The sequence below is a fragment of the Podarcis cretensis genome, assembly GCF_951804945.1.
Source record: "Podarcis cretensis genome assembly, chromosome: 9".
NCBI lineage: Eukaryota > Metazoa > Chordata > Lepidosauria > Squamata > Lacertidae > Podarcis > Podarcis cretensis.
In genome coordinates this window covers 49,483,470-49,627,648 of record NC_137178.1, presented here as the reverse complement: position 1 = coordinate 49,627,648, position 144,179 = coordinate 49,483,470, and the positions used below count along the sequence as shown (strand labels likewise).

The following is a 144,179-nucleotide window of genomic DNA, read 5'->3' as shown; positions in this document are numbered from 1 at the left end:
ATGGTGATGCTGTTTATTGGGCCAGATTGGATTACTGCAGTGTGCTATATGTGGGGATGTCCTTGAAGATAACTTGGAAACTTCAATTAGCCCCAAATGCAGCAGCCAGATTACTGGCTGAGATTTCATTTAGATCTCATATAAGCTGTTTTAAAACAGCCACACTGGCTGCCGCCTTTTCTGGGCCCAATTCAAGGTGTTCACGTTAGAATATAAAGTCCTAAATGACTCAGGTCCCAAATACCTAAAAGTCTGTCCCTTCACCACAGAGCTTCTCAGATGCTGAGATCGGCGTAGGGGGGCCTCCTTTGTCCTCAGAAGTTCAGGGAAATGGCAGCCTGGGAGACAAAATTCTCTGCAGTGGCCCCTAAGCTGCAGAACTCGATCCCATGGTGCGTGGCCCCTGGATCATAGTCATGACGCCTTGCACAATCAGGCCTTCACACAGCCCAGTTCACAGCATTGTGGTGAAAGGAAGCAACTTGTCTCAGCCATCCACCAAGCTGTTTTGGTGCAACCTTCAGATGAATGGATGAAGCAGAGATTGCCTTTGTAATCTGATGTGCACAAGGCATTATGCCCTGGCTGTAGGTTATAGCTAAGTGGATAGACAACTGCCAGTCCCAATAACCTTTTCCTGGAATTGGTTTCCTCTATCCCTGCTTTCCTCCTCCCCTTTGCCTATTTAGCCCTTTTTAAGCCTATGCTTCCTCCTCTTCCATTCCTTATTTCTTGCTACCTAGCTTCACTGCCCTTAGCCCTTGTTTCATCTACTCTTTCTTTCCAGCCTCGGCCTACTGCCTCTTTTGCCCCCTTCCTTTGATCCCTCCCTGCCTCCTGCCTCCTGTCCTTTCCTGGGGCATCTTTATCTGCCTTCCTGTGATACCTGAGCAGCCCAAGGAAGAGATGTTGAGTCCCAGACCTTCTGTGACAGATCGGCATACATCAGACTGACTACCAAAGACTTGGTTAATATATGGGCATCCTTATTATTCCCATCTGGCTGAGTTGCCCCAGCCACTCTGGGCGGTTTCCAACACATATAAAAACATAAATAAATTAATAAATAATAGTAAAGGGGGGTACAATTTCAGGAAGCCCTAGCACTCGTGCTTCTCCATCACATTCAGTTTATTGAGGTCACCTGATGGATGCATTCATCCAACAATGAAGATGGTACCCACCCCAATTTGTAGGCAAGCTGTTTCTTTTGTGTTGTGGTCATTCTGTTAGTTGTCATACAAATTCCATGCCCATTATAAAAAAAAGCAATAACTTAACAATGAATGGAGAAGGTCACATTTATCCCTTCACAGCCCTTTTTTTGAAAGGGGAACTACTGTATTGGTTTTGAGCTGCATCTAATCAAGCTGAAACTGAACTAATGGATACATCAGGTGGACTAACACAGTCAGACTTATATATGGATGATGAGTTTGTTTTCTTATATCTTCAAGCTTGTATGGTTTTTGTATGACTGTGGATTCTATAAAGATGACAATGTCCCCCCCCCTCTCTCTCTCACTCACACACACACAGTACTCTCTGGTCTTTGGATTTATGCTTTCATTTCATTTACTAACATTATTTCTTTGGGGGGGGGGGAATCACGAAGATGTCATTTTGGAAGATTGCTTTGTATGCTTGGCACTTTGCCTAAAAAACTGGGCTTAGCCTTTCAAGTGAATAAGATGCAAAACCTTGAGGTGATCCATCGCTCATTGTCAACAATCTGAGTATCCTGAGTTGCAGCCAGAGACAAATAAGAAAGTGGTGAAGTTTTAAAATAATTGGTGTAATATGCTCCCTGTAGTTAATACAACTAAGCAGGTGGGTTGGCTTGTTGTGTATCAGCTGTATCTTCCAAGTAATTTCCAAGCAAAGAGTGGTGATAAATTGAGCTGCAAAGAGATGTCTAGTGAAGTTCCAGGGGGAGCAGTGTTAGTGATGGTCTTATTTAACACCTTCATTAATGATCTAGAAGATGGATTAAGCAGCTCATTCATTAAACTGGCATATGCTTCAGAGAAGTGATAGCCAAGTAAAAGTTCCTAGACAAATTTCAAAGCATGAACATATAACAGTAAGCTAGCAAATTCGTTTTGTGTGTATATCAAGCACGTTTTAGCTATTATCATTAAATATTAAATATTTAATTATCATTAAATATTATCATTTAATATTTCCAGTGCCTTCCCATTTAAAAGTAGGAAATATGTATGTTTGATATCAAAGGGGGGGGGGGACACACCCCTGTATCCCAGTCCAATGTTGCATATGGGTGTCTATACCATGAGATGCATATGCACTTCTGTATGCAAATAGCGTCCTGAGTGTTTGGGTTTCCCCATTCCTCGTAGAAGGAATGGCTTCATATGTGCTCTGAGAACTGCTTCTGTGGTTGATCTGAAGGGGAGAAATTCTCAAGACAGGGAAGATCGATCTAGGCATGCAGAGAAGCAAGTGAGAAGCTCCATACTGCAGTAAGGTAAAGGTAAAGGGACCCCTGACCATTAGGTCCAGTCGTGGCTGACTCTGGGGTTGAGGCGCTCATCTCGCTTTCTTGGCCGAGGGAGCCGGCGTACGGGTCATGTGGCCAGCATGACTAAGCCACTTCTGGCAAACCAGAGCAGCGAACGGAAACGCCGTTTACCTTCCCGCCGGAGCGGTACCTATTTATCTACCTACTTTTGACATGCTTTCGAACTGCTAGGTTGGCAGGAGCAGGGACCGAGCAACGGGAGCTCACCCTGTTGCGGGGATTCGAACCGCCGACCTTCTGAACGGCAAGCCCTAGGCTCTGTAGTTTAACCCACAGTGCCACCCGCATCCCTTACTGCAGTATATGAGACTATATACAGTAAGCTGCTACAACTCTCTCCCTACCCACCCCCAAAATTATTGCACTTGAACCAAGCATGTGTTGCAACAGTTGTATTCCCTCTCTCTCTCTCTCTCTCTCTCTCTCTCTGGTTTGAATTGTCTTGTTCCTTGCAAATCTTTTAAGAGAAAAAACATCAAACAAGATCAGAAGACTTTGCTCCTTTTTATCCCTACAGCCCCATCCTCTGTATGTTTACTTGGAAACAAGTTCAAAGAAGCTCAGACTCACTCCCTGCTAAGTGTGCATAGAGTTACAAGCTTCTTAATATAATTTCACAAAAGCAGGGTGGTTGTTTTGGTTTTTTAAAAAGGTGGTTTTTTGTTTTTGTTTGTTTAATAAGTATAAACTATGTTGTGATTTTTGCATTGGGAATAAGTCCAGCCTGCCCCCTGAAGTGTGTTTTTTCGTTTTTATTTCCTTCACTCCCACCATTCTCATTTGTCTCGACTGGAGTAGTACGTATTTGCCAGCTCTGAAATGCAGACCCATGCAGTCTTCCAGATAGGATGCAAAGCTTCCTGACTGCTTCCTGCTCATGAATATATGGAAGATGCGACTCTCATCATGTACACACTGACTGATAATGTGAGGGGCTTAATACCGAAAAGAACAGGAAGAAGTACATTCTCTGCAGGGGGAGAAAAATGTATCACCTTAGACACAGAGCTCTCTGGTATATTGCAGTTTTAATGTGCAGTGTTTATATTTTTGCTCAGGGTAACAAATGGTCTCTGTGAATAAAAGTACAAAATCCACATCCTCCAGAGTGAGCTAACGTTCGTGTGTGTGTGTGTACAGCAAGCAGTTTTTATGCTGGGCCCTGATGCCTACCGTGGCTTTGGTTATGATCAGAAGCTGAAGACGATGCAGCAGCGCCCTCGAGAGGAGGTTGGCATTATGGCGCAAGCAAAGCTATGGAAAACGGGGGGGGGGGGGGGGAGAATGCAGCCGAGGTTTCCTTGAGTGCATCTGTCAAGAAGGAGGCTAGAAAAAGCAAGAGAGGTGACAGGCTGGGCAGCAAGAGGAATGGCATAATATAAAGTGCGTTAATGATGCCAGCAATTTGAGCAGGTGAGGCGCATGAAGACAAGGTGGCACCTAGTGATTTATAGGAACAGTGGAGGCAAAGCAATCTTTATAATGCGTAGGTTTCAGGCCAGAGGGAGAAGCCCATGCATTAAGGGTTGTTGGTTTTTTTGCCCAGGTGCTGCCCATCATTGTAATATTTCCCAAGATGCTGCAGTGATTTGCTTGGGCCTCTTTAAAAATAATAATAATAATAATGGATGCCATTCACATGTCATAAACTTACTCACACTGTGGCCACATTCACACCCAGTGTTTAAAGCGCTATGATGCCACTTTGAATAGTTATGGCTTCCCCCCTCCAAAGGTTGCTGGGAGCTGTAGTTTGCTAAGGGTGCTGAGCGTTGTCAGGAAACCCCTCTGCTATTCACCCCACAGGGCTACACTTTCCAGATTTCCTTGGGGACTGGTTGTTAAACCATTCTGAGAACAGTAGCTCTGGGAGGGAAATAGCGGGTCTCCAAAGAACTCTCGACACACTTAAGAAACCACAGGTCCCAGAAATTATTTGAGAGAAGCCATGACTAAAGTGGTGCCATAGGGCTTTAAATGCATGCCATGTAAATGTGGCCATATGGAATGTGATAGAATTATCAGTACACTTCAATAAGTGTAACATATCTCATTATCCTGTAATACAGTGTTCTGGCAATACTTCTTTAGCTGTGGCATTTTAAAGTCCAACAAGTCTAGAAAAGGTAAATAACTATTATTATTATTATTATTATTATTATTATTATTATTATTATTATTATATGCAGCTCATCTGACTGAAGCCCTAAGTTCCTGTTGCTTCAGTTACTAACAATTATTATTATTATTATTATTATTATTATTATTATTATATGCAGCCCATCTGACTGAAGCTCTAAGTTCCTGTTGCTTCATAGTTTGTTTCCTAATAATCAGACCAATCAATATGACTACCCCCAGGACTCTCCTACACAGGCACGGCATACCCTCCAACATTTCTCTGATGAAAATAGGGGAGATAATTATGAAGGCAATTTAATCTCATCACCCAGTACCCTATGGGACAGAATAGATAGCTCCGCTCTGGGAAATGGGTTGCTCTGCTCATTTCTGGCCTAACCCTCACAGTCTGAAAATCTCCCCTCTCACTGGAAACACTGCTGGTGTTGGGACTTGGATGGCTCTAGGATCGTCCAGATCCTAGTTCCTTTCCCGCTGTCATGAACTGGCAGGACAACAGGGAGGAGGAAAAGGATCCCAGCGAGGGGGTGTAGCTGGGACTGGGACACACCAGGGCAAGCTGGGGATAGGGAAGGAGTGGTTGGTGTAGGAAGTACTCATGAGGTGACGGAGGATGACAAGGATAAGGAGGTCAGTGCACAGGAACCAGAGCAGCAGGACCCAGAGCCAGAGAGACCCCTGTTTCCACGAACACGGCAGGCTCCGAGGCATAGAGAGAAGCAGGAGGAGCACTCTAGGAGGCTGAGGTAGGCAAAGGCCCACAGCCCAGTTCATTAGCAGGCCAGGTGGGACTCGTTAGCTTTGGGAGGAGTTGTGTGATTCCTCAGCTGGAGTAGGCTCAGAACAGGTGAGGGTCACTTGCCTCATCAAGCCCAGGTGCTGCAATCAGCATGCAGAAGGTGCTGTGTTTACTCAACTGCCCCTGCTGCTAGACCTTGACTTGGATGCTCCTGGACCTCCACAGACTGTGCTTCAGGTTTGACTCAGTGTAGCGAATGCTGGACTTCAGACGTGGCTACTTAGGTTGACCCTGAACCTCTTTTCCTGACCTTCAGACTTGGGATTTTGGACTCTGAACTGTGCTTGTGTGGATTGACCCTCAGACTTTGAACTTTGCTGCAAGGTAGGCCAGGGGTTTGGGACACCAGCATATATTGAGGACACCCTGTTCTGGATAATGTCCATAAGCACTGTTACATTGCTATAGAGATATCTATCTGGCAAGAGAAAAATATCTCATTTTTAAGTATTCAGAAGCAGTAATGAATGGTTTGCGAACCTCTTTTCAGGTAAGAAGTGCAAAAGCCATTTATCATACAGCATAGCAAGTGAGAGTGTGAGAAATGATTTATTGCGGTCACCAGTCACTTCAGCGAAAGTGGTTTTCACAATGACCAAAAAAATGTGGCTTGCATTCAGCAGGCAGTTACAGAGACGCTGGCATCATATTTAATTATAGTTCAGTTGTGTGAACATAAGGATACTGCTTCATCGTAAGGGAGTGTGGGCTCACCTCAACTGTTTGTGAGGAAAAATTCAAAGCTCATATTTTCCAGGAGGATTTTTTTTTTTTAATGAGACTGTTGAAGAATTGTTAAGTGTCAAATCAAATCAAGAATTCTCAAGATCAGTGTAATCAGACGAGGCAAAGTATATATTTGCTCAGAGAAACATCTGTTGAATTTCTCCTGAGTGTCATCAGCAAGATGGCAAGCTTTATTGCTCTAACGGTGTTTTCTTTCCTGATAGGTCTTTGAAAGTATACAGTGTATTACACTGCTTCACTTTGATTCTCATTTTCCAAAAAGTGTAACTGCCTGCTTGTATTATGATAGCACACTCTTAAGTACAATTTATCTATATTCATAAGTGTGTAATCTATCAATCTATAATGGAAAAGGCGTTCTAATAACATGATCAGGTCCTATCAGACTGGGATTAGAATGAACCATTAGGCCTGAGGGCTTTATGCTCAAATGGCACCTCAGATTTCTGCACTTCTTAATTATCTGGTGTTCAGTAAGTTTCACAATATGTTTTTATACACCTTATACCGAAATGTGACACTCTCTCAGCTTAGAACTACAAATTTAAGGAAATAAGAAATGTGATTTGATAACTTACAAATTTTTGTTAAGTCATATGGATTTAGTCATATTAAAGAGCTTAAAATATTAACGACTGTGTATAAGGCCTCACGGCCTTCAAGGTTTCAATGTGCAGGGCTAGGTTAAATGTACCACTTGTGCCAGCCCTTCTCTTAAACTGTGAGGGATAGCCAAATGCAGTTTACAGTTGTACTGAAATGCAACTTGCATATCCATCCCATTTAGCTCTTTGCTGCAAATATTGCTCATTGTGGTCAGCTGTACCCCCTAAAAAGATCATGACATAAGAGCAGGAAAAGCCTTTAATTGAACCTCCTTTACAAATACAGGTAAATAGACAAATCCCACAAGGAACTCTTCAAAGTTCATTGGGCTTGCATGAGGGATCGCTTTGGCCCATGCTTCTGGTGCTCAGCGCCAACCTATGCTTGCTGATTCCTTTATTAAGTTAATTGTTTGGGTCATCAATCTGTGTCAAAGAAGCTTTCGGAGGGCTTGATGAGATTTCAGGCACCAAGCTGGGAGGCATTAAAAAATGATAAATTTACATCCAGGTAAAAACGATGCCCTTCAGCTTCAATAATGAATCACCATTTTGTTTACAAATGAGGATTCCGTTTGAGACGTGGTGAGCAGAGACAGTTTTAAAGGGGAAATGGCACCACCATTGTAAATGATCTTGGAACTCAAGAAAAATGCGGCAAGGAGAGAGTGAGAGAGATTGGGTACAATTATGTTTTTATGCAGGGAATTATGGATGCACATTTGAATTGATACTGCCTGGCCCATATTTAAACACTAATAATGAGGGAACTTGCGCATAAAATGCCTTCAGTGGAAATACTTTATCTGTGCTATTTTCCTTTTATAAGTGTTCATTATTACTTAGGACCTAATGAAAAGAACCTTTACAACCTGTAGTTAAATACTTGTCCTGTTCTTTATGTCCGCCTTCAGTGGCCCAACGGAGATCGTTCTGTCACTGTAATAATGCCTCGGTCCAAGGCAGGATTCCAAAACTAAAAGTTTTCAAACTGAGTAAGCTGTTTTGAACTTTTCCATTGCTGTTATATCATTGCTGGTCAGTGCTATTTTTCGAGAAAAAGAAGTGCCGGAACTCACCACGTTCTCTTACAATGGCAATGGTGCCCATCTGAAAGGTGCTGGAACTGTGTTCCAGTGAGTTCCAGTTGTGGGGGGGGGGACAGTGTTTCTGGTACTAACTCCTGTAAGGGACAACATCTGCAACATCCACCAATAGTGGACCAATAGGGGTGAACTGGTGTGCCAGATATATTCTACTCTGAAGTTGTACATATTTGTAAACCAGTTTTTTTTAAAAAAGACAACTTTATGAAGTCATTTATAACTGCTGTTACCTGCCTTTCTTGCAAGGTCGAACAGGCTGAGAGATGTTCCCTCCTTCAATAATCAATAGCTACCACCAACACTGAATTACTGAAGTCTGGACTTACTGAAGTCTGGACTTGCGGAATACAGAATATTCTTGAAAGGGGGATCGGACCTTATGACACCTTCTTAGGTCAGGGATGGGCTGCCAGTGGCTCACCTGATGTTTCTGGACTACAGTTCCCATCAGCATTGGCTGTACTAACTGGGGCTGATGGAAGTTGGAGTCCAGCAACATTTGGAATGCCACAGGTTCTCCAGTCAGATGCAAGCATAATTCTGTGAGAGGAAAGCGTCTTCCTTTCTTGAGTGGCAACTGCTTCCATTCACAGAATGTAACCTTTGAGCCAAACTGGTTGACACAATACGGGCGGCGGAAGCAGGAATGCAAGAAATTAAATATGCACACATGTTCATGTTTAAAACACTATATATAGTTATTAACGCTACTTTCAAGAAAGAAATCAGTGCTATCAAATCAGAGAGAAAACAGCATAGGTTCTGACATACTCATGGAGTTTGTAATTATTCCTGAACATTTCAAGCATAGCTCATTTCGGAGGAGGTTTATTTTGTGAAGCATGTCCTTCATGTGCAATGTTTATTACTATATTCCATATCCTATAAAGCTATTCACATAAAGAAGATAGTTTTATTCTGATAGTGGGCAAGTGCCCCTTAATCATGGCTGTGACTTTCAAATCAGTTTCATCCAGTGCTATTTTTCTAGAAAAGGAGGTGCTGGAACTCACCACGAATGCCTCCCTCGTTCTCTTATAATGGCAGTGACACCCACCTGAGAGATAGATGCCAGAATTGAGTTCCAGTGAGTTCCAGCTGAAAGAAAACCCTGGTTTCAATTACCACTTGATTAAGGAAATGTAAAACAAAAACCACTAATATGCTAACTGGAGCATTTGGGATTTCATAGCAAATGACTGGATGAATATACCACAAGAGAGTTTTCCAAAATCTATACATTTCCAAAATCATTTTAACAAACCTCAAGTTTTATGGCTGAAGAGATCGCAGGGATTAGGCATACACCCTACAGCGCATGTTATGCCATGTGATCAGGATTTCCAAAGTTAGGCATTTGTGAAAGAGTCAAAAGGTTCATTTGAATTTAGCAAGTATGTGAACTTAGAAATTTTATAGCCTATTACCTACCTCCCCATAATAGAACACAAGGCTTGTTCACTGATATTTTTAATATTGTTGTTGTTGTTGTTGTTTGGTCATTTAGTCGTGTCCGACTCTTCGTGATCCCATGGACCAGAGCACACCAGGCACTCCTGTCTTCCACTGCCTCCCGGAGTTTGGTCAAATTCATGTTAGTAGCTTCGAGAGCACTGTCCAACCATCTCGTCCTCTGTCATCCCCTTCTCCTTGTGCCCTCAATCTTTCCCAACATCAGGGTCTTTTCCAGGGAGTCTTCTCTTCTCATGAGGTGGCCAAAGTATTGGAGCCTCAGCTTCACGATCTGTCCTTCCAGTGAGCACTCAGGGCTGATTTCCTTCAGAATGGATAGGGTCTGATCTTCTTGCAGTCCATGGGACTCTCAAGAGTCTCCTCCAGCACCATAATGCAAAAGCATCAATTATTCGGCCATCAGCCTTCTTTATGGTCCAGCTCTCACTTTCATACATCACTACTGGGAAAACCATAGCTTTAACTATACGGACCTTTAATATAGTACAGAAGGTTAAACTGAAAAGTAGATCCAGCTTAGCAATTTTTGAGATTTGTAATTCTTGCCATTGTTTTTGTATTGTAACTGGACAAAATGCATCCAATGTATGTGTTTCTATGGATATAAATGAGCTTCTCTACAACAGCTGCAGCACCATTTGAAACATGCCATCATTGCTTTATTGTATTTCCTTCAAAATCATTTTTTTTTGTAAAATATTTGCATTACTTGGTGCGATATCAAATAAAATATTTAAATGGGTAATTAAGCAAAAAAAAGGAAATCTCACTGTGAAGAAGCCTTAATCAGTCATTACAAGTCTAGTGGTCCACTGAAGCAATAAATGGTATAATATATAGTGACATTTATTGGATGAGACAAACTGGGTAATGACATTTACTGCTGCGTTGTCAGGAATTCTTTAATTTAGCAAACAACTCTGTTGGCGGAAAATTTCCTGGTAGAGATGTGCATGGGAAGATTCCCCCACCAGCCTCTGCTCATTTTATTAAAAGACCACAAGGCAGGCTTTGATGTACTTTATATAATTCCTACATTATACAGTATATCAAAGAAATTACTCAGACAGGACCGATGCATAAATTAGTTACTCAGTCACAAAAAGCTTTAAAAAACACAAACTTTGCTCATGGTTTGCTACAACTGACCATACTTAGTAAAACATAGTGTTGTCATAATGTCCAACTTTTCTCCTTAGTTTATCAGTTCATAAATACTATGAAAGAATAATCATTGCTTGAGAACATACTGTGAGATAGCCGGTACAAGTAACACCCCTGGATCTCTGCTGGTTTTACTCCTATGACTTCTGCTCATCTTGAAGCAGGGACAGGATGTGGAACTAGAGATTTTCTGGCTTGTGGAGATGCGTTTCTGCTCAGCACTGCCATTTGTAGTGTGGCACAGGGTGTGTTTTTCAGCCAGAACTCACTGGAACCCAGTTACGGCACCTCTCGGGTGCACATGCCACTGCCATTGTAAGAGAACAAGGGAGGCGTTCGTGGTGAGTTCCGGCACCTCTTTTTCTAGAAAAATAACACTGATCTACACTGTACACACACACAAGTTTTACACCCTTTGAGTGTCATAGTTTCCACAAAAGAATACTGGGAACTGTAGTTTGTTAAAAGGGCTGAGAATTGTTACAAAACTTTACAATCCCCAGAGTTCCCTAAGATTAATCAGCTGATTGGTAAACCAGTTTATATTGAGTTCCCTAAGATTGATCAGCTGATTGGTAAACCAGTTTATGTCTGTGGTATGGATGTGTTGTAGTAATAGCAGGTTTGAAGCAACAGAGATATTCAGTCAGCTGTAGGCTCGCTGCCTGGAATGCAGTAAACAGGTGTGGCAGACTCCTTTCTAGAGCCAACCAGTCATTAAGAAAATCCAGGAACCAAAACATTGTTATTTTTATTATTTATTCTTCAGGGGATTTGTTGCCTGCCTTTTAGGGTTTATACCAGTGGTGGGAACCTTTTTAAGACCGAGGGCCACATTTCCATTCAGGCAACCTTCTGGAGGCCACATGGCAGCACTAGTGGGTGAGACCAGAGGCAACAGTCATACCCCCCAACATACTGTGATGAAAAACACATGCCGTCATGTGTGATGACCCAGAACGGAACCCTTGCTCAAACCACAGGATTGCCTGCATTTTAATTTATTGGTTCATTTCATAACAAACTAAGTTGTTGTCTTCAAATGTATTTTGACAAGTTAAAGTTGACTGCTTTAGGGGTTGTTTACTGTGGGAAAGTGGCATATATATATGTTGATAAACCAAACCATCTGGTGTCAGCAGCACATTGCATTAAGGCAACTCTTGGCTCTACCCCCATGAACTCCTCCCAGTGGTGGCAGCACTGGGCTCACCAGGATGGACATGCAGCAGGATGAGGCAGTGGTAAGAGCAGGGGAGTCCGAATGGACACCAGCTCCGCCTGTCCCCATCCCAGGGAACTTGGAACCACCAGGAGGTGCTCTACTCACCTTCACCCACCACTGCTGCTTAGTGAAAGTACTGAGTGCAGAAACCCCCTTTCCTGCTCAGGGCCTATTTAGCATTTCCACAATTCTGAAGAGTGTCAGGAGGCAAAGCTTGCCTTAGTCCAGCCTTTCTCAACCTGTGGGTCCCCAGATGTTGTTGAACTACAACTCCCATCACCCCTAGCTAGGATGATGGGAGTTGTAGTCCAACAACATCTGGGGACCCACAGGTTGAAAACCACTGCCTTAGTCCATCACCAAGAGCTTCTGCTCTTCATTTGTCTCCCAGCTGCTAGACTCTACCATGACTGCTGTGTCTTGGGCCTGCTGCTCATCCCTGGCCAATGCATATGTCTGGACTGCCAAGATCATGTTCCAAGTCCCTAATTAAATCAGCTTGTCACCTAACTATCACTTTTATTATGTGGTCTGCTTCTTTGATTTTGTGTTTTAACAATGATGCAACCACCTCAAGAGGGGATCTGCAGTGCAATTGTATACGGTGGTCTCGGCTTCATGCGTTATCATCACTCCCTGTATTTGCTGCCTGCACAGAACAATCTTAATTCTTCTTGAAACTATGGAAGTGGTTTTATGATCTAGTCCAGGTGTATTAGGATCTCCTGGGAGAACCTCTGGGTGATTTGAAGTCATGATTTCTGACTCACAGGGGTAACAACAAAATGAGTCACCACCTCCACCCCCAAATATACTTCTGATATAAAGTGAGCAGGGTAGTAATAGTATCTGGATTGGATATAGCAAGAAACTGAGCTTTTAGTGTCATCAGCCAAGCCCTGTGGAATACTCTTCCAACAGAGATTCAGCTGGTACCTTTTGTGTCAACGTTTAAATGTCTGCTGAAAACTTTTCTATTCTGCCAGGGCTATGTAGGCAATTAAGACTACATATTTCCCCAGTGGTTAATTGATAAATGTTTTTATTTATGTATTATTGCTATAAACTGCTTTTATATTTTTCTTTTTATGGTATAGTGCTATATAAATATTTTAATTAAGAAATAATTATGTTTCTGTGTGGGAGGACTACAAGCTCAGTTCAGTATTCACAGAACAAATTCCTAGGCTAATAATTCCTTAATTCCAAGTGTATGTGCCCTGTGCTAAGCTCTGGTTGGCAGATCTCAGGGTTCAAGTAAAAATGAAAACAAAAATAGATCTGGGCAGATACTTGATGAGTTATCGTGCAATGGGATTTGCTTTCAGGTAAGTCTTAATATGTCTGCCATGCTAGTCTCATTATGATTCGGTTACATACAGGGCATACAAAATCTAAGTTGAAAGAATACCAGCCTGCAGCTGCAGTTGTCATCATAAAAGAAATAGGGGAGAAATCCAAGTAATACAGTAAAGGCTACACAGAGGGAGCTCCTGCTTCATATTTGAAAATTTGATCTAAAGGAAGTTTCCCAGTAACTGTAAAGCAGCCCCAACTGCATGAAAAAGAACCTAAACGGGGAACAATAGTAATGTGGAAAACTGTATACAAAGCTACTATTGCTGTTGTCTTTCCCATAATTTAAAACCAATATGATTAATTTATATAGGTAGCCTGCAAGTAAGAACAAAAAAAGGTGAGTTTTATTTATTTATGTAATATTGTATTGCATTGAACTTCCTAAAGGACTGGGTAAGTGACATCGCTTCACTTGTGCGCACACAAGTAAGTGTTCACCTAGCCTCACCCTTGGGAATAGAAATTTGGCTTTACCCTCAGTTATCTGGAAAGCATCAGAGGGCACAAGAAGAGAAGGAAGGGCAACAGTTTTCCGACAAAAGTCTACAGCCCTTCTAGGATGATACTCTGAACTTATATGGAATCACAGATTTGGAAGGGGCATAAAGAGTCATTGAGTCTAACTTCCTGATAATGCATCCCTGATAGGTGACCATCCAGCTTCTGCTTTGAAATGTAAGAAAGAAGGTTCCTGCCCGTTTCTTCCACTGTAAAAGTAAGATGTATTATTGTCTATGTGACAGCATTCAAATATTTGAAGATGACTATCATATAGCTTCTGAAGCATCTCTTCTCTAGGTTATTTACCTAGCACCTTCAACCTGTTCTCATAGGTCTTCGGACCTTTCACCATATTGGCCACATTCCCATGTTCCAGTTTGTTAATATCCACCCTGAATAATAGTGCCCACAACTTTAAACAACTCTAGGTGTGTTCTAACAGAACAGTGAAGTATTATTACTATTAATGATCTGAGCACAATACTTCTATTGATGCAACCTAGATTTTCCATAGTCCTTTTGTTGCTGCACCACAATGCTGACATGGTCAACTAGTCTACTAAAACTCCTAGATCATCTTCAGATGTCAAGCCACTTGCCACCCATCCTAAGAACAGAGGAAGAGCCATGCTGGCCTGTCTAGTTGCGTGCTGTTCTCACAGTGGCTAACCAGATACCTATGGGAATCCTGCAAACTGGACCAGAGTGCAACAGTTGGGATTCCTAGCAACTGGTATTCAGAGGCCTACTGTCTCCAACAGTAGAGGTAGAACATAGCTATTGTGGCTAGTAGCTAGCCTGTATTTGATTTCCCCCCCTACTTAAATACAGAACTTTAGGGCTGTTGAAATGAATGTTGGTCCAATTCTCCATCCTATTAACATCGACTTGAATCCTGCTCCTATCTTTAATAAACTAACCCACTTGGTTTTGTTTCAGCTGCAAATTTGACGACCATCCAGGCAGAAACTGGTTGCATTCCACTTGAAACCCCCCAGATTGACGAAGAACCATTGATTTGCACTTTTGGGGTACAGTCCTTCAACCTGTTACAACTCTCACTGAGAGCAAGTAGCTGGTTGTAACACCAGTGATATTCCACTAGCAGGGGTGGTGTGTCCTGTTTCGCTGCTTGAGGTGAAATGGGAAGTGCTGCCCCACTCTGCCCCCACCATGCCACCACATCCCTTACCTAGGTTGTGTGGTGGCAGCACAAAGCGAAGATGGTATTGGCAGGTTCTGGGGAAATCTCACAGGAAATCAGCACCAAACCTGGTGCCGTTTCTCTGCTGGTGGCAAAGACGATGAGTCACCCATGGGTGGCTGCTTCACCCCATCTCATGGGGGTGGGGCAGGCTCGGCCATCAGGGTTCTTTTTTCTGCAAAGCTCTCAGTGATGAGGGATAAAGCTGACATGTTGAGTGAATTTGGTGCGATCTCTGAATTTTTCTCATTTGCAAAATTATATCCCATGCCTGCCTGAAACTGGGTGGGATATTCCTACTGCTGAGTGTAAGAGTTGCCACTGTTGTGTTTGTAGTAGGGCAGGGTATGGTCCCTGATGCAATCCATGTTTGGGAGCAAATTCTCAAAGGCTGTACACAAACGGAAGCCATTTGTTTTCATTTTCACCCTTGGTACATACTTAGTGCAAAATATTCACATGGCCATCCATGTGTCAAATTAGACTTCATTAAGAAACTTGGCAGAGCTGAGCTGAGCAGCTGCTTCTGAGTTTTTAGCTAATTCCACTTCTGTGCACCATCCACACATCACAGGGTATCATTCTGTGCTAACATGAACCTGAGTATAAAAAGTAAAGTGAAAATTAGATCTTAAGGCCACTCCACATAAGGAATGTGCGAATCCGTATTTCTCTGTTCCACATGTAGCCCATTCCTTCCTTCTTTGTCTCATCCCATATGAAAAGTTATGATTTCTCTCTCTCTCCTTCCCTTCCTTCCCAGAAAATTAGACATTGTTTTTGTGCTGTTCGTCAACTTTCATTTATGTGTCTTCATTACCTGTTGGTTACATAAGGAATCATGTTCAGCATCCAATTTCTTTTGGTTTCATAAATAGCCTTTTGTGAAATAGTTGGGAGAATGGGGTTTTGCATAACTAAAGAGCTGGCCAAATATAGGTTATTTGTTGCCATAATAGGTAATGGTCAGAGATTTCATTTGGAAGCAATAATATCAGCATACGGCATGCTAATGAATTAAAAAAAAATCTCCTTTTTTGCAGAGCCAAGAATCTTTCAGAAACATCCACAAATATAAGGGAGCATAGCAGATAAGGGTTTCACTTCAAGGTGCCAGAGCACACCTATTTGTGCATAAATGCAAATTTCAATAGTTTGTCCAACATCCCTACTTCATGAATAATGCTTTAATTACAGCAGTTGGGGGGGGGGGCGCAAGCATTTACACCATTTAATGAAATTGTATGCATCTGTAGTCACATATACACACCATAATAAAATACTACCAATTAAGGCTTTCCAGTGTTTGTAAAATAGATACGTGTGTTTCAGATTATACTAGACAGAACAACTATTCGTCCTATGCTTGAACACCAGGAAGGATTCTCAAGGAAAAGAGGAGGTACTCTTAAAATCTAAATAAGAGACTGGGCTGGCACAGCCATTAGGCAAGGTGAGGCCCCCTTCTCAGGCAGCAGAAGCCTGTGAGGGGGCATCACTGAGGGCTCCCTGGCTGTCCTACTGCCTCCACTGATTTCTGCTGGTATGCCCCATGGAGGACCTTAAGGTCCACAAATGACAACATTTTGGAGGTCGCAGGTCGCAAGATGGTTAGATTGGTCTCAACTATGGCCAGGGCCTTTTCAGTACTGGCCCCGACTTGGTGGAACGCTCTATCACAAGAGACTAAGGCCCTGCAGGACTTGACATCTTTCTGCAGGGCCTGCAAGACAGAGCTGTTCCACCTGGCCTTTGGTTTGGACTCAGTCTGACCCTTATGTTTCCCTCCCCGTGTGGTTTTGATCTATGGGCTACTTTTAAAATGAGGCTGCATTTTAAACTGCATTTTAACCTGTATTTTAAATTGGTGTTTTTTCTCTCTATTACGTTTTTACTGTAATTTTACTGGTGTTAGCTGCCCTGAGGGGAGGGCGGGGTATAAATAAACTTTATTATTATTATTATTATTATTATTATTATTATTATTATTATTATGCTGCTGGCACAGTTTTTCCACCAGTGGTAGAGGTGGCAGAGTGGGTGGTTCAGGTGGCAGCAGCAGGGCAGGGAGGTATTTCCCATTTTGCCTCAAACGAGATATAGCTCCCCTGTAAGAGACACTACTGTTTATTTCAATTTGTTTCTTATGGAAGTTGTTTTTGTTAGCTGTTGAATTCTTTATTACTGCATAGTTTATTGATTAATTTTTAGATGCGTAATACATTTGCATTCAATCATAACTTCAGAAGGCTCGGATCATTCTCACATTGATCTATTGTTGTTCTTGGGGAAGAGAATCCACCATGATCCCAGTGCCACAACACTTAACTTATTCAGAAAAGAACAATGACTGGCACACACCCAAACTCAAACATGTTCCTAGTGGAGGCATGTTGTCAGCATGAAACGTTGCAAGAATACCACATCCCCGAGGGAGTGGTGACCCCACTCTCCCGTAGCACATGGCTGCTTTCTCATGTGAAGAAGGAGAAAGGAATGCTTTAGTAGATTTAGTTACACATCAAAAGTTATACATGATTTTTTAATCCTGTTTCTCAAGTGAGATGCTCATCCATAAATCTTCAAGAGTGCTTGTCTTGTTGTTGAAGCATTTGTCTTCAGCCATTCTGGCAGCTTTTCTTAGTGTACCTCCTTAAAAAAGTTCTCACACACCCCCTTTTTTTCAGTCAATGAGTCTATTAATTATGTTTGTTCTGAACTTGCCATCTGAAGCTGAACAATGAATGAAATAGTTGGAAAGAAATATCTTCTCCCTCACTTTAACCAAACCAGAAAATCTAACATACTGATTATGAAGCAGCCATTTATTTTACAATGTCATCAGCATAGGACCCTCTTCTAATGGATAAAGTTAACATGCTGCATCTAGGCACCTATCATGGAGGGGCCTCCACAACACTTGCAACCCATTAGGTTTAATGTTCAAAGTACAAAGTGATATAATTTACAAATAAAGTATAATTATCAAAGAAAGCCCAGACTACATGGATCCCTAGTGTTAATGAACAGGAGACTTGAACTGATGTAGAACAAGCTATAAGATTAATATGGAAAGCCATTGGCACCAGATCTGAGATGATCCATGTTTTGGGATGGGATTTGGGTGTATTATTCAGATCTTTTCAAGATGATCTCACTGAATACAGTAAGAAGCTCCAACATCTGAGTATGGATGCAGGAGAAATTCAATTGAGTTTGCATTTAAGGGTAAATCAACCTAAACTGCACTTTCTGAAATAATACAGGAACTGGAACATTCTTGGAAATTCACAGGTCTCTTTAGTTTTTCATTGCAGTCTGCCAGCCCTGTAATGTATAATAAATGCATGCACTATGGTAAACTATGCATAAAAATGTATATATTAGTTGAAACAGCACAAAAATATGCATTAAATTAGGGGAAATTGCTTTGCAAAATTGTATACATTGTACAAAATTGTACAAACATGGAAAAATCTGAAGGAGAAAATGTATACAGTCTTGATCCAATGGAACATTTTGGACAGGTTAAGAGAGATTTGCTGATGAATTTTCATGAGGGCTTTTTAAATTTTTTAAGTAAACTGGTGTGAAAATGTGGAGAATTGAATTTAAGACGGGAAAAATGAGAAACCAAAATTGATAGACATGCCCATCCCTACACCTGTGCTACCATCCTGGAGGTTCTTCCACCATATAAAACTAGTAGGAATTGAATTTCCAGGCATTTATGAATATTAACCTTTAAATATAATGTCACAGACTTGCAGAAAATCCAAGTCCTCTGTTAGCTGCCATGTAGCTTGATCCTGTGCAGACTTAGGTGCACCTAAACCTGCTAGAATCTGTGGGATTAAGCATGCCAAAGTCCGCACAGGACTGCAGCCTTAGTCAGCTCTGTGAGAAGTCAGTATCAGACTGTCTTCATCAATATCTCTTATTTATACACTCTTTCTTTACAAAGAAATATCTCTGAATAAACAGTGTGTATCTTAATGGTGATAAACATGCAATGAGGATGAGACAACATAACAAGCTGCTAATTCATTATTTCTGGGACTTGGAGAATCTGAGAGAGAGAATGTTTATCCTACTGCCCATAAGGAACAGTTTGGACATGTCAGTTATATTAGCAGAGTTAATAGGTGGATATGACCCAGGGTCCCTTCAGTTTAATTACACCAGCCTCTGAATTCTGTGAAAAAACAGCATTCGCACAGTACACAGCTGGGAGGAGGAAGGCATTTCACAAGCAGCTGACTTGCCCACTTTAACAGAGGATTAAAAACCTGCTTTTTTTTTTTTTTGAAAAAAACCATGATGAGCAGAACCCCACCCCCCAATGTAAACTATAGGAATGTTCTGCTTACTCTCTCCTCTCTCAAGAGTGTTTAGAGATAATGAAAACATGTAAATCTTAATCTTCAAAAGGAGATGTGAGGGAGGCTCTAGCTCATTACTGGGGATAATGACTTTGAGTCTGAGTCTACTATCAGTTACAGGAGACATTGTCCCTGAGGCTGCTCCTACTTTACTCAAACCATGAAATCGTTGGAATAATTCCTTTAAACTAATGTTTGTATCTCTGGGTTTCCCACTAATTAAGTCAGTTCTGGGAAAGGAAAAATCCATGAGCACATTTTCGTCTAGCATGAGCCATTCATCCGGTGACACTGCTATATAGAAAGACAATCATCAAATGGGGGAATTTATTCCAGCTGTGCCGCACTGCTCCCAACTCCGCCGCCTTTCCTGATTTCTGTATGAAGCTTGTAAATTTCTATTTTCTTGCAAACGGTGACTTGTAAACTGAAGATTAACGTAAAGTCCTGGTGTATCAGGCCATTGGTCCTTCTAGTCCAGTATCCTGTTTTCACAATGGCCAACCAGATGCCCATGAGAAGCATACAGGAAGGGTTTGGGTGAAAATGCACTATCCCTTCCAGTAGTTTCCAACAACTCATCTTCAGACTGCGGAGGCAGGGTAGCTAGTAGCCATTGATAGCCTTATCCTCTGTAAAATTCTCTAATCCCCTCTTAAAGCCATTCCAAGTTTATGACCACCACTGCCTCTGGTGGGAAAGAATTCCATAGTTTAACTGTCCTGTGAGAAAGTGTTTTATATATATATATATTGCTTGTCCTGAATCTTTCAGCAATCATCCTCATGGGATGTCCAAGAGGTGTTGTGTTATGAGAGAGGGAAAAGAACTTTCTCTACTTTCTCCATGCCATGTATAATTCTATAGCCTTCTGTCATGTCGTTGCTTGCTTGCCTTTTCTCTAAACTGAAAAATTTGCATTTAACATAAAACCATAGTTTAGTGTTATGTACACAAGTTTTGGATGCAGGTGGCGCTGTGGGTTAAACCACAGAGCCTAGGACTTGCCGATCAGAAGGTCGGTGGTTCGAATCCCTGCAATGGGGTGAGCTCCCATTGATCGGTCCCTGCTCCTGCCAACCTAGCAGTTCAAAAGCACGAAGTGCAAGTAGATAAATAGGTACCACTCCGGCGGGAAGGTAAACAGTGTTTCCATGTGCTGCTCTGGTTTGCCAGAAGCGGCTTCATCATGCTGGCCACATGACCCGGAAGCTGTACGCCGGCTCCCTCGGCCAATAAAGTGAGATGAGTGCCACAACCCCAGAGTCAGCCACGACTGGACCTAATGGTCAGGGGTCCCTTTACCTTTACACAAGTTTTGGGCTCATGTGCTCCTTCCTCCTCTCTCCCCCTCTGGTGAGGCTAAGAGGAGGAGACCAGAAGTGTTTTCTTCCACTTTCAACTAACCACAATTTGTAATTTCTAAACCAAGAATTGTAACCACTTTATTTATGGTTTATTCAAACAATTCAAGATCATTAATCATGGGAAACTTGTTTGGAGAAACCATAGTTTTTTAAAGCTAATCACCATTTGTCCTGGTTTGGGCATAATGGCAAACTGGGTATAGCTGAAAACAGAAGCAAATGCTATCAATCTCCTATTCATAATCACACCAGACGAGGAGGAAGGTAGGGAAACACAGGAGCCCAAGGCTCTTCCATGTAATGTTAAACTTTAGCATTGCATGTGAACATAGCCAATATTGCCTCAAACAAGAGTCTTAGACCCATTGCTAATTGCACACATGGGAAGTAGAATCTTAAGGTCAAGCTATGATTAGCAGACTAAATTGAAGAGTACTGTACTATTGATACACATTATTAGGGCTAGTTTCCACACGTGTTTTAGATGGGAAGACATCGCCTTGTGGTGACAGCTCCCCACCATTCTGCAGTAATTAAAACTTCTTCTGAATAAACTCCTCCTGGAGGAATAACTGCTAAGCCATGTCTTGGAAAATGTTTGCTATTATTTTTCACAAAAATAGCTTGAAGTTGATTTCATCATGCTGAAATGTGTTCATAAGAAATCCCAACCGCAAAATGACAGAAAGCTTAACTTCACAGCATGGCTTCCCTGCCTAAAATTGTTTGTATAAAATCACCCTTAAATGTTCCTTAAACTTAGCGTACTAATGCTTTTCTCTTTTTCTGGTGCACTCTAAATAACTTTATTTGAACTTACAGACTTTCTCTTCACTGGCAAAACATAAAACTTTGATTCTTATTTTCCATTTTTTAAAAAATGAATACCTTAAATAATGAAACAAATGAAGTAAATTATTATAAGCAAATTACAGTGGTACCTCGGGTTACATACGCTTCAGGTTACATACGCTTCAGGTTACAGACTCTGCTAACCCAGAAATAGTACCTCGGGTTAAGAACTTTGCTTCAGGATCAGAACAGAAATTGTGCTCCAGCGGCGCAGCAGCAGCAGGAGGCCCCATTAGCTAAAGTGGTGCTTCAGGTTAAGAACAGTTTGGGGTTAAGAACGGACCTCCGGAATGAATTAAATACATAACCCGAGGTACCACTGTATTATAATGCTAATAGGTCTTGTCTTCTGTGATTTACACTTGGTCTAAAAGTTATCTGCTTGACCTAATGGGCAACAATAACATTGTTTTTGTGGATACCATCCCCTTGCCATGTCCCTCTGTGTTTTCATGCCTTTGAGCAAAACCCCCACTTCTTATAAAACTGAGCATCTTGCCGTAAGCAAAGTGAAGGGGAAATGCACTGGAAACAATTGCTTAAGGCAGTGTCATATAAACCTGACACACAAACAAAGCAGAATAAATGCTCAATAAACAGCCAATGTTGTTGATGCTCCTGCAAACTTTGTTCAAACAGATCAGGATAAATGTTCAATAAACAGATCAGCTGGAAGTGACCCATGACTCCCAGGTACTGAAGCGTTACTTATTTTGGCAACAATAATGAAATATTAATATGAATGATAGTGCTGTATTGACACAAACTATACTACTTTCTTACACACATTTGAACCAGATCCACATGACACTGACCAGTTCCTTAAATCATAGCAGTACAGAATTCACTATGGTTAACATTACACCATGAGTGACATTTGCCTTGGTATTTTGATGTACTAATAGAAGAAGCTGAAATGAATAATTTTGACAAATATTCAAGCACCCAGAGAGTATTGCTTACCAAAGAAAAATACTAATTACAAAATATCCATCTTTCTCCAGGAGAGACAAATGACTTAAGAAACTTTAGATATTCCTATCAGAAGAAACTTGAGCAACTAGCAGCCACATGTATGTAAGCTTGCTAATGTGGACAAGCAGATAAAATTACATAGTATTATAAGATGGACATCCACAATCTTAACTTGGAGCTCTGTGGGATTCTAAAATGACCCTTTGGGAATTGCTAGGCATACTACAAACCTTGAAACATTATGGCTGCAGGAAAGGTATGAGATAATTGTGGAAAATGAATACAAGGGAAGCAAGGTGACTTGATATTGGTTCATCTGATGGACTGTGATATTTTAGGATAAGGAAGGGAAAAGCTAGGGTGCCAATGGAAGCAAAATTTTAAATGCCGGAAAAACCAATTGACACTTTTGGGTGTAGTAACCCATTGGTGGAGTGCCATCCCCTGAGTTTCATTATGATCTTTTCAGCACCAATATTCTATTTATTTGAAAGCAACGTTGTGATGGTGTACCTGAAAGGTGGGGCATAAATATAATATGATTAATACATAGACCCACTGAGACTATTTGTTTTTTATACTCCTTGCATCAGCTACTTAGGTTTTTCTATTGAAGAAGACAAGGCTTCTCCAAGAATGCAGCTACACAGGGATGAATTAAGACAAAGCCCATTTTACCTTTAATTCTTTCATGCTCTGGAAGAAAGATTTCTATAACCCTATTGAAGAGGGCAGATGTGTTTTGAAGGATTTTAGTCCATGATGTTTGCAATAGATTCCCCTACAATTTGTTATATGTACCTAAATATAATTACCATGAATGTGTAGAAAACCTCAGAATATCTCTTGAAAAACTGTAATGGATCATTTACAGGTGAAGAATTATCCTTACTTAGGTCTTTATTAGGATGAGGGGTTTGCCTAAAAGAGAAACTGGTGTGATACTGTAGTTTTGTTAATAAAATAGTTAAATGCCTTGTTACAGTCACATCTTTTTATTAAACCAATGCAGATGGTGATAATTGACTACATGTGAGTCATCTTGCATTGATGAAATAATGGATTCAACTGAATGGGGGCAGACAGCAGGATACAGTCAGTTGGATTTCTTCATTGGAAAGGTAGGCTGCAATAAGACTTGTTTATTATGCTTGTTGTGGTAAAATGTTTTGATAATTATTTTTGGTTTGGAAGTAGGGCAAGATAAAAGAATATGGAAGCTGCCTTTCTTTATCGGCCCTGAATGTTAAAGGTTGATGTGCAAAAGTGATTGTCTCTGTTTTTAAAGACATCAAAGATGATAGTATTTTTAAAATACTTAGGGGAAAATCTTTCATTTATAACATACAATATAACAATTATGAATAAGATATAAGTTTCAAATTTGTTTGGGGATGTATTGTATATATTTCTAAACGTTATATGATTGTTTTTGAAGTCTGTTTCTATAAAAAGAGTTCTGCAGCCCAGTCACTGAGTTCAATAGGTCTTACTTCCAGTTCCATGTAAGTTAGTGTAGTATTGCAGCCATGGATTCTTGAAGTATTCTTGTACTTGGAATTCTGTGCCTTTCTTTTGGCTATGTATTTTGCTTGGCACAGATCTCCATGCTTGTGATGACATGGTTTGTCAACAATGGCAAACAAATACCGTGGTCCCAAAGGCATCCACACACACGGCCATGTTTTCTTAACTTGCATTGAGTATCCTCTTTCAAACTGATAATGGCTGCATGTTATAATAAAGAAATATGGTAAATGGGACCTGTGGCATCAGACAGGAGTTGCGACTGGGAGGCTGGGCCTTCCACAGAATTGTCACATAACTGAGTAACAAGAGCTTATAGTTAACAGGGTTGGCTAACCTCTTTGGCCAAAGAGCCACATTCATTCTTGACTAAAGTTCCAAGGGCTGCATCACAGAAATAGGCATGGCCATCCTATACACTCTAATGCACACAAGAGACATATAAGCACATAATGTTCTCCCCCTCCACACCCAGCTCCTCTGTGTAGATCAGTTGAGAAAAGAGGATTATCTTCCACACTCATCAAATGCTCAATCTGATGTCTGCGGAGAGGACAATTTGTGCCTCCATCAGAACCCTGTGTTCTGCCTGCCCCAGTATTGGGTCTACTTTAAATTTGTTTTCTTTTTACTGCTGCCACCAAAATCAGTGAGCTCTTGGGAGGCCGGAATCATTTGCTTGTGGAGTCTGAGAGGACACCTGAGCTGGGGATGAACTAAGCACCCTGATATAGGGCTATATTGACCCACCTTTATTTAGTCTTATGGTGCAACCCTATACATGTCTACTTGAGAGTCCTCTTCATTTAAATGGGACTTCCTCCTAAGAAAGGGATTGCAGTCTTAATCAAGAATAAACAAGCATACTATGACCCTGGAAGTTAGGTCTATAATAGGATGCTGCTATATTTTATAGCATTCAGGAGTACTAATATTGTTGAAAAGGCTGAAACACTAGGTAGTATCTCAATGAATATAGAGACATTCTCAGGAATTATTAGCTAAAAGGAAAATCTCTTGGGACTTCAACATGATTAAAACATTCTAAAAGTTCTCTTCTTTGTAATGTACCATAGATAAGTTTGGTTGGTGTGCATTTATAACATTCTGGGGGTATTAAAGCAAATGTTTTAATGGAGGAGTTAATTGGCTTTGAATTGACTAATCTTGTACTGGTGGATTTTCATCTTGCTCCAGAACTGGCAAAAAAGTCAGAATGTGTATAGTTTGCAAAGTGCACAGCATAACACAATTCTTTTCATAATGCCATTTATGTGCACATATTCATTCACAATGGAATTTCTGGCATTTTTGGAGTCTGGTTTAGTAGTTCTTGAATTATGACTTTGTTAATATAACAAAGAGTTGTTAAATATCCGAGCTGCTGATAAGATGCCACAAGCCAAGCCATCGGGAAATGGTATAATAGAGTCTAATACAGGTTGCAAGTGCCTTGACTGCATGTTGAAAGTTAGCCTAGAATCAGCAAAGTAGGCTCCCCCATGCTGTATTCCTTTTGTGGTGTTGGATGAAGGCTTGCATTTTAAAAGATGCTTCTGTGTGGCATGCAGTTTGCAAAAACCTCCAAAATGACCTTTTCTCGTCAAACTTGAACTGAAATAACAGGCAGACGCTGGGGTTCTAGGGGAAATTAGTGGCAAGGGAACGAAGATTATTTTTCTTACAGGAAATGTATTATAGCTTCCACTTTTCCTTCAGACTTTTGAAACTTTGACTTTAGTGGTTAACATTAATCAAGTATGGAAATAGGATCAAATGCTGTAAGTCATAACTTTTATCCAATCTGTGACAGACATGTTATCTTAGCTGGGAGATGCATATTCCTCTGCCACACCAAATAACATTGGAATAGTACATCTCATTCATTCAAATGAAATGTCAATAGCTTTCTGAGGTCAACGTGCTTCAATCTGGTAATTTAAGTGAGTCGTTTTACACCTTGCTTTGGTATTTTTCGTCTTCATTAGGAATGTCCCATGAAATCCAATATGGATTACAGCATCTATCCCATCTTGCAATTCATGGCCTAAAAAGCTACCAGATCTGTCTTTGGAAAGCTCTGCAAGGCAATTGGGGATCTCCCCCCTCCCCATAACAGTCTTTCTTTAATGACAGAGCTTTCCCCAGTGATGATAAGGCTTTTATAAGGAGCTTTCCTCCCCCCCCCCATCCTTTCCTTCAGTTGCCCTACTGTCATTCTTGGATTTCTGACCTTTCCTTAAGAAACTGCCAAAATGTTTCAGCTAGGATCCTGTTACATTGACAGTAGTAAATGGATGAATGTTAACTAAGAGCAAACTGCACAGTAAACTCACATTGCATCTGATTGATTTAAAGGGAGATGTCTTACTTTAACAACAAAAAGCGCAGTCAAGGGATGAGCACTGCTCCCTCTCACCCCAACATCTGACACTCTGCCAGTTGCTTCAGTCACTTCCTCCCAATCAGGGGTGCCAACTTGAATAAAATATTTTTTTTTGGGGGGGGTGTCAGTAAACCTTGCCCTGCATAATTGATCACACAGTGTGGTGCATGCACATCATTTGAATGGCAATGGCCATCAACTTTGGGGGGCGTGGCCTCCTCCAATATTTAATTGAGGGAAACTCAGGCCCTGGGAGTTGGTTCCTATGCCCCACTCCCAGATCACTTCTGGTATCAGAGCCAAGAAAGGTGGGCAGAATTGGGCACAGAAGGTGGAAGCGTTCAACACCCTTCTCTTGTCATCACCCTCTTTTCACGTTAAAAACAAGACTCCCTCATCCCCTGCTTAATATGGGAATGAGGGTACACTTGGATAATGGCACCCCTCCCACATAGTCTGACCCACGTGGGGGGGAGGAGGAGAACCATGTACACCAAGATTTGGTCCTTGGAGGAAAGGAAATACCTGTACTGCATTTTCTAGGATTTTAAACATTAGGAATGCTAATACAAAGTCTCCAAGCTGTACCTCACAGTACCTTTCAATACATTTCTGGCCGCTAAGCCACACCCCCAAATTTATAACAAAATGGTGATAGACATGCCTGATTTCCTCTATGTGGATGATGGTCCCACCTGAAAACATTCCAGTATGTTATTAGAATACTGATGAACAACTTATTTCTTAAGGCAGTGCCTGACTCCAAATCCATATTTCTGCGGCATTAGGAAAATGTCCTCATTTGCTGAAATTAAACAAAGACAGATACTTGTTTAGAATCCCTTGTAAGAGCAGCCAATAAATATATGTCGTCACTATGGTTGCGAAAACAAATACCCGCTATTGGAATGTGGTTAACAAGCATAACAAGCATTAAGTTACATGGAAAGACTTACTGTCTGTATTATCTTAACAACGGGGCCCTTGGATAAAGGGTGGAGTAAGTAGAATGAATTGATTAAAAACAAATTACTGATACAAAGTTGTAACTATTGGCTAAATCGTCAAAGCACTGGAGCCAATAAGTACAACTGGCTTGCTTCAGCCCCACCATATGCCTTAAGGACCAAATTCCCTTCCCCACACAGAGGCCAAGACATAAGCCAAAGTCTGAAGGTCATATTGCATATCTTTGGATCTGAGCCTAAATTCTGGGGTTGTTTGTTTGTTGTTTGGCAGTAAAAGGGCCCTAAATAATCCAGTTGATTGATGGATTTACCCTCCCCTCCCCCGCTGTTAAGTATTCTGTTTGATGTTTTGGTTGCCAAAACCATTTTGAAATACTCTGCTTGTTCTAAAAGAACCACTTTTGTTATATAATATTTTGGATAGCAAAATGTGCAGAGTGTGTATAAAATTATGTGTTGCGAAACGAATGTTAGATCAAAATTTGAAAACCATCATAAATGTTGCATTTTTGACTATCTCTAATTTGCTGAGATAATTTACTAAAATAACCTCTGATGCTCGTATATTATAGCACTAGCAAAGCAATGGGCTAAGCTGTTGGGAGAGTGTGGGATCCTTGCCATGGAACTTCCAGTCTTCCGGTAACATTCTGCCGTAGGAATTAACATAGCCAATTCTGTTACATAGCAACTCTCTGCCCTAATGCTGGAATCACTATTGTCATGCCCTTAGAACTGATTATGCTTCCACCAGTGGCATTCCAGAGATAATGGCTTGCTGCACTCAGGGACATTACTGGGGTCATCTCAAAATTGTATAGCCTAGTTTCCACTGATGTGATGGCATAAGAGATAGAATGCCACTCCACAAAAAGACCACATGTATGCATTATGTTCTACTTACACACATTGACACTCTCACACCAGGGCCTGGTGACTGCAATATATTTGGCCTTTAATGGTGGTAAGTATTTTGTGAGAATCATGTATCATATGACAAATCCCAGCTTCTGCCTATGAAGCACTATGGTATAGAACTACAGGTATTCCAAATGGGGTCATTGAAAATATGTGTGAGAACCTGTCAGGGGTGCCATCTTGCTCTCAGGATTGTGGGTGCCTGCCGCTGTTAGGCGGATGTGTGATGTTGCACATCTGCGTTGCGGTGACCAGCGGTGGCTCCTCTTCTTCCTCCTCCTCTGCAGCCAGCGAGGTGCCCTTTTCTGTGGGGAGGGACTTGGAGGCAGAGACACTCTGCATCCCCATCTGAACCCCACCCCCCTGGAAAAGGGTGCCTCACTGGCTGGCTGGCTGCAGAGGATGGAGCTGAACTGCTTCTCTCTCAGAGGCAGTGCTGCTGCCACCCGCCAGCTTTTCTCATTGACTTTGTGGGTGCCCAGCCCCCACAATTACAGTGGTTAAGAACTTATATCATTCTGGAGGTCCGTTGTTAACCTGAAACTGTTCTTAACCTAAAGCACCACTTTAGCTAATGGGGCCTCCCACTGCCACTGCACCGCCGCTGCACAATTTCTGTTCTCATCCTGAAGCAAAGTTCTTAACCTGAGGTAATATTTCTGGGTTAGCGGAGTCTGTAACCTGAAGCGTATGTAATCTGAAGCGTATGTAACCCGAAGTACCACTGGATATTATTGTAGGTGCCCAAGCATCCATAACCCCCTGGAGTTAGATCCTGGGGAACCTGTATGGTATGTTCAGAGGCTATCTACACATACCAATGGGCACACAAAGAGGAACAAAAAAGGAAGCAGTAAAAGAGGAGTCAGCCACATGCCCAGCTATTTTGAATGCCTAAAGAGGACTTGCGTTGTGAGAGGTTTTGAACATTAAGGTCTTGAAAATTTAAATTTCTACCTACTCTTTCCATTATTTTAATGATTAGCGTTCATAAAACCAAACAGACAAAGGAAACTTATTTCTAAATGTTACTCTGTTGTGCTACTGGACTTGTTTTGTAACTGAGGGCTCAGCCACACTACTTACCTTCTACCCCACACTTTCAAGGCCCAGGTTGGCAATTTCCTGGTCTGTTTCTAAACACTTCCCCTTTGCTCTCCCTAGGAAAACCCACCCTTTAGTGTTGAATTGTTATGTGGATTTTCATTGGGAATCTGGCAGGGCAAAAAACCCAAGTGCTCAGACACAGACAGGAAAAACGCAGACCTGTACCTAGAAAAAGCAAGTCTGGATGAGGCCTGAGTTCTGTATTTTATTTGGCACATTTTAAATCTCATTGCTTAATTTTTGGTTATGGGCTGTGTATATTGCCAACCTAGGACCTTAGGGTGAAGGGCAGGTTAGTAATTAAGCATCAGCCATTGGTAACACACCATTAAAGGAAGGAAATTGCTTAAAAACTGCTCATGGCATGTTAAAATAGTAGGCTCACTACATAATTTTGCTTCACAGTAATATTTATCACAGCTTTTGTTCTGTATGACATTTTCTGCCTTCATAGCCTTGATTGATTTAAACGATCAACCAGCTTGCCAGGGACTCCCCTTTCTCCCCTCCTTCCCCACGGCAATACTGTATTTCTAAAACGTTGTTGCATTTTTTAAAAATTATATATATATATATATATATACACACACACACATACACACACACGTAAGAAACATGAATAAATTTCTCCAACTCTAGCTTTGTAGACATTTGTTTCAGGTGCTGCTTGTACATTTCCTTACACAGTCCTGAAACAGTCTGGCAGTAACCAAGCAACAACTTGTCTTCAACTGGCAAGTCAGTGGTAGGACTGCGGTAATCCAGCACTTCCCAAAGGCATGAGTTGCAAATCTGCAAAGAGCACATTGGCTGCTGGGTCCTGCTTTATTTGTGTATATAATACAATCATACCAAATTGCCAAAAAAATAAATAAAACCGTTCTTAATCTGCTCTTTAGCTACAAAGCTTTTGTGTTAGCTTCTCTTCCAGTGCCAAAATCCAGTCTTTAGTTGTACCATATTCACCATCAGCCCACTTCAGATGTTTCCAAAACCTTGTAAAAGTCTTTCTTGCAATTGTCAACAGAACTCAGACTGATTTCTTACTGTTAAGATCCATATTTTGACCACCCAAAGTGTTTAGCAGCACTGAGGTGTTCTTTTTAAATGGAATTTCACAACTAATATTTCCCTTCCAAGTTCTGAATCGTCATCAACATGATTTTTTCACATCGTATTGTATAATGTAAGTTCTCTTGCTTTCAAAAAGGGCAGAGCTATCCTGTGGAGGTGGCTGGGTGAGAGTCCATGATGGAGGAACCACACTTCCTAAGCCCCACTGGATTTTTGCCAGTCAGAAAATGTGTGGGTTCTTCCTTTACTCCCACCCCCTTTCTCCTCAACATTCCCCTTTCCATTGGTTCCAATGGGAGGTAAAATAACTACATCAGCTTCAGGTTTGCTAGAATACTTTTCCCATTCTAGGTGGGGGTGTCCAGGGAATCTCTGACACACACCTGAAGTGCACTTTCTGACACACTCTGACACACACCTGAAGGGCCGTCTTATCTATAGGCACTAGGGGTGCCGGGCATCCGGGCGCTGGGCTCTCAGGGATGCCAGGCTGAGAGTCCGGCGCCCAAGAGTTGAGTCCGGGGAAGAGCCCGCCCGTCAGTTGGAGCACCGCAGTGGGCTCTTCTGCTGCAGGTGGCCCTGTGCCACAAGTTCGAGGGAGACCGAGCCAGCAAGATGCTGAGGCAGCCAACAGGCTCCACCCTCCTGTGTGCCTGGGACTGGGCAACCTGGGGGGGGGCTGGGCGGATATTTACACCCTGGCGCCACATATGCTTAAGACAGCAATACAACTCCAGTGACTTGAATCTTCTACTTTCAGTTACAACAGGATCTCTAAAGCAGACTTCCCTCTCTATTGGTGGATCTCCATCAATTTATTATTAATTTGTTATTAATTAAATTTCTATACCGTCCTTCAGTCAAAGTTTGTAGAGCAGCTTACAATATAAAAACACAAACATATATAGCATAATAACAAACAATAACAACAACACCCCACCCTAACACAGTTATTTTAATTTTATTTATCCTATAGCTCCAGGAACCATAGGATTACAGCCTTAAAAATGTGGTGGTTAAAATGTTGAGGGCATTTCAAGAATAGCATTTTTTTCTCTGAAAACTGAAATTGTCTTTCATCCAAAACTCTTAATAGAGCATTTGTTCCTATAAGTTCCGGTTGTGTGTACACACACCAATGTGGGAAACAAAACCTAAATAATTTTCAATCATGACTTTGCTTTATAAATCAATACTTACTAATTATATTTAAAATACCATGTAGTTCTAGTTGTTCACATCTGAGAACACTTGCGGAATGTGTGTGGAAGGGGCAAGATGGCTACGAGGAGGCTGCATCTCCTTTGAGCTCTGCAGTTTGTTTGTAGTTATCTTTTAGTCTCTAGTCTTTAGCCAGATAAGTTTTTATAAAGTTAATCTTATTCTAATACTTTTTGGGATGTTTTGAAACCCACAAGGACCACTGATGAAGTCAAACAGCTATGTGTAGTCCTAATAGATAGCTTTTAAATTTTCTGCTTTCTTTAGCCAAAGTCCTTGAAAGCAGCAAACATCTGACCATTGATTACTACATTTCTGGAGACACTTGAGTCATGCTTCCTATCCTTTGTGCCTTATAAGGACAGTTGTTAAATGCTGGCTATGAATATAATCCCCAAGATCTTTATCACAGAAAATTAAATGCAGTCATCTATTTGCATTTTGTTTATGAAGTTTTGTTTAGCAACACACCCACACTTAAAATATTTAGGCTGTTTACTCCAAGATGTTTCCTGAAAGCAGGCTGGCATGAATGCCTTACTTTGTTGAAACAGATCCAGCTGCATAAGAAATTGCATTTATAAAGGAGGGGAGAAAAACAAATGGTGAAATGTGCATGGGTGAGGTTTAGGGAGTGGTTGTTGTGCTTACCATACTTTTGAGGTGGCATAGGAGTGTTTTTGAATGTCCCTTACTTCATTCTGCAAATCATTTCACTCAGTGGTCTGCACTCTGCAGCCTTCCTAGGTGCCCCTACTTCAATTAAATCCCAGGGAAGACCTAATGAGAACTGCTCCCATGAGGCTTTCTCAAATTGGGAAGCATGGACACCTGGGGAGACTACAGCATGCTAGAGAAATGTTTAGTGGAAAGAGAAGCAGAGAAACCTTGCAACACACACACCTTGCAACAACCAGGTAAGCACAAGCTCTCTCTACCACCACCCTTTATAAATTTTAAAGTACTCTGAGAAAGTGACAGAAAAATGGAAGCATCATTTGTAGGGGAAGAAAATTTATGAGAAATTAAAGACAGATTTTGGCACATCACTACCTGGTGCACACCTCTGAGACCCTAGGCACATGATAGCACCTAAAGGCCTCTGCAAAAGCCTAATGATGCCTAAAGGCAACGCAGGACTCTGGCACTGAGCAGAGCAGACTTTTAGTAGGAACCATTAAACATCTGCATCTTCTTTTCACCCATAATGAACAGCATAACATGGCTAGAATTCCACCTGTAGTGAAATTCCCTAGCAATTACAGCATCCAGCATGTTCGGTTACTATAACACTTCCTTTATTTGCAGAGACCCCAGTCATGCATCATTCATGATCATAGGGAGAATTCTAAGCATGCTAAGCCAAATGTGAAAAGACTTCCCCTTCACGCTTTCGGACTTGACAAAAAAGAGTGTGTGTGTGTGTGTGTGTGTGTGTGTAAGTAAATAAGTGCAACTGTAGATTTACCCCTTAAGTTAAAGACTTCCTGTGGTAGCTTGATCTTACAGCACTTACTAGAGCATGAGACCTTCAAGGTCATGGGTTTGAACCCCATATTCGGCAAAAGATTCCTGCATGACAGTGGTTGGACTAGATGGCCCTTGTGGTCCCTTCCAACACTACAATTCTATGATTCTACTCATATTTGATTTCCTTGGTGATAGGGGCATGGACTTAGCCCCCTTCAGTGGTGCCCTCCAAGTATTTTGGACTCCAGTGTCCATGCTGGGTGAAGCTGAGAGGGGATGTAGTCCAAAACCTCTTGAGCACACCATGTTGGGGAAGGCTACACAACCCACCATATATATAGGTTGCCTGACTAATGAAGTTTTATGTCCTTCCTGTCTTTCTGCTATTTGCCAGTTACAAAAGGCTGAGTCTATAAAGGCAAACTGCAGCACCAGTTCCATGTGGCAGAACTCAAAGCATTGGCAAACATTATTTTAGAAAGGGAAAATGTCTTATGGGGTGGTGGCGCTTGAATCATTACCCAGTTAGTCCAAAGGTATTGAGAGAGAGAGCTTGCCCAGCTTTGCCATTTTTTTTGTCTTTTGGGGATGCCATGCTGAAATTTCATTAGCTTGTCATCCTTTATGGCTCAGCTCTCAATCCTAGGTATCTAGAAAGTAAATCTCTGCATAAGGAATGGATGCATTGTCTTTTCTAATGGTACACATCCATGATCATGGTCAGCAAGACAACATGTAATACATAGGAACACAGGAATCAGGTCAGTGGTTCTGCCCATAAGGTGCTGTCCTAATGACTGACAGTGGCTCTCCCGAATTCAGATCTCTAATTTCAGTTTTTCCTAGCCCTACTGGATATACCAGGGATTGAGGCTGAGACTGTCTGCATACAAAGCAGTTGCTCTACCTGTGAACCACAGACCTTCCTGTTGGAGTTTTAAATTTACCAATTTATTAATTTAAAGGTTCAGGTTGTCTGAGTATTATAAAGTTGCTTATAGCAAGGAAGGATTGTAAATGGATTTAGCTGAATAGGGCAGAACTAGGTAACAGGGAATAAGATGACAATGGGAGATTACGTGGATTGTTAAGGGCTGACAGCTATAATATTATTTTGGCATAACAGATGTTCAGTGAGGGACCCTGAGGATACCCCCCAAAAAAGTTATTGATCGAAATTATTTGAATGCCAGAGTCTTGTATCTTAACGTTAAATTGAACATTAGTCATTGCTGCTGGTAGAAACAGGGGTGTCCAGATGCTGAAGGATACAAACATTGTCCATTGTCGAATGAACCTAATTAAATTGAAAAGGAGATCATTAGCAAGAGAACTTGAAAATTATCCCAAAGCTAATATAGGGGCATGAACAGCTGTGGTTATGAGAAAGTTCTAGTACATTTGGGCACACGTGTTAAGCAGAACAGGATGGAAACACAGATGATCGAGTCAGAATGGGGAATTGAAATCACCATGACATGAAGAGGATGAGTCAGGATATTAGTTGATGTGTCAGGCAGCTAGAAAATGAAGAAGAGTCCATTTTGAATGTCTCTTTTAAAAAAAGTGTATTTAACCCTCTGGATATGTGGTGATCTTTGAAAGGTTTCTGACTGATCAGATACTGAAGGTTAGTGTAAACCATGTAGAAGGAGCTGACAAGAATCTTGGGGAATAAGAGTGGGAAGAGTAGAATACATACCTTGTCTTCAGCCCCACAAGATACCTGCTGTGAGGCTGAATTCACATCCCCAGAGGGGTAACGTGTCTTCTGCTTGTGTTTAAGCTCTGGCTGTGTGAGAAGGATGTTTGTCCATTGCAAAAAAAAAGAAAGAAAGATGCCTTTCTCTACATTTGTTTGCCTTCTTATGGTCCAGTTGATGTTTCTACTGTTCCTCCCACACCTACATGTTTGAGGAGTTGCTGGTTTTGCAGCCTATTTGCAGCTCTCAAATAATCAGTAGAACTAACCCTCAACATTCTGTGGCAGTCTGCCATTTTGGTATAATGTGGAGATCGGACTAGCCAGTTTATGGAACTGAAATATGGCAACCTTAGCATTGGTGTATTTTATTGTGCAATCAAGAACCACAGATAATATTTGCTTGTAGTCAACTTTCAGCCCCGTTCTTAACTTGCAGCAGGACAAAGCATCATGGCTCAAATATTTCAATAGTTGTATAAAAGGGCAAGACTAGGTGTAGAACACACAAAATGAGTCCCACCCTCCTTGCTTGGCCCATAACAGACAGTATCAGTTTAATCTCCCCTGCCCTTCAGCATGCTCAGATTTGGTTAATGACTCTTCATTGGTTAATAAATTTCCACAGAGACACAGCCTCCTTCAATATTAAGTTGATATTTGGACTCATTAATAGTATGGGGAGGGGATTAGCACATTTGGATGCTCTATTACCTTGATGTATATGGATTTAATAAACCTGCAGTGACTGCAAATGGAAAAGGGAAACACAGCATTCTGTGAAATGAGTTTCAAATGTGTATTCAATAATGTCAGATTAATTCAAAGCAGGCAGGAGGTGGAGACTGGATAATGCATCTGGCGTGTGTAAAGAGGAATATCCAAACTCTGTAAAAGGTGAAGATCTCAGCTTTCCTGTATGGTTTACATTAAGTAAATGTCTAGCCCCTGTCTAATTTCTTGACACTTATTTAGAAAATAAACAGTGCAATATTCATTCCATGTTCAAGTGAAGCCTGATTGAATTCACCATAGAAGCTGAAGTGTAGGACAAAACCTGTGCAGATAATAGTTTTTGTAGAACAATGGGAGTGAATTTTCTGTTATTGCTGTTGTGACCCTGATCATCCAGCATTCATAACTTGAAAACAGAACAAATATAATGGGCAGGGGAAACACCACAAAAGCAGAATTTCTTTTCTTTATTGCAACTATTTCTTCCTTGAGCTTTGCAGGCCAGTATAGCGGCAAATAGATCAGACTGCAAGCAGCTTGTGGCTTAGTTGATTTAAAGAGCGAGAAGTTCTGTGCATGTGATCATAGGTACGAACAGGTGGAAGTAATGGTAGATCATTTTCTCTGGCCCCATCACCCAATCTTTATGCATTCGTCAAAATACTACAGTGGTACCTTGGGTTAAGAACTTAATTTGTTCTTAACCTGAAACTGTTCTTAACCTGAAGCACCACTTTAGCTAATGGGGCCTCCCATTGCTGCTGCACCACCGGAGCACAATTTCTGTTCTTATCCTGAAGCACTATTTCTGGGTTAGTGGAGTCTGTAACCGGAAGGGTCTGTAACCTGAGGTACCACTGTATATAACCGTAGCATCCAATTCATGTGAATGATAAACGTGTGAAATGACAGAACTATATTAAAGAGAAAGGGGTAAGAAGCAACTTAATTAATGGGTAAAAGGTACAATGTACAACATTTCAGAAAATGTTCCCCAAAATGTGTGAACTGTTGGATACAACAATTTATCCTAGGAACTGCAATGGAAATTGATGGAGTGCTTTGCATTTGTATCCAACACAATGTATTACCCATTAAAATGTTCTCCGCTGTCCTGATTATACTGGAGGTTCAAGCAGAGTGAGGCATTTTGCTGCAACATGGTGGGGAGCTAAAGCTACTTATCGTTCTAAGCGGGAAGTTTTTTTTTGTTTTTTTTAAAAAGGGAATAAAGAATCCACTTGACTGTTTTGAGTTAAAAAAATAATTAACCTCTGGGAATGCTTTTGCTCTTTTGTAATTGTGACTGCTGCTGTGAGACGTTCATTTGGGAAAAGAACGGCCTGGCCGCCAGTTAAGGACAAAGCCCGTGATGGGATGTGAATAACCCATGCAAACATTTATAAAGTGTGTTCACTTGCAGAGCGGCCTTTAGAAAAAATCAGACCCCCTTAGTGTCTAATTAAAACTGCCCATGAAAGCTCCTCTCTTGAAAGTATAAGGAATTTGTGGAAAAACTCCAAACTGGTTATCAAACTGTTCAGCACTTTCAAGACACTTGCCACACATCATTAACAACACCCTTGGATAATGCCCAAGGGTGGGGGGAATCTTTCTCTCACACACACTCTTTGTAATAACCTTACCAACATAAAAATGGGAAAGGGGTTTGGACTCTCTGGTCATGGACTCTAAAACCAGGATGGGGGACAGCTATCAAAAAGAGAGACATATGAGGATTGAGCCAAATGCCTTCTGCATGGACAGCATGCACTCTTACCACTGAGCTATAGACGGTCCTCATGGCTTTTCTTCTACCTGGTGTGCAAATGCTCCATGAGATATGGAATAATGAAGTACTGCATCACATTACACATTATGGCAGGGGTATAGAGTCCTAGAGGAGGCTCCACCTCAATGGCTCAATGGCTGTGGCTGACCATTGGCTGTGTTGGCTGGGGCTGATGGGACTTGAAGTTCAGCAGCATCTAGAGGGCCCCAGAGTTCCCACCTCTGCTCTAAGAGGCCATCACCTTTCACAGGGATGCAGTTCAGGACATGGACACTAAGGAACTGAAAGGAAGCCCAACTGACTCCACTTCAACCCAATCCCTCTCAGTAGCTACCAGCAGCTTTCTGTATTATGTATTTTAGCTACTTCCAAATGAGTCAGCCTTGTCCTAGCAACCCTGACATGAAATGCATTCTTTCATCTTACTAATTTCCTGAACGTGCTCTCTCTCTCAAACCACCACTTCAGTCAGACATGACTAAGCTAAGCCTTCTATTCCTGATGTATAAGCATTGTCTGAGGACATTGAGGAAAACGGGGTGATAGTTCATCATTAGGGCATTGAGTCTGAAGGCTCAGATTTTCAGGGTAGGGTGGTAATAAGCCACATTTCACTGTGTCTGCAAGAATGTTTACTCCCCAGTGGACACCAGCAAATTATCAGCAGAATGTGACAGTACTGTGTTATTGCATAAATTTCATTCCTGGATACACTTTGAAGCCTAGATTTCGCCACGATATGATTGTGACATTCTGTTTCTGCAGAAATATTAAGCAACTGTGAATGTCAGCAACATTAGTGAAGTCTGCAGAAAAATTATCTATAATTTGAAGGAAATGTGTGGGTTTTTTTAATTGTTTAATTTTAAAGCTTATATCCTTCCTTCATCTGAAGACACCAGGGCAAGTTACAGGAACAGATGTATAAAACCGTCAATAATAAAAGATTTAAGAACAGCAGTATAAAGATGAAACCATCTATCATTTTTCCTGCTGTCCAGGCATCACTTTTCATGGAAAAGCCTGATGGTAAGGCAGGCTTTCAGCTGGTGACTAAAATTAAACAGCGATAGCAGCAGCCAAATCTCCAGAGGGAGTTTGGTCTACAATAACATACATGTCGTGCCCCTGCCTGATGATGATTCTTTGAGAACATCTAGGAGAGGATGATCTGGAGCTCTCGTGAGCATGACTCTTTGCAGAAACCTCTACAGGGCTGCAGATGGGCCTAGGTTGGAGTCCAGCAGCTGTGGCTTAAACACCTGAATGTGATGGTGGCAGAACTTCTGGAACAATATCTTGCTATCCATACTGAGTCTTGTACTCAGTCGTGACTGGCTACTTATCTGGGCCCGGAATCTGGAGTGCCCCTTGCCAAAGCCCTTGCTGGAACCGCTGCTTGACTGGAATTGCATAATGGATGTTATTGCTGTTGCCTATGCCCACAATAGATAGCCTTGGTTATCTGGAAGAATTCCCTGCAACCTAGGACCCAGCTAGGACAGGACAATTTCATTGAGATCTTAGATGTTGCATTTAAAACGGAAGATGTATCCCCGTTTTCTACTATTAGATGTAACATATTGTAATGTTCCCCTTAGGACAGTCAAGGAGACACGCTGCCTTTAAAATAATATTGGGCACATTTATGAAAAATATTTTGCTTTTTTTGCTTTTAAACCACATCTCATACATCATTTATGATGCACCTGGGAACAACATAATAATAGGAATTTTATTGCTTAAACTTCTGGGCAGCTTTCAGCAAAATATAAAAAAATTTATAAAATGTCAGACATTAAAAACTTCCCTGAACATGGTTGCCTTCAGATGTTTTCTAAAAGTTGTGCAATTCTTTATCTCCCTGACCTCTGATGGGAGGGCATTCCACAAGGAGGGCACTACTGCCAAGAAGGCCTTCTGCCTGGTTCCCTGAAACTTCTCGCAGTGAGGGAATTGCTAGAAGACCCTTGGAAGTGGACCTCAGTATCCAGGCTGAATGATGGAGGGGGAGATGCTCCTTCAGGCTTCTGCTCACCTGAATTATGTCTATAACAGTTCTTCTAGTTGTGAATAATGTTGCTTGTAGACATAATTACATGTTGATGAACTGTTTTCATGTCCTGCCCATCTCAATTTACTAGGCTTTATTATGAACACTTTCCTATCTTCAAAGCCAAGGAGGCACACACAGAGTTCCTAGGCAAAAATCTGCTTACCTGTAAGAAAATTGCTATATGGCTTTCAGACCATACCCCGAACATCTCTGTTCATTATCATAAAGCATCAGCTCCTACAGTCCCAGCTACTCCTAGCTGTCTTAGAGTCATTATTTCTTTTAACTATATGTCAAGTTTGTACACTCCCTTATTTTGCTGGTTGCAAAAGGTCAATGAAAGAATGAAAGAGCTTAAATTAATAGAGCCATTTCAGCTTTCTACTAAAATCAATGCAAATCTGAATTGAAAACAAATGCCTAGAATATTTCCTATAAATTACTGGATGCACTCTGACAAATTATTGCAATCAGAGAGAGATCATTAAAGGGAGAACATTGCTTCATTTTGTTCAGCCAAATATTTGTGACCTGGAGTGCAACATTTTTGGACACTGGCTGTCTGTAAGTAACCACAACATACTTTGAAAGGCCATCTGAAGTAAACTCTGAAGGAAACTTCTTGTGTTATGTGCTCCCATTTGTTACTTAGAAAACAACAATGTTTCTACAATGAATATTTATGAGACTACAGCATAGGGCAAAATGCTATCTTTACACAAACTTTTCCAGCGTTAAAAAAGGTTCCATCTGTTTGTTTATACTTTGGGAAATCAAGTATAAAAAATATTCTTTTGCCTATTTTTAAATTACTATCTCCAGGGAATTTTTATTTGTGATATATAATAGTTTTCCTACATGCCTTAAGGATTTGAGGCCAGTTTTAATAAAAATCCATTTGCAGATTATACATGTAAAGATAAGAATCATTGCATGGGTGGAGCATGATATGAATGTTGCAGCTGACTTCTATAACCATATTTTAGTGCTTTCAACTTGTTATTCTATACATGTGCTGTTTTACAGCCAGTGCTGATCTGACATATTGCAAGTTGTCTATGAAAGGCAATTTTACATAGTTTGTGCTACCTCTCTCCTTCCATACTCCTCAAGAAAAAAAAATCCAAACCTCCTCATCTCAGTGCAAATATTATATATATATATATATATATATATATATATATATATATATATACTAATCTTACTGAGAAAACCTTCCTTGGCTATTACACTGATAGCAATGTCTAAATCTAAAAAAAAATCCTCAAGGAACTATTGATTCCGTTATGGTGGTCTAGCCTCCAAGATGAAAGGAATAAATGTTGTTCAGTCAATCTGCACTGTAGGAAAGGGCAGCAGCTTTCTCAGAAAATAGAGTTAAAGAGGAACACTTCCACCCATCACCATAATATGAAGGACCATAAACATGGATAGAGATGTGCAGGGGTGTGAAATAGGAGGAGGAATCAGAGATCAAGGCAGGAAACTAATTTAGGTGAGTAGAGTCCTTTCCTGACTCTATCCTGATTTAAGTGGGGAGTCCCTATCTTTTGTTATAACCCCTGTTGTTACACCTTTTGGCATGTCTTGTGCCAGCCCATTCCATACTGAAATTATAGTACTTTCAAATTCAAGCTGAAGAATTAGTAGATTTGGGGGGGGGGGAAATAACATAGAATTTATATTTATGCATTGCTCTTGAAAGCTTCAATAGCAAACAATATGTCATTCCTTATTTCACTAAACCTGATCTTAGCCAAAAGGTCAAGAAGCATTGTGTAAAATATTTTTTTGATATATCAAGCACTGTCAAGCTCCTATAGAGCCTATATTTTGCAAAGGCTTCATTTCACTATCAGAAAGAAGAAAGGGAGCATATGAGATTTGGAAAATCTAATTAACGGCCATCCAGTTGCTAACCTTCCTTTCTTGGGCAAGGTTCTTAAGCAAGTGGTCGCAGAGCAGATCCAGGCACTCTTGAAGGAAACTGATCTTCTAGATGCATTTCAATCAGGGTTTAGGCCAGGTTTCAGCACAGTAACTACTTTGGTCACCCTGAATTATGACCTCTGTTGGGAGAGAGAGACAGGGGAAATGTGTCCCTGATAATTTTCCATGACCTCTCAGTGGATTTCAATACCATTAATCATGGCATCCCTCTCAGGCAGCTGCCCAAGTTAGGGATGGGTGGGAATACTTGGATGAATGTTTCCAGAGGATCCTGCTGGGGGAGTGTTCTTCAGCCCTGTGAAGCCTCCAATATGAGGTTCCTCAGGGTTCAGTTTTATTCCCCTCTGCTGTTTATCATCTGCATAAAACTTTTGAGTGGGGTTATCCAGGGCATTGGAGTACATTGTCAGCAATATGCTGATGACATACAGCACTCCTTCTCCTCCACACCTGCAAGCGTGGCAGTGGATGTGCTGGATCATTATCTTGCTCTCTGGATGAGAGCCAACAAACTGAAGCTCAATCCAGATATGACTGAGGCACTGTTAGTGGGTGGTTCCCTAGACCAGATAGACAGGAGGCTGCCTGCTCTTAAGAGGGTTATACTTCCTCTGAAGGAGCAAGTGTGTAGCTTGTGGGTACTTCTGGATCATCTGATGTTGCTTGACACTCAGGTGGCCTCAGTGGCATGGAGTGCCTTCCACTACCTTTGGCTAGTGACTCAGCTGACCCCTATCTGGACAGGGATAGCCTAACTACTGCTGTCTATGATCTGGTAACCTCTAGGTTAGATTGCTGCAAAGTGTTATACGTGGGGCTGCCTCTGAAGATGGTTTGGAAACTTCAGCTGGTAGAGAATTCAGCAGTCAGGTTGATCACCAGGACAAGATGGTTTGAGCATATTACACCAATCCTGGCCCGACTGCACTGGTGGCCGATTAGTTTCTGGGCTCAATTCAAAGTTCTGGTTTTGACCTATAAAGACTTAAGCAGCTCAGGACTGCAATACCTCAAGGACTGCCTCTCTCCATATGAACCTACTTAGACTCTGCTATCATAACCTAAGGCCCTTATTTGTATGCCTTGTCCACGAGAAGTCTAGAGAGTGGCAACATGAGAATGGGTCTTTTCTGCAGTGGCTCCGTTTGTGGAATGCTCTTTCTAGGGAGGTTTGGTTGCTGCCTTCATTATACACCTTTAGGCACCAGGTGAAAACATTCTTCAACCAGGCCTTTGGCTGATTAACCTCCTATACTATTTTAATTGTGTTTGTGGGAGGGGGTGAGGGAGGAGGGTTTATTGGTTTGGGGGCGGGGTTGCTCTTGTTTTTATTCTGTATTTTGTGTTTCGTTATGTATTTCTATGTTGTGAACCACCCTGAGATTTACAGATGAAGGGCAGCAGCAACAACAACAACGAAAGGTAGCATTAGTTGTTGAAGTACTCTGCTTTGTGCAAACTTCATGGAAGTTTTCTAATGAGGAACAGGTTATGAAGAAGAAAGGACTCTTATAGTAGTAGTTTTGATGGTATCGCTCTAAAGATTTGACAGTAGGAATGTTCTTTGGTTGTACAATCCTTCTATAAATGGAAATATCTATAGTAGTAGAACAGGGTTGCCAAGAATGCTGAGTTATTCTTATTTGCAGCTAATATGATGATAGTTCCCAGCAGTAAAATGGACAGCTTGAAATTTGAGGCTGTAGAACTATTTGATGTTGTAAGCAAGGATCCCAACCCCCCCCCCCCCGAGAAACAAATGCTTTAATAAAGGAAGTATACCACAATACACGGGTGGCGCTGTGGTCTAAACCACTGAGCCTAGGGCTTGCTGCTTGGAATGTCGGCGGTTCGAATCCCAGCGATGGAGTGAGCTCCCATCGCTCGGTCCCAGCTCCTGCCAACCTAGCAGTTCGAAAGCATGTCAAAGTACAAGTAGATAAATACATACCGCTCTGCCAGGAAGGTAAATGGCGTTTCCGTGCTATGCTCTGGTTTCACCAGAAGTGGCTTAGACATGCTGGTCACATGACCCGGAAAAACTGTCTACGGACAAACGTCTGCTCCCTCGGCCAGTAAAGCGAGATGAGTGCCGCAACCCCAGAGTCGTTTGCAACTGGACTTAACTGTCAGGGGTCCTTTACCTTTTTAAATATCACAATACAGTAAAAGTATAGATCCAAATGGTGGAAATGTGGGCATTATTTAAGCCATCTATATTGTCATGGGCCAAGGGATTCTAGGGTATGCATTTCTATGTGAAGCCTCTTCCAGCCATTGGCTCAGCTGCTATGATGTCATGGAGTGCTTGTGGATGTTCTAACTCTTGATGAGTAACAGATCAGCTTCTGTTATGAAAGCGTAGTTTTCCCCTCTCCCACAAATACTTCACAGCAGAAAATAAGGTCTCACTTGCCACACCACTATTATCATAATCACTTTGGATCACTGCTAACACCCTACCCCTACTATCACACACTGTAGAAAGGTCTGCTCCATCCTTCCCCATTAGTATCCTTCAGATATTTTGAACTACAACTTAAGCATCCCTGAGCAGTGACCGTAATAGCTAGCACTACTGGTGATTCTGCGGCATCAGGGTGGGAATGTCTGCTCTATTCTAAATGCTGCATTCATTTACATCGTCCTGCAAATTTAAAAGCGAAGGAGGATGTTGCCTAAAGGGATATTTTAAAAATCACACATGCCCTACAATATGTTTTCAAGGATCCAAAATATATCCCAGCAGCTGCAACGTGTAAAGGGAAACAAACAACATGTAAATGAACCAAAAAAATCCTGTTGAAGGGGAAAACAGAGGAAGAAGGGGTTTTAATTTGGATGGGAAATGACAACCATATAAAATCTTTGCAAGTAAGTATTAAAAGAATAGGCCCAAGACAAGGCTGCTTGGATGGGTGGTCTAGTCAGTTGGATCAGTTCACAGTAATCATCAAGAGTTCACTGAGAGTTATAGCTTCACATGAAGGATTTCAGTACATATGCCAAAGCAGTTGGCAGGGGCACTGATGTCTCCTTAAGACTCAGATTCTTAAAATATGAAATAAAAAAGACTCAATAAATTTGCATATGGTAAAATATAGATGTAAGGATGCACATTCTGGCTGCCTTTCAGAGGGAATTCTGCCATATAAGTAAAACAAATAATATATATATTTTTACAGGGGAGGGAAGGACAGAAGATCTAAGGTCTTGTGCAAAAGGTTTGGTGTTCAGCCCACTTCCTAATAATGCTCCTCCTCTGCCTCCCACCCCCCTCTGTATATAAATTGCAGACTTGCACACATACTACATAAAAATTAATGTACCCAGTAGAGCTTTAAAAGAAATATATATCACCTTTAACATTCAAAATATTAGCAGCTTGACAGATTCATTTACTGAACTGGGTAATTACAAACTTTCTGTGGCAGCTTTATCCTGAGACTCAACATCCATTTTTCAACATAATCAGCTATGTAGGAATATGAAGGGTAAAAGAACAGAGCCTTCTTAAATCAGTGCTCTGTCCTCTGTGATGTGTTGGGTTTTTTTAATCAAAATGCTGAGTCAAAGTAACCAGAAGAGGAAGAGAAGAAGAATGCAAATCAAACCAATTTGCCCAAGTGTGTATATGTGGAATTCTTTCTTCTTCTAGCCATGTGGACTAGACTGCGATCTAAGGCTGTGACTACCGGAATCTTGCTCAGACCACTCACCTAGGCTTCTGAGATTACACCAGACAATACCAACGCTGTTTGAGCACTATCTTTGCATCACTACAAGCTTGAAATTTATTTTCTTAACAAACATGAAAGCTGAGGTTTATTAGGGTGCTAAATCTGCATTTTGTACCAGGTTTTACAGTTTTGCATATAGACCAAATATATGATGTACCTAATTCTGACTTTACAATAGAACTGAAACTTATTCAATCTGATTGGCTTTCACAGCAATCCTGGCTAAGGACTGGCTGTTCAAAGAAGAAATATAATGGGCTGATCTCTTGTTGGCTGTGTGTGTTGAACATTAACTTACACAGTACACCTGTTGCTCATGGTCCCATGGACAGTATTCATACTATGCTACTCCTCCTGAACTTCCAACATTAGATATCAATCCTTCTTGTGCTCCTTCCTTCCCTGAGTTATTTGATTCTTTATCTCTTATTGATATGATGTGGAGTTTTCATAGTTTGTCTGGAAGGATAAGGAAATAGATAAGCAGCTACTTTTCTCCCTCAAATAGATATACTGTGTTGATAAATTAAAATGAACCATGGCATTCAGAGACTCTTCTAATTAAGATGGAAAGAACTACAAGTTTCAGTTTATTATTTTTAAGAAGTCATCACAGTGTGAATACACTATGAGCTCATTTGAGCTTTTAGTCTGTAGATGGGATTTTGTGTGGAAAATATTTTCATTTCTAGTCATAAAGTTAAAAATGGCTCTCTTAATTGAATTCTTTTTTTAGCAAAGAGAGCTTCAAAGTCTGAAGCAAATAAATGTAAAGGTCAATGATTTATGGCACCAGTAGTTCTTTACTTTGGAGTACAGAAGCTTATTCTCACTCTCACTCTCAGTAGATTTTTCTCTCAACAAATTATTCTGCTTTCCAATTAAAAGATGTAAGAAGGGAGGTTACATACAAGGCAAACAAAGATGACAAGACTGGCCACAAGTTTGAAAGATCAAATAGAGCACTCAGATTACAAATGTGTTTGGCCAAGTCAGGTCAAACTGTTGGTGTTTCTGGACTTTCACCTTATATGTCCCAAGTCTGTGTGATGGATTAGGTGCTGATTAGGGTCAATATTACCAAAAGAATGTTTGAAGCCTTGCACAGTTGTCTACCTCTGATCAGTGAAGGATGTGCCAAGATTGTAAGGTGCCATAAATGTTTTGGTTCCAGCAATCCATTGAGAGGGTCACCATGTTTGAATCTTGAGTTTTATGGGCAGGATAGATAGATGATAGACAGATAGATAGACAGATAGACAGATAGACAGATAGACAGATAGATGATAGATAAAATTCAAACTTAGAAATGCAAATAATGAAGTCAATTGTTTTTCTCAAACTGAGCACTGTTCTTTTTCAGTTAACTGAAAAACACAATTCCAGAGAAATGCCTGTACATTCATAAATTCCGTCAGTGATTAAAGCATCAGTGTCAGGTTTGCACAGCAAGTGTACTTCATTAGAGAGCTGCTAGGTTCCTCACAAGGTTCATCATGATAATTAGTCATTGAATTGCTGTTAGGAACATTGGTCCTTTCAGTTCATTGTACGTATTAAATAGTTAGCTGGAGCACCATGCATAGGAATAAGCCCACTTGTGAGTTTGACCAGCTTGGACCACACAGATCCTCTAATCTGATCCAAAGTAAAGTTGGTTTGGACACATTTAATGTAGCACTAGTTTGGGATAGCATTTTATACTTATTTTACTATCAGGTGTGTGTTTTGTTTTTTGCATGATCTAAGTACTCCACACAGATTTGACAAATTGTCTGTTCAGCTCAATTTCTTTTCAGAGATTAACTTTCTCAAGATGCAAATCCTAGAAATTATTGTGCTTTAACTGTATCCAATTTTTATCCCAGGACACATGCTCACAATTTATCTGACATTACTCATAGATTATTTCAATCCAAAATCTATTAAACTTGTTTTCCTCAGAATTAACAAGTTTAAGACTGTAATGGGATTTGGGGAAAATTACATAAGTCTGACTCTTATCAAATATAGCATGCATTTTCTAATCAGTGATTCATATCCTTTTTGCATACCATATGAAGAATTGTTAGAATATGGTTTTATTAACAGGAAAAAAGATCTTAAAGTGAGTTCATAGATGTTTCTTTTAAAGAATGATTTTGAAAAATAAAATGAAAATTTACTAGAAGTAGACAAGAATCTGACAGGCAAAAAACAGTATAAAAAAGTTGGAAAAAGATTTAGTGGAAAGGGATAAATCTGAATCGGCTGTTAAAATGAATTGCATATTTGATGGTACTTCTTTCAAAAGGTTTTTCATAATCACTTCCTAAAGCTGGTAGAAGAAAATGAATGAAAAACCTAGAAACTGTATTAAGTTTAGTCTCTCTGGTTCTGATGGTACATTACGGGAATAATCACTTAATAGGAATGAAGAATGGATTCTGCCTCTACTCTGTGCTTACGAGTACATATACCCACAGTCCGTAAGTGAGGAAGCGAATTCTGGATACACACGTACTTCCACAGTGGGGACATAGGTTTCCGGGTGGGAGTTGATCATAGTGAGGGTTTGCCAAACGTGCCTTCCTCTTAGCATGTTTCTCCCTTTCATCCTGAGTTCAGACGTCTTCAAAGTCCATGACACCTTTGGTAAAGGCGGTTCTCCAATTGAAGAGCTCGCAGGCCAGTGTTTCCCAAATGTCGGTGGTAGTGTGTTGGCTGGGTAGGAGACCTAAGAAGGTGCCACTTGACCAGGAAACCCCTTGATTCTAGAACAGGTCCAATTGATATACATTTAAAAAACAAAAAATGCTAGCAATTCTCTTATGGCATGTTGGTTTGCTCTGGTATACACTTTGAGAATTTTGGGCGGAGGGATCATAAGTCAGTGGCAGAGGACAGTATTTGCATCCAGAAATCCCAGGTTCCATCTCGGGCATCTCCATCTAAAAAAGGACACAATAGCAGGTAATAGGAAAGACCCTTCTTCCTGTGATCCTGCTGGCTAGAGTGGACAACACCACCAAATTGTCTGACCTGGTTAAGATAACTTCCTACTGGCTTAATTCCTGTGTTTAGGGTGGTAACTTGGATCAGCCTACAGTGAAAGATAAGCAAGGCCGTCATATGTGCTTACAGAGGCATATTCACATTTTGGATATATTTGTACGTTCTTGTCATTTTATGACTATGTCCTCTGGCTGGATTAGAAAAACACAGGGAGCACGTTAACTCAGAACCAATACAATAACTGATTCAATCTTTGAAACTATCTCTTCATGATTTTCACTGTGCTCTCTCCTTCATCAGTCCCAACTGCAACCTTCATTGATTTTGGTGGATCCAAGATGAAATCCACCAGGCTTTGTTTTCTTCATAACCAGACAAAGTACTCATAGAAGAAAAGTCATTTTGCTTTCACCTCAATTTTTTTTCTAATTTCATTGCCTTGAATGTGTATGAGTTGGATTCTTTGATTGTTGGGATGTCCCACTGTACTAACCATTCTACATGTTTCAAAGCTAGATAATGGTGGTGGTCAAACAATATATGAGACAAGATAGCCAGGGTCAGATTTTTTAAACAACAACCCCACCACCCGACTCATAGCCACCCAAAAAAGAATGGATCAGGGCTATGGCACTGGAGGAATGGGATCTTCCCTTCCCCAGTAGTGTTTTTCTGATCTAATTAATAGGCATATTTCTGAAACTCCTGTTTGGTCATCTGGAGAAAACAAAAGGGTATATAAATGTTTTTCTGAGTGAGGCAAATAGCAGCTATGGAGACCAGTTTCATTTAGGAAAATGGAACCGGGAAAGGGTAGTATTTTTTTTTAACAAACAAAAAACCCTCTGCCTGCATAATGCCCCCAATCTAATTTGGTTGCCAGCCATGGTTGCTTAAAGCACAACAACAAACATCAGAATGTTGGATCATAAGTCTTCTGTCTCTTATCAGACTTGGTCCTCAGAGTGCATAACTGTTAAAACAGCCTTTATTTGTATTTGCTACTGAATCTCTGAAACTGCACCACCATATAATTACAAATAAAAATACAATATCCCAGCTATAAATAGTACGTTAAGCCTTAACAGTTAAGGTACATGTAAAATAGCACCATAAGGTATGCATTTAATAGTGCACAAGGAAACCAATTGAAGCTGCATCATGTAAGGGAGATCAATACTTTTCTGGATATTTTTTCAGTGTCAGCCTTAATCAGATACGTTCTTTGTGCAAGATCTCAATCACTGAGCTGAGCATATTGAATTGATCAGTGCTCCAGCACACAATGCACATATTTACTTGATTATTTCCAGATGACTGGTTGCCCAGCATTTCCCTGAGACGCTTCAGTGTAGCAATCATTTCCTACATATCCCCTTTTCCTTCCCACTATGCAAGAAAGCAACCCTTCCTCTCAAGTGTCAAATATGCAGTCTAAAGCAAAAAAAGGTTTGTGAAACCTTCATTCTCATCTGTATAGCATCCTTCTGATTCCCTCAAAAACTTCAGGCAGCAGACATATAAGCTGGTCATTGCAATAACTTCTCACTTCCATGCAACGACTGTAAGCAGTCATTTTTTTATTGCAGTTAACATATCTGCATTTTCATTTTAACATATCTGCATTTCCTATGAACATTAGAAGAACCCTGTGAGATCAGAACAAAGGCATATTTAGTGTTGTTTTTAGAGTGGTCAGTTGCCTAAGGGAAGTCTACAAGCAGGACATGAGGACAATTGTATGCTCCCAGGATACAGCCTCAGATACTGCAGGTAGCACACATTAGTCATCATAACTAATGACTGTTGATATTCTTACTTTGCATGAAGTTGTCTAAACCCCCTTTAAAGCCACTCAACTTGGCGGCCACCACCACATCTTGTAGGAACAGATTCCATAGTTTAACTGTGAATAAGTACTTACTTACTATGAATATTCCCCAGGAAGATGGATTGACTGTTAAACCAGTCGGAGAGTTGCAGGCCCAGGTTTCATGCCCCTAAGTCCCCTACCCTCCAGAGAATTAAAGGACAACTGAGACAGGTTTGGATCAAAACAAGCCACAACTTAATTGAATACAGATGAAAGAGGTTTGGCTTCAGCATGGGGCAATCAAATACACATAGGTCAATCTGTGCAGGGATTCCTAAGACATACATCAAATAGGGTGACCCTCCCCAAAGGGACCGCCGTCGGGAGAAGTACCATTGACCCTGGTCCCCCACCTGGGCATGAGGACATGGCAACTTCCCCCGGATCCCTTTAATGGGACACACACACACACCATTTGGAGGGACAGGCAAGACTCCATCCAAGACTACAATTGCCCCAATGCCCAACCCAGTTGTGATTATTGCCATTTTGGTATTCTAATACTACAATGTGGAGAAGGGGACAGAAGGTGATGGCTAGACTATAACCAAGGCAACCATCATATCCTTGATCAGGAGGGAGAGGGCAAATTATAAGTGTATTTTCTGAGGTTGGTGGGGAAAGAGGCCTAAGCTTTGTATGTTGCTGAACAAAGTACACAGCTCCATATCCAAGATGGAGTCTGCTGTTGGGGTGGCACAGTTGGAATATAAAGAGAAGCTGGACTGTAAGGGTCCTGATTTGGGCCGCCTTTGTGAAGATCTCCTGAGAGGAGATCAAGTATCAACAGTACTGCTGAGGTGCCTGTCAGGCAAGACTACTGCCGATTCCCAGTAGTAAGAAATTATCTGAGCTCTCAAAAATTGTGAGTAAAGACATTCAGAGGTGAAAGAGGGAAGACACTGAGGGATAACTTCATCTACACCCACTCAACTACTTCAGTCTGTGAAACTGGTGCCACATAATGCCCGTTTTGTGTTTGTAAGAACTTGGATCTTTTAGTGTGGCAGTACCTACACGTTGGAACTCCCCGTCTATTGATATCACGCAGGCGCCTTCCCTGTACTCTTTTGACACCTGCTTAGAACAGGATTGTTTAGACAAGCCCACCCAGATATGTAGAACATAGATTTGTTTTTAATCTCTTTTTAGTTTATTGCTGATTTTAACTTTTCAGTGTTTTCATTACTGCTACTAATTCTGGATCAGTAATTTTATTGCATTATCTGTTTTGTAAACCAGTTGGAGGGTTTTCATTTTTACAATCAAGAGGTGTATAAATTTTATGAAATAAAATAAATTAATAACATTACAGGGTTTGTTTTTGTTTCAGGTTTGGTGAGCAATGCTGTTCCATTTATTCCTCCTTCCATTTTTCCTATCAGCTTGTGGCCACCCCTTTTGCTTTCTTGTTATCGCAACTGCTTTGAAACATAACTATTCATCAGCTTCCCTCCCCCCTTGATTTGATACCATATTACATGACAACATTCCCTTGCACTCCTCTTCTTGCATGTTTCACCATTGGCATCAGTTTGGTATTTTAGCCCCATGCTTAGGATAACAGAATGGGGCTCTTGAGGCATTAAGAGTAATTCCTTTCCTTGCCACTGACCTGCCTTATGACCTTTGAGAAATCAATCTACCATTTTCTCAGTGCCCCATTTTCATCAGTCATGCTTGTGCAAACTAGAAACCAAGTCCTTTAAAACAGAAATCCCTTACTCTGTTGTCTCTCTGTTTTTCACTTAATAGTTGAATTTGTTTTCCAGGTTTACAAGTCAGTGAACAATATGAAATACACTGAAGGCCACAGCAGGAGATCGATCATCATGGCTTGAAATTCAGAGTGCTGTGGTGAGTACATATTTCATCTAATAATTCCCATCCATCTTAAATTTAACACGTCCCTGAGTGGTGTCACAGAGAATTAGGGAAGCTTAAATCCCCAGGCCGGAAAAAAAGGAAAGAAAAGGAAGTAAGAGTTTAGGGATGTCAGAGGAGGCAGCATACCAGCGTAGCAAGTGAGGAATGGTGCCCAGATTTCTTCAAAGACCTCCAGGGCTATCTCTCTTTCTCTCTCTCTCTCTTTCTTTCTTGATAGACGACCTGCTTCTTGACAGCTAAACTGCCAAGCCAGTCTTCATTATCGGTGGAGGGGGCAAACTGTGCACTACTGATGATGGAATGCTTTGCCACAAAGAATGCTTTCTGTGGCCAAACTGCTTGAGGACAGAGCTAGGCCAATAAGGCCAAGATCGCACCTAGGAATTAACCTAGTATAAAACTGAAATATTTATATTTATATACTTTGACTGATAGGGCGACTTGATAGAACAGCTCTAATACATATGCACCCGATACAATACCGTCCAGTAAGATTTGCAGGATCCAGTGAAGGCTCTTACTGTGTTAGTCTCACAGGATGAGGCTTTCTAGATTTTTCTAGGTCTAGTTCAACTACTCCCCTCAACTAATATTGCAGTCCTAACACCATTTATTTACCTGGAACTAAGCACTCCTGCGTGGGACGCAGGTGGCGCTGTGGGTTAAAGCCTCAGCGCCTAGGGCTTGCCGATCGAAAGGACGGCGGTTCGAATCCCTGCGGCGGGGTGCGCTCCCGCTGCTCGGTCCCAGCGCCTGCCAACCTAGCAGTTCGAAAGCACCTCCGGGTGCAAGTAGATAAATAGGGACCGCTTACCAGCGGGAAGGTAAACGGCGTTTCCGTGTGCGGCTCTGGTTCGCCAGAGCAGCGATGTCACGCTGGCCACGTGACCCGGAAGTGTCTCTGGACAGCGCTGGCCCCTGGCCTTTTAAGTGAGATGGGCGCACAACCCCAGAGTCTGTCAAGACTGGCCCGTACGGGCAGGGGTACCTTTACCTTTACCTTAAGCACTCCTGCCAACCTAGCAGTTCGAAAGCATGTCAAAGTGCAAGTCAATAAAGAGGTTGGCAGGAAGGTAAATGGTGTTTCCGTGCACTGCTCTGGTTTGCCAGAAGCTGCTTAGTCATGCTGGCCACAGGACCCGGAAGCTGTATGCGGACAAACGCTGGCTCCCTCGGCCAGTAAAGCAAGATGAGCGCCACAACCCCAGAGTCGTCTGCGACTGGACTTAACGGTCAGGGGTCCCTTTACCTAAGCACTCTTGAATTCAGTTGGACACACTTCTGAGTAATCATGGATAGGATTGGCTGTAAGGTGCCAACTAGATAAAGCATGAAAGATTGATAAACAGGAACTTGTAAGGTTGTTTCTTTAAAAGTTTAAAAGCAGTCACAGTGTGGAGGCAGGGGTCAAGAATCATATTGATACAGAATTGTGGGGTTGGTCTGGATCCCTTTTAGGCCTGTGATTCTGTATCTGTGAGGTTTAGAATCCAGCAGAAGAACCTGCTGTTCTGGTCAAACCAGTCTCTATGTTAGAAAATGGCCTTAGTTGGCACTTAAATACCATCTTAAACAATAGGGGGTCGGTCCAGCAGTCAAGAAGGCAGTTTCTGCACATGCTATAGAGGAAAGTGAGGGGCAGGTGAGACAGGTGAGGCTCATCAACCTGGGAAAGTAGCCCATCTAGGAGAAGGAAAACTCTGATCCTAAGTCTCCACAGCCTTGCAAGATATCTTTAGGAGAAGAGAAGGAATAAACCCAGAGTGGAGTCCCTAAAACAGTTGGATAGCACCTTGTGTGCCTCCTTCTGGCAACTCCTACAGTCAAGCTGGTGCCAAACGTATTCCTCTGCTTTCCTTTGGACCACATCAGCAAGGCCGAGAGAGGGGTCTTGTCATCTGGTCAGCCCAGGACCTCCATACACACTGCCCAGGCTTGTGCCCCGAGAAGGCCGCTTTGGTACTGCTAACACAGTGGTTTAACTTCATCCTCAGAGGCACACCCCCTTGTCTCCTTAGACAGATGGGTGCCAACAGCAAAATTTTAAACAGTGAGCCATGTTGCCACAGCAACAATTAAATGATGGTGCTTTCCAGAAGGAGGGGATGGGCCTTTTACCCATCTTAGCTGGCTGGATGCCATGTCATCCTAGGAAAGATGACAATAAACCTTGGAGGGGACTGTGTGTGTGAGTTTGGCTGATGCTGGGATACACAGAGACTTGACTTTCTCTGTGGTTTGAATGCCAAAACTATGGCTTGTTAGATAGGCTTCCCTGGAAACCTAATGGGGAAGCAAGATCTGTTGTTGTGTTACTGCTCAGAGTCCTTCCTCCTATGCTCAGGTTGTATATATGTGTAAATGCAACCATATATCCTAAAGCTCAAATGGTCTTCATTTAAGGAAACCCAATCCTGAACTTCTACTGTCTCTCACCACTCAGAAATTGGGGTACACACACCAATATCAGATCAGGGAGGGGAGAGTCAACCCTTTCCCCATACACCATTTCTCCAAAGCTGTTGCTGTATTTTATTAACTATAAGTTCATGTTTAAGAAGTTTTTGCTGAGCATGATCAAGTCCTTGAGAAAAGTGAGTAAACAGAAAAAAATTGGCTGAAAATGTGGCCGGATGTGACAAATAAAGATCTGTTTGGGCATCACTAACGTCTACTAACAAGGATAAGGGAGAGATATCAAAGCTATTTATGTTTTGGAACAATAGTGAAGATGAGGATGTTGATAATGGCTGAACTATACATTTTTACTTCTAACAGTCAAAATATAAAATGCCATTGCATTTTCTTATGCCAGAGTGGTTTCTTAAACACTTGCCTCAGTCGATTGAGAAAGAAAATGGCATTTATCTTTGTAACTTTGCTTAAATGACCCAGAGTTATATGCAATGTTATTCATACTCAGAGTAGATCCATTTAAATAAATGGGCATGACTTACTTAGGTCATTAATTTCAATGAGACTGTTCTAAAGCTTTGTTGGATAGAGTTCCAAGTTTCCAAGGATCTGTGCCTAAGACCCATAGATGTTATCTGTCTGCTCAAAATTATGTCTTAAGGAATGCCACCAAAGCTATGTTTATTGTTGATTTGTGGTCTTTAGGGACTACAGCTGCCAAGTCCTCTCCCACTGCCACCACAATGAACTAGGGAATGTGTCTTCACTATTACAAAAGTCACTCTAACAAAAGTTCACTTAAACGGAGACCAGTTCAGTTGAATTCTCCAAACAACTAGTGCCACATTTACCATTGTTTACTTTCTCTGTGTTTCAGCTGCCTTGTCTCTTAGACTGAAATCCTGTACCAACTTAGGACTTTTGCACACTTACATTTTGCCCTGCACTTTAAAGCTGTGTCCAAGTGATTCCTCCCCTCCTTTTTTCTTTTTGCCCAGACCTTGTCCCGTTAAACCCCACTCTTCAAAGTTGAAGCGCAACAAATGGCAATCCAGGTTTTCCGCAGATTGTTGTTGGCTGCAATTCAGCTTTAAAGAGCAGTTTTCACATGTGAAGGGTGGGATGGGAAGAGGAGTGCTTGACCACAGAACTTTAAAGTACAGACCATGTCTGGAAAGCATGGAGAAAAGGTACCGTAAGTGTGAAAAAGCCCTTAACTGGCAGTGAAGCCACTGAACTTCGTTTGACTTACTACTTAGTACATATGCAGAGATTTGTACTTAGTTCTAGCTTCTGCCAATCACCTCTTGTCAAGGAACTGTCCATTGACATCTTCCCACTATGGAAGATAGAACTAGTATACACAACCAAGGCAAAATGGATCCTTGCCCTTCAGCTGATGTCAAGCCCATTCAGCTGATTGGCAGCTGGTTTTAGTTTCTTTTTAAAAAAATGGCCTTGTGGGCCAGATTTGATCCCATGGTAAGTCAAGATTGGTCTGTGAGCCAGAGATTCCCCACCGCTATAGTAGATGTTGTACATGCATGGCAAGTATGTACAAATGACTTTTCTACCCACATCTCCAAGTGAACCACAGTATTAATCATATCTTCACTTAAGGAAGTTTCTTTGGATCATCATAGTTTAAACTGCACGGAATCCTTAAAATGAAGACATGAGTTCAATATATTACATACTGTATCATTTAAGGAAGATTCCTAGAAGTGAGTTGTTCTACATACTGGGCATGCTATGTTCTCCCACTACTTTATACCTGTTTGGTTTGTGTCCATTTGCAGACTTGCTCGCTCCCCACCCCACCCTATTTTCAATTCCCTAGAGGAAGAGAAAAACATGAACAAGGTTCCCTTATCTCCAGCTGCACAGCCTGTGGTAAGCAGGGGTGGGGGGTGGAGATACATATGCCATGCTGTAATGGATGACTTCATGACCTCAGAGGCTTGCCATGGTCCACCAGGGCCTAGTTCTCACAAGTCTCCTGTAGATCTGTTGTGGTCATGGATCCTGTGAGGCTCTGGCTTCTAAGAAAAGCAGACGCACACAAAATGCTGCAAATCAGTGTGAGAAAGGTCACTTAGTGAGCCTGAAGCAGCCCATCTGTTCTGGCAAAGTGCATGAACTTAGAATAATCAACCCACTTTGCCAGATATTTTTAGAAACACTTGTAGTAAATAATGTGGAGGATTCCATTTAATAGCTCTGACTTTTAATGTCTGTCTTTTTGTGAGGTTACTCCTGTCCTGGTTGACTGTGAGATAAGATGCTGAATGGAGTACAACAACACACAATTCTTAGAAGTGTTAAGCAAAGTTAGAATATTACAGATATTTGCAACATCTGGGTGTAAGACCCATTGTATTTAAAAAGGTGATTGCCACTTGCCCAGTCATATCTAAAAGTTAGAAAGATGCTTCAATTATTACACTAGACAATTGGTTTACAATAGCCCTGTTTGCTGCCATTTCAAGAAAGTCAACACACCTATTGCAGATCTGGAGGAACTTCATTATATATATCATTAGACAGCCATTCAGACAATTAATTTGTGTTTTCATTTGGTGAAACCTATAGGTTTGTTTTTCACCTGATCACTATGGGTCTTTTCTTAATCTCCATCATTCCCTTTTCATGCCCACTCCTGCTTGCTTGCTTGTTTCCCTAACAGATGAGCTATACTGTAATCCCATGGAATTACAGTTTGTGTTGTTTTGTTGTTATTGGACTACATCTGCCATCACCCCTGACCATTGGCCATGCTGACCTGAGCCTGATGGGAGTTAGACAGCAACATAATCTTGAGGGCCTTATTCTAAACTCAATTATTATTTGTTTACACAATCTGCAAGTCGTTGCTTTTATGCTGAGTTTTCTAAAGTAGTGATCACTGCTGCCTTTCTAGAACTATGTACAGCCTGAAACATATTGTGCACTGGCAATAACTCCATTTAGCTGCATACTGCTCTCTGGAAATCTACCTCACTAAGCCAAGATTTGTCTGAGCATGATGTGCAACCTGGCCTGTTGTGTGGGTGCTTTGAATTACTGTGGTTATGAGAAAACTACATGGCATGAACCTGATTGTAGCAGAACCCTGAAACATTTTTATTTTATTTTAAGAAAAGCTGCTTTTGGGGAAATACACTTGTAGTGGAGAAATGTGTGGAGAGCATATTAATGGCACATAACCTTTCCCTTATCCACTGCTTTCCCACTTCAAATCATGCCCTCTGTCACAGCCTACCTTCCCACTCCCCGGGGTTGTCAATAATAATAATAATAATAATAATAATAATAATAATAATAATAGTATTTATATCCCACCCTCCCCAGCCGAAGCCGGGCTCAGGGCGGCTAACAACACTAAAACAGTGCAACATTATAAAAACATTATAAAAATTAATTAAAATCAAAACTGATGGCAACCATAAACTAAAGTTTTGTAAAGATTGCCAAAGGAGGGAGTCAGGCTGCGCCCTGACCAAAGGCCTGGTGGAACAGCTCTGTCTTGCAGGCCCTGCGGAAAGATGTCAAGTCCTGCAGGGTCCTTGTCTCTTGTGACAGAGCGTTCCACCAGGTTGGAGCCGCAGCCAAAAAAGCCCTGGCTCTAGTTGAGGCCAGCCTAACCTCTCTGTGGTCTGTGGACTTTTATTCTCTCACAAGCCCATGTTAGATATCCCTTCTCTCTCATCACATTTACAATCCAATTCTGCTTGTTCAAAAGTAGTTTTTCTTTAAAACAGTGTCCTCAAGCATTTGCAGGCCACTTGCAGTAAGCTTCACAGCTGTAGGTCCTGGTTTGCTGGAAGCTCTAGACAGCTCTTTAAGCAACTGCCCTTCATTTGCAGGGTAAATAAAAATATATTGGTGCATTTACTGTTGATTTGTAAATTGTGTTGAAACGAAACCTCCCTATTAAATCTGTTTCATATGCATTAGCAGAGCAGAACATGAGGGCGATCATCTTGACAACCTGCTTCCATTTATTTTAAAGTGACAGAAAGCATGGGGTAATTTTCTAATGTTTTGTAACGTTTCAGAGATAATTTCCTGCACTAAAATCCAGTCTGCCAGTTCAGAACAAGATTCTTCTTCAAGACATTTAATACATTTAGGCAGTCTCTGAATATTTTCCTTTCCTTCCTCACCCCCCACCCCTTATTTATGCATACTATATTCGTATTTGGTGAAATAAGATACAGTCGTTATCAAGGAGTAACACCCATTGAACACGGAGGAGCTTGCTTCTGAGTAAAAATGCATACAATGTTAGTGTTCCTGACGTGAATTAAGAGAGCAGTCTTGGGCTCTTTCGGGCACACTCACTATTCCATGGGTGATGCAACGACCTTGCACGAGCAAATGACACCCGAGGTGGGCACCAGAGAGGTGCATGGGGGTGAGCGCAGGCACAGGGGGACGGGGCACAGAGGGTGAAGGAGCCTGCTGTGGCACCACCGTCCTCACCAGACCAACCGCACCCTGCACCAGATCTAAGCAAGGGTGCACTGAGCCGCCTGCCCTCCTGGCACCCTCACTGGAGAGAGCCTGGCCAGCTGACACAGCTCCTGGTGGGCACAGAACAGGCACCTCCACGCCCGCTCCCCCAGTGCAGCCTGTCCTGGTGCTCCTCTCTGTGAGCATTGGTAACTCCAAGACTGGGAGAGGAGTGCTAGGTGGTGCCGCACTGGGGGCCCTCTAAAAAATCTATGCCTAGGGCCATGGCCCCTCTGGCAACCCTATGCTACACCCCTAGGGTTATGGATGGCTCCAGGTTTTTTCTTTGATCTTACTGTCCCTCTTCCCTATAAGGTCTATTATCAGTGGAAGGAAAGCTGGTGGGACCTTCAAGTAAATATGGGGTGTGGAGAGGACATGATGACTGCACTGTTGGAGGAAGGGGTGATAGTGCTGTTGAAAGAGAAGGACAGTGGCGGGGATCATCTCTCTCATCAATACATTTGCCCATATGTGCTGCAGTAAGAATAATATTTCATCCAGCTGTGTGGTAAGAACTGAGGGGCCTCTAAACAGTTGAAGGAATGACAATAAAGAAGTGGGTATGTGCTATTCTGAATGCCTTTCCAAAGGTCATTTCCAAGATGAGTCCTGGTTTTCAGCATCTGGAAAAGAAAGGAGGAGGCTGACTGGGTCCAAAATAAAAGTTTTACTAACTGGAGCATATCATCTAGCTATACCTTATTTAGTCCATAAAACCCTGTATGTTTTCATTTTGGTACTGGGGTGTGTGTGTGTGTGTGTGTGTGTGTGTAGGTTTGCGTTTGTATAGGAGTGTATGTAGCGGATCCATAAAGAGTATAGGTTCAGAACATCTATATGGTAAAATGGAATTTGCGAAACTTCTGCTTATGTGTTGATTTATTGTTTGTAACATTGCATACATCCAGCTATCCAGGAAGAGTTGACTGGCTTGTAACCAATAATGATTTGAGCCCTAAATATGTAAAATGCCACCTCTTTCCCTACAGACCCTCTCAGGAGCTAAGGGGCCCCCTTGGTAGTTCCTCTACCGTCAGAGGTCCAGTGGTTTGCGGCCTGGAAGAGGGCCCCTTTGGAGTGGAACTCCATTCCCTCATATATACATCTGGCACCTTCATTATACAGCTTTCAGAGAATGCTGAATATGCACCTGCTTATGCTGGCTGTTGAAACTTGAGGTGTATGTTTTTAGGACCCGCCTTATTTTTACAGTTGTAAGTTGTTTTAAATCATCTTTATATTGTGTTTTAATGCTGTAACCCACCGTGGGACTTTAGAGTGAATGTTGGGGGAATAAATGTCTATTTAACTCTCAAGAGAAGTTCATCAGGCCCTGTGCATGCTTTTGAACAGGATCCTAGACTATTCTAGCAGGCTTGTTGTTGTTTTTTAAGTTGAGTCTTCGGTATGTTTTTAATCTGCTGCTATTGATATGTTTTTTTATGATGCTGTTTTATTGTTTATTGTTTTATTTTTTATTGTTTACTGTTTAGTTTGTTTGTAATATACTTGTGACATATTTTTGTTGTAGGCCACTTTGAGTTTGATTTAAAGTTGGAGTATAAATGTCTAAACGAACAAGCATATAAATTCAAACTAATGTACCTATATTCTTAAGAGGTGTTAGAGGCCATAGTCCTGAGTGGTAGTCAAGGGCCTTCTCCCACTACAACATGGGCAACATCTTTCTTTGTCCAATTTTTAATCTGATTTTCAGTAGACGGTCTGTCAAAGCAGCATCTGCAGGGAACTGGCATGTGATAAGAGATGCCTGGGAAACTAAAATAACCAGGGATATGGACCTCCAAGCTGCTATAAAAAATTGAGGCCATAATGAAATGAATAATTAATGAATACTAAATTAATGAATTAATAACGAATAATAATGAAATCATGAATACCAAATCATTATGAATAATGATTAATGAAATGAAGTTCAAGAAAAGTGCAAAATTCATAAAACATATTTTCTATAGATCTAGAATGTGAGTACTCCTGACATATTGAAGCAATACAACAAATATAATAGAGAAAATACAATAATTTCAGTAAGAGTAAATGGACTGTTTTGTCATCAGTGTCGGTAGGGTGGCCATTTACACATCACTAAAAAAAAGAGGACAAGGTGGAGTCAATAAAATGATGGGTCACCTATTACTTTCAGAGTCCAAAATAATGTTTTTAAGTCACTTGAAATACTCAGTTCTGGAGGTTGAGCTAGGAGAAACAACTGCAGCTGTACGAATCTGTATAGCCAAAAACTGGGAAAAGAACAGTGCCCCATCAATGGTAGAATGGTTTGAGAAAATCTGTAACATTGTAATAAAGCTAAAAGTAGCATACTAAAAAAGACCAACCACAGAATGGTGGTCCCTATTTATTATATTATGGAATTGCTTTGTTTCAAATTCTTGTCAAATATGTATATACAATTGATGTACAAATAAAACATGCATATTTTTAAAAACCAGATGAGGACACAAATTTGCATAAAATTTGATGGTGCTAATAGATAGATAGATAGATAGATAGATAGATAGATAGATAGATGTAGTCGTTTAGTCGTGTCCTACTCTTCGTGACCCAATGGACCAGAGCACACCAGGCACTTCTGTCTTCCACTGCCTCCCGCAGTTTAGTCAAATTCATGTTCGTAGCTTTGAGAACACTGTCCAGCCATCTCGTCCTCTGTCATCCCCTTCTCCTTGTGCCCTCCATCTTTCCCAACATCAAGCTCTTTTCCAGGGAGTCTTCTCTTCTCATGATAGACAGACAGACAGACAGACAGACAGACAGATGCAAAATTAGAAATATTTATTGTAAGTTAAAGAAAAATGCCATACTTTTCACCATAGCAGGGAAGACCAGATGACCTTTTTCTGTGCTCAGTCTGCTGTCCAGGTAGCTAAGTGTTGATGGGAAATTTCAAGGCCACTGCTGTCTCTTCTTAGGATTCCTTATCCATAAAACATACTTGGACCCGACAATCCTTCAGATCTAAGACATCTTCAGATAGAGGGTCATCCTCTGTAAGGTAAGATACATGGCTGCCCTAAATGTCAATCACACTTACAAACTGATCCTATCACATTTACTTAGTTACATTGATTTCAGTAGCACTTACTCTTAACATAAGTGCTTGAAATAACATATCTCAGCGTTGATCAAGGCACCAAACTTGAATTACTGAGGTTTTTATTCCACATATCATGATTACTATCAACTAGCTTACTAGCAGTTCCAGAAATTAGAATAATTGTTTCAAGTAAAAAAAGTGGGCCTCATTTTATGTTGAGAGTGATCATTCCAGCTAGTGGCTATTTTAACTTTCTCTGTCTTCAAGGCATCCATAATTTTAAAAGTTCAGAATAATTTTTAGTTGATAACATCGTGCTACAAAATTTCAAACATTAGGTTAATGCATTTACTGCTGCTGTACTGGAATAGTAGCAGAGATCTGTTCCTACCCTGTTGATTAGATTTAGCTCAGCTTTCAGTATATTACACTAGAAACATTCTGGTAAGAGTAGCTGATTTGGCTATGAAGACGTGTTTGACAGGCAACAAAAACAACGTTAACTTCTCCCAAGATTCCAAGAAATGTAAAATATTTGTATAAATGTTAAAAAGTTTGGCTTCAGCTTTTCCCAAAGGAAGTTTTGTTTGGGAATTGTTAATAAAATAACAAAAACTGGCCAGTGGAACACAGCATGCTTAAGTATTGATGATAGAAATCCTAGGCATTCATTCTCACAGCCAGGTAAGGCCTTATAGAACTGGCTAACACAGGACATTACTGCTGGAGAAAGGAATTGACACTGCAAACGTTTCCAGCATATTATATTGTTCTAGTCTTGTGTAAATATCCCAAATCTAAACCAGAAAGTTTATGTAACAGATGCCAAATCAGTCTCTCTGTACATATTCGGTTCCCAGTGATTTGGAGAATGATATGTTTTTCTGCTTAATGACACCAAAAATTAGTCCAAGGAGAAAAAGCCAAATATGCAACATACTCTTAATGTCTATGGTGTCATTTGTTTATAATTATTTATTTCTGTCATAGGATGTAAACATCCTTTTGAACCGTTATAAGGAAGAAAGACCATTACTCAAGAGAAAAGTGTTAGGGACATTATCTTCAGGGCATGTGAAAAACAATTGACAATAGAAAGAGAACACATTGTGTTGTTAACGATGCTCTCTTTGAAATCCATGTACTCTTGAATAGTTCCTATTGATTTCATTGGAGCCTGCACTGGAAATCTCTGGGTGGATTATATTCCATATCTTTTCATGAAAATATATGTATTGTTTCAAGGCTCACTAATGGTGATATGATTAAACCATGTTTTTTATTGCTATTTGGATTATTATTTTTTGCTGTGTTTCTGGTATAGGTTTTTATTAAGTAGCTGTAGGAATGTACTTTCATAACCTATCCCAAAGAAGATTTTAATAATCTATATCATAGTCCAAAATCATGCAGATTTTCCTTTAAAGTTACTTTTGATGATTGTAATAAAGCCCATGGGAGCATAAAATCATTTGCTAGTGGAAAGAATGCATATCAAAAACTTTATTATGAAAATAAACTTATTTTGAAACTCAGTCTATGCTTTTGCTACATCTGCATCAGTTTCTGAACCTGGAAGCCATGTCACATCTTTCCATATGCCACATTTTTGGAGCCAAGTCACGGCATCATTTTCTCACTGTACAGTGATTTTTTCTTCCTTTTTGGCAGTCCGTTTACAAAGAAGATCCATGTGGATCCCATTCTTTGAATGAAGTCTGTTCACAGGTGGATGCTTCTATTGAGTACTGCATCTTCAAGAGTCAAACCCAGAAAGCCTTACCCACAGGTGGACCAGATGACCATGGGTCAAGTTGTGGTGCTGTGCCACTCACCTGATCTCCATCCAGCTGAGTAGTTGTTGCATATCGAGATGCAGAGGAGGGCTGAGGTTGACACAGGGCAATTGCACCAGCAAGAGACCTGGATTGGCTGCCCCATCATGTTTGCACAGTGCTGTGGGTTAAACCACAGAGCCTAGGACTTGCCGATCAGAAGGTTGGCAGTTCGAATCCCCGCAACGGGGAGAGCTCCCGTTGCTCAGTCCCAGCTCCTGCCAACCTAGCAGTTCGAAAGCACATCAAAAGTGCAAGTAGATAAATAGGTACCGCTCCAGTGGGAAGGTAAATGGTGCTTCTGTGTGCTGCTCTGGTTCGCCAGAAGCGGCTTAGTCATGCTGGCCACATGACCCGGAAACTGTACGCCGGCTCCCTCGGCCAATAAAGTGAGATGAGCACCGCAACCCCAGAGTCGGCCACGACTGGACCTAATGGTCAGGGCTCCCTTTACCTTTACCTTTACCTTAACCTTAGCATCAGCTCCATCCCAATATGCAGCATCTGCTCAGCTTCCATAACTGACTTCCACTACTGATGGTGTCCTATACAGTGGACAATCCTCTATATTTTAAGTTTTCTGTTTGAAGGGCTGTCCAGGCTAAGTCCAGTTTAAGGATAGAGAACCATAAAAGGGGGGGTGAGACATTTGAAGGGATCCATCAACCAATAGCACCTAGATGGCAGACAAGCCACCGTGCAGATCATCTGATCACTGTCCTTCCCATTATGGTGAGATGTATTAAATATCTATTTAAAACTAGCAATTATTGCTAAATTTGCATTTATATATATACATTAGCATATGCCACTTTTATACAAAACGGTGTCCTCTTCTGTCCTCTATTTGGCAATGTGTAAGTGGCCACCTTTATGGGTAAGAGAGCTGGCAAAAACTATTTGACTTTTGCAGTGAAAGCCTATATGAGATGCTGGGTCTTCATCACCTTCTCAGGAGCTTTAACAATCCTGGACAGTGGATCAGTAGCTGAAGACAATTCTCAATTAACATTTGTCTCACCCCCACCTGGAAAATGTGTTTGGCTTCCTTTCCTTTGCACCACATTCCAAATCTTGATCACATCCCACCTGCTATTTAACAAATTCAAAACAAAAATCATATGGGTTGCATCTGACTAAAGTGCAAGCAAATTTACTGAAATGGATGGACTTAAATTAGTCATAATTGAAGTCTATTCTGAGTATGACTTAGGTACCATGGTGTGAAGATATATAAGTTGCAATTAGACACTTCATATATCCTCTCTGTTCAGTTGAGTTTTTGTTTAAATTCTTTGTGTATGGTTGAAAAATACAACAAAACATTTCAAAACTGGGGGAAAACTATTCTAGATAAAATCACAAAAATAAAGTGAAAGTTTTTTAAACCAAAACTATCCTTTCTGTAGCTGTTGCTTAATTCATGACATGCTAAGAATTAAAATATAATACAAAAGCTAATTTTTATTAGCAGTCACTCGGTGCTCATGAAATGTTACTGAAAGCCCCCAGGTCATTGCAAGCATAGCAGAAACTTCTTTATTTTGAGTTTCCTCTGCATATCTTTTGAACTAATGCATCTCATCGTTAATTTGCAATGTACTTTTTTCAAAACTTTGCTATATGAACTTCCAATGAGATTCTTAATATTTATCTGTATCTGCTTTTCGTCTTGGTCAAGCAACTCACCAAGCACCCTGTCACCATTTTGAATTCTCTTTTACTGTTATTCCATCTACATCCTGCAAATCCAAGTGGAATCTACATATAGCTTTGCATCTTTTCCTAAACTACTCCAGGATATATCCCTTCCTGTTTAACTGCATTGTGAAGTTTTGTTGAGGCTGTCAGCATTGTTGTATCAGGCTGATTTTTTGTGTGTGGCTGAAGTTTACAACAGATTTTACAATCATTTTAAAGCTCCTGGCACCTGTGTGCAGTTTTTGAGCAGCAAAGATACAAGTTGGCTCCCTGCTGATCTCACAGGGACTGGTGTATGTGCTTATGCGGTTTCACACGTATATATGCTTCCAGACAACCCCAGGTCAGTTTGCTGTACTGTTTCAGCAGTTGCAATGACCGCTCCCCACTTAAAACGAGGGGCGCCCTTTGCGTGGACGCGTGCAGCCCCTAGATCTGGAGCGGCCCCAACAGCATATTTGCCACCTCCATGATTTCTGGCTGCAACCTCTGTACCAGAAGATGTCCTGGTAATGCTGTCATGGAACTGGGTGGATGGGAGCAGGGTAAGCTAGGAATTATTTCTGTTATGTGTGTGTATAGATGCTAAAAAGGGACTCTAGTCCTTAATGGAAAAGTGGGATGCTATTGCACAGCATTTTGGTGGTTTTTTTTTCTTTGTTATGAGTACATGTGAATATAGGGAAATTTGCACAAGGTTTTGCTTGTGCAACCTCTTTGCCACAATAGGATGCTGCTTCAGTTGCAGTAGCAACAGATTCCTTCCAGTAGCACCTTAAAGACCAACTAAGTTAGTTCTTGGTATGAGCTTTTGTGTGCATGCACACTTCTTCAACACGGCTACCTATCTGTAACAGTAGCAACAGACTCTGTTTATTCCACAACAGCTAACACAAACTTGTAGGAATGGGGTATCAGTAAATAACCCTTTGCATTTTATATTCAGATCCTCAATAATTAAATGCAGTCAGCTATTGCCATTCCTGCTGTCCAGAACCTTTCCCATTGCCAGGAATAGATGTGCTGATAAGATCTTGTTCTCTTGTAATGCAGATCAGCATGGGATCATAGTAAATCTGTATGTTGCATACATGGTTTTCCAGAAGAAACAAGCCAAAAAGTTTTATATGATCAGATGTGCATGAAAGGCCAGAGTGAGAAAATGTCTCTGTTTTAATAATTACACTGTTCTTTAAGTGCTCCGAGTGAAATGAATCTTAACCTCAAATCATTTTTTTCTACACTTGTGAAGAGTTTCTTTTTTATATTGCATGACCTCATCTCAAGTGAGCAATGTTCTGCAGAGCACCACACAGTTGTAAATTATCAATATCTCTGCAATCCTGAACAAAGACTCCAAAATTCTAGTTTTTCTACTGTTGAAAATGAGAGGCTTTTTAGCTGGAAAAATTAGCACCACAATGATTCACATAAAGCTGACGCAATTATCTTCTTAAAAACCAGGCATTTGCTGCTTGGCAAGTTTTCTTCTATGGGCCAGATGATCTTGAGTAAAAGATTAAGTGCAAGCATATGGACATCAACAAACTGATCCATCCTCAAGAAAGAATTCTGAAGGCAATTTTTATAGTGTTGGCCGGCCAGTTTCTATCCTTGAGTTCATTTTAGCTAAGGGATGTGCATTGGGTCTTTGTCAAAGAAGAATTTGAAGTTTAGTCTACTCCATTTCAGACACTTTTCAGACACTTACTCTCAATATATGTATATGGGTAGAAATGTGCATATGGGAATATCTCTATTTCCTTAAGAGCATGCAAACCATGTAAACTAAGTTGATGGTGAGCTTGGGCCAGTGGAGCTCAATAGCATTAGAATGTTTGTCTGAGACTAGGTTGAGAGGACTAGATCTCTGCTCAATGAGGACTTTATTACATGGCCTTCAGCAAACTCATCCCCTTCAGCCTCAGTTCCCCTGTTTAAAAGTGGAATATTAGTGACTGCAGGGATGTTGTGAGAATGAGTGAGGTTACTACTAAGAAGCACACAAACGTGTGTGTGTGTTTCATAGAATCATATAATTTTAGAGTTGGGATGGACCCTGGGGGTCATTTAGTCCCATACAGGGATCAAACTTGCAACCTTGGCATTATCAGTACCATGCTCTAATCAACTGAACTTTCCAGGCTGACACATACACATACACATATATACTCAGGGCAGACCCACACCATACATTTAAAGCACAATCAACATACATTCAAAGCACATGTCTCCCACAAAAGAATCCTGGGAATGCAGGTTGGATTACTGCAGTGCAGCCTATGTGGGACTGCCTTTGAGGATGACCCTTAAACTGCAGCTAGTGCAAAACTCAGCAGCTCAACTGCTTACTGGGGCGCAACATCATCATCAGATTATGCCACTTCTGGGGGGGGGAAACTGCACTGGCTGCCAGTTGGCTATATTCAAGGTGCAGGTAGTAGTAGTGGTGGTGGTAATGATGATGATGATGATAATGATGATGATGATGATGATAGTATTCCACCCAACTGGCTGGGTTGGCCCAGTCACTTTGGGCAGCTTCCAACAAATATAAAAGCACAATAAAACATCAAACATTAAAAACTTCCCTATATAGGTGTCTTCTAAAAGTTCATGTACAAAGCTCTATGTATCTTGGAACAAGGATACCAAAGATCATCTCATCCCCTACATACCCAACCAATTACTACAGATAACATCCTATTAGGTGGTCCATTCTGCATGACATTGGAATCAAATCTTTAGTGTGATGGCACCTTCCCTTTGAAACCACCTTCCATTGCATAGCAGACAGGGACTCTCTCCATTGTCTTTACAGCAACTGTTAAATATGATGTTCTTTCAACAAGCCTTCTAAAATTCTTATCTGAGTTAGGTTCTGCTTTGGAACTGAACTAATTTTATGTATGCGCTGTTATTTTAAATTGACTTTTATATTTACAATTGCTTTTTTAAAAAAATATGATTTCATATGTGCAAACATTTCAAATGTTTATATATGCAACTGCATATGTCTTTATATTGTTAATCACTTTAAAAAATGAAATATTATTAATATCGCATTGGGAGATGAGCAGGTGGATGAACCTCCAGTGTTGTGGATGACATTATTAAAGTTCTGTAATAGTGTCGTCAGAATAGACATTGGGATGGAATTGGCATCTGCGTCTGCCACCAGTAGAGGGGTAGAGCAGTATTGGTACCCTCCCAGCAGCAGTACTGCACTCCCAGGGTGGTAGAATTCTGCACTGGCAGTGGCAATGCTGGTATGCATGTGCCTGTGTGACCAACAACAACCCAAAGTTCCCTCCCAACCTGACTGCTGCCATATCCTACGCTGTCCTAGTAAACCCAGGGCTGCCACCAGGAGGGCAGCCATTCTGCCTGCCTTGTACATTGCTGCTGTCTGCTGCTGGGTCTGTTCCTTGTGTTTTGAATGTTGTGGCCTGTTGTTGCTCATAGGTGGAGAGAAGGCTTCTTGTAAGCAAATAAGGGGCTGCCACCTGCAAGGCAAATGTGATATTGTCCAGGATGAACTGTAGATCACTGATGCTAAGTTTGAGTGGACTTAACTGGGCACTGTAGTGGTCTGTTGTTTGCTCTGCTAGATCTGTCCCGTAATAGGTTGGTACCAATATGGATTTGTTTATCCCCCCCTTGCCCCCCCCCCCGCCTACACACACATTGTTGAGTGGCTACTACAGTCTGAGAAATACCCAAAGTAGATTTTTTAGTTGTGAGTCTCTGGCAAGTCTAAACAGATTAGGTTGTATTGTAGGACTTGGCAGGAGACAATGAAGTTTGTGTTGCGTGCTGGGGTGGAAGTTTGTCATTCCAAACAATGTTTATTAAGGAGTCGCAGGAGGAGTTCTATGGTTAAGGTGTGTCACATTCTTGGTTAAAAAACATGATGATTCTATTCCTTATTTAGTGATATCACTGTTAAATTTGTTGTGGGAAATGCCTTGAGTGAGGAAAGTACACACTTTTCACATTTCAGAAAATCTGAATGAAGGGCAGCTGAGCTGCAGCAGTTTAAAACTGGAGGCGAATAAGACATATTTTAATGCCGCATAAACAGTGGCAGCTGCAATTAGAGAGTAAAACTGTTATTAGGGGGTGCCATTCTATCTGATTCCACCAGGCTTCTCTCAAGTCCTGCAGCCTACCTCCAGTGCTTAATTAACTGTAATTAATAAAGACAACCAGAAGCCACCTGCTGCAAATATTCTGTGGGTGTCTGCACCTCCAGGCTGCACAGATGCAAAAAAACAAGCATTGCTCAGGGATTCCCCCCCCCACCCACCCACACACACACTGCTTTAAGCACATTCCGTGATAAAGCATATGGAAGGCCCTGTGCAGGTAAAAGCACAGGTTCTCACCAGCTGTTGAAATGAGTGTGCAAATATTGGGGACAGAGCCAATCATCACACTTTCAATACCTCCTGCACAGCAGCTATTTTTCACAGATGAAATGTTTACAAAAAGCTAGGTAATAGATGTGGTAGTAGCAATGATTAGAATTTTTTGTACCAATGCAGGGAAGTGAGAACCTTTCATATGCATTACTGATGGTGGCTTAGTTATAGGACTTTAAATCACGGTAGCCAATGTGGTGCTCCCGTCCTGCAATACAGCTTCCATTATTCCTGGCTGTTGGCCATGCTGTCTGGGGACTGGAGGGAGTTGGAGTCCAATAATATATGAGGGAATTAATTTATCACTGGTCTACAGTAAGTCTTTCCCCAACAAAACAATACTAGAATGCCATTGTTTAGCCTGCAACCCTATACCCTCTTAATGGAGTGTAAGCCCCATTGATCTGAGTAGAAAAATATGAGATCACACTGTTAATATTTTGCAATGGGTGTGGAACCTCCAGATGCTATTTGACTCCCTGCTCCCAGCCAGGATAGTCAATGGTTGAAGATGATGGTGAAAGCTGTAGTCCAACAACATCTGGAGGACCACAGGTTCTCCACCCCTGTTTTATAATATATGAATCTCATCTATGAAGCACATGCTGTTCCTCACAAAATCCACAATGCTTGAAATCTCTTTCATCCCAGTGTAGGAGTTTAGAAATAGGGGAGCAAGAAATCTGCATGATAGACAACAAAATAGTGCCCAAACAAGTGGAACAACCATAAACACCCATCCTATTATACCTGAAGCAAAACTGATATGAATTAGTGTTTGAGATTTAAATGCAGTGACAGACCTTACTTTTAGCAGACAATGCCTATCCATTTTGCCGAACCTTTTGCAACCATGACCTAGGATTTACATTGGCAACTTGGAAATAAGCAAATTATTAGTTCCAAGTACTTCAGTGGTTGAAGTAAAATGCTTTGTCCCTTAGCCACAATTGTTTGAAATGAAGTAAGGCAAAGAAAAGATCTTGAACTGATTGTTGAGTTTGAGTTACTTTTACTGTTGTCATCTTGGAGCTCAACATTTCATTGTGCACTATGCAAGTATAATAATTTCTGCTTGTAGATTAAATCAAAGTGACAAAGCAGTCACACTGTCAATTGAAGGGGCAGTGTAGTGTTTCCCTCCCTTTCAGATAGCAATCTGGTATGAATTACCTAGGATACTAAGACATGTTACCATGATCCTTACAATGTTCCTGTATGGTAGTTACTGTTGACAATTCTGTGAAATAATGGAAGAACAGAAACAAGAGGAATAATAGCCACTTTGGCATTCAGGATGAGGCAGGCTGGGAAGTATGAAAGTGAAGGGATGTATCTGGCTACATTTTAAAAAATGGAAGCTCTCCTAGTAAAACGAACAGTAAAGACATTTCTTTACATTCTCTATCACCAAGATTGCCTAAAAGTTACTAACACATTGCCAGGTACATCATGCTGTTTCACTTGAATGCCAACAGCACAGCAATAAAGAAATTCATAACAGCTGCATGGTAATTTTATACCGACTCTTTCGGTACAAGTTTAGGTATGTGCATTTCCTGCCAGGTACCTGGGGAACCTCAGTATTAAAACTCCACTTAACAAGAAACTCTATCTTTATTGTGAAAAGACAATGGGAGCCAAAAGTTTAGGATAGAGCAGTATATGGTGGGGGAGTTAGGAAAGGATAACGCATTGTTGCAAAACCAATGGCTGCGAGGAGCCAACCTCTCTGACACAATGACTTTTGAAGAAGAGTGAAAAGTTCCAAAGTCATGTAAGATGACATATAAAACCCAGTTCCAGCACTGCATCTTTTGGTATGTCAGGGGGATTGAAAAAGTGAAGCTTTTATTCACATACCACAATACTGTACTGCTTTTACTATACAGTGGTATGTCGGATTACATACGCTTTAGGTTACATACGCTTCAGGTTACACATTCCGCTAACCTAGAAATAGTGCTTCAGGTTAAGAACTTTGTTTCAGGATAAGAACAGAAATCGGGCTCCGGCAGCACGGCGGCAGCAGGAGGCCCCATTAGCTGAAGTGGTGCTTCAGGTTAAGAACAGTTTCAGGTTAAGTACGGACCTCCGGAACGAATTAGGTACTTAACCCGAGGTACCACTGTATAGCTTAAGGAACCTGTAATGACCCGCAGATCTGAGAATCTGCCCATCTTCTCTTCCTTAACTGATTTGCCTTTGGCATTGTATCATCCTTCAATGCCCATGACCTTTTGGATCCTGGACAATGTTTTCTGGACTTAATTGTAATAAATAATATAACTTGTAGCATATCGATTTTTTCTTTGCAACAACTGTTCAGAGCTAACTTAGGTTGTGATCACATTGTAGCTTGCTAAAATTCAGGGCACTGTTTAACCATGAACTAGCTATGTTTTTTTTGGGGGGGGAGGTTGTAACCTTTAAGCACAGTTTGGATTGTAACAATGAGACATGTATGCTTAACATGCAGATATAATCTTGGAAATGTTAAGCTACTAAGCTTTTATGGTAGCTATTTAGCTGGAGTGATGTTTGAACACTCATCGGTTTCTTCCTTGTCTTTCAAGATAAAACAGGTAGCCTAATGATTAAGTGAGGAAAATAGTAGAAAGTAATATTTCAAGTTTATTCTCTTTTTATCAGTCCGCTTAGACAGGCTTTAAAAAGCAGGCTACATCAAACACAAATGCTTTTAATGGCACAGGTGTGAAAACCCCAAAGATTTCTTAGGGAACAGTTAGTACAGAGTTTGATGTTTGAATAATCCATTTTCTTTACTAGTGAGCTGGAACTGGGGATAATTTTTTTTAAAAAAACAACAACACATTACTTTTGAACTGTGATAAACAGTAATTCTCTCTCTTCTTTCATTTTCCTGTCTTGTCTATTTAGAGTTCTCTTTAAAAAACAACAAAACAAAAAACCCACATTCTCTCTCATCTTTTTATTCTATAATACTTTATTATTCCTAGAACTGATTTGTAACTTGACTGAAAAATGACCCTGACAGCCTGTCACACAAATATCAGGTGCCCCTACTTGTGTGAGCAGAAGTAAACTCCATTTATGCAAGGCCTCCACTGAATACATCCTAGTGTTTGTTGTTTCTATACACCATTTCTATACTTTAAAAGTATCAAAGTAGAATACATTAAAACAAATAATTAAACTGTAAAATATTACAGTATAATAAAATTCATAACCTAATCCAGTTTCCTAAAACAAACTGAAAACAATGAGCCATACTAAAATAGCACATTTGCAATCACCATATGAAAGCTGATCTCACACCAATGAAACTGAAACAAAACCCTTCCGAAATAGAAATAACTTCTGCAGGTGGCATATTTGATATGGAAGGTAACCAGGCAAATTTCCCTTGGGAGCAAGTTCTACACTGTGGGTGCCACAACAAAGGAGACTGCACTTCTTCCCTTTTCAGACTGGTAAAAACTTGATTCAAAGACAGAACGCAAAGCTTTGCCTTCTTGGTAGTTATCGCATGATGGGGAATAACATATGGGAGGACTTGTTTCGTCAAATACTAAGGCTGTTTTTAACAAGCCTTTGAAATGTACACAGAAACATAGCAGCAGCCAGTACAGTTCAACTAAGATTAACAAGCTTTGGGCATTTCACCCTCTAGAAAATTTGCAACAGAATTGTCTTCAAGCCACAGTATCTGGATCACTTTCGCATGTAACCACATTGCAGCAGTCTACCTTGAAGGTTATCAGTGTCCGGTGGCCAGTGGCTGGTGGATCTGATTACAGAAATGGAAATCATACCAGTTATCTCTTTTGAAGATGGAAAAAAGGCAACAAATATATTCAAACAAAATTTCCACAAAAGGGGGGGGGGGGAAACACCACAGAGACTCTAGATTTTGATGCTGGAAAATCCATTTATGAAATGTGTTTAATTAATTTTCCCATCAAAAAGTATGGGTTGCTATTGTTCAGTTTTGAGATCTTTTGCAAACGGATATCAAATGTTCTGAGAAGGATCCCAAATAATTCGTTTGCATATGTTTAATGGTTCTGGGTTAAAACGTTAACGCCACACTATACAAGTTGTTGGACTGGAACATGGATACATAGAATTCTAACAAAGACCATGTGAATTTACTCCATAAGAAGTTGACCATTTTCGGTGCTGCATACATTACATGCTCTTATTGATGGCTGTTTTCCAGAAGTCCATTAGTTTTCTGGAAAATAATACTGTGTTAATGCAACTGAACTTTATGATGTGATATCGTAGAGCACATCAGGATTCAATGACGTAAGGAAAACAGTGACCCCAAGCTAAACAATCTGTTTTGCTGATTTTTTTTTTTTAAAAAAGAACTAAAAATGTTACCTGGTTTCCCCTAATAATGCTTTAAGAACATGAGATTGATTCATTTCAGAATCCACCAGTTCAAATGCCTACTTAGGGATTGCCAACATGGCAGCCGCATATGCTCATCTGTGCTTGCTTTTGCATCAGAGACACACTGTACCTTCAAAAAGAGGCTTTTCACTCTTCCATGCTCTCATAGGCGGAAAACTCCTTCTTGCCCTGCTCAGTCCTGATTGGGTGGGATAAATATTTGATGTCACCCCTTCATTCTGTTCTGGATGCAACATCAGCAAGAGGAAGTGTCTTCCACAGAGCAAAGAATGGTGGTTTTGATTTGTATGCCATTATTCTGTGTAATTTCACAGACGCTTCACTAGACTTAACAATCGCAGGATGTTTTCCCTTTTTATTAAAACCTTCCATATTTGCATGGTTTTGAGGTCCTGTCTCTTTTGTGATATAGAACATCCACACAGCAGCCATTTTGTGACTGGCACCCAGAGGCTCATAATTGCACCCAGAGGCTCATAATTGTAATTGCTATGGTCTTAAAAATGTCCTAACAGGTTCTGGATTGTTGTTACTTTTTCTTTTTTGAATGTACTTTGAAAATGTAACATGACCAAACCTCTCTATTTTGCTTCTTATTATGGGAAATTTTATATTGTGTTGATACTTTTATGTCAAAAGCAAAATGAAAATATATTTTAATTTAAAAAAAAAGGTTCAAAATTTTGTTCTCAATAGCTCTGGGGTATTTTAAAAGCTATGACACCAGGATTCTGGTATATATCCTTGACTGCAGGAAATGCAGCAACACATTGCCACTTCATGGAGGAAGTACACTAGTTGGTACTGTACTGTGTGGTGTGAGTATGAACAGGGTATTTACAGAGTTATTTGGATAACACTCTGCTAGTGCCTAGAGCATTCCTTGATAACATCCTCTTTGTGGCTACACTTGCAAGGAGTGTGAACAAGCATAGGCATTTGACAGGTAGACTAAGTTTCTGTAGTCAGTTTCAACTTGGATAGGAATGAGTTGAAGGCACTGATGAAGTTCAAGAAGGTCAAACTGGGGTGACAATGCAATAACCTTTCTCCATTCCAGGAACTATGCTGTTAAATGATAGAAAGGTACAGTTCCCGGAAAGGTGGGACAACTGAATGTGCAATTGACGACTGGTACATAGGAATTGGAGGTGGATTCAGGTGGAGATGCTAACTTTACAGGAACAGGGAAGAGACTCACTCTGACCACATATGTCACAGTAGCAGAAGCCAGATTTGGAGGGACATATTTGTTATGATTTCATTACCTGTCATATTGAAAATAAAAGTACACACTGAATTTAATAGAATTTGCTTATGATTCTTAGTCTAGAGATGGCATTACCCAGTCACGCTAGGTGCTCTCTAAAATTACAAGGAACCAGGAATAATTGGGTGTACATGTTGGTTCTAGCTGGCTGTTGAAGCATTTCAAAGATGATTGTTTCATGTTATTTACTTGCATAATGGAAAACTGAGACACTATTTTTTGTTTATGTAATTTTAAGCATCTAATTGAGTGAATGGACCAGTGATGACTCAGACTCAACTTGAAGAATGCAAACTTGGAGCGTGCAGCTTTTCTGATGAGTCAAATACTCATGTCTTGAAACATAGTGTGTGTTGATGTCTCTCTGTTTGGCTGGCATGGTGCCTGCATGTATGCTAATCACATTTTGCCTTGAGACATGGAATCTACGTGGTGTTTGTTTATGCCATGGATTAAAAAAAGAAGATAGGACTGCCAACCAAGTTATTTTGTCTTATTATTTCTGCCCCCCAGCTGTCATTTTGTTTTCTTTATGTAAATGTGTGTAATAACTTACTTTCTATGGTTGGTCTCTTCTAATTCCCTATGAATCCCCCTCTTAAATTCACTGACATAAGTTTAAGAAGAATTCTACTACATCAGATTAAAGATACATCTAGTTCAAATCTTCCTTCTAATACAGTGGTACCTTGGTTCTCAAACTTAATCCGTTCCAGAAGTCCATTCCAAAACCAAAGCGTTCCAAAACCAAGGCATGTTTTCCCTTAAAAAGTAATGCAAAAATGGATTAATCACTTCCAGACTTTTAAAAACAACCCCTAAAACAGCAATTTAACATGAATTTTACTATCTAATGAGACCATTGATCCATAAAATGAAAGCAACAATCAATGTACTGCAGTCACACAATCAATCAGTCAGTAGCTGAACTGGGTTACACACAGTCACAAAAACAAAAAAGGAGCAGCAAAAACAAAAATGCAAAATAAACAGCAAAAACAGATAGACCTCAGCGTAACACTCAAAACGGAAGTGTGGCACTCAAAACAGAAGCATAACACTCAAAACGGAGTATATTTGGCTTCCTAAAAACGTTTGCAAACCGAAACACTTATTTCCGGGTTTGCAGTGTTTGGGTTCCAAGTTGTTTGAGTACCAAAGCACCTGAGAACCAAGGTATCACTGTAGCGGCCAACACAGTACTGACTAAGACTTACAATGGCTCTTCAAGGGCAAAAGTGGAGCTCCTTCCTAGCCATTCTGCCTGAAATCCTAACTGGAGATGCTGGGGGAACCTTAGAAAGGACCAGCACACTTAAGTTGAAATCCTATTTATACATTTATCTGGAATAAAGCTCCATTGAACTAAGTAGACTTGTATAGCACTGTAGTGTTAGGAACGTCCTTTTGTTTAATTACTTAATTGTCTCCTAGAGAAAACAAGAAGGTAATAACCTTCTAACATAGCACATATCTTTGAATATACATTGTGGTTCTTCATTGTCAGGTAGAGGTTGAGGTGTCATATTCAGGCCAAAGACCAAGTAACATGTTGATTGTAGATGAGGACTTTGGTGATCACCTGGTAAAGCATTAATGAAACCATGGTATTAACTACAGCAATGGCTTGGCCAGGGACCTAACTTAGGCATGTTCCTTAATTTCTATGCCTTTACTCAAACTTAATTGATTGCCCCCCACAATCATGGAAAATGCATTGTTAACTCCCACTGAAAGGAAACAAATTGTAGTGACAGGATTGTACAACTTTTTAAACATTCCATTTATGGAGGGCCCTTATAACAACAAGCAGCCCTCGATTATAGCAGAGTTTTCCAAACTTAGGTCCCTGGCTAGCAGGATCAGTGGCCAGGGATGATGGGAATTGTAGTCCAAAGACAGCTGGAGACTCAAGTTTGGGAAACCCTGGATTATAGTTTTGGTTCTTTTTACCTTACGGTTAGGATCATCTTTTAGAAGAAGGAGGAGGAGGAGGCCATGATTCTCCAAGTTGCAAAAGAGTATTTTACTGGATGGGAGGACCTCTCATCTTTTTAGGTTGACGGTGTTGTGGCCAGGCATCTAGGCCCCTGCAGTGATCCAGCATGGGGACGAGGAGTTGACGCCCCCCCCCATGCTATCCCAACCATGTCACCGGTGCTAGGCAGGGCCCAGTGTGGCCCCACTGGGCAATCAGCGCTGGTAGGGAGTGTGGCTGTGGGAAATTTAGCCCTTTTGCTGGATCTCCCAACTCACCCATCCTCTTTTTATGCTTTGCTATGACATGACCTTGCTATGGACAAATGTCTGCTGCCATATTGTTGGGGCTGGGTAGGATTTTTTTCCACTTGGCAAATTGGCACCAGCCATTTGGTTTTTGCTTACCTTGTAGCAATCGTCACAACTTTGTGAGGTTAGGCATTGTGTAAGCCTTTGTTTGGATGGAGACAAGGTTGTAGCCTCTGCCTGCCCCTCTTCATTAAGGGTATCCTGTTAAAGGGATCTGGGGGTGTGGATCCTGTCCAATGCCTGGACGTGGGCTAGGGCCATGCCATGACCCCAACAAGGACCCCTCGGGTGCTCCCATTTGATGTAAGTCATTTGATGTAAGTTCCCCCTATTGGTGGACTCCCTGAAGATGGGCAGGAGATGAGATATAGCCTGGCTTCACCCAGTGTCTAGGCCAAACCGTTCACGTCTGTAACCAATAAAGTTGTGGCCTATTTGAACCCATAAACCTAAATACTCGTGTCCGTGTGTTTATTAATCACTAGGGAACAGCAGGTCACAGGGGCCTGGCACAAAAGTAGTAGCAGTGGTGTGTCCAGTTGCTTCACTGTGCAGCTACTATATGCTCTGCTTGCCCACACTTGACTTACCACGACCTTTCCCTGCTAGTCTCTTGTTTCTTCCTGAGTAACTGCTGGGACATTGCCACAATTTCTCAACCTCCCAACTGGAACAAGGGAATGATAATACTGACCTGCATTATAAGATTGATGTAAGATTTTACGGAATAATAATAAAGTAAGTAATCTGAACATTCACAGGAAGCACTCTATAAATGCTAAATAATATCATTACTAGAGAAGTATTTTACTGCTCCCACCCATCCCAGAAATGCTCACTAAGAAGGTACTGTGCACAGTTCTCATATTCAGCTTCATGATCCAAGTAAATTCTTTGTCACTTCTTTTCTTACACAATAGACAAAGAAGAGGTTCCCATGGAATCCTATGGACCTTGGATTAGGGAGTTGGTATTATGCCTTTTCAGTTTGAAATGGTATGGAAGTAATCTTTCAGTTCCTTTCTATTGACTTTGGCAGAATATAGTCATAATATGGCATACGCTCAGAAATCTAGCATAAGTCTAACTTAGTCTAAACTTATGAGACATCTCATGTTTTTAATCTTACTGAATACTTACGGATTTACAATTATTATTTATAAGGTAATATAATCTGCCATGTTATTGAATGTAAAAATGGTTTCCAACTCTGGAAGGAGGTTTTGATTTCACCATGTAGTTTATAGCTCTCTCCAATGAGGTACATATTGACTGTAAATTCTCCAGTCAGCTGCTTCTTTAAAGGAAGATGCAATTCTGATTTGTGGAGGGTTTTCTCATTATTATTCTCTTCATGTCAGTGCAATTGATCACTTAGCACAAACAGGGCAACATCCATAAATTTTCACTGATGCCAGTCACCGAAACCAAAGCCACACATATCTGAAAAATATAAAAGAGGTCAGCCTATTAGCAGAAATAATATTGGTACAGTTTGACAGTCAAATCATAGTCAACAGCATAGTCTGCTCTTAGTTCAAGACATAATGATGTGAAAAAAGAGCCCCTTAATGTGTTATGACTACATCATAGGGTTGCTGAGGCTGTCCCTGTGTTCACTGGAATGCTGATGTGGCCTTTATGTAATGATAACTCAAAATAAGTTATTAATAACTACTATGCAGAGAGCAAATGGAGACTGTCTGAACTAGATTACAGATTGATATCAGGGAGCTGGATGCATTAATATGCTTTTGAATTACATGGTTTAAAGTGGATTTCCATTACTTTAGAAACTAAGATATTTCCAGATTTCAAACACTGGCTTCCCTAAACATAGTCATTGACTTTAAAAAGCAATGTTTAGCCATGACCCTGGGTTTGCTTTTCTTCCTTTTCTCTGCCTCTTAGATCTTAAATGGACTTTCCTTCCATCTCTTCTTTGCTCAGCTCAAAACAGAGGTTTGCTGGTGCTGCCTCTGATCTGTTTCCATGCTTCAGTGAATGAGGGCAGGGGCGTGGAAGGAGCACCTTCAGGCCAGATAGACCCCAAGCAGATGTATGTCCTCCTCCCTCCACATGAATTGGGGGTCCCCACCTTGGACTGCAGTCCACTAATCTCTTCCAAAACAGTCAGTGGAAACCATTCATTATAATGGAAGTAAGTAAATGTAGCTCATTATTGGCAGATACTTCAGTTTTACCAATATTTCCATTTTGCTAGCTATTTAATATCAAGGGGTATTGAAGTCCCTAAACAACTTGGGACCTGGATACTTGCTTCTCTCCCTATGTAGACTTGCTCTGTCATTGCAATTACCAGAAGAAGCCCTACAGACATCCATCTGGTGACGCTCAGGAAACGCCTTTTCTGTGTTGATTCCTATAAACTGGAATGACCTTTCCCTGGAAATAAAGCATATTCTGCTCTGCTGCAGTTTAGACGCTTCATACTCACCTTTGATGACTCCTTATTATAGTCACTATGTTTTCAAGCTTTTGGCTACCAATTATGCTGTATTGCTCTGTTTGTGTGTAGTGTATATCTGCTTATTGCAGGCATAAGCAAACTTGGCCCTCCAGATGTTTTGAGACTACAGTTCCCATCACCCCTGACCACTGGTCCTGTTAGCTAGGGATGATGGGAGTTGTAGTCCCAAAACATCTAGAGGGCCGAGTTTCCTATACCTGGTTTATTATATTGTAATTTATATCTTTACACTACCTGAATACGTTTTACATGATAGGTGGCATATAAATATTTTTAAATAACTAGGGGCTGCGCACCTGCTTGCTTTCACTCATCAATCCCTCACCATTTCCCTCATGGCAATGCCCTAGAGCAGCGGTTCTCAACCTGCGGGTCCCCAGATGTTGTTGGACTACAACTCCCATCATCCCTGAGCTCTGGCCTTGCTAGCTAGGGATGATGGGAGTTGTAGTCCAACAACATCTGGTGACCCACAGGTTGAGAACTGCTGCCCTAGAGTGTCACCTTTCCTGCCCACGTAACGACTAAGCTCCCTTTTCATCTTCCCATCCCCATTTATGAAGCAACTATTTTCTTCTGTTCCTTCTTCCACCCACCAAAGGAAAGGGGAGCCTTACATGGCTACCTCTAATAACACAGCTGCCCCCAGCATCTTGGCAAGAAGGTTGGTTGCAGGCAGACAGGCTCTCCTCAGACCACCTTGGCTCACTTGTTTGCCTCTCCCACTGACTCTCTCACACATGCATACACTGCCCCCTCATCTGCCAACTGAGCCCGTGCACAAGAGTGCTAGCATGATGACAGTCTTACATTTTTATCTATATAGGAAGAAATAAATAAGGGTCAAGTGTAGAGAATTGCCTCATAATTTTTCAAATATATTGCAAATGAATGCTTCATGATTGTTTTCAAAGAGATCTCACTGGTATTTTCAGCAGGAATATTGTAGTCTTCTTTTTCAGGTTCAGTATTTTAAACAAATTCCAAGCAAACACCAACTGGCAAAATACTAACTTTTAGTTTCCCCATAGAATTTTAGTTTAATGGGAGGAGTGGTATATCTGGGAGGAGATGTGTTAACATTCAAGCTAAACAAAAATCTAGCATCCACAACAATATGTTCAGCAATATTTTAAATTTTACTATTGATTTTAATAAATCATGCCAATTATTATTATTTTTAAAGAAATGTTCAAGAACTGTTCTATTTGGCTGCTTTTGCCTATATCCTTAATTCTTCAGCCTCTGTATCTCTGAAACATTTCTCCAGCAATTTCAACCTTATGTAAAAGTGAATCTAGCTTAGAGTTTTTGGATCCTCTTATGAGTCCTTTCTTATGTAGTCAATCATGAACACTTGTCCACTGATTACAATAGAAATAAGAAGGTGAGCAAAAAAAAGGTAGGGAAGAAGGAAATAAAAAAGAAGGGGGAGAGCACCAGGGGTTCCTCAATATTGCCTCTTTTCACACTGTGTATTTCTCTACACAAATTGCTTGTAGTATTTATGTTTCACTTGCACAAATTGACTTTTATACTAAGGTTACCAGACATTCCCATTTCCTGGGGACAGTCCCCGGATTTACACATCAGTCCCCATGCAAAATCCATTGAAGTTGAAAAGTGTCCCCGGATTCATTGAAAAGAATCTGGTAACCTTATTTTATACATTACTTTTTTATTGGTGCGAATTGTATCATCTAAGTATCTATGCCTGTTTGGGCCTTATCTTTCCATTTACACAGTATCTGCCTCTTAGCAGTTAATGTGCGGGAAGAAATAAAAACAAGTGATGAGGTGGATTACTTTAAACATTTTTTCCAAAAACAAAATACATAGCATTTCGGGAAAATCCATATGGATATAATTTAATGCAACAGCAAAAGATGAAAGCTAGTGGTAATTGAACCACAGTGACTTATTTCTCCTTGTTCATTCTTTGGGCCTGCAGGTGGTGTAAAAGTACCTTTTTGCAGCTGTGCAGCTAAAATGCTATCCCCTTTATATTCTGCTGAAGCTAATGTGCAATGCCTTTTAAGATTTGTCTTTTTTAGAAACCTAGAGCAAAGCAGAATGTTATCAGAATCATGAACGTCTTGAACAGAGCTAGGGTCAACTGAAGAGATCTCTGTTCATTTTCAGTTAATGTGAAGTGCACACACATTGTTAGTCGCAATGTGTGCTTGATGCTATGGCTGAAATACTTGAAAAGACTTTTTTTGCTCTAGAAATAAACAGTCGATTAGAAGAAGATATCATTCCTCTATGAAGATATCATTCCTACTATGCTTACAAGGTCCAAGTCAAATTATATCACATCAAATCCTTTATCTATAGTTTCTTTAAGAAAATGCTGTCATTTCTTTGTAACACATGTGAACAGTCATAATAGCATGAACCTGAAGGATTACAGTGGCTTTCCTTGTATTTACATTAGAAAGCCATGGGCTCTCTGCTGTTTGTGTAGCCAGTCAATTAATGTCACAAATGTCAATTTACATCTCAGATTAGCTTATCACAGGAGGCTGGATTCACTTACGTTGTTATCAGGCTGCATCATAACATGATTTGCTTCTTGGGGTGTTGCAGACATTTTAAACATATTCTGCCACTTACAGGAATCCATCTGAAATTCTAAATATAATATTCAGCCTTATTTCTCAAGAATATTGTGCTTTTTATTTGCATTGCACCAATATTCAAATACTATTTCTAAAAGAAAAGCATGTTTATAAGGCCTTGCCAGAAGGGGCACTGTGGCTTAAAGCAAGTACAATTATTGAGAGCAGCGACATCCTTATGATGTTTTGTCATGATTATCACAGAACATCCAAGTGTCCCTATTTTCCAGGGACATCCTTGATTTACAGAAGCCATCCCAGTTTCTGAATTGATCTCAGAATGTCCCACTTTTCCTTAGGACATCCCTGTTTTCATCAGAGAAATGTTGGAGGGAAGGTAAAGGTAAAGGGACCCCTGACCATTAGGTCCAGTCGTGGCTGACTCTGGGGTTGTGGCGCTTATCTTGCTTTATTGGCTGAGGGAGCCGGTGTACAGCTTCCAGGTCATATGGCCAGCATGACTAAGCCACTTCTGACGAACCAGAGCAGCCCACGGAAACACTGTTTACCTTCCCGTTGGAGCGGTACCTATTTATCTACTTGCACTTTGATGTGGTTTCGAACTGCTAGGTTGGCAGGAGCAGGGACCGAGCAATGGGAGCTCACCCTGTCGTGGGGATTCGAACCGCCGACCTTCTGATCAGCAAGTCCTAGGCTCTGTGGTTTAACCCACAGCGCCACCCACGTCCCTATGGAGGGTATGGTACGATGTCCCTATTTTCATTAGAGAAATGTTGGAGGGTATGTTATCATATGTGGCTCTCCTTAATCCCCATGCTCAGGTGGTTGCCCTCATCATCCTGACTTCATTGTTACCAGCTTTATGTCCCCTGACCCTCTCTATAGTGATTGTCTTTCCTCTCAAGATTTTAAGTAGTCATTGAAGTTCCTGCCAGCTATATTGCTAATGCCCTGATTTTCCTAAAAAAAGTTCAGCAGCTGTTATTCGCAGGTCCTTTTGTTCCCTCTCTGTGGTGTCACATGGAACATAATAGATTATGTCTGAATAGGATGAGAGTGTTGGAGATATGTGCAAATGTGTATGTGAATCCGGTCTTGGGTGTTTGATTTTCGTTGTTGTGTATACTGTGTATATACGGACAATGACAATAAACTTATCTAAATCTAAATCTAAGTGGTATCTTCAGTGCTATTTTTCTAGAAAAAGAGGTGCCTGATCTCACCATGAACTTCTCCCTTGTTCTCTTAGAATGGCAATGGTGCCCATCTGAAAGGTGCCACTGAGCTCTGGTGAGCTCTGGTTGGGGGGGGGCAGAGTCCTGGGTATCTTCAATCCAAAACCTTGGTCTATGGCCCTCCAGGTGTTACTGGACTACAACTCCCATCATCTCTGGTTTCACCTCAGATCGTATAAATCTTTCGCCTTTTACAACTCCCATCATCTTTGACCCTGGGGCTGATGGGAGTTGGAGTACATCATCCTCTGTGGGGCCATATTTTCCCCTCCCCCTGATGTACAGCAATATCTTGCCTTCATCCTAAACACTTTGTGCAGGCTGTGACAGGAAGAGAATTTGGGGAGGAACTGTAGCTTGCATAAAGCCTCTGGTTTGGTGTCTGACATCCCCAGGTACAGTAAAAGGAAGTGGTAGCAGATGAAGACTTCTGCTTGAGACTTGGAAAACAACTGTGAATACTGGGCTAGATTGACAAATATTCTGACCTGCTATAAGGCAGCTTCCACAAACAGACTAAGGCATTTGGCAGTAGTAATAGAGATGTAGGTTGCAGCCCACAAAGAAACATCATGTCAAGCATGTTGCCATAGATTTGCAATGTAGAACCACTTTTAAGATGACCGCTAAAACTCTGCAATCTATTTGTCATCACAGCCCTTTGCTAGGATCTTGTTATGAGTACATGATAGAGGCACTGAATTCAATGAGTTGGCATTTAATTTCTATGTGCTTTTCATCAGCTTACACAACAATCCTACACATATCTCTTCAGAAGTAAGTCTTATTGAGTACAATGGTTCTTTCTTCCAGGTAAACGCATGTAGCTTTGCAGCCTTAAATTGTTTTGTTTACCTGTAACATGATGCTGAGGCTTACAGGTTTCTGGAGACACTCTTGACTTCTTGAGCTTGCCAACAAATTATTAGTAACTTCTGACCTTATGACTTTGTCTGATGATAACATCTAAGTACACGGAGGAGCAACAAGGCTTTTTCTCACCAGAGCCTTTTTCATTTGTTCGTATTGAACAGTGATAGACAAAACTTTGCATCTTGATTCAGACAGGGCTGGGTCTTTCTGAGCCATCATAAATTCTCAGAAAATGCTTTCACTTTTGCCAGGAATTGCCGAAAGACGATAAAGACTCAGCCCAGAGTCTTTGGCTCCTGCATGCTCTTTAGTTTTAACATGAAACTAGTGAAGGAGGCTATCCATGGAGATACAGTAAAATTCTAAGAGTCAGCGTACTGAGGATACACAGTTCTAGTTCTCTTTTTCATCAAATAGTGGTGTGAGTCAATGGATATCCTGAACAAGTGTCTGGTGCTGGACTGGCTGAGAGCCAATAAACTGAGGCTTGATCCAGGTAAAACTGAGGCAGAAGCAGCTTGATCAGAGGAGGCAAAGCTGCAGTGTTACTGCTGCTTACTGGGAGGGAGATGGGCATGGTGAGGCAAGGTGGTGGGGACATTGGCATGATGATACTGGTGAAGCCAACCTGGTGATCCCACTGATCTACCCAACTACTTCGTACCTGTGCCTACCTGCCCCAACCAGCTCACCCTTGTCCCTCCCAGTAAGTAACATCTACACACCTGCTGAGAAGGTAGCATTATGGCTCTGCTCCACTGGGCAAGCCATTTCTGGAGTTAACAAACAAACAGGGAGTGTGGGAACTGCCATGCCTAGAGATTTATTTCTTACAAATCTTGATTGAATATCTAATGTAGCAGTGCCTGCAGTTTGAAGAGGTTGTGTGTGCATGGAGGAGCCGCTTCTACAAAACTCAATGTGCCAGTGTAAGGAACATACTGAGTTAATTCTCCACTTCAGAAAATAGTTCTGTGAGGATCTCTGTAATTCAGAATTCTCAGTTTCCTTGCCAAAATTAAATATCCTGGATTTGGGGAGGGAAATGATGACAGATAAACTTGCATAAAACTGATATGCACTCATAGTGTACATATACACTTAAGAGTCATCAACAGTACAATCCTATGCATGTCTACTCAGAAGTAAGTCCCATTGAGCTCAATGGCATTTACAGATGTGATTATAGTATTGTAGTCTAAAGATGGGGGGGGGACGCGATGACCCTTATGTTGCTTAGGCTGCAATCCTATACAGTGGTACCTCGGGTTACAGATGCTTCAGGTTAAAGAAGGTTCAGGTTACAGACTCCGCTAAGCCAGAAATAGTACCTCGGGTTAAGAACTTTGCTTCAGGATGAGAAAAGAAATCATGCAGCGGCAGCACAGTGGCAGTGGGAGGCCCCATTAGCTAAAGTGGTGCTTCAGGTTAAGAACAGTTTCAGGTTAAGAACGGACCTCCGAGATGAATTAAGTTCTTAACCCGAGGTACCACTGTATTGCTAACTTCTGAATAGCCATGCATAGGATTGTAGCATTACAAGAGTACACCACTCCTTAGGCTGTTATAATGCTTTAAAGCCTCTCCCCATCCTATGGTTACAAAAACTTAAAGCTATTTCTGAAGTGGGTTCCCCCCCCCCCCATATTTCTGTGCCATTTCTTTTAAATGTGAATGATCTCAAGGTTGCTTACATGCAATGAAACAACTTAAGCTCTTTATAGATGAATTAGAATAATTTAATAAAATTACTCAAAAGCAAAACAAAAACAACAACCCACAAAACACTAAAAGCATAGCTCCAGTTAAATGCTAAAATGCCTGGTAGAACAGAGATGTTTTCTCTTGTCTCTAAAAGGAAAACAAGGAAGAACGTAAATGAGCCTTTCCAAAGATTGTGTTTCGCATCTCAAAAGGGCTCTGCTCCTAGCAGAAGCTAATCTTACTCAAGAATTAGGGTGCTCAGAGAAGAACCTCATCAGCAGATCTTAACACCTTTGGGGACTCATATGGAAGAACGTGTTTGCTGAGTTCCCGTCAGTGGCCAGGCTTCACAGGGCTTTGAAAGGTCAAAACCCATTTTTGAATCAGGCTTAAGGGGAAAAACTTAGTAACCAAGACAGATGTTACAGAACTAGCGTGATACGTTGTTCTCGCCAGCGCACACTCAATAACAAGTGTACCAGTTGAAGTCTCTGGACCATTTTCAAAGCATTTCTGGCATTGTGTACCAGTTGTAATTTCTGGACCACATTCAAAGGCAGCCTCACAAAGAGTGCATTACCATAGTCCAGTCTTTAGGTCAGCAACACTTGCTCACACGGGAAATCCAGCTGCACACATTAAACTCCAGTGCATACATGAACCCCACTGGATCAGTATCTCTATCTGTATCTCTAGGGTTGTTTGGAGTTACACGTGTTATGAATATAAATTACATCATTCCTTTGTTTAGTGCATTGAAAAAAACAATAATGCATATTGGACAGATTTTTGTAAGGCATAAATACAAATGTTTCAAAAATGCAGATACGTGAAACTGTTCCTCCTCACTTAGACTTTCACTTGATTTCTCTTTGCAAAGTGAACTTCATGGCTATTTCTGAATATGCTGTTTGAATATGCTATCAAACACAAAAAAATAGGCAAAGGAAGAGGAACGGTTAACTGTGTGGCTTTGCCTCTTGGCATGAACTAGCAGTCAAAAGTGCATATTTATCACAGTGTATAAAAAGCATGTACTTCAGTATGAAAGATGGTAGAGGGGAAGGTTTCTGCCAAGAAAACATTGATATATGGAGCTGTCCAATGGCACAGATCCCAAGGTCAAGCCACCAGATGTGGGCTGAATGATGAAATGAAGAACACTGAGGAAAGATGTCCAACATGACTGCTGCATACTCAGAGCAAAGGGGGGAAATATGAGCAAATCATCTTTTTTTATAGAACCAGGGAGAATGGATAATTTTAGGAATATAAATTTTGTAGAGGAATACTTGTTCTCAGGTGGTCTGAAAGGAATACACTTGAGAGAAATCTGTCTATGTCACTAAAGAATGCCATACATAGCCTCAAAGTGCTGCGACCATTGAGATTATTACTCTGTCTAGAAAACCATTTCAGCTGAGTAGATTTTATATTAACCCACTTAAGAATGATAAACAAAGGGAAACTTTTGCCAAGTACCCATTTCTTTTCATCCTAAAACTGCATGGATCCAAGAATTAAACAATGTTATCTTCTGTTTCTGAACTATAAAATAATTATTCTGTGATAAAAATCAACAAAAACAGCCATGGGATAATTATATATCTCTGTTTTCATGCCTACCCCTCCCCACAAAAAATATTGGGTATCTAAAACACTTAACACATTAGAAGATGAACTGTCATGTTTTCAATGCCAATTAGTTTCCAGGCCAAAATGAAAGTTCTGGTTTTGATGTATAAAGCCTTAAATGGCTCAGGGCTGCAATAACTCAAGGACCACCCCTCCACATATGAACCAACCCAGACCCTTCAATCATCATCTGAGACCCTTCTTCATGTGCTCCCTCCATGAGAGGTCAGGAAGGGAGAAACAGGGGTACAGGTCTTTTCCGAGGTGGCTCTCAGCTTGCGGAATGTTCTCTCCAGCGAGGCTCACCAGGCAAAAGCATTCCTCTTCCCCCAGGCCTTTGGCTATTTAAACAAACTATGATATTTTAAACTGGGGTTGGTGATATTTTTTTTGTTTATTAGTGTGTTACACATTTTTGTGTTTTTATATTGCAAACCGTGCTGCGACCCTCAGATGATATTTAATAGAAATTTAATAAGTAAATTAATAAATATATACACACATTTTGGTTTATTACTAGACACAGGGTCAGCTCTAGGCTTTAGAGACTGCCAGCAAAGGGTCACTAATGTGCTCCTTCCTACAACAGTGAGGTCTCTTCAGTGGGCTTTCCTGCTGGTAGGGGCAGGCAGCAGCAGCATGATCTGCAACAGATGGTTGTGAGCTGACCACGATTTTAATTACACAAGTGTTGCTCTGGGTTGGGATATCCTGGGCCATTAAAGTAGTTGATGGCTCACAACCCCAGCCACCCAGTGTAGTGGGACCTGGAGATAGACTAGGGCCTTAACAACTGCCTGAAGATGCCAATCGCTGATGCTGGCCTTGATTATATTACATCCAACCTCACATTTCTGCTTTTTCTCTTAATGGAAATCTGTTCTCAAAAACGTATCTGGGCAGACCTACTTCACAGACTTGCAGACATGAATGAGATTGCATCATCATCATCATCATCATCATCATCATCATTTTACTCTTAAGGTATATGGAAAGAACTGTGGACTTTACACACTTTGCATTCCAGATAGACTCTAGACTTACAGTTCTTTATACACCCAAATGATGTCAATAATTACTGTACCGTTGATCATTATTTGATACTGACATATGAATGCTCAAGCTTCTGCAAGATCAAATATGGTAATCAAACCAAAATAGTAAAACATATGTCTATACAAGGCCAGAAACAATCATCAAGGGTTTTCCCCAGATATCTTGTACTGACAGACAAGAGTGCTTTAGAGCAGCTCTTCAGTTTTTGTAGATCTGTCATTAGAGTTCACTGTGTAGAAATTGCCAGTCATACAAAAATGCTTCTTTAGCAATTAGGTCTCTGAAGAGCAGTTTGCTTCGTCTAAAAAAATAAAAGCCCACACATCCATCTTCCTTTCAGACAGTTGCGAGGAACCCAGCAATATAATGTGACATGCCGCTGTTTTCCATCAGGCACCAAACACAGTGTCACTTTCCAGCCAGTACTGAAACTACTGTGCTGAACATACTGAATATGCTTTTCTGGGGTTGTGTTCTATTGTTCTTGGAAGTGTTAGAGTGGATCACTTCCTTTTTCTTTTCTTTTTTAAAAGAGACTTATTAATAAAATAATTGATTTTCCATTTACTGTGACTTGGAGTGTACTCTCCATATTTGTCCCATTGGATACTGTTTTCCACACCGTAAATGCTAGAAAAATATTTTGTTGCGCATAAAATTTTGAGCCCAGTTAATTACACCAGTTAAAAACCTTGCTTTGCAGGGTTGCCAACCTGGGAAGAGGGAATGGTTTCCTGTTTTGTCATTCAAGAGCAGCCTGATTCATAGAAATTGGGAGCTGAAGCTTTTGCCACTTGCTGATATCTGCCAATCAGATCGCTATTAAAGGCAAGCTGCAAAGGCCAATACAAATTTTGGCATTCCTGCTGCCTAGATATTCCTAATCCAGATGTACTTTTATGTCACTAGGTCCCTTCATCTTGGGAATACAAATTCTGATTTTCAACCCTCTCTACTTTAGTTTCCTAAAATTAGCAGGGATTAAGCCTGCCAGCAACCCCTCCATTCTCGATAAGATTGCCAAGTACTGGACACATTTTGCAAGGGAAAGCAGCTACTGTTATGACTTTCCAAATGCCATCTGGAAGTCTGATTAGTAAATGCTCACGTCCCTGCATTTCCTTCCTATATTTTCCCCCTTGAGTTTTAAGGAGAATTAAAAGAGGAGGTGCTGCAAGCCACACCCAACCAATTGGCTTTTTAGAGAACTTTGAAGGAAATGACATTCAATTTGTGTTGCATCTGAGCATTACGAGCTAGGCAGTTTCATAAACAAAGTAATTATGAGTTTGGGTGACATAATTATCTATGACACTTTGGATTAGACCCGGCCTGGGCAACTCAGAAGGCTGTTATGTTATATAAGGCCAGCTTTGCCTTTAGTTTGGGACAGATAGGAAAGAGCAAAAACAAAAAAACCATTTGGTCTGTGCTTAATGGATTGTTTGGTTGTACATGTGGTTTAATTGGTGTTCTGAGTTTTAAATGTTGCAGTGCAGCATCAAAATTACATTGGTCAAGCTAAATTGTTAGCTAACTTTTGTTTTGAGCAATGGAGGCTTCTGACTGTATCCTTCTGGTCTCCAGAGAAGTTTGAGGGTGAAGAAAGGACATGATGTATGACCACTGGCAGCCTTAAAACATCAAACAGAATTGGGGCCGTATTCAGCCATGTTTCTATCCAGAGTAAGTAAGCCATGTCCATTAATTGCAATGGGCATGACTAACATTGGCTATGACCTGTGGTTGTTTCACAGACCAATCTCATGTTTAAAGGTAAAGGGACCCCTGACCATTAGGTGCAGTCGTGACCGACTCTGGGGTTGCAGCGCTCATCTCGCTTTATTGGCTGAGGGAGCCGGCCTACAGCTTCCTGGTCATGTGGCCAGCATGACAAAGCTGCTTCTGGTGAACTAGAGCAGCACATGGAAAAGCCGTTTAGCTTCCCGCCGGAGCGGTACCTATTTATCTACTTGCACTTTGATGTGCTTTCGAACTGCTAGGTTGGCAGGAGCAGGGACCGAGCAATGGGAGCTCACCCCGTCGTGGGGATTTGAACCGCTGACCTTCTGATCGGCAAGTTCTAGGCTCTGTGGTTTAACCCACAGCACCACCCGCATCCCTAATCTTATGTTTAGCATGCAACAACAACAACAATTTATCATTTGTACCCCACCCATCTGGCTGGGTTTCCCCAGTCACTCTGGGGGGCTTCCAACAATATTAAAAATACATTAAAATGTCACACATTAAAAACAACAGGACTTTGTGAGGGAGTGAGAGGAAAGTGAATTGTGCCAGCTCAATGCACAGCTCATGGCTCAGCCTTCCCTCACCCACAACAATTAGTAGGGAAGGAAAGGGAAGACTTGTTGTGACTGTACTCTTCACTTCCCACTTGCAGGTGAACACCATGTATTCAGTGACTATTAATTCTGCTCCATGGATCCAGCAGAACATGTGCATTCAGGAAGGACTGGAGTGACTGGCATTTGCCAACAGAGAGCTTATTTGTGTGCACAGATGAGTGCATTTTCCCTGGATATGAGAGCTGTTTCTCCCCACTGTTGAGAGATGGGCAGTTTGAGAACAATGCAGTTATTTTGAGATGAAGTGTTCACATATAGCAGCAGTGGCTAACCTGTGGCCCACAGGCCAGATCCAGCCCACCAAACCGCATAAGGTGTCCCACCAGCAACTTTATCTTGCAACCTCATTGGGTGATAGTTTTCTGTTCTTTAGAGAGTGATTTTTAAAGAACAGGCAGGTTTCTTTGTCTCCCAGTCATAAAAAGTATTCTAGCTGCTCTTGAACATTCCTCTCTAAAGGGCAGCCAGAGGGATCATCTATCTACAATCTCAGCACTAATCACCACAGTGCTGCGATGTGAAAGAAGTCCAATCAGGAACTAAAATATGCTTCTGGCAGCCCTTTAGAGAGGAACTCTAAAGGGCAGGGGGATCTTTTATCATCAATTTTAGAACTAAGATCAGATAAAAAAACAACCTGTCTACTCCTTAAGAGTAAAGAACATGCACATGCTTCTGCATGGGTGCTTGTGTCTGAGAGTGTAAATATGAGTGTTGCTGATGCTGTGTGTGTGTGTGTGTGTGCGCGCGCGCACACACACACACACACACACACAAACACACACACACATGTAAGATAGAGAGTTCCGTGAAACTATATGTGCTCTGTTTGTGTGTGCTGCATGTGTTGTGAATGTGCATCTATTGTGAGTGTGAAAAATGTTTAGACACCCCTGAAATATAAGAAGTAAGGCACTGGAGAGAACAGCACCTATTTGTTATGTATCAGGGTGCCAGAGTTTTGTGGGTGCAAGGCACTCATAAGTCTTAGAATGAGTAAAAGTCGGAATTAAAGTTTGATTAAACTGTGCCAAACATGGAAATTCCTGAGTTTACCTTATGCTAACAAATCTAGCCAGCCTGGCAGGGCTAGCTGAGTGCAAGCCATTAAGAAACAAAGAACAGTGATGGCTCATCATGGAACTCATCAAAAGAGAGTGAAGACAAGGAGGGGAGGGGTTCCTCCTCCAGCTGTGTGTTGGTGGGCAGACCAAAGGGTTTAGGATTTCAGGGTGGATGACTTTAGCAAACAGGAGAAAAGGTGTCAGTTTTGCAAGAGGGGACCGAACATGGTGTAGACTGACAGTAGTAGGCTGTGGGAAAGGAAGCAGAAACATGGCTTTTTGTCATTCTTTGAATCCAATGCTGCGCTTATGGAGGAGTCCAGACCTGCTTTGTTGTGAACACTCTGCAAGCCCTTAATCTAGGCTCAGGTTGTATATGAGAGTAAACAAACCATAAAGACACCACAGTCTTTATGCCTCATTTTCCCAAAGCAATTCAGGTTTTCTGTGAATTGCCATTTGCTCTGATTCAGTAGTAAAGAGCGGGTTTTCACAGGGGCCTGATCCTAGAAACAGGGCACAAAGGGAAGTCTGGATGAGCCCTTTGTGCTGAGTTACACCACATTCTACGAGTCTATCCTCTATCATGGTGACATGGGCAATGTGAGACTAGCTAATTCCAACCCTGCTTTTGAAGTGAATGGGTGGAAAATGTCCTCTTCTTGGCCTGGTGCTGTGCAGTCAAGCTGCACTGCCGATGGGAACGTGATCAATGACTGAAGTTGTACTGTGTACACCTCCCCTGTGCCACCATGCCCATTGCCGATATCTCTGCCCTGTTTCAGCCATTCTTCCAGTGCCTCTTTGCTTACAGAACGGCCCTGGCAGTGGAGTGCTCTGCCAGTATATCTAGAGCATTCCACTATGTTTCAGGGGCTTTGTCAGCATAGCTGGGCTTCCTCCAAACCCTGCAACTCCTCAGCCAGCAAATCTTCAGTATGTGATTCCTCCCTTAGAGAAGCAAAGTTTTACTGCACTGTTACTGAAGCATGAGCTCTCAGGAGGAGAATCCATGATTAATCACAACGAAAGTTGATTCCTTAAGTTGGCGATAGTAAATGTGTATTATATATGCTTTTGTTATCTTACATGTCAGTTTACAGTATATAGGCCTCTCCTGAGTACCCAATAATTAAATTTTCTTTTCTTTTTTTACACATAAAGCGCCCAAGAGACACTGGGCAGCTGAAAATCATTTGAGAAAGTAATCAAATTTATTTTAACTTCCCATTATTCAATCTACTATGGGATTCGAATTTGTTCCAAGGCTGAAACAGACAAGTGACAAGCAGAATATCCTGTTGAATGAGTTCTAAAGAATGGATCTTGCACCAGTGAGAGCCTTTGGAGGACTGGAGTCAGATGCTGTAGCCTGATGACATTCACAGTGTTTGTGTCAATGATGGATACATTCTTTTAACCACCTGCAGGTGATGAAGCTCCCAAATCAGGAACCTTGTTTTTCATCGCCAAACCTATATGTGTGTATTTTGGAGCCCAGCCTAATTGTAGCTTTCATCGCTTTCACACTATTTCAGCGGTGCTGAGAGTAAATTTGTTATGGCTGGCACCCAAAGGATTTTACACTGTAAATCTTGAACTCATTTATTAAAGACCTACTTTGCCTTTCATTAGGGCCTTGTTTGCTTATGCTGAAGTACAAATATAGACAACGGTTTGGAATGATTGTGATCTTGGGATGCCTCAGATTTTGTGATCCATGCCTAGTGAATTCACCCTTACAGTTTTGCGCTCAGCTTGCGGAACAAGCAACACAAAGCATGGCAGCTATCTGGAGCAACAGCACAAATTGTGTTGCACCATTTGTGTGGGCAAGTTGATCCTAGCTTGAGTGTCAGCAAAGGAACACCAAGTACTGTAGGAGGTTCAGACATGGAGCAAAAGGCTATCATTGGCTGCTAGTGATGATTGTGGTGTACTACATGCACTATCAGAAACAGTATGCATCTTAATACTAGTTTCTGCAAAACATTAGTGGTAAGAGTCCTGTTTGTGGGCTTCAATAGGTATCTGATCAGCCACTGTGAACTTAACACAACAGAGCTCTTCTTGGGCAACCTGTTGGATTGCTCCGGAGGAAAAAATCCACTGCCTTACCGTTGTGTAATAGTGGGGCAGTTGCATCACTTAAGAACATGTAATAATAACAATTATAATAATAATAATTAATAATACTAATAATACTAATAATAATTTATTATTTATACCCTGCCCATCTGCCTGGGCCTCCCCAGCCACTCTGGGCGGCTTCCATAAAAACCAAAAATACAGTAAAATATCACACGTTAAAAACTTCCCTGAACAGGGCTGCCTTAAGATGTCTTCTGAATTTCAGGTAGTTGTTTATCGCTTTGACATCTGCTGGAAGGGCGTTCCACAGGGCGGGCGCCACTACCGAGAAGGCCCTCTGCCTGGTTCCCTGTAGCTTTGCTTCTCACAATGAGGGAACCGCCAGAAGGCCCTCGGCACTGGACCTCAGCGTCCAGGCAGAACGATGGGGGTGGAGACGCTCCTTCAGGTATACTGGACCGAGGCCGTTTAGGGCTTTAAAGGTCAGCACCAACACTTTGAATTGTGCTCGGAAACGTACTGGGAGCCAATGTAGGTCTTTCAAGACCGGTGTTATATGGTCTCAGCGGCCGCCCCCAGTCACCAGTCTAGCTGCCGCATTCTGGATTAGTTGTAGTTTCCGAGTCACCTTCAAAGGTAGCCCCACGTAGAGCGCATTGCAGTAGTCCAAGCGGGAGATAACCAGAGCATGCACCACTTTGGCGAGACAGTCCGCAGGCAGATAGGGTCTCAGCCTACGTACCAGATGGAGCTGGTAAACAGCTGCCCTGGACACAGATTTGACCTGTGCCTCCATGGACAGCTGTGAGTCTAAAATGACTCCCAGGCTGCGCAGCTGGTCCTTCAGGGGCACAGTTACCCTATTCAGGACCAGGGAATCCTCCACACCTGCCCGCCTCCTGTCCCCCCAAAACAGTACTTCTGTCTTGTCAGGATTCAACCTCAATCTGTTAGCCGCCATCCATCCTCCAACCGCCTCCAGACACTCACACAGGACCTTCACTGCCTTCACTGGTTCTGATTTAAAAGAGAGGTAGAGCTGGGTATCATCCGCATACTGATGAACACCCAGCCCAAACCTCCTGATGATCTCTCTCAGCGGCTGTATGTAAATGTTGAAAAGCATGGGGGAGAGGACAGAACCCTGAGGCACCCCACAAGTGAGAGCCCAGGGGTCTGAACACTCATCCCCCACCACCACTTTCTGAACACGGCCCAGGAGGAAGGAGCGGAACCACTGTATGACAGTGCCCCCAGCTCCCAGCCCCTCAAGACGGTCCAGAAGGATGTTATGGTCGATGGTATCAAACGCCGCTGAGTGATCCAGCAGAACTAGGAAACAGCTCTCACCTTTGTCCCTAGCCCGCCGGAGATCATCAACCAGTGCGACCAAGGCAGTTTCAGTCCCATGATGAGGCCTGAATACCGACTGGAAGGGATCCAAATGGTCCGCTTCTTCCAGGCGTGCCTGGAGTTGTTCGGCAACCGCTCGCTCAATCACCTTGCCCAAGAATGGAAGGTTTGAGACTGGGTGATAGTTGGCCATCGTGGCCGCATCTAAAGATGTTTTTTTAAGAAGCGGTTTAATAACTGCCTCTTTCAGCGGGTCTGGGAAGGCTCCCTCACGGAGGGAAGCATTCACCACCCCACGAAGCCCATCGCTTCCCGGCTAGCTTTTATAAGCCAGGATGGGCAAGGATCCAGGATCCAGGTGGTTGGTTTCACTTGTCCAAGCAGCTTGTCCACATCCTTGGAGGTAACAGATTGGAATTGATCCCACTCAACTTGACTAGACAGAACTCTAGCACTCTCCCGCCCCGGCCCTTCTCCCACGGTGGAGTCTACTTCTTCCCAAATCTGAGCGATTTTATCTGCAAAAAAACTTTGCAAAATCATTGCAGGAGAACATGTGGCCCGTACTGGGCCCCGATGTTGCAGGTGGTTCCGTTAAATTGTGAACAACCTGAAAAAGTCTCCTGCTGCTGTTTTCTGCAGATGCAATAGAGGCGGTGAAGAAATTCTTCTTCGCCGTCGCTATCGCCACTTGGTAGGCTCGACGTTGAGCTCTAACCTGTGTCCGGTCAGATTCAGAATGAGTTATCTGCCACCAGTGCTCTAGCCGTCTCAACGATTGTTTCATTGCCCTCAGATCCATGGAAAACCACGGGGCTGTCCGGGCTCCATGCAATTGGAGAGGGCGCTTCGGAGCCAAACAGTCAATAGCCCTGGTTAACTCCACATTCCAGGGAATCAGCTGAAAGGCCATCAACATGGGATAAAGCATCCCCTACCACTCTCTGGAAACCATTTGGATCCATTAAGTGGTGGGGGCGGACCATCCAAATTGGTCCCACCTCCCTGCAGAGGGGATGGGTCGCAGAGAAGTCCAGTTGCACCAGGAAGTGATCTGACCATGGCACTTCTTTCGTTTCGCTTTTACTTAGTGTCAGATCACCAACATCCATAGAGGTAAACACCAGGTCCAAGGCATGTCCGCGGCTATGGGTTGGGCCAGACTTATTCAGGGACAGCCCCATGGAGGCCATGCTTTCCACGAAGTCCCGAGCGGCCCCTTGTAAGGTCGTGTCGGCATGGATGTTAAAATCCCATAGGACGACCAAGCTAGGTGTCTCCAGGAGAACATCTGCCACGACCTGAAGCAGCTCGGGCAGGGAATCCTTGGTGCAGCGGGGAGGTCAGTACACCAAAAGGAATCCTGTACTGCCCCTATTGCCCAACTTCCAGAACATGCACTCGGAAAACTGGGTCTTCCCAATAGGACGCCCGGTGCAAACTAATGACTTCCTAAAAATCACTGCAACCCCCCCTCCCCGCCCACATGACCTGGGTTGCTGTGCGTAAGAGAAACCTGGTGGACAAGCAGCGGCAAGGTCAGGCCCATCTGCTTCATCCAACCAAGTCTCTGTTGCACATGCCAGGTCAAGTCCTCCATCCATGATCAAGTCATGGATGGCAGTGGTCTTATGAATCATTGACCTGGCATTGCACAGCAGCACCTTCAGGTCATGTGGGTATCCCTTGCTGATTCTAGTACCCATCCGGTCAGGACCAGACCCAGAGGCAGGAATAGTCCTCAGACAACGACTAAACCTGCCCCCTCTGTAATGACATGGTCTAGTCTTAGCGTAACTCCTCCTCTTACCCGTGATCACTGAGATCGGTTGTCCCAGTGCATCCCCCCCGTGGAACATGCCCCAGCCATTTTGTGGGCTGGGGCCCACTCCCCGGCAGCCCTGACCCCTCCCCCTAAGAACAATATAACACCTTAAACAAACGAACAGAACCAATAAAACAATACAAACAAAAAAAATGTAAAAATTACAAAAACATCAAAATTAAAAAAAATTCCCCAAGCCCAACCAAACATCCATCCCACCCCCACCCCAGACATACAAAAAATCCAAAAGAAATTTTTTAAAAAACATTTTAAAAACACTCTGTGCCCCTCCGGCAGTAACAGCAACTGTCCTAGTGAGCCCTGTCAGGCCCCGCCCTGGGCCAGGTGGTAAGTGGCAAGAGCAGGGCCCTCAGGCACTCACTCAGGGGAGTCCTCCTGGGCAGCGGCAGCAAGCAGCAAGCAGTCCTTGTGAGGCTTCAGGCCCTGCCCCAGGCCAGGTGGTAAGTGGCAAGAGCAGGGTCCTCAGGCACTCACTCAGGGGAGTCCTCCTGGGCAGCGGCAGCAAGCAGCAAGCAGTCCTTGTGAGGCTTCAGGCCCTGCCCCAGGCCAGGTGGTAAGTGGCAAGAGCAGGGTCCTCAGGCACTCACTCAGGGGAGTCCTCCTGGGCAGCAGGCAGCAGGCAGCAAGCAGCAAGCAGTCCTTGTGAGGCTTCAGGCCCCGCCCCAGGCCAGATGGTAAGTGGCAAGAGCAGGGCCCTCAGGCACTCACTCAGGGGAATAATGATTTTAGTGTGCCAATTCTTCCCTCATGATGCACCTTGATGGTCTTTCCTTGCAGTGCTGGGAAAAAGGATCCATGCCACAAGAAATACGTGACCCCAGCCTTGTAACCCTCTACAAGAACAAAGGTGAGCACCATGATTGTAACAATTACCTTGTGTCCTGAACCCCTGGCTTAGCTGGCAGCAAGTCAGTATGTCAGGTCCAAAGTTTTAAGCCCGGAGTTCAGTCCACACAAGCAAAGTCCAAAATCCAAAGGTCAGGAAACACAGTCCAGGGTCAATACAAACAGCCAAGTCTGAAGTCCAGCAGTCTAGAATCAAACCGAAAGCACAGTCCTAAAGAGGTTTAGGAGCATCCAAGCCCAAGGTCCACAAAGATGGGCAGTTGAGCAGACACAGCACCTCATCTTCTTCCCTTCTGTACTTTGCATGCAGCATCTGGGCTTGTGAGGCATGAGACCTTCACCTGTTCCAAGCCTTCTCCAGTTGAGCAATTACACACTTTCTCCCAGAGCTAGCGAACCTCACCTTGCCAGCTAGAGAGCTGGGCTGTGGGCCCTAGCCTGCCTCAGCCTCCTAGAGTGCCACTCCCTACACCTCAGAGTCGGCCATGTTCATGGGGACTAGGGCCCCTCTGGCTCTGGTGATGGGTCCTGCTGCTCTGGTTCCTGTGCATGTACACCATCTTTAGCTCCTTGGAGAAAAAGGTGAGATAGAAATTCAAACAAACAAACAGTCATACCTACCATGTAGCAGAAAAGAGGCCTTATTTTCTGTTTCCATTGCACTCTGTTGAGCAGAACTGTAATGAGTGAGGAAGGACCTGTTGTCACTGGTCCTGGCCAGTGCAAGGTTGGAAAACTCAGACACTTGATATGATACATTTGCAAGTATCAATTGCAAAATCAAAGGATTTGTATGCTCAATGTTTGTTCTGCAGTTCAGTTGTTATAATATGCGCCAATCTTGTTTTATGATGCTGTTAGTATCAATTACATTCTCATTATTTTTAATTATACGATGGTTATTGTTTAAATTGCCATAAGGTGCTTTGAATAGAGTTACTGAGGAAAGTGTTGTATTAATGAAATAATCAGAAAAAGTGCATTTCCCTTCCAAATAATGCATGTAGAAGCTTGAACCTCTCTTGGCCTTTGCTTGCAAGTAGTTTGGAGGAGAAGCCATGTATGAAACAGGTATGCCCTTCAGATATGATGTGATACATGTTGTGTACTTGCTCGGTAAGTACTTGCTTACAGAATATACCCTGAGAAGTGGCCCTTAATGAATGTTCAGATTTACCAGTACATGATAGAAAGTAGGATGAAATTTAGCCATTAGCCAAAGGCACTTGGGGACTCCTGAACTTTCTCGGTAAAGAAAGAAAATACATTTTCTACTACATCCGGGACAAACTTCTTATATCAGCCTGAATAGCCCAGTTGGTTAGAGTGTGGTGCTGATAATGCCAAGTGCATATTCCTGCGTTGCAGGGGTTGGACTGGATGATCCTCAGGGTCCCTTCCAACTCTATGATTCTATCTTTGTTCTGCTCAGATACCAACAACCCTCAGGAAAGTGGATGTGTGTTTAGGTGGATGCATAGAAGCTTTTAGGAGCTACGGGACAATTTTGCTGGTGATGCTCACGTAGGGGTGGTAATGTTTAAAGCAGCCCTCAGCTGCTGTCATATTCTCAACTGTACTTGTTGAAGTAGCCTTGTGGAATTTTCTTCTTGGAAGCCTGATATTTCCCCTCCTGCAGGACTTGTTCTTGGTGATTGTATAACCAAGCACATTGGCAGTTTACGGCACAAAGTTGTGGGTTGCTGGTGAGTGGAAGTAAAATAAAAAACCACCACCCTGGAATTCAATATATAGTGCAAGACTGAGCTGCCTGAGAGGAATGAATGGAGACCATGTCCAAACCAAAAGTATCTGGACCCTCGGAGGCCTTTGGAGAAGAGATTATCCTCATTATAGTTCTTTGCTGGAGCCAACAATTTCCTCTACGCTAGATTGAGATGTGCAAGATGACCCCCATAAATCTGGCAAAGAGTTACAAAAGACCTGCCAAAGGGTAACTGGAAGGAACAAAGTAGGAAATATAATTACTATTACCTTCAAATCACAGAAACAGATTTTAAGCAGTTACTGGTATAAAAAACAACTTTCAAAGGAAGCACTTTTTTGAAGAAGAAGAAAAAGAAAAAGATTATAAGGTCACCACATGTTCCTAAGAACTTAATTTATCATCTTTCACAGCATAATTTAACATAGGTTAGTTAACTTAAACCACACTCTTAACTACACCCGTGCTCTTAAAACAGGGTAGTTACAAATGTGGTTGAAAGGACACTGTTTTTTACTCTTCCTAACCCCATAAAGACTGAGTGGAAGGGGGATGGCTTTAATAAATGGGAGTGAAACAAGCTTCATTGATCAGAAGAGCAAACTGCATCAGCCTGGGACTGTGAGAATCCTCTCCAACATCCACTCATGTAGGGAAATGGTCCGCCTTATGCGAACAAAAAGGATGCATAAATTGGTATTCAGAACTGACCTTGAAGAATAGTGTGTGAGCAGTTGCCAAACTTCCTAAGGCTCATGCTCACATGAGCAAATGTAATATATGAATTGAGCAATTAGAGATTAAGCTGGCAACAATTACTGTGCTCACAGCAGGTATTTTTCCAGATGCCATGATCCAAGAATTGCACTGGACATATCCATGATTGCTCAATTAGCACATTTTAGTCTGTGCAAATGCATACTAAAACAAAAGGCTGCTTAAGCAAGAAAAAAAAAGTGAGCTGGCTCTGAGTGATTTGAGATGGTGAATCATATTTATGATTCAGATATTTATATAAAATTAAAACAGGATGGAAAATGACCTCCTAAATGAAAGAACTGATGGAAGTTAGAACTTTATTTTTAAAAGGAAGGAAGGAAGACTGTGGTAGTCATTACAAGTAAATTTACAGAGGGATTTATGGGGTGCTACTAATCCCCCAACATTTTCACCATTATAGTTGACATAGCAAAGCATGATTTCCCCTGTTATTGGTGCAGCTGCTAGAAAGTTTAATCCTCAGGTAGGTGGCTTCAGCCTTATAAATGGAAGATATGACGGAAGGTTTCTGCAAAATAATGTTGCAGTCATTGTGCCAATTTGAGTTCTCATGGCAGGGGAGGATTTCAACATGAAGGCATTTCCATGTTTTAAATTATTAGGATCTGGTAGATAAGCCAAGTTACAGTTTGGCACATAGACAGATTTATTTAGGATGATAACCATATATTATGAAGGCAATAAATGTTGCATTAAACCAAGGAAAATAGTTTATCTTGGGACTGAGGTGTAAAAATAAATCATCTTAAGCATATCAGTAGCGTTTTTGCCAAGGGGATTTATAGATGATAAGGTCGTAAGATTTTTTAAAAACATGTTATTTATTGCTAGTACAATAGACTCTCAAAAGACCATGGTTTTGCAATAGTAAATTATTTCCTTCACACTGAGATCTTGGAAATTTTTTTTAAGAATTTGCTCGCAGGGTGCTCTGCCTTTTTCATTTGACACTTGCCATTAAAAATAGAAGATTTGAAAGCATAGGCATTTGGACAGAAATGTCTCATTTTGCTCAAAACAGCAGGAATCTCCAGTCACCCTTGGCTGCAATCCAAAGTCCTGCTCCTCGGGTTGTGGATTCACGGCTGCAACCAACTCCCTGCTGCTTGCAATGGTCAGGGCAGAAGGTGAGGTGGAGGGTGGATGTTTTTAACTTGTTTTGCTACTCTGTTTCTAGGTTGGCACAGCAGAGGTGTCCACATCAGGTCACTCTCTGGAAAATGGGCTGGCTTTGGATCCAGTAGCTCCATAACCAGGCTAGATCCACCCATACCCAGTAACCCCTCATTTGGTGTGCTTGCAGTGATTACCACCAGCGGTAGCACATGGTTCACCATGCTTTCATCATGCATGGCATTATAACCAAACCAGGAATCATGGTTTACCACACTGTGAAGTTTTCTAAGTTGGCTTCCTGGTCATTGTTTGAGTGAAACTAACCATAGTATCTGGCTTGGATGTAACACTAAGCCAGGAATTGTGGGTTGTTGCTCATACTAGGGAAGCAGTCATTATGTTCAGTAAACAACTGGTTATGGTGAATGCACTCAATGTGTGCTGCAGGTGTGGACATTTTGGCCTCTAGCAGCCAAAATGTGTGTGGGGGGGGATAACCCCGATATAATGCATACTGTGCTGCTAGGATGTGCCTTGCATTGTTTCCAACATCTCTTTCATATGAGGCATAAAACTGTTCTGTACACCCAGGAATTTCTTTCTCGAATCCTCCAAACAGCCATTTCTATGAAATGGAATCCCAGCATCAAGGGGTTTATGTGTGAAAATAGGTTTCACTGCCAAAGGGAAATTCCTTGGAGGATTTTGTGTGCTTTACAGAGCTCTACTTTGGGTTATAAAGTGACCTGTGCTAAATCAACAATTTTGATTGGAGGAGCCATGTTCAATACAGTTCACTTCTTGTTGCTCCAGACTAAGTAATTTCAAGGACCGGATTTTGTGTGTGGGTTTCTGCTAGAATATATTGTTAGATGCTAGTCCTGATGCTAGTGCCTGAGCAGAATAGGGCAATGCAGAGAATAGATTTACACAAATATCTTGCTTTATGTTGAAGGCACACATTTGGCAAAACATCAGACACTGGCCAGGAACCTTTCTTACATTGCATTTTCATGCATTTTTAGCATCAGTTTACACATTACAGCTGTGAAGAGGAGGTTGTGCTAAATTGTTCCATATGGTGGCTGTCATCATGTGGTGAGCCATTTGTAAGCATTGTTTATCCATGCAGATGGAGACCCATTTGCAGTGGCATGGCTGCAAGCAAATATCAAAATAGTGGTGGAGTTATTTGCACAGTTGCAAATGATGTGCCTAGTTTAAATATATATATATTAAATAGCAGCCTCACCCCTTCCCCAGTTAAGATCAGCACTGTGACAAGTATCAACCATTTTTGCCAAACAGTGGTATAGTAATGGAAATTTTCTCTCAACCCCACCCCTGCCACAAAGGCTGTTCTTTGCTCCAGGGAAGAAGACTCCATTGGTGGACACATATGTAGTACTCCAGTTCTCTTGCTTACCTGCTGACAGTGTCATAAGTAGCAGAGCATTTGAACCCAAGAAAGCTGTCAAATCCAACTTGAGTGTCATTGAACCAGTTCTTTCAACAGCCAAGGAGAAAATTGCAGTCTGTTCCCCCTGCCCTGCTTCACCTCCCATAGATAAAAAACAGTATCATTGGCCACACAAACTATTTAAACAACCAGATCCCAGCCACACACAGAATATGAATGCTATACTGTGGATACTGCTTTCCAGATGGTTTCTAGTATATGTTTTTGTCCACGTTTTGCTTCCTTTCCTCCAGTCCTTCATTCTTGTCAGCTGCACACTGTGTAAGATAAGTCTGCCACATCTGTATTAGATAAAAGCAGTGGAAACAGAAACAATGCTGTATCATTCTCATGAATGTGTAAAGCATAAGACATATGACTTAGAGTTACCAAAACGGGCAAATTCTGATCACATTTATTTATGATTTACCACCTGTCCAACGACATACATGAGAGCATTGCCACATAAATATTTTTCACAGGGAAATGCTATCACATAATGATTTCTGTTACATTTTCTCATGTTGTAGACCAGGAGCTGCCAGTGTTATGTCCACAGGTGCCAGTGTGTGAACCAGCACTTCCTATGGCATCTGCAAAAGGTCTCAGTAGATATACCTTCAAAATAAGCAATATATAATACACAGGCAAATAAAATCAACTTAAAACCAAAAAATAAAGAAAAGAATAAACTCCTAAGATATATCCATCTAACAACACAATAAGAAGAACAAGCCCTACCCCACCCCCTAAAAGATGAGCATCACAATAAAGGCTAGCATAGCTGCCAACAGTCCAAGTCAATGAAATGTCTTATCCTGGCATCTAAAGACGGACGACGACTGTGGCAGGTTTCTTTGAGAAGCGCATTCAATAAATAGGGAGCCACCAGTGTGAAGGCCCATTCTCACCCTCTGCATTTCCCTCAACTGAGGGAAGGGACTGTGATGAAGACCACAGGATTTGTGCTGGTTTATGTGGTGAGGGAAGGTACTTGAGGTAAAACATTTTGCTGTTTTAAAGCCTATTTGAATGGGAGGGAACAGGATAAATCTAGCTGTGTTGGCAGAGTAGGATTTGTTTGTTTATATACTCTGCCCTTTCCCCGATGGGACTCAAGGTGGCTTACAGATAAAGCCAAGGACTGCTAAAAGCATTAAAAATCATTAAAATGCAATTAAACATTGTCAGAATTAAAACTATATACATATATAAAATTTGTTTAAAGCATACAAATTATTATAATGGGACCTCATGAGTCCTGAGAATTCACAGTGGTTACAGGACCCTGAATCTTATAGGTATGTGACACTGCCACCTCCTTCCTGCTTTCTGCCCCCCACAACACAGCTGGATATGTTTGGAGAACCCTGATGGCTAATGTGGCTTCCTGGAATTGAATGACTTTCTCCTATGGACTGTAATACACCTGCCTCTCCTACCCCATGTGCAAATAGGCTGACTTGTGCCTTTCTAAAGGATGGATGTGTTGGGGTTTTTTTGTTTTTTGAAACCTCAAAGAATTCAGATTTAGTTTCCGCCAGCACACAATCACCCGGTCATTCAATTTGGATGGGCAGCTAGTTTGCTTGTTAAGAAGCAGCAAAAGGTGGATGGGTGAGTCACTCTTGCTCCTCCTATCTGCGCTTGTAGTCAACACATTCATGGGTCTGCACCACACAATATGCACTAGATCTTACTGTGTGTAGGACTCATCCCCCTTGCCATGGAGAGAGATTTAAAGCCTACCTTCGCAAGTTGCCCAGAAGCACAAAAAGGAACTGTCAGTAAATCACACACCTGCCTATTGCTCCAGTTGTCACAGTGTAAATATAAAACCTGTCTATGTAATGAACGTGTTATCAGATGTTGTGCTTACCCTAGCCAGGCAGTTCAATGAGAGACCTTCTAATTATCTATAGTAAAGCATGCACTGTTGAAAAGTCTGAACAAAACAGATTATAGAGTATAATACGGTGAGCCAAATTCTAATCCCTGTAAAGCCATCAACACAATTCCCATGAACTTTGCTGGGACCATAATGATATAAGTATGGCAAGCATCCAGATGCACTACTGATGGAGTGTATTGACAATTGACCTCTGTGGTACAGAAACATCTCTGTTTCTATGAAGCATAGAAACATGGCAGCTGTATTGTAAATAATGTATTCCCTATGTTCAGACGCTGTCAATATTGGCGTTCCTGTTGGACGCTCTTGGAATTCGAGGCAATGAATTATAATTTATAAAAGTGCAGAAGATGACACTTGGCAGTAGACAACAGTGTATTGCTGTTATTTTCCACAGTTCATTGGAAAAATATCTATAATGTGTTTGATCCAATGTAACTTTACCCAAAATATAAACACACTTTGTTGTCATGGGGAACATTTTTCATTCACAAGGATGAAAAGCACATGGAACAAAAGATACACCAGTTTGAAAGTAAGCACAAAAATGCTATAACAAACACTATTTCATTCAATAAATCAAGCAAATTGCCAGACAGATAAACCTATCCCTTTCTGGGTACTTCAATGAAAGCAAGCGAGTTTTGCAAGGAAGCTCTTTTTTTGTTTCTCTTATTTCTCATCCAGCTGGCAATAAGGCCAACTGTAAGTGGTATGCAAACAGAAAGCTCAGATGAGTTAGTTCCAGCCAGAGTCGACCACTAGCAATGTTATGACCTTTTATTTTACTCGGTGATTCTTTGACATTCCTACATTTAGAAATGTATACTGCATCCTGCCCAAATATTTGGTAGGCTTTCCTGGGATGTGTGCCTGGCATTCAATTGTAGGACATCATCAAGCCAAAGTTAAGCACGTTTTAGTCAAAGTTAGTCACACTGATTTCAGCAGAAGAGATTTAGGCGCATTCGTAAATCTCTCAGTTAAACAAATAGGATTTTTAAAGGCTATCCATTTGTCTAAATTGTGCCCCATATTTGCACTTTGCTATTAATGCACAGTTGATGAGTGTGAGGATCTTCCCATTTTTTCAACTTGGAGTGGGGGTGTCACGCTAGGTTTGCAGAGCGTAGATGATGTCATTCTGTAGAGGGCCCCGTTTAATGTTTTATTATGTATGTAGGAAGTAGCCTAGAGTGGCTGGGACAACACAGTCAGATGAGTGGGGGTATAAATTATTATTATTATTATTATTATTATTATTATTATTATTTCAAAATAAATCCAAAGTGCTAACAGTTCTGAGAGGAAGATATGACTCTGTGCCCTCAGCATAGTAATTCCTCTCTCTTTTGTTCACTCCTCGCCTTCCACACACCTTGGAGAACTGCTTCATAGTTCTCTCTTCTTTGTGGTTGCATTTTTTATTATTGTAAGTCTTAAAACACTGTTTTTAATGCATTTTTAATTTTTATAGCCTATCTTGGGACCTTAGGGTGAAATCATCTCCATCCTTTCTTTTCTCCAAGCCAAGGTTAACCATCGTCTGGCACAATGGGCTGATTCGTTCCATCTCAGCTATTTTCTTTCTTTGATGTGGACACCTAAATTAGATCCCTTGAAGAAAAAGGTAACTGATGGGTCAGGTTTTTATAAAGAGTCCCAAGTATAAACAGTTCTTAGAGGTTAAACCACCTCACAGATTGCATCTGTTTCCACCCATTTAAGGTGTAGTACAAATTAAACATTCCTTTGTAAGCATGCCCAGAATGCTAGATTAACTGCAAAGGTCCTGACCTTTAGCGACGTTTGGTGGCTGAGCACTTTCATTGAAGTCACTAGAAACTAAGCCTGCGTCTCATTGCCACACAATTGCTGTGCACCTGGCAGGAAAACAAGGCATAGCAAAAAGACAACATGTGTTTTCCAGGTTATCAATGCCTCATTAACACCCACAAGAAGGTCCTAAGAGTTCAGGTTTATTAAAGCTTTTGTATGCTTCATTATGCATCTCACAATCAAAGCCAATTTCATGCATTCCGGGGATTTGGTTGTTTTGTTTGCTGTATACAGTGAAACGAATGTGAAAATTTAAACTTGTGACTCAAGCAAAAAGAAGTCATTGCTGGCTCTAACTAGTGGAGTGTTTCTTGGGTTCATTAGCTAATCCCTCGTCACAAAAACTGGGAAGTCAAGTTTAAATCTCTGCCTTTAAAAGCAGCCATTCAAAACCCACTTGCCAGATTACCCTCTGAATGAAATATTTGTACAATCTATTCTAGGACATCTGATAGAATCATAACAGACTCAGCTTCTTTTATTTGCATTTTGTGTGTGCGTGCATGGACACACACACACATACACACACACACATGCACACTTGCACGAGGGATGTGCATCTGATTGTGACAAATACTGAGGTGAAGTGTATGAGGTTTCACAGGTCTAAGTATTACCAAACTTAAAACCATGGAGAGACCTGGTCTGAATAGAGACATTGGATTCTTATCTCATTATACATGATAAAGCTATTTTTAGCCATCTCACCCCTTGCTTTTTCCTGTAAGACCAATTGCCGTCAACCGGTTTACCACACCTATCAGCCAATCACCCATTCCCACCACCCTTCTGAGTAATACCCCTCACCACCCTCTCACTATATATTAGGGTCTGGTGACTTCGGTTTCAGTGTATCTGAAGAAGTGTGCATGCACATGAAAGCTCGTACGAATCACAAACTTAGTTGGTCTCTAAAGTGCTACTGGAAGGAATTTTTTTATTTTGTTTTTACTACGGCAGACCAACACGGCTACCTACCTGTAACTAGGTCTAAGTATGTCCCCCAAAGTGTTACATGGCACTTTAGTGATTCAAACACCAAAAAATGCTGCAGACAAACATCTGCTGAAAGTGGAAGTTATCATGCAATTAATACAGGTAACAAAAAACAGAAAGACAAACTTCATGTTTCTTTTTAAAAGCACACTTAAATTGGCCATTTTTATTTCAAAGAGAAAGCAAGCCAGAGAAGCCAGAACTAAACTGTGCTCTGGGTTTGGATTGGGCCTGAAAATGCTGCCATTGCTATTTGCTCTTGAAAATTGCTATTTCTATCCTGCACTTCCTCAAAAAGAGCCCAGAGCAATGAACTACAATACAATTTAACATAAAGTAAGGAAAAACATTTAAAAGCATTAGCAATGTTACATATTGTTAGAAGCATCCCCCGCCCCAATTCTTTCCTAGCAGTGCACAAAATTCCTGCAGCATTGGCCTCCACTAGGGTCTGTGTTCCTTTGGAGAAATTAAATGTGTCTTAATGATATATGGTCTATATTACACATATATACAACCTTTAGTTGTATAATAAGGCACAATATGGTTGATAACACTCTGAGGCCAATTTTAGCCCTTTGAAAGTAGTTTTGCACCTTAATCTTGAATATTTGTGTCTTGTGTTATCTTAAAGCAGTATTAGAGCAGCATCTGTATAACAGCAGGGAGGCCATGGTTATTGGCATTGCATTGACAATGTGTAAGGCACATCTTCATTGATTGAGAGATGGAGCAAGTCATAGGATCAAGCTGCTGGTCTTCCTCTCCCCGCCCCCTTCGCCCACAACAAAACCATGAAAGTGACAGTCTAGCACAGGCATAGGCAAACTCAGCCCTTCAGGTGTTTTGGGACTACAACGCCAATGATCCCTAGCTAACGGGACCAGTGGTCAGGGATGATGAGAATTGTAGTCCCAAAACATCTGGAGGTCTGAGTTTGCCTATGCCTGGTCTAGCTGTTTCATATTCAGTTATTTTGAGAAAGGGAGAATATACACACTTAACTTTCTTATTTTATATGGAGAAAGGTAGCAAAAGGGCATGTCAGATTGATGGTACTAGTGACATCTTAAATTCAATCTAAAGTCTAGAACAGTTATTAAAACAATAAAAAGCAGTGCAGACTGTTGAGCTCCACCCAAGTACTCCATCTGATTTTATTTTTTTATTTTTTAATGTCAGAAAGCTCCAGAGAAATGCCAGAAACGAAGAATTCGTAATCCTGTGCTCAAGTATATTGAAGTGTAATGGTACTGCTGGAACATGATTAAGACAAAAATAGAAGTTACATAAACAACACATCGTGACCTCTTTTTAACTTGATTAGAGTTTACTAGAATACCATCCTTCAGCAAAGGGCCCATCAAGCCAAAAAGAAATGACTAAAGCTATGACTTTCATGAAAAATATGTGTCATCGAGAAGATAACCAGAGATGGATTAAAACTAGATTGTGCACCTAGATAGTTAAACACAACTAAATTAATGTGTAAGCAGGAATTTAAGATCTTTTTTAAAAAAATAGAGTGTATTCAGGTCTACTGGGAATTTTGTGGACAGACTGACAATGAGGCTGTGACTAGACACATCAAAGAAGTGTTTCAGTTTAAAGCGTTGTAAATTTAAACAGGGAAAACAGGCAGAGAAAAATGGGATTCCACATCATCATCTGGTGGCACAGTGTTATGTCGCACATACAACACATATAAATCGCTTTTTCTTTACCAATCTAGCCGAGTCCTGAGAGAAAGTAGAAGGGATAGGTATAGACCACTGAGATCTTCTCGTGTGCATGTAGATTTGGAGCAACATCTGTTATACAGGAAAGGTTTTCAGTGGATTGTGAGAATTATCTAGATCAAAGATTCTAGTTAAGCTTTTTTTTCTGGTTCCTTGTTGCTCAGAAGTCAACAGGGAACACCTTTCTGTTGATTCTTCAGAAGTTTTCCTAAAGGCAGGTCTTGGCATCCCAGGGCCCCATTGTGGCAAACACTCTTGGATGAAATGGATTGCATGATTGCAAGCAGTCTTGGATGAAATGGATTGTCCTCACCCATTTCAATCTAGGTTTCCAGTCTGCTTAGGAAAGGGCCATAGCTCACTAGTAGAGCATCTGCTTTGCATGCAAAAGGTCCCAGATTCAATACTCACCATCTGCAGTTAGGACTGGGAGTCTTCTGCCTCCTGGATTGCCACTGCCAGTCAGCATAGAAAATTCTGAGCTAGATGGACCAGTAAAGTCAGCTTCCTACAAGTCAGTCCTGTGTTATAGGAATAAATTGACCTTGTTTGCCCTGATGGATTACCTTAATCCGGATTAGGTCATGGGAGTGCAACCCTGTTGCCTTTACTTGATTTCTCAGTGGCTTTGAGACTGTTGACTAGGCTATCCTCCTGAACCAACTAGGTGAGATGAGTATTGGAGACTCTGTTTTATAATGGTTCCTTCCAATCCTATCTCGGGGGTCAGTTTCTGGAGCCATCTCTAGACTAGAGTCCTGGGTGACCTCAGTGTACAGGAGTGCCTTTTACAAGCTTCAGATAGTAAGTCAGCTATGGCTGTGGGGCTACTCCTGAGGTTGGTCCATAAGCTGCAAGTTACAGCTAATGAAAAACACAGTGGCTTAGCTGCTCGCTGGGATAGGTAATCACCATATCATGTTAAGCCACTGGTGAAAGAATTGAACTGACTGCTTATTAGCCACCTAGCTAAGGTCAAGATGCTGGTACTGGTATATAGGCATACCCCGGGGATATTGCAGGTTTGGTTACAGACCACTGCAATAAAGTGAAGATTGCAAGAAAGCAAGTCACACAATTCTTTTGTTTCCCATTGCATAAAAAAGTTATGTTTACACTATACTGTAGTCTGTTAAGTCATGCCCCCCTAGCACAGGGATGGGAAGGGGGAAATCCAACCCTAGCATGCTCTTCTCTCATGTCCAGGAGAAGAGGGCCAGGTTGCCTGCAGCTGCAGCTGCATCCTTATAAGGAGCAATATCATGTGAAGCACAATAAAGCGAGACATGCCTGTACATCCTCAAAACGAACAATAGTGATCTTCAGACTGACCTTCAGCTCTATCTGCACCTGGCTCCTCCTTCCATGAGATAAGCTTCTTCATTAGAAGGGGCCCAGCCCCTTTGCACTCATGGAGTGATGGAGCAGAGGAGACTGTTGTTTCCTTGGGGCTTCTAGATGGAATTCTCAAAGTGAAAGGAGGGCAGTGCTCCCTCTTCAGGCTGGAGAAGTTTTGGCACAATGGGCCCCTCTTGCTTCAGTGCCTGCGATTCAGTATGTGAAGCTAAGGGTGGCCCTGGGAACAATTTCCTCTCCCACCCTAAACTCTCAGCTTCATTCCCTGAAAAAGCAGAGTCTGATCCCAGGGTCATGATACACTATCCATCTTCTGTTGCCTGACTAGGCTCCCTTGTAAAGGTGAATCCTAATTAATGGTAGAATATATAGGAGGGAGAAGACTAATAAAAGTAACTTAAAATGCCATATAACTGGTGAGGTTTTTAAAATACAGTGAAGAATTATGTACCAACTTTGCTCCCAAGATAACAGTTAGATAAACATGCATATTTATACAACCCTGGGAAAAAATATAGATGCCAACTTCCCACTGAATGTCTGGTGTAGTCTCTAGCCAACAGTGTCACTAAGGTTTACAGACAGTGCAACTATGGAAATCAGAGTTTCCCAATGTCCCAAACTCAAATCATTTTGCTATTTCTCTGATGATGAAAGCCTGCAGGCCAAAGATCATTGCCAGGATTTTGGCTAAGAGACATAAAAAACTCACATGTTAGAAATGCCATCCTTAAGTGATTTTGAAGTATGTCATGATACTAATATTTAATCTGGGCTTTGGGCCTAATACCTAACTTTCACAAGGGAGATTTTTTTAGCCCCAGTTTCACATTTAACACTCAATAGCTGCAGTCTCAGTCCTTTGCATATTGGACAGAAGGTCTGAAGGGGGATTCTTCACGAATACATGTTGTCTTCTCCTTGCCGATGGGAACCCCAATTACACAGAGTCCCCCAATCATGGGGACTTTTCTAAGCATACAACCTCTGCCTGCCACTTCCGCTCCAAATGGCAAAGTTGGGGCGGCAGCCAGCAGCGCCAGAGCATGCATTCCCCATATGCTCTACCCACCCCAATCTGTTCTTTGAATGCCCCAATAGGGCTATGATTGGCAATTATTCAAGTGAAAGGCAACCAGTTGAACATGATCCACCAAAACGAAGAACAATTCAGCTCCCTTTGTTTCAGTGGGGGAACATGCTTAATCCTCACATTTTTACTCAATAGGAATTAAAAGTGCATTGCTTTTGTTGAACTATGACCGTTGTATGTTGTAAAAGCATAAAAGAAAGAAAAAAGCAAATTTGGAGCACAATTCACTGGGAAGCCTTCCTGCACACGCACATTTGAAATGAATGTGGCCTTCATAACACCAGAAATCTTGTTTATTCCCATGGAATAAATATATACCTTTGTATATATTGATATATTTGGATATTTTTCATATATTTAAGGCATTTGTGCAAACATGGCAAAACTCTACAGCAATAAAGCCACCAGTTTTGAACTACAGTGCCTGAGTTCTCTTAATTGTTACATTCAGAATCTGCTACTATTGTTTTATGGTTGTACCCAAAATTAATAGAATGCTTGTTTTTCCCCACACATGCATAAGCACAACATGAAACTAAACATCTGGGACTAGGTAGTGAAGTTCTTTCAAGATACTGAAATTCTAATGGTCCCCCGTAGTTATAAATCAGCTCATTACTCTAATGCCTTTTCATCACGTTACCAAAAGTACTTCTACTCTGATTTCTACAGCAAGAGGTTTTTCCCCCCGTTAGAGATTGTTGATTGATTCTGCAACATAAAGAGTAATGAATTTGCGCGCACTGTGAGATGAGTGATTTACTAGTCACACAGTACTGTGTGGCATTGGTTTTCATGTTGGATATTTGTAATATTTAACCTTAGTAGCCCTCATGAGGTCAGACCAGAATGATGGATGAAATTGAACAGAAGCTTTTAACATAAATGGTAACATGGGACAATATTAAGAGATGCAAGATATGTACACCATATTATTTGGGATCTGTACTATGGAGTACCTGTGCTGGCAAATAATCAGTGAACAATTTGAACAATCTTATACTCAAAGCAGAGGATATGGAGAAACGAGATTTCATAACAATTGATAATATTAAGAGAGGTTGATTTGTTTTGGCTAGCTGAAATTGAGGAATGCTTATCTGCTGCATGTTTTGGCCTTATTTTAATCTTGTTTTAATTTCTTATACTGTGTTTTTATTGTTTTAATGTAGAAGCAGCTGTGGTTGTAAACTGCCCTGAGATCACATGGGATAAAGGGTGGCATAGAAATCTAATAAATAAATTATATGGCCAGTCTCATTTCAGCTTGCTGTGGGTTACAGTTCTGCTTTATCCCTTCAGTTCTTCCAGTAAGATTCCAATCAGTCTCTGGTTAAAGGGAAAGCCTGGTAGAAAAAGATCCCCAAAATATTTGCATTATTTGAGTAAATTGCTCAGAGCACTGTCCCATTGATTCTTGGAAAGGATTGCAGATATAACCTAGGAATTTTGGGGAAGAATTAGTGCTTTTGAAACCCTGACATACAGAATATCCCAACAATATATGCGGGTGGGGAGTCCTATCATCACGTTTCCTTTTATAGAAACTAATCTCTACCTCAGCAGCCAGTTTCAATCAAAGAAGATATATTCATAGGGGAAAGCATGACTTATATACATGCACATGTGTGTGCGTGCGTGCACATGTTGATATAAATACAATCCCTATATTAGCGTGATGACTAAGAATGCAGTTTTAAAGGTGATTGTATAACTACCTACAGTTTGAATTATCACTGGTGGCCGTTTTTGCTTTTGCTTTTTCATCACTGTGTTCTTATGATAATGTCAGAAGTGCTTTGGGCAAATTATGTGTTTGTCTCTCAGCAGAACCCATGGGTTTTAAGGGATTTTGAAACTTGTATTTCCTTCTTCCTCTGTAATAGTTTTTGACAAAACGTTATGGATACAGTCAACATGTAATTGACACACATACAAGTTCTGCATCTGAAACAGATGTGAACAATCCTATTATATTAGTATGGAATTGCAAGATAGGCCTACAAAATATAAATATTGCTATATAATTCTCAGTATCACTCCTTGAAAAATTCCACAGTGGTTTTTATAGGGGGACAGGGTGGTAGTTGTTTCATGGATTGTCTTTTTTGCTGGACATCTGTAGATAGTGTTCATGTTTCTTTCCTTTCAAACGCTATATTCAGTACATCATCATCTTTATTATGAAAATACAAATATCAATAGAAGTTTAGACATATACTTAGAATCATCCCAATTTCATTCCAGTCTTAGGAATGGCTCTGCACTTTTAACAGCTTGTTTTAGCTATGTGTTTATCAGCCCCTCCTTTATATTATTATGCTGATGGATGGCATTTTTATATTGAGATTGTATCCTGTGCTGGGGTAATTTACAATAAAGTGTGGGTTAAAAATATGTTAAATAAAACATAAGCATTGTTCCTTCCAAAATTATTTTGATTCCCCCTCTATTTACAATACCATATTGTCACTTTTTGCATCTATGATTCCTAATTTTCTGTGATAGTGTTGTGTTACTGAATGCCAACCACCCTTCAGTTTTTCTGGATTTCTTATAAAAGCTGTTAATTTAAACTTCCAATTGATTCCACATTTTCCTAACCTAACCTATTGTACTCAAATTTCTTTCCCCCCCTAAATTTGGCATAATTCTGGCTGATGTTGGTATCGTCCGTGACTGGATCTAATGGTCAGGGGTCCCTTTACCTTTTTACCAACATTCAACTGTTCCCAAAGTTCAGTAAGCAATCCAGAGGATCCACTAACGAATTAATTTGAAACATTTGACTGATTAACCTTACAACCATTTTGCAGTAGTCAACAGCTTTGCTGCACTTCCACCACATCTGGAAAATGTCTCCTTTGTGTTTATTATAGATCCAGCATTTTCCATCTCCTTCATTGCTGATTTTGATTTAGGGTACCATCCTATTGTCCCTTGGAGGGCATTCCAGTGGCCAGAGAATATTGCAGACTTCCTTCTATGGCTTGAAAGACAAGTCTGCCCTTGAGAGCCTTGTCATTGCAGCTGCAGAAAACTCTCCAGATTTCGCTCCTTCATTTGCAGTAAGGTGAGAGGGAAGGAATAGGGAAAGGAAAGGGGTGTTCTGGATGTATGTTGGGGCAGATTAGGAAAGAGTTTGGATATACAGGAGCCAAACTCCTCTGAACCCCAACACACTCTTTACAAGGGAGGAAGAGGCAACCATGTTTATCTCTGTTTAATATCCTTGGGTTATCACATTTTCCAGGGAAAACGTGTGAAGACAAACATGGCTGCCTCCATTGCAAAATGGCATTTTTGAAAGATAGCTCTGTTTTGGCACATGTATTAGTTTGGAAGGGACGCGGGTGGCACTGTGGGTAAAACCTCACCGCCTAGGGCTTGCCGATCGTATGGTCGGCGGTTAGAATCCCCACGGCGGGGTGTGCTCCTGTCGTTCGGTCCCAGTGCCTGCCAACCTAGCAGTTCAAAAGCACCCCCGGGTGCAAGTAGATAAATAGGGACCGCTTACCAGCGGGAAGGTAAACGGTGTTCCGTGTGCTGCGCTGGCTCACCAGATGCAGCTTGTCACGCTGGCCACGTGACCCGGAAGTGTCTGCGGACAGCGCTGACTCCCGGCCTATAGAGTGAGATGAGCGCACAACCCTAGAGTCTGGCAAGACTGGCCCGTACGGGCAGGAGTACCTTTACCTTTACCTTTATTAGTTTGGAAAGTGTGAATTAAGTAGGTTTCAAATTTATCTCCCATCCCTATGGCCAACAGGTGTATGTGTGGAGGGAACATGCAAAGATGTTTGAGTATCATTTCCAAATCCAAGTGCATGTATGTATCCAACTGCATGCCTACACAAGAAGAAAACCAGTGGTCAGTATTATAACAGGACTTCCTGGAACTCTCCAGCTTTTCTTGTGATAAAGGGTACATATATCAAGGAATAATCCTTCTAGAGGCACCCTGTGCTCTTTCATTGTCCCCTACATTTATGGTACATCTGACATGCTTATGTCAGAAAGGTACCTTGCCTTTCATTTCTACCACCCTTTACGTTAGAATAAAATATGAGGATTATTATTCGTGAACAGACTGTAAGACTGAGAAAATGGTGACATGAAATACTACCTTCACTGTTCTCTGATAAGGTCAGTAGTTCAAATGACACATGCATTGAAGCAGCTTTTAAAGCAGAGTTTAATATCCAAACCATATGCACCCATTGTGATGGGTTCTCTTATGTACACAGCTATCGGGTGCCTCTTCAGAATATAATTGGATTGAAGTGATTTCTATCACAATTTCATTAAAAATGTATCAAACTTTGAGAAGACATTATTATTATTATTATTATTATTATTATTATTATTATTATTACATTCTATTTTGGTCCAGAAAAGGTTAAAGGGGAGAGAAGGGTTTGCAAGCAAAGGTTTGTGTAGGAATACAAAGATGTTTGTTGTTGCTGCTGACAGCCCACTTATTTAAAACCAGAAACATAAAATTTATGCAGCACAATTAATAACAAGATGGTAGATAAATCCAGCATTAATATTTTCTAAAGTCATGCCCGCAGAAGGAAAGATGGCAGGAACCCCAAAGACATGCTCTGTGAGGAGCTGCTTTGGGCACCAGGCCCATCGGCAGACCAACTTTGTCTTACAAAGATGTCTGCAAACAATGACATGAAGGCTGGCAACGTCAACCCTCCATGTGGGAATTCCTTGCAGATGATCACAGTGCCTGGAGACAATCAAGTTGTGTATCCATAACTTTCGTGTTTCACCTCAAGAGGCCACCCCTGAGTAGGACTTATTTCTGAGTGAACACAGATAGATAGACAGATAGATGATAGATAGATACATAGATAGATAGATAGATAGATAGATAGATAGATAGATAGATAGATGATAGATAGATAGACAGATAAATGATAGATAGAAAGATAGATAGATAGATAGATAGATAGATAGATAGATAGATAGATAGATAGATGATAGATAGATAGATGATAGATAGATAGATAGATAGATAGATAGATAGATAGATAGATATAGACAGATGATAGATATACAGTGGTACCTTGGGTTAAGTACTTAATTCGTTCCGGAGGCCCGTACTTAACCTGAAACTGTTCTTAACCTGAAGCACCACTTTAGATAATGGGGCCTCCTGCTGCTGCTGTGCCGCCGGAGCACGATTTCTGTTCTCATCCTGAAGCAAAGTTCTTAACCTGAAGCACTATTTCTGGGTTAGTGGAGTCTGTAACCTGAAGTGTATGTAACCTGAAGCATATGTAATCTGAGGTACCACTGTATATGTACTTTTTATTTTCCATTTTACAATATGTGTTCACATTATAACACACCACTTTACGTCCCCGGCTCTTTAGAGCCTGTCAACTTCCCTCCCACCTCATGGCTTTCAAAGTTAACCTTTATATCATTGCGTTTTGCACGTTTTCCAATTCTAGTTACACACATTACAAAATAACTCAAAATTTAAATAAATATAAAGGTAAAGGGACCCCTGACCACTAGGTCCAGTCATGGCCAACTCTGGGTTTGTGGCACTCATCTCACTTTACTGGCTGAGGGAGCCGGCGTACAGCTTCCGGGTCATGTGGCCAGCATGACTAAGTTGCTTCTGGCAAACCAGAGCAGTGCATGGAAATGCCGTTTACCTTCCCACCGGAGCAGTACCTATTTATCTACTTGCACTTTGTGCTTTTGAACTGCTAGGTTGGCAGGAGCAGGGACCAAGCAACAGGAGCTCACCCCGACACTCATGACAAGTCTTCAGACAACCCTGCTAGTGATGTTAATTGCTTGCAATGATCTTTCAGATATCGTATAAATTTACTCCAGTCCTTTTGGAATGCTTGATCTTGCTGGTTTCGGATTTCTCCTGTCAGCTTCGACAGTTCTGCAAAGTCCATCTTCATCTGCCACTCTTCTTTCGTTGGTACTTCTTGTTATTTCCATTTTGGGGCCAAAAGAATTCTTGCCGCAGTTGTTGCATACCTAAACAGACTTTTATCTTCCCTTGGTATCTCTTCACCCTGTGAACGCAGCAATTTCATCTAGATTCTGATTCCCCATGCTTCAATGTCTACCCATTTTTGCCTTTTCTGTTGGCAATGCTCATGTAACAGCTTGTTTCATCAGTTCAGCAGAATTTAGCAGCAGTCTTCTCCTACCCAGTGGGTGCAACTCAAGGACTATAAATTAATTTCCACCTGGGAAAAAGTCTACTCTTTGGCAAAGTGAATAGATTATATATTTAGGTTCTAAATATAACCAGAATCTGTTTCATGCCAGTTTTCCCTTGTAATCTAAACTATAAATGAGTGTTTGATGATTGCCTTATAGACTGTTAAAACAAGTATAATTGCCACATTCCTTTCACAGGACACGTGCCTTGAATGCCTATTTTCACAGGGCAGGCTCAAAAAGGAAATTGAAAGAGGACAGATCATTCCAAAACTAAATACATTCAAAGTAAATTAAATACACTCACAGAACAACATTAATAATCCCATCATTCAGGGCTTTGATGCCTTGTGCTCACTAACGGGTGAATGGAGAAGCTTGCTCAAAGTCCTGAATGGTGGGATTATTATTGTTATCCTATGAGTGTATTTAATTTACTTGAGCCCTTTTCATGCATGGATCAAATGCTTTTTTCACTGTGCTATTGCCCTCATACAATTTGACAAGTGAGGTTCTTATAGTTTCTAAATATAATGCTTAACACCAAACAGTTATAGTTTTTGCAGGCATACTTTGTGAATGACTCAGTTTATGGCATAGTTCTAGTTACTGCTTTACTTTTTTTTTTGGAACTCCAAGTAAGCAGTAATTAATATAAATTATGGAAAATAAATTGTCTACTCCTGCCAAAAGCAATTTTCACATTAATGGAAATAATGCAATAGCTTGACAAAGTAGCTCATCATAAATAGAACTATGATAAGATGCTAGTTGTGTTGTCTTTATGTGCACATAAATGCAAAAACAGCCAATGGAGCTGCCATCTTTTCATTTTTATTATTTTATTTTTATTTTTATTTATTAAGTTTGTCAGTTGCTTTGTCTTGCCCAGGACAACCCAAAGCTATTCACAACCAACCAAACAGACAATAAACCCCACATAGGTACATTAAAACCAAGAGGGGAAAAATACATTTAAAACATCCCACCCACTTCTAAAATGCCACAGATAGTTAAAGGCCAGAGGCCTGATTATAGAGGAAAGTTTTTGCCTGGCACCTAAAGTTATATAATGTTGGCACCTGGTGAGCCTCCCTAATGGAGAGCATTCCACTAGTGGGAAGCCACTGTAGAAAAGGCTTGTTCTCATGTTGTCACCCTTGGGACTTCTTATGGAGGGGGCACATAAGGAAGTGTATCAATGAACCACAATATGTCATGATGCAGTGTGTTTCCCACACAGCATTTTGCAAGTAAATATGGATGCCATTGGGTCATTCAGGCTGTTCCCCTCTCCCTTCATATGGCAGCATAGCTTTCCTTTTGTTTTAAAAAGCAAAAGGGAGAATACCTCAGTCAATGGTAAGCCACCATCACCACCCTAAAAAAATTCACCTCTGAAAGTCGTTGAAGATCCCCCATACTCAATCATCAGGGCGGAAATTATTCAAGAGGAACTCTTTTTGCTACAGGAATTAATATCTGAATACAAATTAGTATTTTTCTGTGTACTCAAGTTTATACATGTCTGTCAACTGAGGGTAACATTTCATGCATTTGATTTAGTGGACCCTGTGGAAGCTTATGCACGTCTTCACCAGATTCTTTGTTGACTAACAGGACAACCCCTCTGGAAGTTGCTTCCCACCCCCACCCCCAGTAGCTGTCTGCAAGTACTCAAAGTTTGAGTTTATTTTGCATCACATGATGCATGTGCTATGATGTGGCTTATTGCCTTTGGTAGAAGGACAGACCTCGTGTTCTATTACCTTTCCCTGCTACTCACACCTGAGACAACTGAAAGGCTGCAGCCAGTAACCACAACACAAGGGAAAATAAACATGTGCTACATATGCAATTGGGCGACCAGTACTGTTTCCAAGATTGAAATAAAAGCAATCACAGACTGCATTGTATGTTTTTAAAGTTGTTCATATTATAACACCGGGTGAAAATGTTTAGTGACGCATGCACACATTTCATTTAGATTTATTTGTTGGGGGGGGGGGAGCTTGATTAATTGTAGTGTCACCTGAAAAAAGTGACCACTCCACTTACGACAAGCATTCAAATTGCTAGTTGCCAGGAGTGGAAGATTAATGTCATCATGTTTCCTGTGTATTACAGAGAGAAAATACATGCTCTGCATTCTTTTAAGTTTTATTGTATATGTTGCAATGGCCATAGATATCACACACTGCTGAAGCACGGGGTTTTGATTACCAGGCTTCACAAGGCTTCTACTGTGTTGTGTTCAGAATATTCTTTTAAAATTTGCAAGGCAATTTAGATGTCTTTCGCAAGTTAGTGACAGTGTGGTTAGTGACTGGACAAACAGGCCTGTGATATTCAAGAAAGAAGTCACATGCCCAAAAATAGTAATATATTTACTGAGTATCACTCTCCTCTGTCTTTCTCCCTGCTTGAAACGGTAACAACATATTGACCATAAATTATACAATGTGAATCATTGTAACATGCAATGTTATATCTAATACAGACCCGGAAAGTTGTCTGTGGACAAACGCTGGCTCCCTAAGCCTGAAGCAAGATGAGCACCCCATAGTCGCCTTTGACTGGACTTAACCGTCCAGAGGTCCTTTACCTTTACCTTTTAACTACAGCGTTGTATCTAATACTGGCTTGTGCAGAAGGATTTCCATGAGTGCAACATAACTTCCTCTCCTCTTCCTCCCCCTCATCTGCTCGGGGAGGTCCACCAAATTCTCTAGAGCAGATTTGGGGTGGCATGGGGACATCCTATGGTGCCACGCAGGTTTGATAAAATGGGAGGTCGCATCAAGGATAATTGTGTTGACATTCCCCTGGTAATAGTTACTTAATTATGTACCCATTTGCTACATCTAATTTGAACATGTAGCATTTAAATAATGTTTCTCTTAAGGAATGTGCCATTTTTCCAGCACTAGAAGATGATAGCTTGTACCAGGGTAACATTCGTCCACTGTTATTACTGTGTAGTTACGAAAGCACCATGGGCATAGGAGCCAACTCTTATCTATTTGATGGGACTGCCCCTACCAAGTTGATGGGCATTGCCATTCAAATGCTGCCCGTGCACTGTGTCATGCGATCAAATATGCAGCACAGGGCTTACTTGCACACACATACAATATTTTATTCAAGTTGGCACTGCTGACCATGGGCATCTCTTGGATATTGCTTATGATACTGATGGAGGTGCATTATTTAACTCCCTCCAATGTCAAGTGAACTTTATTATTGCTTATGATGAGGTTGAATGCTCCTCTGCAGTATTATTCCCCACTAAACTAGAAGTTTGCCTCTAAATGCAGATGTTTTTGACCGTTATGAATGTGCCAAATTGCAATGGTGTTGCACAGTCCCTTATCATCTGGAAACAACCCATAATTCTCTACAAGTGTCATTTGGGAGACCGACTGCTGTCCAGTACCTCTGGGTGGTGCTCAGAGTCAGACTTTGGTAAATGCATAGAGAAAGGAATCTACCAAAGAAAGATTTCTATAGCAACGTCTGAGAATGCATGTCTGTGTACCCTTGTCCCTCCATGAATGGCAGCAGGAAGCCCCAAGATTAGAAGATTAACTGCTCATTGTTTGTTCAACATTTCAGAGAACTCTCAGAAATATATGCTGCAATGTCTTAGTGACAAACAGTTACCTTTATTAATTTGTGGCATTAATAAATGAACTGATGTATAGTGTCTGAGATATATTGCTTGATTTGGCTCTGGAAGTCTTGATAAGATGGAATGGAATCTGTGCCTTAATACTACTTTTAAGGTGTCACTGCCTGTCACATCTCCATAGTGGCCTCATACTTCTAACAAGCTGCCAAGCAAATTGTATAAAAGCCAGAATACACTGTTTTGATAGCACAGTGAATTGGCAGTTGCAGTCGTGCCAGACATTGTACCTTACTGTGAGCTATACTTTCTGGAGACTTTCATCCTGTAGTTTTGCCAATGTAGAACTCTTTGTTACTATGGTAGAAATGCTAAAAAGCAAACCCTTCATTAGTAGCTCCACTGGTTACTCTCTCCACTGTTAAAGACAGTGTGTCTCTGAATACCACTTGCAAGGAATCACAACATTGCTCTCAGGTTCTGCTTGCTTCCCATAGGCATCTGATTAGACACCTTGTGAACAGGACACTGGACTAGATGGACTTCTGGCCTGATCCACTAATGCCCATCTTACATACTAATGCCCTAAACTACCCTTATTTGCTGTCTCTGAGAGCAGGCACTGACCATTCCTAGAGTCTTTTGAGTGACAGGAACACACGGTGCTCCTTCCAAGAACTGCTGTGTGTTTCCTGTGTTAGCCTCCCTTTGGCCAGAATGAATGCCCCTAAGGCTGACCTCAATAGCTCAGCTCTGTTGTCTACTCAACAGCAAAAAGATATTGCACTCAAGAGAATGCCTTTCACAATACTGCTGTGTTTAATGAATAAAACTACAAATATGCACACAATCCAGATATGTAAGTGGTCATGACAGCTGTTTGTATCCCTTAGCCTTTTCAGTGACTATGTAATGGATTGTGACACTTTTACAGCTGTGAAGTAATTCTGCACTAAAAGCTTTTGTAGAACAAGGCCATGAGTGCCCCAGAGCAGTTCCGTACCTTGCTGTACAAAGCACACAGGACAAGAGCCGGGGTGGTGTAATGGCTGAGATTGGGAGCCGAGAGCCAGGAAGTCCTCAGTTCACATCTTGCTTCAGCCAAGAACTGACTCTGGATTCACTGTCATAGATCCAGAGTGTGGTCAGCACACCCTTGTGGGAAGGAGAGGTTGCAGCCATCTTGAAAGAGGTGGTGATGCAAGCACTCCCGAGAAAGCCCATCCTGGACCCAGTGATTTCTGAAAAACTACTCTCCAGTTGCAAGTGCACCTTCTGGGGAAGGTGATCAAGTGGGTTGTGGCAAGACAGTGGCAGGTACTCTTGGGTGAAAATGATTTTCTTGGCCCATTCCAGTTGAAGTTCAGATCTGGTTATGGCACTTAATTGGCCTTGGTAGCCCTGTTGAAAGTCCTTTATTGGGAGAAGGACGGTGTGTGTGTGTGTGTGTGTGTGTGTGTGTGTGACCCTGCTACTCTGACTTGATCTTTCAACAGCTTTTGATACCTTTGGCCATGGTACCCCTGGTACCCTGTCCAGGCACCTACAGGGATCCCTCCCCTGCTGAAATTAGGCTTGAAAGTTGCATTCTGTTGTAACTAATAGAACAGGTTCTGGTGTGAGCTTGGCTGAGGGAGTGTATGTGGTGCCCACAACAGTTTCTCCTGTTTTCAAATGTGCCCACTCCCCCAAAGGTTTGGTGGCCCCTTTTATAAATACTTACACCAAGAATGGCCAGTTGCAGGAGCTTCCGTTCCATTTTCTGTAGCAGATGCAGATACAGTTAGTCGCTACTTGTTGATGTACAGGGCAGGTAAATTCTGTTTCTTCAAATGGAGAACTACAAGGATTAGATTCAAAAAAAATAAAAAGCGGCAGAATTTAGAATATAAGAAGCCACAATATCAGACTCAACTCTGGTTATATATATATATATATATATATATATATATATAAAATGCTTCAATATAAAAATTTCAAATCACATAGAGAAGATACTCAAGTTCAAGGTTTTGCCTGCTTCATACTTTAAGCTAGTGATATATTTGCTGCTAAAAAAGCAAAACACATATTTACCCATCCATAGTAAGTTGTTTGCCTGGCGGTTGCATGGGTCAGATAGTCTGCACTGGGGGGCAAAAATCCTTACAAACATTCTCGGCTGTGGCTGAAATGTTCCTATGTTTCTTCAGTCCACAAACAGATTGCAAATATACCAAATAATATGAACAACAAAATAGATAATGCAGGTACAAACTTTGGGGAGGGGGCATGGCCATTTTTCACAATTCTCTTATTCTTCACAATATTTTACTGTGATGTGCTGCAGGTCTCCATGAATCCCAAAATAACACATAAATGATAAATACAATTAGTGGAAACAAAATATAACAAGCTGACTTAGGCTAGGGTGTTGCTGTGCAGTTGTAATGACTCAGTTCTGCTCGGTTAGAAACACTGAGGTTACATGCACCAGACTATGAGGGAAAGGGTGTTGCTTCATTTCCTGACCCCAGCAGGAACTGCCGGGATGGGCATTGCATGAGTGGTCTTGCCTCATATGCTGCTCCTGGAACTCTTACCCTGTTCCCTCTTTGATTCTCAATTCAGTAAAATAAAGCTTACAATGGCTGTTGGCCATTCCTTTCTTTTTCTTTAAAGTTTCTTCAAAGCTACATACACCACACCAAACAGTGCTCAAAACTTGTAACAACACCATGAGTTTCTTCCAGGAAAGTGTCCTCGTTAGAGGTGCTGTCTTGTGCCCAAGATTGGGAGGGGGTGGCCTGCAAGACCCACACATGACATCATGCGCCCACTGCGTATTGCACGTGTGTGACATTGTGCATGTGATGCATACTGCACATGCAACATCACATCATTGGAAGGAGGCCGAGCATGGAGTCCAGCATGGTGCGGCTTCCCCTCTCACACTCAGGAGGAACCAACCACTGAACCATGTTGTGCTTCACTCAGTGATCAGCCTTCATCCACTGAGGGGACCCAGCATTGTGCCAGCAGATTTTGAGGGAGCCAAAGACACCTCCGCCCCTAGAAGTTGGCATGCCTGGTCCTTGCCGTGAAGCAGGAGGAAAAGAAAAGGAAGGAGGAGAAGGAGAAGGAGAAGGAGAAGACACAACATATCTCAGTTTACATTTGATAAGACTATGCGCTTTGCATTCATCTCCAGGCAGAGAAGTTCTTTGTCTGAAACTCTGCTGCTAGTCAGTATGGAGAATGCTGAGATAAGCCAGACCAATGATTTGACTCAAAAAAGTCAGTTTTCTATGTTTGGAATTTGAGAAGACAGCTCTATAATTCCAAGACTTACAATCGTTAAATCTTCAACAATTCTCCCTGGAAATGAGAGATTGCTAGAAATTGTGTAAGTGCAGAAGAGACTCACAAACTGGCAGTGCTCCATTGCAACCCAGCTGCTTTGATAAACTGAGCATCCAAGCTAGACTGGACATTTCTAAGTGGAAATGAGATCGATCATATTGATCTCTTCTGTTCAAGTTAGTTAATCTTCCAGGTGTCATTAGTTGCAACAGTTAAAAGAATACTTGAATATTCAGCAGTCTTTTTTTTTTTTCTTTCCTTTCCCTTTTTGGTCTTTGCAAAAAATTTTCAACTGTAATACAAGGAAGAAGGCTGTTCATGAAAGTGAAATGCATATTCAGCCAGGGAAAAACAAACAAACAAACAATTGACAGGTGGCAGAGGAAGCACTAATGAAATTATAGCGCAAAGCAGAGGTTAATGTGACCGGAGCACATAGCCATATTTATTAGCCCTGCGGGGGGGGGGGAGACATCTTTGTTTTCAAAAGCACCAGACATTTCAATTATGCCATGCCCATAAGCCTTTGCAAAAGGCTGCATTAATCACATTATTTTGCTTCATGGGGCCAAATCGAAATGCTGCTGGGTTTTCAGCTGTCCCTAATACAGTTATTCTTCAACAAATGCTCATTAACATAGTGGCAATAACTAATATGCTGGAAGGCAAGACCTCTGCACTTGTGAACAGCTAGCTAATCCGACAGTTCAACAGTGTGATGTTATTAATGCTTCACTGACATCATGGGAGTAGTCTTGAACATATGAAGGATGCTGACACATTTGGCAACAATTTCTGGGAAAATGCCTGATAAGCCTTTCATTGCAGCCACGATCTGAGAATCTGATTTTGAATTACAATTGCAGTAAGACTGAAATCTGTTGCTTGTTACCCAAAAATGTAACCCTATACCATGAAAGCGCAACCAAATTCTAACTAACTTAGGGACTGTTTTCTGGCTACTCTAAAAGAGCCAACAACATAACACGTCAGTGTCAAATTGTTTTATCCTCCACATTTCTCCTTCGTAATTTGATTTCATTCTCTTGAGCTGTCTTGCAAGGTAGTTTAAGCCCTGTAATTCCTGAGAGTAGAATGTGTTTTACTGAAACAGTCCATCTTGCACAATTTCCTCGATCTTTTCAATATTTCTGAGACACAGATATGCATAAAGAAAAATGTGAACAGAATTAGCACTTTGTGTTTGTAAACCTCACTGAAGTGCTGGCCTAAGTGGTGTTTCTTCATAATTATTTTGTCAGAGATATTGGAGCATGCCTCATTATAATCACTTGTGTGAAGATGACTCAAGATGGTTCATGTAACCGTTCCTATATGTCAATGATGTGGTGATAATAACTTTCAGGCTTTACCCTGCTTTTTCTTTTCTTTGTCTTTTGTTTTTGTTGTTTATGCTGGTCGTGTGAAGTCTCCCATATGTATCGAGATCATGGCTTACGTCTTCCTTGAAAACTTTAAAACAGCTGACAAAAATAGTTCTGTGAATATACTTTGTCAGAACTGCATCACTTGCTGGATATCCTATATCAGGCTTGCTCAATGTGCAACCAGCCAACCATTAGCCATGTATCATCCATGGTTGCTTGCTTGGCTGGGACTGCAAGAACAGAGAAGGTTGTGATGCAATTGGAAAGGCCAAAACATGCTTTGTGGGCTGTATTTGGCTCAGTGGATCACAAATTATACATTGATTTAGGTACCCAGTGATCTGATATTAAACGAAAGTTTGCCACCATATTCCAGACACTAATCACATCTATTCTATGGTGGTCATGACTATGAGACTACAGAGTAAACGACATTATTTTTTCATCCTCAGGGAGTTCTGTCTTCATTACCTCTTTCAGAAAAAGATTCACAATTCTATGTAATATGTTTTTTCATAATATTCCCTTTTGAAAGCAAATTACTTCACAGATGTGCTCCCAGTCCTTCTTCACCAAATATGAAATGAGTTTGCTTCACTGAAATAAGCCTTGAAATGATATTGCTCCCCACCCACCTTCCATCCCTGACCATGTTTTCTTGTTTATTTTCACATATAAAGCGTTTACTCTCTTGGTATGTGACTTATTTGAAAGTTGACTGCCAAAATGCTCTTTTACAGCTTGAAGGTTAATAGCATTAGTCTGCCCCTTGACTATAGGAAGCTGTCAATCCAACTTGAACTGGCAGATGTGCTTTTACAGCTGGAGCTCTATCGGCAATATTTATGTTTTTGCCACACTGGGAGCAAAATAATGCATCAGACAACAAGGTCTTTCACTGGATAACTTTCAGCACAGTCTTACAGAAGCCTGGGAAGTCTCCTTTCCCCTGAAGACACAGGAGTCCTCAGATGTTTCTCCAGAAACAAGGAACCAATGGGATGCCTAAGAATTCAAAAGATTTCTTGAGGAGTGTCTTTTGAGGATTATTGAAAACAGAGTGACGCAGGGACAACAACCCTGAAATCTCTGTGTAGAAAATTCATGGGGAGTAAGTACTTTCCCTTTTTTCTTCTGTGGGGGAGAAATGTCCAGCACCATTTTACCAGCAGTGACTTCTGCTGTCAGCCAAAAGCTGCTGTTCGACTCCACCCGACAATTCCTCTTCCTTGGGTTGAAATACTATAGCATTTTCCTCTGCATGAAAAGCCATAGGAAGGCCCTGGTTATGTACATTTCAGATGTTCAAAATCATGGTTCCTAGGTTTATACAAAATGTGGGGTACACAGTACCAAGGATGGGGAACTTGTGACTCTCCCCAGCTGTTTTTTCTCCTATTTACCCCAGTCAGGACTGAAATTAGGGTGGATGGAAAGGAGCGTCCTGTAAGAAAGGCAGTTGGTGAGGGGAGAGTTAAGCACCCGCTTGTTATTTCCACTTTCAAATTCCCCTTCCCATCCCTGCCTTGCAGGCTCATTAGGGAAACAGACGTCTTCTGAGGTAACATGCTATTCCACCTTCATCTCACAGCAGATTTTATTTGGGTAAATATAAACCATTTGGCAATGGAATTCTACAGTTGTTTACACACTGAGGAATGGAAGTTGCTTCTGACGTGACCTTTTAAATACTTATTCTTTCTGTATGCTGATATATTGAAACACCTCATCATGAACCAGATGTTTGGAACTATCTAAATGATCGAGTGGAAGGAGAGCTGTGCAAGATATCTTAGGCAGCGAAGGCCTCCTGTTAGCCAAGTACGAAACTGCTCGGCAAATGAAGTGCTACCAAATGATTAGCTGGAAGGGTCACTTCCCTATGAAAGTCATTCCTTATAGAAAGTGGTGCCGAAAGCGCTACTGTTGATCTCTGAGGGTTAGAGCTGAAGCCTCCCGAGACAACACATAGATAACATCTGAACGTTTGTTTGGAGTAGAAACAAACTGAGGTCACTCTTGAAGACAACAAACCGTCTGCTGCATTCCCTGACCCTGAAAGGTTAGAGTTGAGGAATTTCCTGACGGGATTCTGTTTGGTCTAACTTTTTTCTTTCTTTCTTTTTCTATAAAAGTATCAGGGGAATAGTGAGAGAAAATGGACGATTATTTGCAACAGGCTTGTAAAACCCTGTTATCTTTTCGAAATATTCACAGGGCTGATGCTACACAAATTGGTGGCGTCTTTCCTTTGCTTTCCCTCTTGAAAATTAACGATTATTTTCATAAACCTTCTGGCAATAACCTTTGGATCCTATATGTATTTAGGACATGCTAAAAAATGGGAACCAAATGCTTTGAACATTCAAGCAGTCTAGAGTAGCTGAGTGATTATTCTAGCAGGAGTGTTCTGAATTCAGTCAGTGCCAAATGCCTTTCTCTATATATAAAAAAAAGAGCAAAATTAGGGAAGGACAAATGTATGTATGCATGTACATGCGCAATAACAAAACAATCCTCAGTATAGTTCTTCCATATGAACACATATCAGAAAGCATTAAAGGTATGCCTGCCCTTTCACACTTTTAGCTGCAGTTGACCAATATTCTTTGAAGTACATAAAATTAACAGTATTTGAGTTTGTTAAGGCTCATAACGAGTCCAGGCTTTGCATATATTATTATACAAACTTATACAATCGTGTATGATGTATTCCAGATAGTCATTTGTAACTATACCTAAATTCTAAACAACTTCTAGGCAAGCTAGAAAGGTAAAACCTGGCATGTTTTTTATTCTGAGGAGAAACGCCCATCCTAAATTTCTGCAACCATGTTGCCCTATAGGGTTTCATTCAGTTCCACACTGGAAGGAAAGGCTCAACTACAAGATTTTCAAATGTGGAAAAAATATTTTGTTTATTTTTCAGGAAATGAGGGGTGCACATTCCCAATCTGGAGAGGAATAAACTGAATATGTACTGGCAAGAAGTCAAATGTTCAAAATGTCACCTTAATATTTCCAAAACCTAAAACATCTCTTTGAAAAAAGGGGTACATGGTCATCACTGGTGTGATTCTAATGTTTACAACTGCACATCACAAAACTTGATGAAGTCCTATATTATCATTATATCTTTCCTTTGTTTCATGGGTACTGAATTCTGTGCCATCGTCTCCTCTGCCTTCAACCATTCAGCAACAGCTTCCATCCCATACTGCTCAAACGTGTATAAATCTGATCCACCGGAAATTCAAGTGGTGAGATACTGATCTCACCTGCTGTCAAATCCATGTGTCCCAGAAACCATTTTGGGACACAGATCTGACCTGTAAATAAGATCCAAATGTTCACATTTTTGCAGTGACCTTTTTCTTCTTTGAGAAGAATACAAGCAACTTCTGTATCTGCATCCCGTGCTTCCAGTGTAAAGTTCAATCCAGTCAATGTGATGAGGGAAAGGAAAGGGGTGGAAATGTAGTAAATAGTTTCACAAAGTTTATACTCTTACATGCATTTTCCATTGTGCATAACTCTCTCTTTTTTTCTTCTTGCCCTATAGGTACATTAGACAAAGTACAAATAAAAAAAACTGAAATGAAGATTAATTATAGGCCTCAAAGCCATAATTTAGTGTTTAAATTAATATTTTCATGCAAAGTGTCACATAATAAAGGAAAAATTAAACCCATATGGGCTGCAGATTGGAAAGAAATTAGCAATTTGTCTCAAGCCTGGGGATGTACTCTTGTTTTGTAAATGAAATATGTTATATTTCTGGTTTAGGCATGAAAACTATTTTTATAATTGCACTATGATTTTGAAAAAGGAAATGCTTTTAGTGTAATTATTGACTGGGGCAAGGAACACAAGCAAGAGCTATCTTGGCTGTCTGAGACGGTTTAACAACAACCATTTAATGGGCAGTAAAGCTGGGTCACTAATGCACTGTGCTGGGTGGCCTGCTGAACTCTCCAAGCCATTTCTTGAACTCCCGTTGATAATGGTGCACCTCCGTCACATGCAAGTGGGCTTCCTTGATGTGTCCAGGAGAGCTGATATGATTTAACATATGGGATCATTTAGGAAGGCTCCATGTATTACAGTCTGTACACAATTTCTATTTGGGGCAAACATCATGAGTAACCATTTCGAAAGAGGAGATCCCAGAGAGATGCTAGTAGTTATATGTAGTATTTTCTTTCTAAGCACACACAAGATCTCTTCTCACATTGATTGTTAGAAGGTGACTTTTACTTTTGCTTCCCTTTCCATGCCACTTGTTGCTGTCTCTCTCTCAAAAAAACCCCCACATTATTGCTTTTCCAAAATAGGATGTTCTGGACCACAATAAGATCTGGGATCTGAAGTCCCTGGTGTGTGTGTCCAAATCACTTTCTGCATGTCCCAGAGACTTTCCTGCTTTCACATCTAGCTGTATCTTCTTGTACTGTGTAGGAGTCAAGAGTCAGGGGCAGCTTTTCATAAAAGAGGCTGTAAGACTTATATCAGCTCTTTGGCACTTACAGGAAGCCTGCTGGGATCAGCTGTGCTACCGAGCTCCCAATGGGACACTTCATAGCAGAGTCAGCCACTGCAGGCTTACTGTCAGGCATGTGGTAGTCACGGCTGTAATGTGATGGCTGCTGTGCAGGAAGGAGCAGACGGACTCTGTGATTGCTCAGCAACAAAGAACACTTTACTTTGGTACCTCTTGCATGCCTCTATTATCACTAGTGCCAACTGTGACATTAACTGTAATTGCACTCAGTTTACAACAACCAGATCCCAGATATTACAACAGCAAGCCTCCCTTGCCAAGGAGCATGTCTCATCAGGGTGTTAAATCTGGACCTGTGCTGGATCTAATTAGGCCCTCACACTGGAAGTTCATCATCCCTGCTATTAAGAGAAGGGGAATTGTCAATATGTGTGCAGACGTCCCTGTGTTATGCTTTGGATACCATGCATGGTTTATGATTAGAACTCCAAACCATGCTATGCTTTCCCCCAGGTATAGAGAACTTCAGGTCTAGGGGTAAAATGTGGCCCTCCAGTCCCTTCTCGATGGCCCTTGGGAGTCTCCTCAGGCCACAATCGCTTCCCAGTGGCACCCCTCACCAAGCATGCCTTGTGGCTCCCTTTCATGCTTTTGCTTGGCTGGAATGTGCCCTTGAATTCTGCTAATGCTTCATGCTTACGGAAGACCGGAAGGGGTGCATGAAAGTGAGGAAACTAGCCTACTGTAAAGTTAACATTTAACACTAGGCCTGTTTTTGCCTCTGGCCTCATCCATCACAGGCATGTGCCCCACCCCCCACCCCGCACAAGGTGTACCAGAAGGAAAGGTGTCTTTCGAACTTCAAAAACTTCCCCATCCGTGATGTAGGCAGTACTGAGGTAACTGGAACCAATGGCCTGACTCTGTATAAGACAAGTGTTCCTATATGCTCTCTAAAACCTGAAGGCAGTATATAACCATCATGACTATAGTCAGAGCCATCCCACCCATGAGGCAAAGTGAGCCTGGGCAGTGTTTGGAGGTCTTGGGCTACCCAGACAACAATACCCTCCTCTTGGCCTCACTGATGTGGTCCAAAGGAAAGCAGAGCAATATATTTGTCACCAGCTTGGCTGCAGGAGTTGTCAGGAGGAAGACTCCACTCTGGATTTGCGTGCTGTTTACTCCTTAACTTTTTCTTCTCCCAAAGATGTCCTGCAAGGCAGTAGGTACGTGTGTGTGTGTGTGTGTGTGTGTGTGTGTGTGTGTGTGTAGAAACAGATTTGTTTGTGCTGTTGTGGCATTCATAAGCACCCAGAAATTTGTACATGCAGAACTTTCCTTGCTTATTTCTGCCCCCCCCCCCCCCGCAAAAGCCTCATTTTGTCAGACAAAAGTACAGAGCTGGATCAAGACTCACATTTGCATTTTTACTAATGTTATGGAACATTTTTGCGGTGGGGGGGCACACATAATGGACAACCAGCTCAAGAGGAAACATCTGTGTACGCTCAACAAAGCAAAACACATCCCTTTAAAAAACATGCAAGGTTTTAGTCTTATTTGCTTTCTTTTAGCAGTCTCACAGCAGGTACCTCATTTACATACAAATGAGGTGATGTTAATGAACCTGCCATGGTGGAGTTGAAAAGGCCTTTGCATTGTATAACACAGGTTCATTTCCTGTAAACTCAATCCCACTGAGTTCTGGTTCATTAAGTGAAAGTTATGATATGCTCCTTGATTTCACTGTTCCCACCAGCGTGGCACAGTGAAAAATACCTGAGAGTGAAAGAAACCATGAATAAAAAGTTTCACATTCCTGCTCAGGGATGCACTCAGAATGTGGAAAATGGAAGAAAGGGGGAACAAGATGGTTTCTCTTTTTTTTTCAAAGGAGTAACATTTATTGAAGAGAAAACACAGACCCTTGTAAAATGGAATTGGATGGCTAAAAGCTGGCTTTTGTAACTACTGCAGTCCCAAAGCACATGCAGTCTCTTTAATGAGAACTGATTCTAAAAGCATTTGTGGAATGTGTGGAAGGATCAAGTCTGACTAAATGGTTCAAACTGGCTGCGGTTTATCTGTCTTGTTCTTTGACTGCTGCAATTTAGGCATTGATTGAGCCCCAAATACCAATAATTTTCTAAGCCTGTAAACTCAGAAGACTTCAAATCCTGGCTCCATTGCAGGTTAGCTGATCCAAAAGAAAGCTCCCTTTACAATAGAAATTAGGAAAAGGAATCTCTCTGACCACTGGGAACTGTTGGACAGTCAGGAAATGGAGCAGATAGGCAAACAGCTTGTTTCTATGTTTCACTGCTGCTGATTCCAAAGCATGCTTGTATATAAAGCCAGTGGAAGAACTAGTTAATGAACAGAAGGTTTTCAAGCTTCAGGATGCAATCATTCCAGGCACTCAGTAGTTGGCAAACTTATATTAGAAGCTCTATTCAGCCATTATAAAAATCAGTAATTAAATAAAAATTAAAACATTTTTTTAAAGAAAATGGGTAATTTACCATGTCATTAAGGGGAGGGGAAACAACAGAGATGGCTGAGATACTGTAGCTTCATCCTCCGAGCCCATTTTGATTGCTTCCTGTGAGTTGGAAGGGTGACTATCTGCATCAGGGAACATCTTGTAACTGTGGATGTCCTGGTTTCCAAAATGCACAGAGAACCACCACAGCTACAAGAGATTTGCAGGCAGTCATCTTCCAGCTAACAAAAGGTGACATTAAAAGGCATTAAAAGAGTGTGGGAAGAGGCAGTGCACTCATTCGCACTGCCCTTGTTACATAGTAAGTTACCCATTTTTGTAACACTTGAGGATACCTATAAAGATACAGTCCATCAATTCTAATACCATGTGCCTTTGAAAGCGGACGTTGCCAAGTGTCTGACCAGCTGATGCATCTCATTGTGGCTGATGCAAATTGCTGGCTAATCCTCAATGTAACACTGCATCTTTCACAGCTTTTTATCCTTTTGCTTTTCTGTCTGTGGTACGTTAGCATACAGTTTTCCTTGTATTGCTTTTTATCCAGTTTACAGTCTACTCCAAAGCAAGTTTGTTCAGAAGCTGGAATGAGCTTAATGAGACTTAGCTTTGGAGAAGTTCTGAGTAGGATTGCAGCCTAAGATTTAAGTTTAGATATGGAATCAACAGAAAGGAATGTGTTCATCTGTCATACATTTGCCACATGTCATCAGACTGCATAATCTGCTGGTTCCTGTCGTGGCTCTATGTCAATAAGTAGACAAATAAATGTTGTATCTTTATCATTTGAGGGAACATACTAAATTCTGTTCCACTTGGACTGACCTTAAGATTCTGTTAGCATTTTAACTGGGCTACAAGTTTAGAAAAGTAGTTTGGTGATTTCTCCTTCCCCCCCCCCCCCACCAAGTAATCTCTAGCAGATTTGCCTAGTATTTTAAATTCTTGTGCTGTATCGTGAAACAAGCCTTATTTTGTCTTTCCAGCAAGCAAGTGAAACTGCCTGTTTCATAAACACAATCATGTTGTTTTTATTACTATCAACATTTCTCGTTAAGCTAAATGCTAAGAGCCAGATTCGCAGCAAGCTGAGGTCATTACACACATGCGCGCGCGCACACACACACACACACACCAAATAGAAGTTTTTAAAAAACAGTGAAAGGTCTTGGGGGATTCAAACTTCTGAGTGTGTTTATATGGCAAAGCACATTCAGGTTCAAAGTAAAAATTCAGTGCCAGTGTGTTAACACCTACCTTGTCTCGAAACAGCAAAATCTGCCAAAGAGCTTCACAGATTTTTTAAAAAGGAACCAAAGAATTATGTGAAGTGCCAGTCCTAAGGTGAAGTACTAGGTGTTCTCCGCTGCAATAGCGGCAAGAGAATGTGCAGATATAAAATTGATACCATATGGCTCCTGCTTGTGTGTGTACTTTTATCCTGACTTTCCAAACCCATTCACTTATTGAAAAGGTGTTCGTGATCAGCTTCGTAGCACTGGCATTATTCTTTTGGCTTTGGCCCCATTCACACCATACATTTAAAGCTCTTTGTTACAGCTCTAAACAGCTGTGGTTTCCCCCAGAGAATTCTGGGAACTGTAGATTGTTAAGGGTGCTGAGAACTACGTTGCTGTTCCCCTTCCATTGCAAAGTTCCCTGTGAAGAGGGATTGGTTGTTAAACATCTTTGGGAGTTGTAGCTCTGTCAGCAGAATGACACCCTTAACAAACCACAGCTCCCAGAATTCTCAGGAGGAAGCCACGACTGTTTGTAGTGGTATCATAGCATTTTAACTGTATGGTGCGGCTGTGGCCTTTGTCATGCTAAAACGGCCCCCTTCTCAAAGTAGCCTTTACACTGTGGCTGCTGCTGCAGTGTAGTTCCTTCTGATGCTGCGAGACCAAGGGAGAAGCATTTTGGCAAGAACCTCCACATGAGTTTTCCCCTTGCAGCCAGAAGCGCTACCTTTGTGACATCGCAGCAGCACACTTTGCAAAGCTTATATAGAAATGGGACCCTGGAAACAATGTTCACGTTGAAACTTGATAGAGCAGCAGACAGAGAATGAGGGTCTGGGCAAGAGCATGATGTATGTAGGCCTACTTTTGGGTTTTGCATAGGGTCATATTTTGTTATTGGTACACTGAGACATATTTTGCATATCTGCACAGCCAAGCAGGAAAGAAAGAAGGGGAGAATGAGTGTTTCCGAGGCACAGGAGCCAAGAACCGTTTTCAAGAGGTACTTGAAGGGAAAGTATGCTGCTTTAAAATATCTTTAAAAGGGCATCACACAAGTTTAGTCTGCTCTCATGCCACAATTTACAAAACACTGGTATTTCTTATTTAAAGAATTCAGGTATGTTTGCATTATGACCTAAAGCAAACTATTCGAGTTTTCTGCTGATTGATTTTTGGCTTTCTTTTCTCCAGTTTACATCCACTTTTCTTCCACACACACAAAATGCCATGCCTTTGACTCAGCTGCTTATTTGGATTATTGTAGCATTATTTTTATTCCATTGATGATTCCATTTTGAAGCTAGATGTTCATTGAAAACCAATTTCTTTCACTGTTATTCCAAACCTCAGATGGGTTTTCATGTCACGTTTCCTTATAATGTTGTTGCAACTAAGCAGAATTTTCCAGCAGAATTTTTCTTCAAGACCCTGTTGACTTTTCCCAATGAATTAACATGGTACTTATGTATGTTAGCTAGAATCACACAGCAGTGGGACCAGTGCTTGTATTTATCCCCTCCTTGCTTTACAAAAGCATACTGGTGAAACCACCAGAAATAGAGCTCATGTCTGGATGCCATGAGATCTCTAGGCTTGGTTTATATAGCATTATAATATTTTATACATTCTTGTGGCTTCCGAGTTCAGAGGCATGTAGCACCAAGTGCTGAATAGGGGCTGGCAGAAGGGCTATTCCTCCCTTCCTTCGGCCTCTTCCCAAATGCTTTAGTTTGATCTCCAAAGCCCTCCAATGATCCAACAATAGCCTTGCCAACTTGTATTCAAAGTTCTCCATTTGCTGCAAACTCTCACCACTCATTCAATAACCCTTTGCCTTTTGTGTGAAGTAAAAATTCAAAACCCTCCATTCTGCTTCACTGCTCACTTGATGTCCTGAAGGCTTTGAAGTGTGTTCAGACTACAACTCCCATCAGCCCCAGCCAGCATGAGGTTGGGGAAGGTGGCCTATGATAAGCATTCTGGGAGGCCATGATAAGTGCTGCCTCATCTGTTACATATAAGGCATTTGCTATGCCAAGGGTGAGGGGACGTGGGTGGTGCTGTGGGTTAAACCACAGAGCCTAGGACTTGCCGATCAGAAGGTCGGTGGTTGGAATCCCTGCGATGGAGTGAGCTCCTGTTGCTCAGTCCCTGCTCCTGCCAACCTAGCAGTTTGAAAGCACGTCAAAGTGCAAGTAGATAAATAGGTACCGCTGCGGTGGGAAGATAAACGGTGTTTCCATGTGTTGCTCTGGTTTGCCAAAAGCAGCTTAGTCATGCTGGCCACATGACCCAGAAGCTGTACTCCAGCTCCCTCGGCCAATAAAGTGAGATGAGCACTGCAACCCCAGAGTCGGCCACAACTGGACCTAATGGTCAGGTTTACCTTTGCCAAGGGTACCAGAATAGGGTCACCTATTTCACGTGCTAGAAAGTCTCTGCGGCTTCCATTCAGGATATTGAAATTCACAAACCTTTGGGAGTGAACTTATTCATTCTGCTTATCCATACATGCTTAAATAGGCTTTGTAGTGCTTTAGCCTTTTGGAAGTCTATCAAAACTTTCTGCAAGTCGCAGCATTCTGGGTAAGCAATATCTTCTAAATATGCTTTTGCAACCACACAGGCAAGATACCAAGACTGGGTGAAATGGAGATTTTGGGTAACTTGAGTGAAATATAAAACAAATCCCATGCTTTCCACAATATCACACATACACTTTCCTTTTCTATATGTGAGCAAAAGTTCTCTCGTATGAAGCTCAACAGCGGGGTTTTTTTTTTTTTAAAAAAAAAAAAGCTGTCTAAATTCATGGGATTAATTTTAACAAGGGTTTTTCCCTCTGCCAGATGTTCTCTCTGCAAGTGTTTGTTTTCCATAAATATATATGCTCCCCTTTGTACTTTACAAATTAAAAAGAATGCATTGCACCACATCTGAACTGCAGAATGCCTTTCTGTTTTATGTGGGGAAGCATGTCTCATGTGCATAAGGATCTCTCTCTCTCTCTCATTCTCCCTATCTTCTCTACTCTTTCTATAGTATTTTCCTGTGACTATATAAGTGAAGGGGAAGCTGTGCATGCAACAGAGCCCTGGGTCAGTATGGTGGAGAAATTTGATTTGGCTCCCTTATATAATATGGGACAAGTTCTACTGCATGGGACATGCAAAAAACCACTCAGACCCAGGCTTTCTAGGCACCAGACAAGCAGAAGTGTGGGCAAGCCCTTAGTCTTACAGAGTTTTTGTCTAGATAAAATGGAAAGGATAAAGCTTTGCAATTTGTTCCAAGCTCCTGAGAGGAAGGGCATATTTTTAAATTTGTAACATAATTAGAACCTGGGAAATAGGCTTTTGCTGCTGTGGCTGACTGTTTTCAATGCACAGCGGTCACAATTCAGCACCAGCTTAGGTGAATATAAATCCAATTAAATTAATGGGCTCATACCTGCCTCGCTCTTTCCTGAACTATGGTATTTGTACCTGAGAAATAACAGTGCATTCTCTTCTAGTTTTGTTCTATTGCATCCACCTGGCAGCAATTCAGATACAAACTTCTAGTGAAGAAAATGATGCGGTTTCTCATATTCCATCCCACATAAACTTCATTGTTCTGTTGCAGCCAGTAAGGTTGGAGAAGTGACTTTTGCATTCATACTCTGGCTTCTTCCTCTTTTCTGATCCTGACATAAGGGGAATGTAGCTGTAAAGCTCGTAGTTACTGCATAATTTCCATGCAACTCAGAAACAGCTCATTTGAGCTAAACACAGATGTATCTTCTATTTACTGCTGCTGAATAGCTTTTGCTACTCAGCTGTTCTGTGCATGCAACATCCAAAACGTGATATTATAGACTAATGTTGTGGGACACAAGGAATTAAACAGGAATTAAAATTCTGGTATTTGGCATGATTAGTTGAAATGAATGGGCTGCTTTGAAGTCATAATCATAGTCACTTTATTTGCACATATACATTAAACTCAAAGAGGTTCGCAGCAAAGCATAATTTTAAAATAGAGCCAAATGAGGTTTGTATCTGGTGGTAACTTTGTCTCAGCAAAAAGGGTTTTCACTAATGCAAATCAGGGCATCTGATTTCCACTGATTCCCCCGCTACTTTTTAAGTCAGAACTATATCCCATTCTGTTCTGGAGAAACCCCACCCTTTGGAGCAGCTTTAAAATGGGGGATAGGAACTTTGGAGAGGTCAGTGAAAATCAAGTAATAGAACCATTTTCCACAAAGGCATGATTGCTTTCAGCCCATGATGTACAACCCTGTCCTCCTGATACAGTAGAACTGATCCATTTTTCTCCTTAGGCTTCCTCAGAAAATCCAAGACAACTACAGTGGTACCTCGGGTTAAGTACTTAATTCATTCCAGAGGTAGGTTCTTAACCTGAAACTGTTCTTAATCTGAAGCACCACTTTAGCTAATGGGGCCTCCTGCTGCCGCTGCGCTGCCGGAGCACGATTTCTGTTCTTATCCTGAAGCACTATTTCTGGGTTAGCGGAGTCTTTAACCTGAAGCGTATGTAACCTGAAGTGTATGTAACCCAAGGTACCACTGTAAATCTGTGGCCTGATGGGGACAAATATCCTTTCAAAGCTGTCTTCTCCATTTGGGTCAATACCATAGTAGATGACTATAGAAAACTGTGGCTTTGATACATCATGGAAACATGAAAAAGTCCCCCATATTTCTGCCCCACTGGTTCCTTTTGCGACTGATGCATTGTGGATTGTGTGAAGGGCACAATGCCATGGGCAGCTCTCAGCTAAAAGAGTAAAGAATTCATTTATCAATTCATTCTCTGAGATACCAGAAGCAGGGAAACAAACAAAGCTGACAACAACTGAGATGGAGGTTCTGATTATCAGACTGCATGCATAAGTGAGGCTTGTAAGATTCCTGTCTAATATCTTGGCCAATCATTCATGATTATTCATTGTATGATATGTCAGTTTTATCATATTAAGAAGATGATGATTACTTGGATCCAAGCAGGATGGCTCAAGACTACTTCTAAAAATACTCAGGGGAAAATGGCAAAAAACAAACAAAAACATTTCAGTTCACCCCTGAACAGAGAAGACATATTTCTGCTCAGTTTCAGGGGAGTTGGAGGCTGAAAACAACATAAAACATTCTTGATTTCTGGCTCACGAATCATTCCTACAATTTAGAAACTAGGAAACCAAGGGAAACCAGGCACACACACACAAAATAATCTTTATCTACTTAGACTTGCAGTTAAGAGTTGCCAGAGGCTCCACCAAAACTAACACATAGAAATTAGTAAGAGTTTTTAGATTATTATAATTCAGTCCCTGGTAAAGAAAAAGTGTCTCAAAAGAGATGATCAAGATAACTGTATCAAGGCCCTTGATAGCACTGCACTCTTGATAGCCCCAGTGCAGCACAAGTAGAGTGATGTCCCATCCCTAAGTAATAGATGTGGAGCAATCTTGCAGGATGGAAGAAAGCAATGCTGCTGTTCACAGGATTTCAGCCTTAGTAAGTTATGTATTGTATACATTTCAGCCTTAGTAAGTTATGTATTGTATACATTTTATCTCTCATTTTATGTGAGAGCCAGTGTGGTGTAGTGGTTAAGAGCGGTAGTCTCGTAATCTGAGTAACCGGGTTCACTTCCCCGCTCCTCCACCTGCAGCTGCTGGGTGACCTTGGGCCAGTCACACTTCTTTGAAGTCTCTCAGCCCCACTCACCTCACAGAGTGTTTGTTGTGGGGGAGGAAGGGAAAGGAGAATGTTAGCCGCTTTGAGACTCCTTAAAGGGAGTGAAAGGCGGGATATCAAATCCAAACTCTTCTTCTTCTTCTCTTCTTCATAACAGGGTCTCAGGCATTTCATAGTAACCCCCTAGTTTGGTGTCTCTAAGACAGTTAAGCTCTGGATATCAGTCTCTGGGAAAAATCTGGTGTCCAAAATGAGCTTAATGTGTTATGTTTTTGTTCACATTGCTATGTGCAACTATTATGTGCTAATAGTACAATATAATCAGTCCTAGACATCTTATGTATGATAACTGGCTATTATCTAGAGGTTTCCCCAACTTTGGTTTCATTCTATAATGTGATTTTATTACAAAGGCATATTACTAGTGGGCTAAGAAGCTCAAATCTATTGGCATGGGAAAGCAAAACTGCCATGCACATAGACCTCAAACAAGTTTCAAATTACTTATGGAGTTGTTTCAGCAATGGACAGAATTTGAAAATTTGTTCCAGGATCATGTAAAAATAGAAAACTCTTAATGTGTGTTTTAATACCAATACAGCTCATGAACTCAACAGGCAGAGAAAAAGTTTATTATTTCCTTTTTGTCAGTGGGTTGGGGGTTGCATAAGATTGCCTTGCTCCTATCCCAATCTAATTTATGTACATGTGTGTGTCAGTGGAGTGGAACCCCATTAAAAAAAAAGTTACCAATTTTGTATAAAAAGTTAAAGCAACTGTGTACTTGAAGTGACAATTGGTAACTGGAGAGAAAAAACTAATGGGGAAATCAATGCAAAAGAGATTAGAAGAAATCAGATCTTCCTGTGAAAGCCTTTCTTCTCCTTCAACAACATGAAAAATCTCTGGCTTGGTTACATGTAACACCAAACCATGTTTGGCACTACATGAATGACCTTTGTGCTGCTCATAGACGACTTCCCAACTCTACTAACATGCTTAGTTTTAATCAATTACTTCCCCTTTTGGCAGAGACTACAGTTTGTGGTTTTATCTCAACTGGCAAACTATGGTTTGTATGATTTGATAAGCCATGGTATGCATTATATGTGAACTAATCCACTTTTTTATATTGCCTTGGGCCAGGTTCTGATATGTAAATATCAGTATGGCGTTGGAAAATACATACACGCCCACTTCTGGCTGATAAGCTGGACTTTCCTATAGTAAACTAATTAACTAAGTATGGATCAATCTGCAGCAAAAGCAACATCCTTCACTCACAAGAGACAGAGGTATCAGCAGGGTGGGAGAGACCCCAAGGTTTGCAGAATGCAAAACACATTTTATCCAAGCATTTTGATGGCTGAAAGCCCTCTCCCTGGCAACCTTGAGATTATTGGTCTGGGTGTAGGTGATTGCTTTTGGAAGTTTTCCATTGTTTTTAGAAGGTTGCTTTTAACTGGTTTTTTTTAATGTTTGAATAGTATTGCGTTAGGATTGATGTGTTTGTCACCCTGGGCTCCTTTGCAGGAAGGGTGGAATATAAATTTAAGAAATAATAAATAAATAACAAAAACCGTAAGGGGCAGAAACCCTCTCCCCACCAACACCTCATTTAGGGCAGTGCGTTGCTCAGTGGGTATAGAATGGTTACTGTTTAAGTAGCACCAAAAACCAGAGAGCAGGGTGTAGAATGGAGTGTCCTGGATGATGGCATAGTTGAGTGGCTGGAACCCTGAACAGGAGTAATCCACACCACTTTTTTATTACAGGTCTTTAAAGAACATAAGAAGAGCCGAGCTGGATCCCATCAAAGGCCAATCTAGTCCAGCATCTTTTTCTCACAGGGACCAAGCAGAAGCTTATGAGAAGCCCACAAACAGAACATGAGTACAACAGCACTCTATCTATTTATTCGCCCTAGCATGCTGCTTCTGATCTCGAAGGTAATACATATAGGTAGCGGAAATTGATTGTCATATCCTCCACATATCTGTCTAATTCCCTTTGAAAACTGTCCCAGTTGGTGGCCATTGCACTACAACCTGTAGTCGCAAATTCCAGAATTTAATTACATGCAGTGGGAAGAAGTGCTTCCTTTTGTCTGCTCTGAATTTGCCAATATTTAGCTTCTTTGGATGACCCTGAGTTCTACTTCCTCTACACCATGCAGAACTCATGATTTGCTGCCCTCTGTTCTTGCAGTGGGATCACCTTGTGCAGCTAGCACCATGTTCCCGGAAAACAGAAGCCGCCAGCTGACCAATGCCAGGTCTCATGATTCTTCCCTCGGTCTCATGGGACATCATCAGATCCCTTACAGTCTCATTAGTCTTCACAGGGAGGCGGAGCCTACCTGACTTAAAAGCCATGGCCCTGCCATGATACCTGGTCATGATCCACACAATTTTACACACCTCTGTGTCTCCTCTTCCACACCTTTTTATTTCCTAAACTAAAAAGCTTCTTTTCTCATATGGAGAGTTGTTCTAGTCCCATTATAATGTTGGTTGCCCTTTTCTGGATCTTTTCAATGAGTCTGCTGTGAGTATGTCTTAGTTGGCTATAATCCTAAATTTCTCCATCCTGAAAAAGTTAGCATCATCTACCTTTTACCTGCGCCCAGATACCTTATGCTCAAGTTAAATAGCACCGGCCCCACTACAAATATTTCGGAGACCCTGCTGTGTACTTCCCTCCATTATGAACAAAGCAA

The 144,179-nt window shown here is 41.3% G+C and overlaps 1 long non-coding RNA gene across 1 annotated transcript; it reads left to right on the top strand.

The window, feature by feature from the left end:
• Positions 1–23,517: 23,517 nt before the first annotated feature.
• Positions 23,518–143,350, top strand: LOC307224571. Its single transcript, XR_013842674.1, has 3 exons — positions 23,518–23,564; positions 51,729–51,813; positions 143,236–143,350. It is a non-coding gene; the product is annotated as an uncharacterized lncRNA (long non-coding RNA).
• Positions 143,351–144,179: the final 829 nt, after the last annotated feature.